Genomic DNA, 144,179 nt, shown 5'->3' on the forward strand with positions numbered 1-144,179 from the left:
CCTTTATGGTGGCAGGAAAGTTACATAGTGCACCTCTAAAGGTCTTGTGTTACTCAAAATAGACTCTTGTTACATTTTAGCCATGTTAGAATGCTATTCCCTCATCAAAAGGATTTGTGTTTTGTTTCATTCACACACGTTTGAGCAACTCTTTATTATTAGTCTGTCTACATTTAAAAAGCGATAGTTTTCAGGTTAATGGCTACCTTTTACCTTTTGTTCAGTAGAGATTGGCAATTCCAGGGATTAAATTATCCAAACGATTCTTCAGAAGGTGTAGGGATCTTAAAAACACAGTGGAGCACTTTCTGTATTAGGCTCCACGTGACACGGTGGAACAGAGTGTGTTTTGTTTGAGAAAATAACTCAAATAATATGCAGTTTGTTGTGCAGTTTGAGTTTGTATGTTTAACATGTGTGGATGAAAGAAAACACAGCTCCAGGTATGTTTACGATGAGGAAATAACATTATAACACATCAGAAAAAAGAGTAGTGTGGGGCTTTAATTTTACATTTGGCTCAAGATATGAGAGGTAACATAATCCAATTGCTTTGTTACCAAAAATGAACCATCATTGTATCCTTGGATGACCCATGTCCGGCTCAAAAATAGTTGAGAATGTGCGCCGTGTCTATGTATGAGCACTGCCTCCTCCGCTCCAGACGGGGGCGCACTGCACTGACTCGTACAGCCGCGCTCTGTCCCGGGTAGAAGCACCGCACCGGCATCTTCCACAGTTCTGGTGCATGGGCCGCAGGACATGTGAGTGCGCCCGTAACTAGCATCACCCAGGAGTTTTACACGTATTATTCACCCAAACATCACTCCGGTACCACCATGCCCAAGAAAGCCAAGGAGGAGGCGGAGTGGCTCGACGATGAGGCCCCGCCGACAGCCGCTGGTAAAGTTGGTCATGTGTTACCCAACAGATCCATGTTAGCATCGGAGCTAACACTGTAGCACTGCGTATTAGAGCAGATGTCATGTCATAATGTAAAAAAAATATAGCAGTTAGATTAAATTAACATTGAAGTCGAGGGGATCAGATGATTGGTTGTCAAAAATTACGTTTTGAGAGAAAAAATCGTTTAGGGACAGCAAGCATTTTGAAATGGCTATCTTGATGTAGCTGTTATTATAACTTTGTAAGAACACTAATGTTTATAGTTTAGATTCTTCTTTAATCAATGTAACCGCTCTACAGCTAGTATTATTGCGTGTTTCTGGTTTTTACATGTTTATATGCATATTAAACTCAGAAACAGTAGTCCATCCATTTATAAGATAGGCTGGACTAATGTTTGAGGCAAACTCGAATCCAAATTGACAACAAGAGCTAAAAACAAAACAAAACCTTAAAGTCATAATTCCTTCATCCTGCTCTCGCATTTTAAGTGACATTCTCTCACACAAAACAAAATGTTTGGCTGGGCCTCTCAAAGTTGATGCAATACCATTGTAGTCCATTCCAGCCAGCTGTCACTATAAATAATACATTATATGATCAAGATTGTATAATGTAAGTTTCTGCCTGTTTCCACTGGCAGATGTAGAGGACCCAATGGCATTTGCTGACTCCAGAACTGAATAGTTTAGAGGGATTTGGTGTTTCTGAACAATAGAGCCCAGGATTATGTTGCCACACATCATGGAACAGTCAACCAAAGTTAAACCAATGTGGAGATTTTGAGATGTAAAGTACCAAACATAGACCTGGGCATTTTGCGACTCAAGCGCCACATCCGGTGCTTGTTTTAATCTGGCCCACAGGCAGAAATTTGCTCATGAGCCTTTGTTAGACCAGTGATTGTGTTGGTGGATCCTCTTTACAATTTCGCAAAAAGGCATTCAAATTCATTTAGATTTGAAAAAAAAAAAAAGTTTTCAATGTCCAAAAATGAAAGTATTAAATAACTGTTTTCTTTTTTCTCAGAAAAAACAGTGAAGAAAGGGAAGAAAAATAAGAAGGATAAAAAGAGTGTAAGTAGCTTCATGTTATTTTGACCTATTAGAAAATGTAATATTAAACATTTTAATAGCTTTGATTCAACATTTTGTACCTCATGAAAGTTATTGTCACAAAAAAATCTTCTTAGTATTGCTTGTATAACTTGGTTATTTCCTGATTTATCAATTTTAAACTGACAAGTCTTTTTCAGTTGTATTTAAACTATTTTCTCATCTATGTTATAATGTAGTTTCCTCATCAAATATATACCTGGAATTGTTTTGTTTCATTTAGGTTTAACACACAAACCCTACATAATTAGGCTGAGTTCTTCTTTCATATGGAGAACTCTCTGTTCCGCCTTGTGATGTCGTATGGTAATACAGGAACTGCTCCACTGTATTTTTAAACTCTACATCTTCAGTAGAATCATTTGGATAATTTCAGCCCTGAATTTACCAATCTCTTCTGAACAAAAGGTAACTTAACTTGAAAACTACTACTTCCTGACATCACAAAGTGGAACTGAGCATTTTGAACTTTGGAGGTATAGACAGACTAATAATGCAGGATTACACAAACATGTGTAAATGAAACAAAGCATAACTCCAGGTATTATTACATGACTTAAAACTCAAGAGTCAGTTTTGTTTTTTGTTTTTTTAAATCACTGAATTCCTAACTTTGGCACAAGCTTTACCTTTTCCCCTCAAAATGATTGGAAAAAATAATCTTCATTTAATGCTGGCACATTCATAAAGGGCTGCCTGTTATTTAGGAAATTAGAGTGACTAAAAAGTCTGTAAAAATATGGGGGGAATTTGAAGCCCATATTTCATCTTTTGTATGAACTTAAACCTGTGTCTTTCCTCCAGTTCTTTGAGGATCTTGCCACAGAAAGCAAATCAGAGAAGACGGAGGAGGTTTCTGCTAAAGAAGTGCAGGGGAAGCAAGGAAAGGTGAGCCATAGAGACAATTTGTAACATTTTATTTCATACCGTATTCAGGTGTTTTTGTACAACTTGGTTGTAGTGCTGGCTGTGTGTATTGACAAATTTCATGTGGGTGATTTTACTTGCTTTGTACATTAACAGAGTGTCAGCAAAGGGCACAAGGACAACTTCTACTGGGACACTGCAGGGTGATGCTATTGGAACTTGGTGTCTTAAGTGTCTTGGCAATTTTACCACTATAATGATTGGATGTAGTTTGAAGGTGTATACTATCGGTTTGGTGAAGTGGTGGTACCACAAGATAGTGGGCCAACCTCCTTGATCAAAGCCTGATCTCATCAGATCTGAAAAACCAAGTGAGGTTGGGCCGGGTTAGTTCTGTCAGCCAGCTCCAGCGCTGCTGTGGTTGGAATAGTAGCTTACCATAAGATGACAACACTGGGGTTGAGCGTTTTAGATCTGAATATATTCTCAAATATGCACACATGAAAATGCAACTACTTAGAATGTTTTTTTTTCCCCAATCAAAAACATTCCCGGTCATTTTCAAACATGTTAGTGGCTCTGTGGACGGACCCTAGTGCACACTAGATTTAGTTCTGTTTACTTTACTTTTGGGTCAGTCTTGTTCAGTCGCTCTCCGACTGACTGTTTACCGTGATACAGAGTGTAACTGTGAGGTCGACATAAAAGAGCATTTGCTCCGAGAGCGATGTGTTTGGCCAGTGTGAGCCCAACTAGTGACAGTGTGAAAACGACCTAACATGTTTAAAGAACTGGTACCTGTTTTTATTCTTGTAAATTGGTATATTTAATATCCCCTTTTGTAGCCTCAGAAAAAGAAGAAAGATCGACGGAAAGGCAAAGGGGCAGATGATGAAGACGACGATGAAGATGTGACGTTGAAACTGGACAAACTGTCAGTCCAGCCCAGTGATGAAGAGGAGGAGGAGCCTGGTAAGAACACGCTCAGGATGCGAAATCACTTCTTTGTGTAAGCTTTGAAGCGCTAATGCCATGATTTCTTATGTCACCAGTTATTGCACCCCCTAAAGGCAACAAGAAGAACAAGGTTTGTAAAAATGCTATTTTTTTTTTTTTGCTTTAGTTTAATATTTATTGATTGTTGTTTTTTTTTTACTGCACAGTAATGGCACGGTAACAAAAAATAATGCATTGTTTAGATATAAGGCATGTTTCTGAATAATTGCCATGCAATTAATTACTTTTCATTATTTCCATCCTTTTATCATGCTACTGTGCCAGGTTTTTGTCACCATGTTTTGGAAGTCAGAAAAAGCAAAAGTTACCAGTATAATGTGATTTGGCATTAAAAAGTAAATGCCATATTTTAAATACGCAACATTTCAGTTCAATGAAATAACAATTTTCTGTTGGTTTTTCAGGGGGGGAACATCTTTGCAGCTCTGAGCCAGGGCCAGAGTGATGATGAGGAGGAAGAGAATGAGTCAGAAGAAGAGGAAAAAGTAGTTAAAAAGGTAGTGTACCTAAGCTTATTTTTTCTTTTTAACTTGTGACTATTTCATGACTTGTAAAATCAAAAGGGCCAAGTGACATTTCTGTAACAGTCAATGAAAAATAAACCAAAAAAATCTGCCAATTTCAAGCTGAGTTTTGAACCAAAATAATGATTAAGGAAACAACATTATACGTGTGTGTATATATATTTTTTTTACAGATTAGTAACATGTAATTGTTTAAAACCTTTCAAATTTTACTTATTTTCTTCTCGGAGATAAACCTTGAGCCATTTTGGCACTGACAGATCTTATTAAAAGATGGGACTGTTTCTTTTAATCGATCACTCTGAAAATGATTTGGTTTTATGAAAGCTAATTGCATTCCCATCTTTTGTCTTAACCGTCACTTTTCGGCCATTTTGATGCTCAGCCCTTGTGAGCCCTATTGATGATGGCTTTAGATTTCCTGCTGTAGTTTTACTTGCTTGTCGTCCTTTGACCTCTTCCTAAGTTGTCTCTGTCTGTGCATGTGTGTAACGTCTTTAACACAGGATGTTGAGAAGGGCAAAAAGAAAGTTCAGTCTAAGAAGGTAAAGGTGGGTACAGTTCATTTTGACTTAATCTTATTTTATAATGGTTAAAGGTGCTGTGCCTGATTTTCTCAGTCTTAACATGAACAACAGAACTATTTTATTTTAAGAGGTTTGCAGTGGTCTAAAGTTGTTCCTCACTTATCTTATGCATTGTAATTATTCACCGCGATGAGTTTATAAGCACGTTTCACAACTCTGAAAAAGGATCAGAGTTTAGCATCATCGTAATGCTAACAACAACTTCTGATTATCGGACAATAAAAATCTTTATAATTTGATAGACAGTACACAGCAGACTTATTATGACCTCAAGAGCTGCTTCTACAGTATATCTGTACTGAGACAAGTAAAAATTTTGTTCAAATACAAAAACAGGTACAGGGCCTTTAACAACATTTATTATGATTTGGGCAATTATAACCTGCATTTTACTTGCACATATAATTGTCATTTCAGCCACTTATTTTTGGTCAAAATAATAAGTTAAAACTAAATAAAGCAATTTACACTCTGAGTCTTGCATGTGAAGAAAAAAATTGAGTATAAATTGCAGTAGGCAGTTGCCTTCCAGTGGTGGTGGTCAGATATGGTGTTACTGACTTGTGCTTGGTCGGTAGGCTGCATCTGATGAGGAAGAGGAGGAGGATGTGGAGAAGCTGTCAAAGAAGAACAAGAAACCTGAGGTCAAACAGACCAAGGTCGGTATAAGTTTGAATTATTATGGCATAATATGTAAATATTGTGTCATCCAAAGCAAGAATGGCTCAGTACACATGTCGCTCGATCAATTTCATAAAAGAAAACTATATTTTCCTTCCAGTGATATTACTTCTATTTCCATTAAAAGCATTTCCATGAAACTGTGGGTGAAATAGTTGTCATTATTTGCGGAACCCTTTAGAAATGATAAATATCGACAACTTCAATTTTCGATTAAACTTTAAACTATTGCTGAATGCTAGCACCTTATTCATGGATTCGGTCAAACCTATTACTGGGTTTTGGATGACAACACAACATTCTATAGTTCAATAATATTTAATACATACGAGGGCAGCTAAAATAAATATTGCTGAAATGCACATTTTTGTCATAAAACAGTGAGTTCTGCAGTCTAGTTACTAGTAGAATGATCAGTTTCAACAGGTGAATTTAACTTTTTGATATTTTATGGCAAAGTACAGTGTAATCAATAGGGAAAATTATCCCTTGCCCCCCATATGGGAGTATAACACCAACAGATTGTAGAAAACCACCAATTACATTGAGTGTTTATATTTACAGCATTGGCTTAGAAGATGATCATATTGAAACCAAAATTGTACATTTTATCCTGCCCCATTTCACAGTACAGAGAGTGTGTAGACTAACTATAGCCATTATGTGGATGAGGCTGGAATGCCATTGAACCCGTAGATGTCAGTCATTTGGCTTTACATCTGACTAGAGCTGCGCAATTAATCAAAATGTAACCAAAATCAACATTCAGTCATCTTTAATCATCAACACTAAGATTTTGGCATTTTACTGGAGACATCTTGCTGTAGCTTAATTTTAATAATAACCCCTTGTGTAATTTATCTTTCCATGTTTATAGAAAGGCAAAACTGCTGAGCTCAGTGATGAAGAGGAGGAAGAGGAGAGCGATGGAGGAGACATGATGATGGTAAGTCCGTCTCTGTGTGGCTAGATCCTGTTGAACATTTTGTTGGTTGGTTTGTTCCATCGCTGTCCTGCCCCACCAGAGCGCGGAGGATGTGATCGCTCAACAAGCCCAGGAGCAGGATGATGACCCCTTTGCCAACCTCAGCAAGAAGGAGAAAAAGAAGAAAAAGAAACAGGTATGCATGCCACTTATGGAAGAGTGTTTTTTAAAAAGTTGGGGATACTAATGAATGATAAGGGCAAAAATCAGTGGTTGCATTTGACTCTGAAGAATTTGACCCAGTAACCCATTTAAAGGAACATTTCAAGGGGGCAATTCAGAAGTTGCAAAATCACATAAAAAAGCACACTGCCTTGAAGCCATCTTCTGTAAGTGTATTACAATTATTGTACTAATAGATGTAAGATGTCAACCTCCTTGCTGACCAGAAATGGGACAAGACACAGCACAGGACATGCGATATTTTCCTTCCTTAAATATTTTTGTGGATCTTTTTCAAGCAACATTTAAGAATTCTTCATCTGTAATTTTGTTTAAAGTAAGAAAGAAGGAGAGAGACACTCTGGTCTTCTGTCTGTTGCTCTCTGCACCATGCGCATATAGAGCAGGCTGCGGTAGAGGAGGAGGAGTTAGAACTATACAACAGACAGAACAGAGAAGCAGATCCAGTTTCAGTCTAATCATTTAAATCACATGTGTCAAACTCAAGGCCTGTGGGCCAAATGCGGCCCTCCACATTATTTTATGTGGCCCTCGACAGGGTAAATTAAAAGGTATAATGGTCTTAAAAAGTCATGTTATTTGTAGATATGCAATTACACAGCCATATTTTTACATCGAGGCAATTGTATATGCAGTATTTGTAACTAAGTAAGTAATAAATACAGAGGCAGTTAATTAACAAGTTCAAAAAGTAGTTTGATTTATTTTACATCTGGCCCTTTGAGGGAAGCTTTTTTGCTGATGTGGCCCTCGGTGAAAATGTGTTTGACACCCCTGATCTAAATGATAAAAATAAGTGTAATAGACATATTGTATATTGAGTATATTGTAATAGTCAGTAGTTATCATGTGGGGATTTACATAGGTGTTTGTTTTTAAATGGGCCTATGTGTATAAAGCATAAAATGCATTTAGGCTGTTAAAAGCATTTTAATGAAAATTACTTAATATGGTCATTTTATAACTATATCAACACAACAAATACAGTCACAACACAACATACTTTAAAAATACAATAAATAAACATAATGTGACCAAAATTGTGAATTGATCTCATTATGAATTACTTTTTCCATCTCATCCCACCCCTACTGTTGACTGTAAACTGTAAAATCAAAGAGATGCTTATTCAATTTTTCCCACACTGCCTAGCTCTATTTGTGAATTATCAAAGATGTCTTAGTGGCATGTAGCACGCCTAATAGTGAGTTGTGTTGCAGCTGGAGTACGAGCGTCAGGTGGCCAGTGTGCGCGCTCAGAACGCTCTGGAGGGAGACTTCTCCATCTCTCAGGCTGAACTCTCCTCCAGACAGGCCATGCTCGAGAACGCCTCTGATATCAAGGTAATGTATGTCAAATAATGTCCTCTGCAAACAATACAGTACGTCACCATGTGGTCTTATGAATAAAAGTTGTTCATTTGGTAGTTTGCATTTCAAGAAGTAAAATTCATAATATCAATCTTGTTTTGAATAGTTTTATTTTACCAAATTATTCAACTTTCTAAATGACATGGGGTGAATTAAGAAAATAAATGCGGCAAAAGTTCACTTTTTCTCACCCTACTGGCCGACACTTGAAGAATAAGCAATGTATGGCAAGTCAGAATATTTTTGAAACTTTAAGTAATGTAGACAATGATTTTTGCAGTTTATAAGTGCCATGGTAAAAATGTTAAATGTGATGTTTGTAAATTTGCACAAAATGATGATTGCATTTTTGCTTCTCCTGTGTGCTCCTGTAGCTGGAGAGGTTCAGCATATCGGCTCACGGGAAGGAGCTCTTTGTCAATGCAGACCTGCTGATCGTTGCCGGGCGCAGATATGGTTTGGTGGGACCAAATGGGTAAATGTGCTCATTTATTCACCAATCTATTCATATTGTTTCTCTAATTTACATAATTTGAATAAACCATTTTATAATAATGCTATGAATGTCACTCAAATGTTTTTTACTTTTACAAAAGTGTGCAATCATATTATTTCTTCTTACTCAAATGAAACTAATTATACTATTTTTATGGAAATTAGTAACTTGAGCAAGCAAAATCTGTGAAATTACATTTACACTGTCAGAGCCAGTCCTCACAAGGTCCAGCTCTTATACCTGTTTTTTTCTCAACAGTAAAGGAAAGACCACACTATTGAAACACATTGCAAACAGAGCACTCAGTATTCCCCCCAACATCGACGTTCTTCTGTGTGAGCAAGGTAAGTCTACTCTATACAACTGTCATTTTTTATAATCCTCTAGTGCAGGCTGGGAAAATTGGATTTAGTACACCGAAGAAAGCATTTTATCATAGTTTACAACATGGTATTGGTTATAACATAAGCTAAATATACAATTTATTTTGAATAGTATTTTATTGGTTTATTGTTGTTGTTGTTGTTGCTGTGATTGGTTGATACTCCACTGCTGTGAAAGTCCCTCTTCTCCTCAAATTATTTCAACAGGCACTACTCCAGTTAGATAAGACAGAGCTAACCTTGCTAGCACTGTAATATTAATGTGGATTTTTGACTGATTCGGTTGCACAACATGTGCAACAAAATCATTTCCTGAAAAGTATTCACAAAGTTTATTCAAGCAATGTTTTTTCATTAATGTCTAAACTTACTGTTATGCAGATGTTCTGCTTTCCACCATAAAGCCTGTTGAGTGCAGAGAGATTTCATTGGAATGTTTTTTTTTTTTTCTAATAAAACTGTATGTGTCTCTGTTCAGAGGTGGTAGCAGATGACACCCCCGCAGTGCAGGCTGTGCTGAAGGCTGACACCAGGCGTCTGAAACTGCTGGAAGAGGAGAAGCAGCTGCAGGCACGACTCGAGAAAGGAGAGGACAGTGTGGCTGAGAGGCTGGACAAGGTCAGGACAACCACACTTTAAATGTTATTGGCACACAGCATACAGTACATGTCACATCCAATACTAGGAGAGGAAAGGTCAGGAATATCACACTCTACCAGTGTACTCCCTCCATGACACATGTTTGGAATGTCAGGATGAGGGAAAAGGCCAATGCAGCACAATGTCACAATGTCACACAAAGTGATAATGGAAACAGGTCCCCTTTACAGTACATCTTCATAAAGGTCATCCAAACAGCAAAAGCGTTGCCAGATCAAGCTGCCGGGCCCACCTATGGACAGCTGTAGGCTCCAGGCAGTCCGGTTTCCTGCATCAACACAAATTCAAGTCAAAACATTTTGAGATTTTATATTTCTTACATTTTTTAATACATGTTAAGACGTGCACAGAGCTTCTTAAATTCATATGATTATCCTATCTGCTCTATCATCAGACATGTTCCTGGACATAATGCACTGCACACTATTGATTTGTCTTTGTATGTGTATATCAGGTTTACGAGGAGTTGAGGGTGATTGGAGCAGCTGCAGCAGAGGCCAAAGCTCGCAGGATCCTAGCTGGTCTTTCTTTCACTCCAGAGATGCAGAACAGACCCACCAAGAAGTTTTCCGGAGGCTGGAGGATGAGAGTGTCCCTTGCTCGGTGAGCACAAGCACCACACCAGTGCCAAAAGTACCAAAAGTGGTTGAAATCTGTGAGAGGGTGTGGCCATGTGTCTTAAAGGGGCTGTACATGATTTATTTTCAAATAATAATGTAATTTATTTTGTCCCAGTAATGATATATTGTAAAAGCCGCAATTAGGGTCCAAATTAGACCAGTGTATGCCGTCTGCTTCTAATTTCTAAAGCATTTTTAGTCTCTGCGAACCAGGAAGTGCACTGTTGACATAATAATTATCATAATAATAATACCTTAGACTGATGTGCTATACAGGCTTGTCGAAACCTCTCGGAGCGCTAAAGTGTAGTGATTATTCATTCACTCGGTGGTTAGCTACACACCACATTCATACTAGGCAAGGTGGATGATGTAGTAGTGCTCTAACCTCTGAGCCACTGCTAGTTGTTGTAAGTACGGTGTGACGGTAAAATTCAGCTCTGGCCTCAAAGTTGTGAAATGCGCTTATAAATTCATCACAGTGAATAATTCAGATGCTCAGACTGCGCGAAGAATACACTAGGGAAGCTTTTGACAGCACCTTTAACCTTGTTTTTCCTTTGTCCATTCAGAGCGCTGTTCATGGAGCCCACTCTGCTCATGTTGGACGAGCCCACCAACCACTTGGACTTGAATGCTGTCATCTGGCTCAACAAGTAAGAGTGTGCAATGGAGAAATGTTGGACCAATATGAAACAATTACCCCATATTGGTAGTTTTCAGATTATAGAATTGGATGATGACATGCTCCCAGATGCAGGTAGATTACTGCTGGTGCCATCTTGCCTCTACTAGCTGCCCCCATCTGTATTAAATAATATTGGCCTATGGAATGCAGTTAAACATTTGGGCACATCTTCTAAACGATATTTTATATGAAGCGGGCACCTGAAATGGTTTCAGTCACCTCCAGTGAGAATCGACAAATAACTAACTCTCTCGAAGTTGTATTTTGAGTGATTTGTGCATGTTTGAGCAATCTTTAATCGCTTATTTTCAAGACACCATATTGCTGATCAGTTCCCTTTTTTTTCACCACCTCTGGTACAAAATAAGGAGGATGTGTTGTTGTTCACACCATTAGTTTTAGGAGGGTTTATCACACATATAGTAAATCTTCAGTGGCTTAGAGTTCTGATTTCTCCCTCAGCTACCTTCAAGGCTGGAAGAAGACCCTGCTTATAGTGTCCCACGACCAGAGCTTCCTGGATGACGTGTGCACAGACATCATCCATTTGGACAACCAGAAACTCTACTATTACAGAGGGAACTACTGTACGTACCACCAACATACCACTGGTCTCTCTAAATGTAAAATTAAGATGATCTGTTATATGAATGTACTTAGACTGGCAAAACTATTCTGAAAATTTTGGTATAAAAAAAATTGTACTTTACTGTGATCTTTTGAAATCTGAACTAAATTTGTCAAGTATTTCACAAAATTCCTTTAAGTATGAGTAAAAAGCAAGTAAAATTATGAGTGGCGACTACCGCCCCTCTGGGTAAGTCGTACACTACACATAGTCTCTGGTGCTCTGTGTCATGTGCCTCATTTTGTCTCTCAGTGACATTCAAGAAGATGTACGTCCAGAAGCAGAAGGAGCTGCAGAAACAGTACGACAAACAGGAGAAGAAGCTGAAGGAGCTGAAGGCCGGGGGCAAGTCCACCAAACAGGCCGTAAGTACAACAGTCTGTCCCTGGGCTTACCATCAGAGTTTGGAGTGAATGGGTAATGCACTAAACTGCAGAGTAAGTTTGGTCAACTGAATATAAGACTTGCAGATTAGTATTATTAGAATAGGGAAAAAGAACATGGCTAACCCACAGCACCTAGGCCTTTCTGTGTGGAGTTTGCATGTTTCCTCTTGTGTTTGGGTGGGATCTGGGCACTGGTTTTCCCCCATCTACAAAAAACTTGCACACTTTGGTCAGATCCTGCTGCTAAGGTAGTCCTGACTAAGCCTAGCAACAAGTTAACAAAGATGGATCCTAGTAGCTTACTGCTCCTGATAAGTTGTTCCAGCGGCACGGTTTTAAGGATGGGATAAATGTGGAGAATTTGGTATATGTTACATTTCTTTACTTTGTTGGTCATGTTCCTGTTAGGTACTTTCTAGCAGCAGAGGAGTGAATGATAAAAAATAAATAGTTTTATGATAATGCATAAAATGGGATTTGCAATATGCACAGATGTTAACAAGTTGAACTGAATAGAAAGAAAATAGCCCATGCAGCTATATTGGCACCCAATTATTTTTTATTGCCTACACCGTAATGTTTTGGACATCAGATGAAGAGCTAATTAGCTGTGTGCACATTTTTCTTGTTATAGAATATATTATTATTGGATCACTACCATCTTTACATAGTATAAGTACCAGAGTCTAGTACTTCAAATGTTGCATTTTTCACCCCTCAGGAGAAGCAGACAAAGGAGGCATTGACCCGTAAGCAGCAGAAGGGTAAGAAGAAGGGTGGACAGGAGGAGGAGAGCCTGGAGGCACCAGACCTCCTCAAGAGACCCAAAGAGTACACCGTCAAATTCACATTCCCCAACCCACCACCCCTGTCCCCACCTATCCTGGGATTGCACAGTAAGACCTACAGCACTCTATCAGGAGATAAAACATCACTGCTGTCAGTGAAACTAAATAACTGTATGTTCCTCAGGTGTGGACTTTGGATATGAAGGCCAGAAGCCACTCTTCAAGAATGTCGACTTTGGTATTGATATGGACTCCAGAAGTGAGTATCCATGGGTTTCAGAATGATGAAAAATTAGGATCATTGCCATAATAATTAACAATTCAAGACAAAATATTCTGCCTTTTGGTGACATGGTGAAATGTTCTCAAAATGTCACCCAACCCAAAATGAGTCATGGGTTTCAGCTTTCTATTACTGTAACTCAACCATGCTCTTCTATCTTTCATTAATAAACTTTTTTTTTTTTAATTAACGGTTTAAAAACTTTTAAAGTTTAAAGACATTATTATTATTATTATCATTATTATTATTTCTACTATGTTCTAACATTGTTGCTTCATTAAAAACATGCTTGAAGATTCTATTCAATGCTGAGCTCACAAGCCTACGTCACCCATGCTCCCACACAGCAACAAAAATATATACAAAATCATGATACAAAATCCTACACTTACAACTTCACAAATGCGATACGATGTGCAGTATTTATTAGTGGGATGCACGCTGATTGTGTTGTGCTATCGTTCTGAAGGGGGAGGGAGCAAAGGGAGGATGAGCTCAGAGCGTCAAACAAAAGTGAAACTTATTAAACATGTTCATACGTTAATACGGCGAATATAGCATTTTCAAAACAATCAAAGGTAACATGGTAATAAGTGTTGGAAATTAATACCCCATAGAAAAATAATATCCTCTTTAAGGAATGAATCTGAAACTTAAATGTATAGTGAAATACATTTTCAGTGCTGTACATTAATCACATTGTAATTGTGATCACAGTTATAACTCAAAAATGGTGTACATGACGAAATTATATGAGCTGTCATAGAGCCCACTCTTCTAATCTAAAGCTGCTTTTAAAACAAGTATCAAAACACAACTTTAAATATGTAGTAATAGATGTCTCAAAACAGTTCTTTTAAATGTCCTCCTTGTTTTGTTCAGTTTGTATCGTTGGACCTAATGGAGTGGGGAAGAGTACACTGCTGCTACTGCTCACCGGCAGATTAAACCCGGTATGAAGCACTTTGGCTTTTATCAACATTACCTGTATATATAATGTGTAATGATAATTAAGTAAAATGCAATATAAATGCACCTTGGTTTTATTTTTTAGAGTAAAGGGGAGATGAGGAAGAATCATCGCTTGGTAAGTTAATGAATTCATCAGAATATTCTGATTCTGATGTTGTAGCTGTGTTTCTTTCATAGATGGTATAATATGGATTTTTTGAGACGATAATATATCCAATAGCTCCCCTGCTGCTGTGGCTGATAATGTGATATTTATTTGTTGTTGTTGTTTTTTTTGTTTTTTTTATCCATAGCAAGGACCACAAATTTGTCTTAACTCGAAGTAAATATCACAAATTAACCTTTCCCTTTTGTAAAATATAACAAAATGTACTTGTCTTGGATATAATATAATTAGTTGCACAAAAAATATGGCTGTATGTTTACACAATCATACAATTGCTTTTCTATTTCCATTTTTACTCATGAGTCTAAAAGACAAATCTGATACACTGCAAACAATTGAGAATTACACTTATATTTTACATTTTGTTCATAATAATAAAAATGTGCTAGAGATTCTTACTAAATGTCAGAAAAATGTGCCCAGCATGTCGTCATTGACATAGCTAAAATACAGGTTTGTGTGGCTTGTCTTGCAGAAAGTGGGCTTCTTTAACCAGCAGTACGCCGATCAGCTCAACATGGAGGAGACGGCCACAGAGTACCTGCAGAGGAACTTCAACCTGCCCTACCAGGACGCCCGCAAGTGCCTGGGCCGATTTGGGCTAGAGAGCCACGCACACACCATCCAGATCTGCAAGCTCTCCGGTATAGCGCTAGTCAAACACCTACATTACACATTAGTCAGACTTCTAGACAGAAAGTGTGTAAATTAGATTAAAAAAATCTTAGTTTCTTACTTTGAAATGGGTTAACTACACTACCAGTCAAACGTTTGGACACTTTGTTTTTCAATGTATATTTTTCTTTAATTTTACCAGTTTCTACATTTTATATACAGACAGAAGACATCAAATATATGGTGTAGGATATTTGGAATTAGGTAGCAAAAACAAAAAAAAGTTAAATCAACTGAATAATTTTTATATTTTAAATTGAGGTCTTCAAAGCTACCCTTTACTTTGTCAACAGGAAAGTAAAGGGTAAACATGGAATTTCAAGTTTAGCTGCAGCAATATTGTGTGCTTCTCAACCACGTATATCTATCTAGAAGTGATCTTCTGTCAAATCAAACCTTTGGAGGAGAAATGGATAGATAATTTAAACACGCAAATTCAACATGTTAATTATTATATAATTTTTACATTATAATTTTAGTGGACTTACATTAATGGACAGCTTAAAAAAACAACAACAGTGGTTTATGATGTGAAAATGTCCTCCAACAGGTGGGCAGAAGGCCAGAGTAGTGTTTGCAGAGCTTTCCTGTCGCCAGCCTGATGTCCTCATTTTGGTAACAGATTATTTTCCCCTTTTATATTCTGTCTGGAGATTCACGAGATTAGAGTTTAAGTGGTTACTAATGACTGCTTGTGTGTTTTTCTTTGTTCTAGGATGAACCTACCAACAACTTGGACATAGAGTCTATCGATGCCCTGTCTGAAGCCATTAATGAATATAAAGGAGGTATGTGTATCTTCTTATAGATATGCTTTTTATGCTATTGAATATTTGATTGCAATTTATAGTAAAAGTATTGGAATCTATTTACCACGTCAAGGACCATTAACATTTGAGATAAATATATTTATTAATATCATATTTTGCTTTTCAGAGCTTTTAACCACATTATAGTTTTCCCTTCTAATTTATTTACTAGCGCTCAGAACCTCTATAATTCAGTCTTCATGAGCAGAAGAAGCTGCACTATCACTGATTGAAGGTAGTAGCTAGGCAGTGACGATTCAGATCAGAGAGTCGTTTTAGCTAAAAAAAAACAACCTAAAACACCAAATATAACAAACAACTTGTCTATTATCCATGTTTTTGTATTTAAGAATAAGTCAGCAATCATTACAATGGTTACCATCCATCCATTTTCTCCCGCTTATCCGGGTCCGGGTCGTGGGGGGCTCTAAGCAGGGACTCCCAGACTTACCTCACCCCTGACATGTCCTCCAACTGCTCTGGTGGGACCCCAAGGCATTCCCAGGCCAGCCGAGAGACATAGTTCCTCCAGAGTGTCCTGGGTCTTCCCGGGAGTGTCCCTCCGATGGGACATGCCTGGAACACGCCTGGAACACCTCCCCAGGAAGGCGCCCATGAGGCATCTTGAACAGATCCCTAAGCCACCTCAGCTCCATGTCCCCAGATCTGGTTGTCGAGGCCCCTGCCTTCGACTGCCGCCCAGTTCTTTTTGCAACGGCCTCTCACGGATCCTCCCGCAGGTGGTGGGTCCACGGGAGGACGGCCCCATGTCCCCCCATGGGGATAGGCCCAGCCACCAGGTGCTTGCTGTCAATCCCCTAGGTAGGCTCCAAGGTGGGGCCCCAGCAGTGCCAATTTCGCTGATGTAGCTGGCCTTGTTTTATCCATCTTCCTGAAAGGCTTTTAACTGCTCTTAGTTTGACCTGTCCCCCAGGACCTTTTGGCCATGCGTGACCCTACCAGGGGCATGAAGCCCCTGACAAAATAGCTCCCAGGATCATTTGGGTGCTCCATCCCCTTTACCACATTAAGGTGGGGGTTCAGCGGGGGCAATTGTTTACCATTCTTACCAGTAAAGGCAAAATTTGATATGAGCATGTTTACCTTGTATCTGGAGACATAAATAGGTCATGTTTATGGAATTTCTAATTAAAATTTACAGACTGTTCATTCTTGCGGGCCTAATTTCATACGTTTATAATTTTCTCATAATTCCATCTCTCTGTTCCCTCCCAGCGGTGATCATAGTGAGCCATGACGCCCGACTCATCACGGAGACGCAGTGCCAGCTGTGGGTGGTCGAGGACTGCTCAGTGAACCAGATTGATGGGGACTTTGAGGATTATAAGAGGGAGGTGCTGGAGGCACTTGGGGAGACGGTGGTGAACAAGGCTAATCCGTGATCACATTGACGCAACAAAACCATGCTGCAATATTGACAATAACTTGTAACAGCAACGCAATATATGTACCAGAAGAGCAGGCTGTTCAACTGGAGCCAAAAACTAATAAAATCACATTGCTTTTTCATTCTGTCAGTACTTTTCTGGATCCAAGTATGGGCAGGCCATACTGAAAGAGTGGATATGTATTTTTATTATGCTGCTGATAATCAGAAAATGCTCAATAAGCAATTGAAATGAATTGGTTGAAGTATCATCTAATAAGTAAATGGACTAAAAATTAAAGGCGCTGTGTAACTTTTCTGGTGGAGGGGGGGGATTCTGCCACCTGCTTGCCTCCATGGAGATGTTATTACTTTGCCTGTAATAGTCTACACAGCACATCATCCCTAAATATCTAATTGCCAAAACAAGCAGGCAAGTCGTGTTCAACAAACTACAAACATATGCCTATTATGTACATTGCTACATGCAATGTTTTAATGTCATACATACTTTAACAAATTAAATATTAACCATTATTTGAACATAATGTAAATGGCCTATTACTCTAAACATCACCTGACTGAATGAAGCTACTCATTCCTGAAACTAGGATCACAATGACGAATTCATGCATTCTTATTGCTTTATTATTTATGTGTCCCCCTTAAGCAGGGGGACACATCTGGCACTGCAGGATTTGAGTCCCTGGCAGGGTAGTGTGTTACTGGTGGTAGCCTTTGTTACTTTGGTCCCAGCTCTCTGCAGGTCATTCAGTAGGTCTGGGATTTGTGGTTCTGGGATTTTTGCTCACCGTTCTTGTGATCACTTTGACCCCACGGGGGGAGATCTTGCATTGCCCCAGATCGAGGTAGATTATCAGTGGTCTCGTATGTCTTCTATTTTCTAATAATTGCTCCCACAATTGATTTCTTCACCCCAAGCTGCTCACCTCTTGCAGATTCAGTCTTCCCAGCCTGGTGCAAGTCTACAGTTTTGTTTCTGATGTCCTTTGACAGCTCTTTGGTCTTGGCCATAGTGGAGTTTGGAGTCTGACTGTTTGAACTCGTTATCAGTATAAAAGACACCTGTCCACAACCTCAAACAGGTGCCATTAATACAGGAGATGAGTGGAGGACAGAGGAGCCTCCTAAAGAAGAAGTTATAGGTCTGTGAGAGCCAGAAATCTTGCTTGTTTGTAGGTGGGCAAATACTTATTTTACCAAGGAATTTACCAATTAATTCATAAAAATTCCTATGTGATTTCCTGGATTCTTTCCTCCCATTCTGTCTCTCATAGTTGAAGTGGACCTATGATGAAAATTACAGGCCTCTCTCATCTTTTTAATTGTGAGAATTTGCACAATTGTTGGTCGAGTAAATACTTTTTTTGCCCCACTGTATCTTTCTACATCAATAATACACATCTTTAACAACCCTCAGACCAAGCAATGACTGAAACTAAATTTGTAATTTCACATCAGACAGTGGGTGAAGAAATACAGCTGTAAAAGGTTTGTTTCTTGATAAGTACTTAAGATCAGTTTGATTAGTAAAAGTTGCACATGCATGATTTTGAGTTTGCTCAGTATCTACATATGGTCATTGTGTCTGCATTGCGCAAGGACAGCTCCTTTCTATGACAGTTCACATAGAGACCAATTCTCCTCAGTTTACTTTGAACATTAAGAGCAGAGGTGTGACCCAAAGTGCAGATGTGATATTTACCATTAAACTTTTTCAACACACACTGAGATATCCCCAGCTCCCAGTCACTTCCTCCCAGTAATGCTTTCCACCCAGGAGGTCAATACTCCGAATGGCATTGGGTGGTACGTGATTGTCTTTTTCAGCCTGGCAAACATTCCTCTCAGGGCTCCACCACTTGGACTGTCTTCTTCCACATGAACTGTCTGATAGGGCCCCGGGGACATCTCGTCTTCTCCACCTGGAAGAACAACTCAACTATGGAGCTCAACAGTCCTGCCCACTTTGAAGTCCGCTCTGGATCCAAAAGAAAATTTGAAGCTCTTAAGACTGTTGATCAGTCCTCTTCACCCCTTCTCTCTGATTTTAGATTTATGTTTTAATACCGTAAATTTCGGACTACAGAGCGCACCTTGATATAAGCCGCACCAGCTAAATTTGAAGAGAAAATCAATTTTGTACATATATAAGCCGCACCTGAATAAAAGCCGCAGGTTTTCATATTGTAACATGAGATATTTACACAGAAAGACGGTGCACCGACACGCTTTTTTTTAAACTGTGCCTGAAAATTGGCACCAACACGACAACAACACGGGATGAACACATCTGCAGGTTTAGAAAATAAAGCTGCACCAACACGGAAAATCTGCTTTTATTTCCTCTGAAAACTTTTGTCGTCTTTTTACATTGACCAAGTTGGATTCATTGATGTCGAGCTTACGTGCAGTGGCTCTATTTCAGGGGTCGGCAACTCGCGGCTCCGGAGCCGCATGCGCCTCTTTCAGCCTCATACTGCGGCTCTGCGTGGCTTGGGAACTGACACACACACAGCTCACAGTCCTGCGTAAAGAGCCCTGATTTTCAGACGTTGTGCGCACAGGGGTCAGGAGCAACTTTGGCCCGTCCCTAATGACACACTAATAAGCTCGTCCGTAGATGTATCATGAAAATCCTGCTGGAAATCGCCACAGAAATCTATTTGATGTAGTAGCAAGTATATTATCTGCTCTTGTCTCCGCGGTGACGTATCACGTTTAACACATCAGACACGACGCATTAAAGTAGAGCCACAAGCGAGTGAAAATGAGCCAAAACAAAAGTCTTTGGAGATCTTTTTAACAAAGGGGAAAAGGACAACTGAGGAGCCAGAAGAAGAGACTACGACCTCCAAGAAAAAGAAAGATAAATTTAACAGACAATGCCTACTTAAAATCTGGGTTTGTCGCTACAGGTGACTCTCACGCACAGTCCGCTCTGCGTAACATACGGGAAAAGCAAATAAGGCAATGAAACCTTCAAAACTGCTTTGGCACATGGAGAATAAGCACCTGGGATTAAACGATACGCTACGAGTTTTTTTTGTTGTTGTTTTTTTAAAGAAACTGCGGAGTAGAGTAGACATAATCACATAATCAGCGCGATGCATGATGCAGCGGTTTGGTGAGTTGTATTTTTTTAATGCACTTAAGTTGTTTTTGCCATATTTATCTGCCACGTGTAGAAGGCTTGTCCGTGAAAGTAAAACCTACATTATTCCGTTACATTATTGTTATTATACAGTGTTATCTTCATTTTAGATGTCAAAAAGTATTTGCGGCTCCCAGTGTTTTATTTTATGTGGAAAGTGGGTCCAAATGGCTCTTTGCGTGCGTGTTAAAGGCCGACCCCTGCTCTGTTTCCTTTCTGTTTCTTTATCTTAAAAACTGCATCATATCCATTTCATGATGCGCAAAATGATCGTTCAAAATCAAAACTAGTGAATTCTTCAGAGCAGAATCTTTCCCCACGTCTGTCTCACTTTTACGTTTACAGCTAGAGAGCGCCCCCCAGGGGTCGTTATCCAGTAAAATTCCATATATAAGCCGCACTGCTGTAAAAGCCGCAGGGTTCAAAGCGTGGAAAAAAAGTAGCGGCTTATAATCCGAAATTTACGGTAAAAGGATTCTGTTCAAAGTTCACATTTTAAACACATCCAGAAGAATTAATAAAAAATCAAATATGAACTGACAAACTAATATTGCCATTTCACCATTTAAGAACATGTTTATACCATGGTTTGTGCAGATCTAAAGTACAGGTAAAGGTACAAGTAAAGTTACAAGGTGCAAGTTTTTTATCCAAAATAAGACAATGACGAAATATAGTTTTGCTCTTTTCAAGTCTTGTGTTAAAAATAACTAGGACTTTGAGTTGTATATTTAATAATAAAAAATATTATTATTAAATAATAATAAGGAGGATAACACTCCTCTGTCGTTAGCCGGAGGAGTGTTATCCGTGTTATACATCTACATGAAGCTATAGCTATCTATCCACTTCAATCAAGGCAGAAGTACTTGGTTTTGTCACAAGGATCATTAAGTAAGGTACAGTACTTTTGCTTTTATACTTTCAACAATTGCCTTTTTTTATTTTTTTTATTTCTGTGAATTACTCAAAGTCTAAATGTGTTAAAGCAGGCTCATATAAATACATGTAAATGCTAAATGTTTCTGCAGAGAGGAAATTAAATAAACTGATGACGTTGAATCTTTTTATTGTACATGTTCCACAATTCAATACATAAGAAGAGTCCACAATAAACAAAGTAAAACATACAACCAGAGCTATTTTAAATAGGCCTTGTACTTTCTCTTGACTTTGGTCACTTCAGTCTCATCAGGCGTTATCTGGCTGTACCATTTATACCAGCTCTCTCCAGCTGTTAAAGATGGAGGGGGTGGTGTGGTCCCCACTGCATCATGGGAGTTGGAGTAGTTGTCTTTTGTGAACTCCACATAAGGAATCTGAAAAGGAAGAAATCCTGCAACAAAAACAAGAATTTACATTTATCTACAATTACAGATGGTAAATTATTTTGTAAAATCCTCTGTCAATTCTATTATAAAGATAGATAACAGGTTGATTCATGACTTCCACATATTTTTTTTTATTTACAAAAAAACAAACAAAACCCAAACAAACATTGAACATTTTGCTAAACTTTTCTATTGGCAACTACTAAGTGCATTCTGCAATGCCAAGTACAAAACCACTTATTCCATACTGTAAATTGTTTATTTTTAATAGAGGTAAACATAAGTTATCTCTTCTGGATTGTCTTTTATATATTTTTCACTGAACTGCAATAAAAAGCGTAGGAGGAAGTGAGCGTGAATTCTTATGCAGACTACTAGAATAAAATAATATACAACCCCTTTTCAAATATGGTGGACAATCCAATGCAGACTGTAGTGAGGACTGGTGGTGTGGCTTACCATGGTCCCGAGATGCATCGATGGCTTCTGTCATTTTCTTATGTTGCTTCATACACACACCTTTAGGCATATGCATTAGTGGATTAATACTGATTTCATTGTCAGACTTGTTCTGGGCTTAGTGATATTTTAAAGTGCATCTTACCAGTTTTGGTGGGGTCATAGACCATGCCAGTATAGGGGCTGATGAACTGCTCCAGCAACTTTACATTCTGAGACACAGTTTTCTATAGTTAGCTTCTAAATACATTCCAAATGTAAAACTAAATACATCCTTTTTCTGCATCATTATTTACCTCGCTACATTTCAGGTCACTAGGTTTACATGTACATATATGCTCGGAAAACAACTAGGAGAGGTATTAAACTACGCCAGACATTAAAACAGCCAGGGAAATTAGACACGTGTTTGGACATGTGCTCACAAATTTTGGATTAGCAGCAATGACAAACTACTGTCCCTCCACAGCAGACTAGCTTGCATAGTTTCATTGTTTTGGTTGATGTTCAACATAAATTAAATGCTGCTTATTGTTTTATTGATAATGCTACACTCTGGAACATCTGTTAGCACCCTGTTCACACCTATTTGATTCTTTGATCTGCCACAGAGTGAGGTTAGAGTAGTCTGGCTGGTTCTCTGGTGAAATGAGAAAAATTATTCAGTTACCTGTGCATGTAATTGTAGTGACTGTGGGAAGTCACATAAAGGCTTTATTATGCACATACAGGCATTCTTACAATTTTGTATTCTAGGTTTCTACTGACATTTTTGTGGCACAGGTGTTGTTTGCAAATAAACTCTAGTGGGGTGTCCAGCATTGCTCATCAAAATGAATGTAAAAACCTACATCACCCACCTGGGGATGAATTATAATATTTGCATCACGGCAAATTGGACAGGGGTTTCCACAGATCTTGTCACCCCTCTACAAAAAACAAACATGTAAAACAAATACATAGCAGCTCATGCATGGAGTTTGAGCAATAATACTATGTGGAGTTTACAATGCAAGTCTTGCGTGTTTTCTGTGGGGGGATTCCTCCTTTGTGGTTTCTCCTGTAGCCTGTCCACACTGGGCTGCTTCCATATTTCTCTATGTATTCTGTAGATTGTATAAAGCAACACTGTGAGATGGCTAGATGGCACTATTTGGTAAAGTATATTCTGCAAACAAGTACCTTCACTCTCTAGATATTCCCAGGGTTTTTCTTTGTAGCGGGACAGTGCCTCAGCAGCATGAGCAGCACCCTCATCTTGTAGTGATACAGCCTGGCAGAGAGAGTGGCTTGGGAGAACCACTAGTGAAAGACTTGCTCTGGGACACAAACTCCGGAGACATGGCTATCAAAGAAATAACAGACTAGTGATCGCAAACATATAAATGTCTACGACTGTGTCAGCATAAAGTGCAGTCCAATTATAGAGAGGACCTTTGTTTATTAAAAGTGGAAGCGGTACACACACTAAGTTGGAACCAACTTTTACACTACAACACAAGCCCAAGGTATATATATTCATAACAGGATAAATATAGGGTCCACTAAAAGTCGACATGTTGTAGGGAATGATAAAACCGTAGGAAAATGAGACCAGTATGTGCAAGTGATAAACGTTAATCTATTTGGCGCAAAACACTTAGCAGTTCCAATACATTTTCCAATTGTGAATTGTGTTTTGAAATGTCTTTAACCGTTAGTGGGATTTAAAAATGCCTCGGGATAAAGGTGGTAAGTAACAACAATATTTAATACAATTAGCATTAGCACAGTTTACATTATCAAGAATAGTCACACGACATGTCTTGGTTATAACCTTAATGAAGCGCATAATTAACCAAGATGACACTGTTATAATACCTGATAAATCCGTAGTGGAGGCAAAACTGAAGGCTTTAATCGCCATAAAACCCTCGCAACGCCTTGCAAGGAGGCAGCCATGTTTTTGCGGGGTCATAGGGAAACGGTGAGAGGTTAGGAATGTGCGATAATTTTAATGTTGTTTTTTGTTAATTAATTTTCATTGTTTTATTGCAACCCTTGATGTTTTAAATGTTTTTATGTTTCTGTTTAAAATTACCTTTATTGTTTAATTTCATAGTGACGTCAGTGTTTGTACTTCAGTCATGTGAGCAGAACGGGTGAGAGACGAAAGTTGCAGTCGCCATCTTGCCTAAAATTAAACTAACATTTTTTATCAAAGTACCTTGTTAAAATCTGTTTAGTTGAACAGATTCTGTTATTATATGTCACCAGGTTTTGCTTAACGTCGAGTAACTGTACTTTTCGGTTAGCAGTGAGGCATAAATCCTAAATAACATGAGGGGACGCCATTATGTCCTTGGAATAAAACAGAGGTCATTTGGCTGCCATTTTGTTTTGGTAAAAAAAGGAGAAAAACGTCACTCGTGACGCAAAAAGCGTCATGGACTATAAAAGCCAAGTCCCTCCCTCCCTGCCTCATTCCTGGATTTGGTCAAAGGTAAGTGAAGTCAGACAAACAGCGAGGCTTGTTTTCGCCTTTTTTGTTCGAATATCATATAAAATCACATTGAAATTGAACTCATATTTATCATAGTCATTGTATATAACGAAAACGAGATAATGTAGACGTATTGTAGGTAATATTTTACGCTGAATGTGTTGTCTACTTTGTGTCTTGCAGATATGAATTTGCTTTAACGAAGACTGATCGTCGAGGACTTTGAACATCTCTGCTCATATCAAATTTTTTTCTTCAAGTAATGGACATTTGATTTCTATTTTTGCCTCAAGTTGTTCCCGAAGGAAAGGGTAGCATTTAGCTATCACAGCCCCACCCACGTCTTCAGTTTCTATTAAAACAATGAAGGCTGACGATATAAAATTGTCTGAATAGCCTCTATAAGTGCCTGAAAAGCACATAAAACTCCCGAGACGCTGAGGATCTATAGTATCAGTAGTAAGTTGATTTTGAAGTTAAATTGAGAATGAATTGTTAATTGTAGAAAAGCGTTTATTTGGCTAATAATTTGATTATCGATAGTGTCGATAGCATGAGCTCACACAGGAAAGCAGACGGACGCGTTGGCTCCGTTTCTTTGTGTGTGAGACTGAATGGACCTATTGTTAATGCAAAGTAAAGATAGCCAATAGTAAATAAGCAATCTGTTCATAAAGATTGCCATAGGCGTAGTAAACAAATGATGACTCGTGAAATCGGATTTTTGCCTTTCAGAACCGCTTTGTAGGGGCTGCTCCACGGAACGATCTCCTTTCGCAATCTATACATAAAGATTGCGCTAGATGGTGGATTACTTGGGGCATGGTGTGCGAAAGTCTGGTAATAGTACAGGGACTTCCCGGCAGAAGCAGCGCAATACTCGGCAATCTGTGGATAAAGATTGCAGGACGCTGGGTGGTCTTTCGAAGCACAAACAGTTGGGATTTCCAAATATGGAAGGCTAGTTTTGGTTGCCTCTTCCCGGACAGCTCTTCGCGCTAGCGGCGCTTCGCTCGGATTGTAAATAGACTCGAGACGCGCGTAGATTGTGTTGGCCGACAGACTTGCGTTGCTACATATCCGGTGTTCGTCGCTTTGTTTTCCCACCTCTTATGTCCGGTGTTGCTCTGAGAGCCATTGTTGTAATGAGTGTTGTGTGTGGTGTCGTGGAAGTGGTTAACAGGCAGGGCTCTGTAGCGCCTCCCCTCCCCGTCAGCTGCGGGAGTAGGACTGTGCCGCTGTGACACATGTCAGCCCTGCGCTCCTTTTATAGGCTGCCCTTATATAACCGAGGGCGGATTACTCTCTGTCGGCCCTGTACAATAGAACAGTGGAAATCCTAGTCCAGGCTATTTGAATTTGGCCGCAACTTATGTTCCACGTTGAGTGGACGTATTTACAAGGTTTTGATGACTAAATATCTGTGAATGCTCCATTCCTCATGAATCAATTGTGTGTAACACTACTGTATGTATGTGGTCATTATAATGTTCTTCCCCCAGTGAACCAGGACAGGTGCAGTGTGAACACTAGCTGTACAGTGTAACAGCTGTCACATGACAGGAGTGGGTTATGTGCAGTGTTGTGGAGGTCTGAGACTATATAAAACTTCTACTACAGTCAATCGGGTAAGACCAGACTGATTCCTCACATCATAACGTTCATTATTAATTTATAGAGATAATGTCATAGACAATAACACTACATCGCAAATGAATCATAGATGCATGCATGCATTATGTGGCTCACGGAATAGTCAAGGATTTCCCATATGTAAGAATTAAACAATCCCAAAAATTTAAAATGCCCCGCCGCCCCCTCCCTTGACAGCTTTTAAGTTACTATATTTGTCACCCATGGGATATACTTAGCTTGGATATGCAAAATGAAGTAATATAATATGATTTTTGGTCTAGTTTCATTTGCTAAATAGTGTGACGTATTTTTATGGTCTATAAATGAAGTATAATGATCTATTAATTAATCATTAAAACTAATTTAGTGAACATTTTCAGAAATTTTATATTTATTTTTTTTTTTACATTTCATTTCGTTTTGAATAGGGTACTAAACCAAAACTTTAAACAACCTGTATCAAATATATTTAAATTGAGGCAGTCATGTTCAGTGTAATACATGATATCAGATTCGTCTGAATGAGGCTGTCATGTACTGTGTAATATGAGCACAAGGGTAGGTTTCACTCAGAGCAGTTCGGGGAACCGATCATGTTGACATTATCACAAGTAGGACATGAGCGCACCTATAGAGGGCAGCAGATGGACTTGTACAGTACAGACTCTGTACAGCTGATTGTGATGTCATGAGTACAGCTGAGTCCATTAAGCAACAGTTTCAAAAACAAGTATTAAGAGCACAGTATTAATAGTTCATGTACATATTATTCATCATATTGCTTTCCTCATCACTTACACAGTATCATTTGGGTTCATAGTACGTTTTTATATTAAATACTGTCTTTGGTAAATACCTCATTTTCTTGTTTTGAAATGATTCAGTTGTGTGATTGTGATAGATGCCATTAAAACACTTCAATCATAATATGTATTAAAGTAATTCTCTTGACCGTTATTCATAATATCTTTCCACTAAATACCATCAAATAAAAATCATGAAGAGACTTCCTCATAGCCTCTCTTGATAGTTGTCATAAAATAAACAACATTTCCACTCCAAGTACCTCAAACTCCCTTTATATGAACTTTGGTTGGACCCATATCACGTATGGCTCTGCTGTAGACCTGCCCTTCCTGGAGCTTCACTCATCTTCCTGGACACACCGGTATACCCTCCCCTCTTGGTGCACATATTTACAAGTACTTCTATATCTATATATGTACAGTGAACTACTTTTTGGCTCTGCATTTCTATTACGAGTATTCCTTTAGCTGTTGGAGAAATGCTCAGACCAGGTTGGGGTTGTCTTGAAATGAGATGAGTTGTTCAAAGTGACTATCCTGGACTTGGCTTTGTATTCGGTTTGGTTATAGAAGCATACATCGCGTTCCGTGGAGCTTCCCCTTTTCTGACTGGCAAAAAATTCCAATATTAAGTTGTCTTGCGAGAGTCCAGATATTAAACTGTTGTATCAAGAACAGATTTTTTACACATTTTGTTGAATCATTTGTGCTTCCTGTTTATTTCAGAAATGGCAGGGGGACCAGTTGACCCGAGGGAAATTTTGAAAGGAGTGGAGAATCTTCTAGGGAAAGATGGAGAGCTCCGTAGTTTGGAGGGTGTACCCAAAGTATTCAGGTTGGTATAAAAGTATATTTGTGTGGATAATTTCAAATTTCAATCCTAAACAATTTTTTTTTTTCAGTTTAATGAAAGCTTCCACCAAGATGGTCAGTAGATGCATGTACCTGAATATTCTGCTGCAGACCAAATCCCATGACGTTCTCAATAGGTATGACACGCCTCCTTTACATTTTAGATTTGGCACTGTTGTCCTGCAATATAAACCACTCCTAGCCTTACCATAAATAAGTCTTACAAACTTAGTAATTCAAGTCTCCAATGAACTCCCTTAGCCAACAAGATTATGCCAATAGTTAACTAGTTCTATCTGGAAAATATGGAAAAATTATCTTGCCACAGTGTACATACTTACTAAAATATAAATTGTCACATCACTGTACCATTTTTGTAACAATTGTCAGTATAGGTTAGGCCTGAACAATTTGAAAGATTTGCAATTTATGTTTTAGTAATAGGAGTTAAAAGTTCAAAGTTACATATTTCAGTGATTCGCAATTAAAATATGAGTAACAAATTAATATAAGAATCATCTTTCAGAACATGTTTGTACAGATCTAAACTACAGGGTTAGCAGTTTTTATGCAGAATAAGAAGATATACTGTTTCCCGAGAAAATTAAGGCATGTTAAATACTGCAGTCTTTGTGTTTTGACAATTTCACTAGTTTTTGTTCTTGTTTCAGAAGCAAATCAAACTTAAATTTTTCTACTCAAATTAAATATCAACTCCAAAATCTGATATTGTAACATTGCAAATATAAGTGAGAGTCCTATGTCTAATAAAAGCATCACAGTATGCCTCTGTTAAACCTATGCTGTGCTCCCTGCAGGTTTATCCGAGTGGGTGGTTACAGGTTACTCAACTCATGGCTGACGTACTCCAAGACCACCAACAACACACCACTGCTGCACCTCATCCTGCTCACACTACAAAAGCTGCCCCTCAAAATCGACCACCTCAAACAGGTACGCACAATACTACATTCATGGTTTGGCACATATTTGTGTCAAATATAGCAACAATAATTGTATGAATTATCTTACAGAACAACACAGCCAAGCTGGTAAAGCAGCTCAGCAAAAGTGCAGACACTGAGGGTAAGGCTATTCAAATTCTCAATGGAGGTCAACTGTGCACGTGTGGTTCTAGATGGAACCTTTAAAGTATATGTGTGTGTATATATATATATATATAAGTATAAAAAGTAGTAGTATATTTAAATAGATTTATTAGAAGTTATTTTTAAATCATGTAAAGATATTGTTGTTTTTGTATAATTCTGTTATGGTCCTTAGCTCCCCCATTAAAAATAAATTTGTTTTTGTAAAATTCTGTTACGGTCCCCCCATTGCTTAGGAGCCTTTATTCTGGCTTTTAAGATTTATTTTAAGCTGAGGGGGAAATTAATATGGAATTAACTTCTTGAACCAGATATCGACAGGCACAGTTTTACTCTGTATCAGTTTCTTGTATTGTTTTCCAATAACTAGTCATGCTAATTGTCCTGCTTTGATTTCACAGAGCTCAGGAAGTTAGCATCCGTGCTGGTAGATGGTTGGATGGCTACTATCCGCTCCCAGAAGGTCTCAGCCACTGAAACTACAGTCGGTAAGTACAACACTGTGATGTTATATTGTAAAGGATCTACAAATTTCTAATGTATGTATTTCTTCATGTAGATAAGAAAAAGAAGAAAGAAGAGCCTAAAGCCCCAGTTGTGAAAGAGAAGAGCACAGATGAGGAGAAAAAGAAGGACAAGAGCAAAGCCCATGCCCCCAGCCATGCCAAGATCCGTTCCATAGGTGAGACAAGAGCACAAACTTTGAGAAGCACAATTCAGAAGTTCATAGGAATTTGTGGACTTGGCTCAGACTAGTACTAGTATATTTTTCATCATTTTATTTATGCCATATTGTATCAGTCACCAAAATGAACTTTCTAACTGTTCCGCTTTCAGGTTTTGACATGGATGCCCCTAACCCTGCTCCTGCCAAGAAGCCCCCTGCAGCGCCTCAGCTGGGAGACAAGTACAACATTAAGCCTCCAGTGCTCAAGAGACCCAGGTACAGCGCATTTCTGTCAAAACTGCACCCTCTAGTGGTGAATGACTAATCTGGTGCTCTACTGCCCTTTTTCTGGTTCATTAGACTCATTGTTGATCTTTCTTTTTTTCCTCTGTAGTGGACCATTTGACGCGCCACCTCTCGAGAAGAAGTACAAGCCCCTGAACATGCCGTCCAATGCCACCAAAGAGATCAAAGTCAAGATCATTCCAGCCCAACGTGAGTTCAGTTTCACACTTTATTTACTGATTTCACTGTTTTCAGACTGAATTTAAACTCTGTGCTAACTGCTGCTCTTTTTGACCCACAGCGATGGAGGCGACGGGCTTTCTGGATGCTCTCAACTCTGCCCCAGTGCCTGGCATCAAGATCAAGAAGAAGAAGGCCACACCCACCTTGCCTGCATCCAAGGTTGTGTCTCCCACTACTAACAAGGTACATACAATGTCAAAAGTGTCAAAATATCAAACCAACTAAAAATCACTTAATCACTTAAATCACGCAAATTGAGCAGTGAAATACTAGAAAAGCTCAAACAAAAGTCTCAATGCAGCTCAACAGGTAGTCATCAGGTTCTGTGTCAGGGCAGTTTGAGGTGAGTAATAGCCCTCAGGACAAAAGTGTTCCTCTTCTGCCTCCTGCATCATCAAAGCAGCCTCCACGTTCTAATATACAAATAGTAATTAGGTCGAAAAATTATGTCAGTCTAAAGTAGATTATTATTGGTCACAAATGGCATTAGTAATTACAATATGTAGTTTCTATGTGGTCTTATTCTGTGTAAAATATACTAACCTTGTAGTTTAGACTAAAATAATTTTCTGAAATGCATGGAATTCTTGTATTATATATAGCATTACATTTTCAGTCCTCTCTTAATAGTTTGTCTGCTCTGCGCATAAAAATCTGCACTGTGATTTAAATTACACATACCTAACAAATCTTGTGTCATGTCTTCTGTTTTGTGCAGGCCAGCCCGTTTGACAGCAGATCATCCTCTTCAGCCAAACCCACCTCTCCTGAAAATGGCTCTGGAAACACGGACGAAAACCAGGAGCCCGACCGCCCCGGGACCCCTGTGCCCATGGAGGACGGCGACGCTGCAGAGAACGGTAAAACCCTCACCAATCTCATTTACACACGGACCTATAGTAAAAGTACTAGCCAAACAAATAGCATTTGAAGTAGACTTTGGTATGTGCAGCAAGTTTGGGTTGTCAAAAGTATAAAAAATCAGATACTAATTGATACTGAAACTAGTATCAAAACTTAATCATTTGAGCAGGTATCGATACTAAAAAAAGTCACATTCACAGGACAGAGATGAACCTTTCCTGAATAATTTTAGAATGAACTTGAGCTGTATCAGAACAAATATAAGACCACATAGACTAGTATACAGCCATGGACCACTATGGAACCCACCTGGACGACTGAGGGATTATAGATATAAGACCACATAGTAGCATAAAATAAAATTCTACAGTCTGATGTTGAAAATCACATTATGTTGTCTAAATCAAGAGTGGTTTCTGTATTGAGTATTGAGTCTATTTCTTAGTATTGAAATTTAATTTAAATGTTAGTGTTGTATAACACTAGAGGATATTGACACTATATTAGTATTTCCATATTGATCAGGGTTACACAAATGTACTGAAAAACAAGAAAAAAGTTAATATTTCAAATTAATATATGATTACATGACTTATGTTACATTTTTTCAGGCGACAAACCCAACGCGCTGTCCGAACCACGCGGCGACGAGGAAACGCTCACCAAAAAGGGCAAGAAGAAGAAGACTGTTCACTGGGCCGAGGAGGAGCAGCTCAAGCACTACTTCTACTTTGACCTTGATGAGACAGAGCGCGGTAAGATGCAACTTCATGGAGTTATTTTACTATGACAATATCACGGGTGATACAACAAAAAGCAGAAATATTTATAGTTTGAGGTGTTTTATTATTAGTTTTTAATTCATTGTAGAAAGATTTTAAAAGAGCATTGTTCAAAACCCTGGGCTAGGTTAAATTTGCTTTTCCCATGGATGCCATACTGTGGAACATTCCAGGCAAAGCAACATCAACATCTCAAGTGGTGTATCCACAACCAAAAAAGTTACATAGTGCCCCTTTAAAATGTGCCAAAAAGCTAGAAAATAAGGCTGAAATTTTATTGGAGCTGAAGTAGAAATATGACTTCATTCATTAAAGGGCCTATATTATGCTATTTTCAGATCTCTTATAATCAGAAATATACCTAGACTTTTCATTCACACATGTTTAACACATGGTAATATATTATATCAAAACTGTCTTAAAACTTAAATAAAAATAACACAGCGTCTTTCGTTTTTTCTTCAGTCAATGTAAACAAGATCAAGGACTTTGGTGAGGCTGCAAAGAGGGAGCTGATGATGGACCGGCAGACGTTCGAGATGGCGCGACGTCTCTCCCACGACACCATGGAGGAGCGGGTGCCCTGGACCCCTCCACGGCCCCTCACGCTTCCCGGGAGCCTGGTTGTGCCCGGGGCCAACAGCACTGAGAAGCTCACCCAAAGAGACCGTGAGATGGGCATCCTGCAGGAGATCTTCCTCAGCAAAGAGAGGTGAGCGGTCGGAGAAGGCACTGGTCCTTCAACAAGACATTTTGAAATTGACCAAATAGATTTGATAAAAACAGCACAAATCTGTCTAAACCTGGACTAATGGATGACAGGCTGACATGAGGGTGGAACCACTAGACGGCTCTGTGAATCCCAGATTAATGATGAGATGATCACCCAGTGCTTCAAGCACTTCTAATTAAGATTAGCAACCTAGAGATTCTTTGAGCACCATGCAAAGGCTAATATGGAAGACCACTATCTTAAATTAAATAAACATGGTATATTTGTATATTGACAAAACTTTGTGTTCTTTTACAGTGTTCCTGACTGTCCACATGAGCCTGACCCTGAGCCGTACGAGCCCATGCCTCCTCGTCTCATTCCACTGGATGAGGTGAGTCTATCTCCCACACAGAAAGACATTCTACCCTGTTACAGGTGTTTTGACCTGTTTTTTGCTTACTAACACTATAATCATGGGGGCAGTTTACATCGAGTGTTGTCTGTGAGTAAAGTTTGGCAATAAAAAATACAATTTTAAATTCTGAGGTGGTACATTATTTATTTTTTTAAACTCAGTCGGATAAAATCTTGCCCTCCATTATTACACTCTTGAAAGTAAATCTCACACATATACTAAAATATCCGCTGTCCCACCTAGGATTCGTCCATGATGGATGACAGCTACACCGAGCCCATGGACACCACCCCTCAGCAGGGCTCCGGGATGGGGGGAGGAGAGAACAAGCTGCCGCCAGTCCTGGCCAACCTCATTGGGAACCTCAGCACTAACTCACGCAGTCCCCAGCAGGCCTCCAACCCGGTCAACAACCAGGCTGCACCCTCTGTCAATGTACAGGAGTTGCTATCATCCATTATGGTAAATACTAGCACATGTACTATTGTTTTTTGAGATTATGCTACTATACTACTTTTTCCTTTATTGTGAATTAAAAGATGGGACAGCTACCAGAAAAGTTACATAGTGTAACTTTTAGACATAATTACTTACTAAAAACAGTTAGTTTTCTAATCTGAATATTGAATTCTTACACTATATTACGTAAAATTTATTTTTTCTTCTATAATTTGGTTTAATGAAGCATCCAAAAGTTGACAAAAACAAACAATTGGTTGTTCAGATATCTAATTTTCACACACTTGCTGTGTTGTTCCAGGGAGCCCAGGGAAACCAGTCGACGGAGGACCTGATCAAACAGCCTGACTTCAATGAGAAGATTAAGCAGCTGCTGGGCTCATTGCAGCAGAACCAGAACCAGGGCGGACCTCCAGGTACCACCCTCTCATCCATGTACATCACACATAATAGTAGTTTGGAATGCCATACAAATCAGTTTTCTATCAATATAAAAGAGTAGAGTGGCACCCCAGAATTTAATACAAAAACAAGATGGGCATAACATTGAAATAATGAGATTTTTTGCTTCTTTTTTCTTTTTTACTGTAGCATTATCACAATATAACATGAGATATGTATTACTTCTCTACATCATTATCTGAGTACCATACCAAAAAGATATATATATTACCAAAGTAAATATTTGACAGTTACACTAACAAAAATATTATAATAATACGTCTGATTGAAGTGCTGCATGATAGTCTACTAGTCCCTATGTAAATTCCCAGTTCTAACAATTGACTTAATGTCTCTCCCCACTCTATATTCCCTATTCACTCTTAAAACTGTCCTATAGAACCTGTGAAACAAAGTAAGATGAATAATACAAAAGTTTGTTTTTAAGCATCATGGAGCCCATACCTTCAAACCCCAGCTCTCTCTTAACCTGCCCTTCTCTCCCTCCTTCTGTCCACAGTGAACCCGGGTCTGCTGGGCCACAGTCCGGGCATGAACAACATGAACAACATGAATAACATGAACATGCACATGCAGATGCCCATGAACGGAGGGTACCCCCCCAACAATGCCCCTGGAGGCCCCCGCTTCAACCACCCTCCACCCCCACATGGCCCACCCTTCAACGCTGGAGGACCCCGTATGATGGGCCCACCGCCGGGACAGGGCCGTGGCGGCGACAATGGGAACTACTGGGGAGGAGACGACTCTATGAGGGGGGGCCCGCACAGGGGGGGGCACTTCCACAGAGGAGGTCGGGGACGGGGGGAAGGACCAGGCTTCAGGGGCCGAGGGAGAGGAGGACCCCGGGGAGGACACAACAGCATGAACGGTACGGAGACACAAGGATAGTGGTATAGTTGTAAACTGTCTATTGTAACACCAGTAACTGCCGTGCGGTATGCAGTTTTAGCGCCCCTCTCGGAGATGTTCTGCACGTTGACTGTTAAAACCTGCATAACACACGACTCCTGTTTAATACTTACTTTGAAAACCAATATCACATCTTTGGCACCACTAACTGCACCACACCATAGAACATAAACTATAAAAATACTCTACTTCAATGGTGTAGTTTGCCCTCTAATCAGAGAATAGTGGGTTGAAGTTTCACACTGACACTTCACCCACATTACCCAGACCAGCCAGTGTTTTGTGCTTAAATATCTCCCAAAAATCACCATCCATTCAGTTGGAGAGTGATTAGACCAAAGTGTAAGACATGTATGCCATGCAATTTGGAGACTACTAAACCAGTTGGCCTTTACACGACTAGGAGGATTTGATAGCCCCATGTTGCACCTTTTTAATAATGTATTTTTCTATACAGATCTAATCAAAATTCTTGAATAACTGAATTGTATATTTGACTCATAAATGACCAAATTTTTCTTGTTTCATCCCTCCTGCAGACATGTCAAAGAGACCAGTGTGCCGCCACTTTATGATGAAGGGAAACTGCCGCTACGAGGGCACCTGTGCCTTCTACCACCCGGGCGTCAATGGTCCTCCATTACCCCCCAACTACAACAGCAACAACCCCCAGCACGGACACTAGCACCCCCGCACCTCTCTCCCCCTCCTCACTCCTACAGACAATCAGCCAACCACTATTTTATCTGGACACTTTTACACAAGACTGAAGAACCACTATGTCACAGCATCCATTTCAAAAACTTGACTAAAGTCTTGTTATCAAGCTGTTGTATTGTGGCTTTAAAATTTCAAACCTCATCGGAAAGTGTTGCTACCTGTTGCTGCCTTTTGTATTCTCCATAGCAAGCACTTTAAATGCGAACAAAATTGGGCTGCACCGTCACAAGACATGTCCTGCCAATGGATTAGTCTACTAAAAAGGGAGCATGGCAAAAGCTCTCAAAACTTTTACTTATCTCTATGTATCTGACTCCAGCTGCACAGGAGTTCATGCAAAAACAAGTATTTATACTAAAAAAGTACCCAGACACAATGGATTTATGTAAAAACAGATTCAACTCTTGAATCTTGAGTTTAATCTGCCTTTCTACATATAAATACCAGCTAACGAACTCGCTTACTAACTTCTGCTTTATGCTGTTGTCCCATATAAATCTCTATAATCTAACTAAAATAATTAGTCTTCTAATGCAAATTTTCATCAACAGAGACTTTATCAATTAATCTACTAAATGACTATAGGCATACAGCCCTTCAAGTAACTGTTTTGGTTTGAATGCTAGTATAAGCATTAGCCTTAAGTGCATACAATGTTATACTGTACTTGGTAAAACTGGATTTAAGTTTTTATCACTGGAATAGTTTTGCCGGTGCTTTTCATTTCTGGTGCAGCCCCGGAACTTAAAAAAACGTGATGGTATTAATACATGGACCGCTGTCTGGATCTCCCCTGCCCTCGCTGCTTGTATGGAATGTTTGAAAATATGTCCATGCCTTTTTTTTTTTTTTATAATCCCAAAGTTGTGCATTTTTGAGATAATATGAGCTTCGGTCTTGTGCAGTGTTATTGCATCGCGCGTGGGGTCATCGGCTGTAAAAACAATATCTGGTGTTTTCCGTGAAAACATGTCACTTTTGCGTCTCTTCTGGGACTGACCAAATGTAATGTAAAGTTTTGTTTTTTTAGTTTATGTTCATATGTTCGGGAACATTGGGCCTTTTTAAGATGGCTGCCGTTTTTGTCAGTATGAAATGTTATTATTAATACACATTCATACGTATTTCTATTTTCAGTTGACTCTTTTGTACGTTATGTATCAAATAAATGTCAGAACTTAAAGGAACCTGTATGTAAGATTTTGTTTTTTAATTAAACATGACCTAACTGTTCTCTGATACCTGTTCTGAGACCTCTTCAAATCAGATACAGTTTTTACTGATAACTATTATAATGCTGATTTAGTCCTAATTACAAAAACACAATGCCCAAGTTATAATTTGGTGTTTTAGTTCACAAGACAATTATTTAATCAGAAAGCAGAGCCTCGCATGAGTCTCTCCTTCTCAGCCTTAACAGTTTCAAAGCTGAAATCCAGTTAGTTTAAACATAAAAGGATGCTCTTTAAACTGATATTGCACCACTTAAACTCCAGCATCTGCAGCCATTCAATCAGTGCTAGTGCAGCCTCTGCAGCTCAGTGACTGAGTTTGAAAGATTTGTAAGTAACTATAGTTCTGTGAATCCCAGATGACCACCCTCCTGAAAGCACTGACTGTTCACTGCACATGTGCAAAGGGAACACTCAGTGCTTGCAGCACCGCCTTCTGGTTGGTAGGAGGAATGAAATAGACCTGGAGGTTCTGAGGTTTCACATGTAGCATGGCCTGTCCTTATATTGAGGAAAAACTTGTAACTGCCCTCTATCTACAGGTTCATTTGTGATTGTAGTACGTTTTTTAAAACAAAATACATGTTTTTTAAAATGGAAACACTGCAGGTCTTTACAATGGCCATATACAAAATTTCTATTCATTTCAATATGATTCTGTTCATTAAACAAATTAAAAGCCAATATCTAAATCAAAAAGTACATGTGAGAAGATATTCTGTTTTATATATAAAATACACATTTCAAATGTTTAAATTGTCATTTTGTCAATTTTCTTAATAATTGTTGTACATTGTGTTATATTATAAATTAAAAGTGTCTGAAGTGTATATTTTTTAGCATGTATTGTTCATTTGTGAATAATTACTTCTACTCAGAGATGTAGGTATGGAATAGGCCTATATAAACCCAGGATATATTCACTTGAAATTTACAGTTCTAAAATATAGTTGAAGCTAATCAAAGTGCTACTTACAGAGCCAATATGTAACTGTTGTGAGAGGAGTCTCCTCTCCCCAGACAAGCACATTAACCAACAGAAAACAAGGAAATGGCTGTCCCAGTTTTTCAACACTCTCTAATTTTGATTTAATTTGGTGGGATTGTACCTGTTGTAGTTATAAATTGTAGTGTTGTACCAATCAAAAAGCAATTTGCAAAGAAAAGGAAGGAAGTAGAGAGGAACACATTGATAACATCCCACTAGGGAGAAATCTATCCAATAGCACAATTACAGCATGAACAAAAAAAAAAAAAAAAACACATGTTGTCTGATACTTTACACATTATTTCAACAAAATAAATTATGTTTTCTTATATTTTTATTGGTCAAATAATAATTTCTGTGTGTATTAGAAGAGTGTACAATGCGCAGGTTGCTAGGTAACAGGTATTGGAATTCCCCAGTGTGATGTCATGGTTTCCAACCAGGAAGTACATTTTGAAGCCTAAAAATGTATTTATTTATTTTTACATTTTTAGCTAAACTTTAAATATAATGATCTTAAGTGTGTTTTAAAATTTAAAAGGAGTAGTCCAACCTGTATTAGGCACTAATAAACACCAAAGTGGGCAGGACTGTTGACCAATCCTAGACAAATGAGAGATTACAACATTTGAGGAAAAGTAAAATAAAAGTTGGCCTATTTCCAGTTACTTCAGTACTTCCTCTTCAGACAGGATGCTGTTTGGGACAGCCGGACACGTAAGTCAACAGTCCCTCCCTTATATTATTTTGTTGACATAGCCTACATTTATAGGCCTACAGTATAATGGGATAAATACTACCATTGTTCATCCTGCCTTTGTAGTGAAAGCAGAGGTGAGTTAGTAGCTGTGAACTCAAATAAGAGCAAAAAAGTACTTGGGGAAACTACTCAAATAGGAGTATTGCATTGAGTAACAGCTAATATAACTGAAAAGACAGAATAATAAATAATTTTCAAAAACTGGTATTTATCAACGGACTGATAAAAAAAATAGGAAAATGAAATCATATCTGAAGGAGCAATGCAAGAAACACAAATGGTCAAATCATTTCAAGTCGTCAACATAAAGCTTTTCTCATTTGTAGTGTTACTAACCGTGTGAAGAGTAACCAAAACATTTTCTCGAGTAAGAGTACCATTACACTGTCAAATGTATTACTCAAGTAGTAAAAGTATACCGAACATTGTGGTGGTTGAAAAACACCAGGGTAAAGCCGTTGTGGTGGACACGTACAGTACCAAGTGAGGGGAACATCCTCATAGTCATGGGCGCACTCGTGGCAGTGATCCCAAACTGGAGAAGTGGCTGCGGCAGATCCCAGGAAACACCCAGGAAAAACATCACACATCTCAGTCCAGAGAAGTGCAGTACTAGCAACAGCAAAGACTGCATTCACACTTGCAACTAAATTCAGATCTAATCGTGGACTATGCCAGGACTAAACCAGACCTAGAACAGGATTGAACCAGGTCTACCATCAGGGCTAAACTAGGTTTAAACCAGCACTTTAAGACAAGAATCCCCCTGCAGAGGGGAGAAGGGAATTATATATAATAAAGCCTTTCCTTCTCACTCTCCGCTGGTATACATATGAAAACACATCCTTGCCTGACCTAGCCTTACCAATTTTTATGTATGTATTTGTTTGTTAAATTTCAGTTTATTTGCTATTTGCATTATTGGTCTGTCTACTGTCTCCATGTCCGGAGATCCTTCGACTGCCACCCAGATCTCTCTGCTCTGGCTCCTCACAGATCCTCCCCCATGGTGGATCCATGGGAGGACGGCCCCACGTCACTCCTTCAGGCTATGCCCGACTGGGCCGCATGGGCAAAGTCCAGTCACTAGACGCTCGCTGTTGACCACTCGCCCCAGGCCTGGCTCCAGGGTGAGGTCCCGGTAACGCGATCCTTCACCGTGTTAAGGTGGCGGCTCAAGGAGGGGCATGTCCCACCAGGAGGGACTATGTCTCTTGGCTGGCCTGGGAATGCCTTGGGGTCCCACCTGAGGAACTGGAGGATGTGTCTGGGGTGATGGAAGTCTGGGAGTCCCTGCTTAGACTGCTGTCCCAACAACCCAGCCCCAGATAAGCAGAAGTAAATGGATGGATAGTCTGTCTACATCTCCAAAATGCTCTGCTCCACCTTGCAGTCATGAAGCAGTAGTTTTCAAGCTAATGCTACCTTTTGTCTTTAGTTCAGTAAAGATTGGCAATGCCAGGGCTGAAAGTGTCCAAATGATTCTAGTGAAGGTGTATGGAGTTTAAAAACACAGTGAAGTGCTTCGCGTATTACCACATGACACAAGTGTTTTGTGTGTGAGAGAAGAACTCAGACTAAATATGCAGGGTGTGTATGTTAAACATGTGTGAATGAAACAAAACACAACTCTGGATATGTTTTTGATGAGAAAACAGCATTATAATATAGATTTTAAAAAAATAGTGCAATATGGGCCTTTTAATGGACACGATTGACAAATCCATTAGTTAAAATATTGTGCAATAAGTACACAAGTGAAAAAAGTGTGTTTGTAGGCAGTACTTCAGAAATGGGTTCAAATCCTGCAGGATTATAGGAACAGTCAACAGTTCACCTATGACTACTTTGTATTTCATATGTGTTTGCATTGTGTATAACTGGTACAACAGGTAAAACAGGTTTCAAGGGAGTGAGGGGGAATGGATAAAGAGAGGGAGGGAGAGAATGTTTCGTGTGGTGCAACTATAAGAGAGGAAGAAACAGAGAGAGAAAAGAGAGACTGAAGGAAATAAAGTGAAATGGAGGGAGGAGAGAGAGGGAGGGGGAGTTCTATGTGGACAGGTGGTAAGTGGAGAGGGAAAGAGGGAGGGAGAAAGAAGAGAGAAAGGCTGGTGAGCAAGAAGAGAAAGTGAGAGGGAGAGAGAGTTATGTGTGAATAGATGAACAGGTGAGAGAGAAAGAAAAGGAGAGACAGAGAAAGGGAGTGGAGAGGGAGTGAGTGAAAAAGAAAATCCCTTTCACCCTCTTCTCGCTCGCCCGCCCAAGTGTAAATATTGAAGTGGTGCAGCCCTGAGACAATAGAGAGAGACAGAAAGCAAGCAAGAGAGAGATGAAGGAGTGCCACTTTAAGGACACCTCAGCACTATTACATCCTGGACAAGGCCCAAATCAGGAACAAGAATAGATATTGTTCTTATTCAAGTCAAAGTGCTTATGGTTTTTACACTTATGACTTGGCTTATCATAGTTTAACATCAGTTACATGGCAGTTTGTGGAAAAAAATGTAAATGAAAAGACAAAAATATATGGAATAGTAGAGAGCTCTAAAACAGAATCCCTCTCCTATGTCATCTACATAGAAAATTCAACACAAAATACTGTGACAATTTACGCACAAGGAACACATTTTTTCTCAGAGTTTAAACCTTCATTTAAGAAAATAAAAGTGTTGTAATTTATTTTCATTAGTGTAATCATAACTATTGTGTAAGTTAGGTTTTGGCGCTGTACCTGATTTTTACAGTCTTAAAACAGAGCTAGTTCATTTTAAACAGTTTGAAGTCCAAAGTTACTCCTCACTTACCTTATGGATTAAGAGCATCCTAATTATTCATCACAATGAGTTTATAAGCGCTTTTCACAACTTTCAGAGACTCAAATGGAATTTTGCCTACTACCATGCTAATGATGATCTACGTTTAGAATTTTCTTTTAAATTCTGTGAATCTTCCATAATGTTATACAGCCACTCCATCTGATATTATGACATCATCAAATTGTATTGCAATTGCATGAAGTGAGGATTTGTAATTAGTTACTTTCCAGCCCTGCTCATTTGTACTGATTATACACCCCCCACATACAGTTGAATATAATGATAATATTTGTAGTAGTAGTAGTATTCCTGTATTCCTTGGGTGCAGCCTTATGTCTTATGTTAGTTTTGTCTTGATGCCAGTTCTTCATTATATGAATATCCGCATGTGTTTGTCTTTTTGTACAGAGATGCATTTGGGCCGCAGCCAAGGCCAGCTCAGCTCTGAAGCGTCTCTCTCTGATTGGCTGGTGAATGCATGCGAATACTACCCATATGATACAATTATACACTTATATATACTGTGTACAATTGTTGAAATGATTTGGATTTTAATATCAATCAGATAAATCCCTTGGAGTAAGTTAATTGTTCTCCAATATACACATAAAAAATTATATATATATATATATATATATATATATATATATATATATATATATATATATATATATATATATATATATATATATATATATATATATATATATATATATATATATATATATATATATATATATATATATATATATATATATATATATATATATATATATATATATATATATATATATATATATATATATATATATATATATATATATATATATATATATATATATATATATATATTAGTGTTATGTGTGTTCTTGTTCTTTTTTGTGTTTTTCTCTGTATTTTATGCCTGTTTTTGGCCTTTTTCTGTTTATATAATAGTCTAGTAGACTCTTTTACTCCATATTAATTTGAATTTAGAATTATATACCTACGTCTCATTACGCTGTTCTAATTAATAAGTGATTTATCCTGTAATGTAATGAACAGTGCCAGTAGGTTCATGTGGGTATAATGGACTACAGTTTGTCCTCAGTGTCCCGTGTCTTCTCCTTGTGTCCTGCAGAAGGGACATCAGAGCTCCAGTGAATGGGCCCTTTGTCCAGAGTCACCCCAGGCCCCTCACTCCTCCTCTGGGCTAACATCCACCGATCGTTCGCTCACTGCAAGCTCCTATCTCCAAATCAACCACCCTCTCTCCAAACAACAGTCTGGCCCACCTTATGTTTGCACATAAATATACAGACAAGAGGGCATTCAGATGACAGCACTATTATTTAATATAGCTCGGGGGCATGACCAGGTTCAACATTTGTGCATTTGCCTTTTGGGTATTTCATGGTACAGTGTTATCAATAGGGTAAGGTGTCTCTTGTGCCCTATCTGGCAGTATGACATTATTTTCTAGTATCTGAAAACCACTAATAGGTTGTTAACTGCTCTCCACTGAAGCCTAACTTTTTTCACAGCATACTGAAATATAAAAACCTTTGAATAAGCTTGGAACATTAATTTTAGGTTTGTATTATAATATACAAAATAACAATCCAATTTAGCAGTTTAACGGCCAAAAAAAATTGGTCTGACCATAATTTGGACACCCCTAATTTAAGACTACAACATAACCTAGCATATGGACATTATTGTAGAAAATAAATAAATAAATAATATAGTAGGCCTATAATAATTCAAAGTAGAATTTTGAAAAAAAAAAAAAAAGTATTGTACATTGGATTTCTTATTTATATATATATATTTTTTTATTTCTTTTCTTTTTTTTTTTTAAATACTTAATTCACTTAGTAATAGGCCTATTTAAAATAGATAAGGCTATCCTTTCATTTATATTTTGTTTACATAGCCTATTACATGTTTCATAGGCCAAATACAAATGGGCCAGTGCTGTAACTTTTCCTTCTCTTGTGTGAGCGTTGGCATTACTATGCGCTTTGCTTATTTTAGTCAAATCGCGTTAGCTGTGCAAATCAAACATCCTTATATCTCTTAGCGAGACTTTTAGGTTGTCCTAATAATCGCCGCATTCCGTCACGGCGCTGCCTCGTGCGTCGGTGGGCGGGGCGCGCAGCTGCAGGTGTTTTAAAAAGCGTCAGGTGAGCGCGCGGTATCCAGTCGGGTCCTCCAGCGGTCTACGGGTCTCTCCTCTTCACCTCTTCACCTCACGGCGACAGGTAAGTGCCAAGGCGGCTCAGTACATCCACCGCGCCCAAGTAAATTCTTTTTTTTTTCACACTTGTAGCTTACACTTTTTACACAAACGTATTTACTTCCGTGTTTTTTAGCATTGTAGCCTAAGAATGCAGCCTATTATTATCTATTGTCCACGCGATGGATCTCGTTGCTAACGTGCTATAGGATTTTTTTTATTTTTTTATTTTTGATTTATATTTTGATTGTGAACCTAGCAGCTCTACAGAAAAATAGTTATATACTAGTATAAATGGATATGTATTTGTGGTGAGATTTTGCACACTCAATAACAATGCAATAATAGCCTTATTGTTATCAATGGAAGTGTAGTTATGCTGTAGTAAAGGCATATTGCTAAGTGTACATTAACTATTTAAGTTGTGTAATTTCCTCTGCAAACAACAAAAAAATTAAAAACCTGTTATCCCTGTAGTTTAAATGCATGTGATTCTTGTATTAGTTTAGTGGGCCTGGTTCATATTCTAATCTTCTCTCAAATGTTAAAACTTTGAAAGTGCTTAACATTTGGGTTGAATACACCCAAATGGGAGATGGTTCAGACCTAGCCCAAGAGCTAATTGTGTTGCTGTATCTGATTTTTGATATTTTTGATGTGCCTGGCCATGTCAGTAAGGGCATCTGATATCAAATTCAAACTGTTTTCTATTAACACTATAATCTGTACTTTGAACAAAATCTTACTTTTTACACAGTAAGCATATCTTCACCATTTAAAGTGGGTGTGTAGCAACTTGCTTAAAGTTTTGTATTGTCTGGCAATGTATTACAATAAGGACAAGTTGACATTTAGTTTTCAAGGACAAATCTCTCCATCTCTCTCTCTCTCGCTCTCCTCTCTCTCTCCTCTCTTGCTCTCCTCTCTCTCTCTCCTCTCTCTCTCTCTCTTTCTCTCTCCTCTCTCTCTCTGCGCTTGTTGAAAACTCTTAGATCTTGGTGTGTTCTTAAAGGTGCCATTGTGTTTCTCACAGTTTAGCGGCTAACATGATGAAAGTGGCCCTCTCCGTGCTCCTGCTCCTGGTGACCCTGTCCTCCACGCTGGGCAAGTACATCCCCAAGTCGGGCAAGAGGATCCCCCAGACCCTGTCCAGAGGTATGACAATAGAAGTACTGTTACTAGGTTGTGTAGTCATTATAATAACATGTGGGTAGAGTAGACTACTAAAGTAAGAGTACTTTTACATCAAAGGAAAAAGTATATAGTCAACTGCTACTCAAATTAACTTAACTTAAATTAACTGTAAGAGTAACTGGAAATTTAACATTCTAGTAATTGAAAGGACAAAAATATTATTAAATAATTCACAAAATGTGTTACTGTGGGAGGATAGGCCATAAAAATAAGACAAACTAAATCATATCTGAAGGAGCAGTACAAGAAACACAAGTGTTCAAATCATTTAGTGCTTTTGTCATGCTGTCGAAGCACTGCACTCCTGTCATGATTCATTCACTCCACACTTGGTGGTGTTAAGCTATCACTGTAGCCACAGCTGCCCTGGGTCCAACTGATGGAAGTGAGGCCTCTGACCACCACACACCACATTCATACTAGACAATCTTGGTGAAGTGTCCTGACAAAGGGCACAACGACAGAACTTGGTCCGATTGGAAATCGATCCTCTGACTTTATCATAGTGCTTACAAATGTTCAAACTTCAGAGTTTTGAAAGGTAAAGGACTAGTTCTTCACTCCCCTTTGAAAAGTTGATCCTGTTTAAGTTTGGTCGAGTAGACAGAAACAAGTCGCAGTCCCAGCCTTGCAATTCAGTCAAAATAAACATTGCCCGTAAAAATGTAGTGCTGGTTTAGATCTGGGCTAGTCCTGGTTTTGTCCATGACCCTTTCAAACTATTATATAATATATTTAAAGCATTTTGTGTTTCTGTTTATGTTTACAGTAAGCAGCTTGTGAGCACAGTGTAGTAACTTTATAACTAAGCAAAAATATAAACTATTGAACTGATAAAAATGGTGCTGATATATATTATTAGGTAAGATTGGTATAACTTGGTTGGTCTAGGGTTAGTCCTTATTTGTTAGTTTACTTGACAATACTTTAAATGCTAATGCTAACATTTCAACCCATGTTTTAAAGACTTATTGGGAAACTTTTAGCTTACATTTTTAGTTTAGTTCTGATCAGTTATTTTACTTGATGGTACTTAAAAAGTACCAAAAGTACTGGAGTTAAAGTAACTAATGTACACACTTTTGCAGGATGGGGTGACCAGCTGATCTGGGCTCAGACGTATGAAGAGGGTCTGTACTGGTCCAGATCCAAGTGAGGAAATACAGCTATGTCTTATTTAGGCTACAAGAGTTCACATGACTTGAATTCTGAATATTACTCTTCTATGCATAGTTTCTTTTTACTTTTTAAAATGTTTTTTTTTAAATCATCTACAAATTAACTGTATCTAAATTGTGTTTCCAGGACCAAACCCCTGATGGTCATTTTTCACCTTGAGGACTGCCCACACAGCAAAGGTGAGGAGGAGAGGGGAAGAGGGGAAGAATAGAGGAGAAAAGAAGGATACAGTAGGTGAGAGGAGGGGCAAGAAAAAAAGAGAGGAGAGAAAAGGAGAAAGGAGAGAAGTGGAAGAGATGAGAAAAGTGGAATAATAGGAGAGGAGAGAAGAAGAAAGAAAGAGGACAGAGAAGAGAGTGAGGAGAGAAAAGGGAGAGGATAGAAAAGAGAGAGGACAGAAAAATAGAGAAGAGAAAACAGCGGAGAAAAGAGGAAAGGAAGAGAGAATTAGAGGAGAGAACATTACAGGGCAGGGTTACTACTATGAATGATTACAACTACAACTATGTAAGTCTGGGGGAGGAGAGGAGTGGTTGGCTTGTTTGTAGAACTATTCCTATTCTATTTGATCTTGTTAAATACTTATTACTATTTCCTTGATCCTGGTTGTGCCTCACACACCTATTTGTTTTTCAGCTCTGAAGAAGATTTTTTCTGAGGACAACGAGATCCAGAAGATGCTGGATGAGGACTTCATTGTGCTCAATCTGGTGGTCAGTTCTGCTCTCTGCTTTGGATTTATCAAATCAAGATATTTTTCAAAAATAGTATTTTACTCATATCATTCACAAGACATCACAACATTTGAGAATTCTTATAGTTTGAAGTAGTGTTGTCAAGATAATAAAATTTCAAACTCAATTTTGACACTAAGGAATGGACTTGATGCTTAATATAAATTGTGATACCATGATGATAATAAAAAGAAGACTTTTTATTTAGACAATTTTCAACATTAAATCATAGTATTTTCTTTTATACTACCATGTGGCCTTATATCTGTGTACTCCCTCAGTCGTCCAGGTAGGTTCTATAGTGGTCCATGTGTGTATATTAGTCTTATGTGGTCTTATACTTGTTCTGATACAGCTCAAGATCATTGTAAAGCTATTCAGGAAAGGTTAACTTGATTAGTATCTGATTTTCAATACTTCTGACAACCGTAGTTTAAAGTTGAGCTGGAGGACAGGACAGTCTGTGGTGATGTTTGCTGTTTAACTGTAAGATTGCAGATTTGTTGACCTGGTTTATGGTTAATATCTCTGTAAATATGAGCCTATCCTTATGAAACCAAGTTCAACATAGTGAAATTATTCTTTTATAATGCCATTAGAAAGTGGTGCCATTATTCAGCCACAAAGACCTGATTGTTGTAAACTGAAATAACTTTAAGATTAATATGACAAGTTTGTGGAGACAATTAGTATCAAATAATGATTTAACATTTGTGGATCATGAGTTTTCTTTCAAAAGCAGTGAAACTCCCATAGAGTTAAACAGGCTTGTGCTGTCCATCTGAAAGTATGGTATCTTTAAATTGTAGAAAGTGAACGCCACCCATTGTTCCAAAGTTTTTAAAAGGTCCTATATTACACTAAATTTACTCAGAGCTTTTACCCATATACCTACTAAAAAGTTCCCTGGGCTTGTGTTTTGTTTCATTCACACGTTTGAGTGATCCTGCATTAACTGTCTACATCTCCAAAGCTCAAAATGCTCTGTTCCACCTTTTATGTCATGAAGCGTTTTCAAGTTAACAGCTCCTTTTATCTTTTGTACAGTAGAGATTGCCAATTCTAGGGTTGATATTATCCAAATGATTCTAGTGAAGGTGTATGGAGTTTAAAAACACAGTGGAGCATGTCCCGTATTACCACATGACATCACACGGTGGAACAGAGTCCCTCAGTCGTCCAGGTCTGATCCATAGCAAAAGACGAAGTTTAAATCTGTCAACTGGACAAATCATTGTATGAGTGAAGATGTTTCGCTGCTCATTTACGCTGCTTCTTCAGTTCTGGTCAGATTACTGGTGAACACTATCTTCAAAGCCACTAACCACTCCTTTGAACATGATGAGGTTCAGACATTAGCCAGAGAAAATAAATGGTTTGAGAGTAGAGTTAAAGAAGAAATTTTTGTTAGGAAAGACAATGCTTCCTTAAACAAGAATGGGGGCCTGAGCCATAATCTCTCACAGATCTATGATTCCATCCTCAGACTCATAGGAAACAAAAAGAAACAAAAGAGAACAATGGGAGGGCCATTAAAGGTTGAATAGGGTCGTTAAAGCTGAAACTGGAGACAATAGATTAGAGTTTCAGTGTAGTTAGCTCCTCCCTTCAGATAGATATAAGGCAGTGTCGACCAGCATTCTGACCAGAACTGAAGAAACGACTTGGATGAGCAGTGAAACGTCTTCACTCCTACAACGATTTGTCCAGTTGACAGATTTAAACTTCGTCTTTTACTATGTGTGAATGAAACAATGTTGGGTAAACAACATTATAACACAGATCTGAAAATAGCATAATATGGGTATGGATTGGTAAAAATAAAATGACAATTTCATTGAACTGTATATATATGGGTCAAAGTGGGTTCAAACTAAATATCTTCATAGTCTGACTTTAAAGGTACACCAACATCCGTCACCATGGAGATGTCATTGTTGTCTGAAGTGCTCCACAGTACGGCATTAGACTAACATTTATTCAATGAGAGGTATTTTTATTGCTCAAAAATACTGAAAAACAGGTATTGTCAATGGGCCGACCACACCAAGGATCTGACCTGTAACTCGGTCTGGTGAGTTATCTGCTTGTCTCCATGGAGATAGGTAAGTTTAATGCAATACTGTGGTTCATATCAGTCAAATCGATAAGATCTTCTTTGAGCCTTTAACAGTTCCTTTTTTTTCTGAAGTTTTTTTTTATTGGAAGGTTTAAAATATCAAACAGATTCTTTAATCTTGGTTTTGTCATTGACAGTATGAAACCACAGACAAGCACCTCTCCCCTGACGGCCAGTACGTGCCCAGAATCATCTTTGTTGGTAAGATTACACAACCGTGTTCATAACTTTGTTTTACTTAATAAAAAAAAAAGTTAAGAAGTACAAAAATACACCTTACCTCACCTTATTTGAAATTCTGGTATATGCTTAGAGCTACTCCTCATTGCAAATACCTACAAACTTTCACTGCTACCATGTAATGATTTACATGATTTACTAAGCTGAGCAATGCAATATCTGCTTCTCCTTTGTTTATTCAAGGAGCGAAAGCTTCATATCATTGAATAGTCAATATTGTATTTGAACATGACTAGAGGTGTGTATTGCTGAAATCAAGACCAATATTCATGAGGTTTTCTAATAACAGTATCAGTTAGGGCTGCAATATTAATCACAATCTAATCGAAATTAGCAAATCACAAAGACTGCAGTTTTTGAAGTATCAGAAATGTTTCTCCAAACAACAAAATATCCTTTTTGTCAATTCTTCTTGCTATGTTTTAAATATGAACTTTAAGCAGAATCCTATTGTTAAAACATAAATTGCAATGTCACGAAAAATAGCAATTCAATATTTTTCCAAAATCGTTCAGCCCTAATATCGATAAAACGTGGAGAATTCCCAAATATTTATTTAGCAACATATTAATTTTGTTCAAAGTTCAGTTCAAAGAGGTGACTCTATGTTTACACAAAGGAAGTTGTAAAAGTACAGCAAATTGTTCCAGATAAATATATTTTCTGATTAGTTTTACAAAAGTGATTAGTAAATTAATAAAGTTGAATACCTGATTTTTACTGTTTAAAATGAACTAGTTCTGGTTTTCACATTTTTAAAACAGTTCGCAGTGGTCCAAAGTTATTCCACATTTACCTTATGCATTCTGAGCATCCTAATTATTTACGGCGATAAGCACTTTTTACAGTTTTCAAAGACCAGAGCGAACTTTTGTTGTCAGAGTAATGCTAACAACAACTAGCATGCTAACACGAACTTCTTGATTATGGGACAATGAAATGCTTTTTAATAGAAGCACAACTATTTTAGCCTCAAGATTGACTTATACAATAAATCTGTACTGGGGCAAGACAATTTTTACTTAAATGCATGGGAAAAAAGTTTGTAACTTTTTTTTTTCCGGTTTTCTGATATTCTAGATTTTAAAATATTGGAATCAGGAAATATATCGGTTATTGGTCATAAATATCAATATTGGCTGAAAACAAAACCCATATGGGACCATCTTTAAAGAGGGGGTATTATGCAAAATCTTTTTTTTCCGCTTTATACCATGTTATAATGTTTTTCCCACATCAAAAATATGCCCGAGGTTTTAGATGTCAACCATGCATGATTGAGTATTTTAGCTCTTTGAACCCTCCTTACATTTAACAGTTGGATCATATACAAAACTTAGCAACTTGACAAACCTGATATGATGCGCAGTAGTGTCATTGGTGGGATGCATGCTGATTGTGTCGAGATATCGCTCTGAAGGGGGAGTGCAAAGGGAGGGTGGAGTCAGAGCATCAAAAACAAAAGTGAAATTCATAATGTTAATATGTTGTTTTCAGTGAATATAGTATTTTCAAAACAATAAAAGGTAACAAAGTGATCTATGGGGTATTAACTGCTAACACCTAACATATTTAGAAGTAAAATACCCCCTGTTTAAGGAATGTCTCTCCTCTCTCTCTCTCTACAGACCCCTCTATGACGGTGAGAGCTGATATCATTGGCCCCTACTCCAACCGTATGTATGCCTACGAGCCCGCCGACATCAAAATATGTAAGTACAACATGAGACATGAGGCATTTCAAGAAACAAAACTGTTCACTTTTTTTTTTATCCATTTGTCAGTTAGAACAACGATTATTTAGTAATGACTAGAACTCTCAAAATGTATGATTTTAAAGTGTAACTAAACACTAAATGGACTTTTTTGCTACTATACTGTGTATATGGTGTTGAATAGCACTGTCTACTGTTCCTACTGCTTTTTGGTCATTTTAGTGCAAACCAGGTAAATTTGCAGCTAGCCACTGCAGTTTTAAGTGCTTGGTGACATCATACAGGACTGTCCTGATTACAGCCAGGTGTTTCTGATTACAACCACCTGGCTGCAGTGGTGCAGTTTGAAGTGTGGATACCTGTTAGACCAGTCACACTGTTCTTTATACCCCCAGACACCCTCCTCCTCTCTCACTCTCCCCTTTAATCCTACAGGTCCTGCCCAGTTTAGAAATGTGGTTGTGGGTGGAGATTATGTGTTTAGTCCCACTTTAACCATTCAAGCCATTTTTGAGAAGAATTCTTCAATGGTCATATGTACTTACACCTTCTGGCAAAAAAAAGCAAGGAAAGCATACATGTAGCAGCATAACCAAGTGGCGTGCATAGTGTACAAAAACATCTGCAGAGTATGGACTGGACACCCCAAGGTCAAGGTGGGAAACACCTCCAAAGGTAGTGGAGAATGACCGAGCCAGGATCCCGTGGGACTTCCAGATATAGACTGACAGAATGGCGATGGCGAACTAACCAGACATTGTGTTGGTGGATAAACAACAGAGCAAAGCCGTTGTGGTGGACATCGCCGTACCAAGTGATGGGAACATTGGGAAAAAATAACATGAGAAACTAGAGAAATACCAAGGGCTCAAAGAAGAACTGGAGAAGACCTGGAAGGTGAGGGTATCAGTGGTGCTTGTGGTCATCGGAGCACTCGGGGCAGTGACCCCCAAACTGGAGGAGTGGCTACAGCAGATCCCAGGAAAAACATCAGACATCTCGGTCCAGAAAAGTGCAGTACTAGGAACAGCAAAGATACTGCGCAGAACCCTCAAGCTCCCAGGCCTCTGGTAGAGGTCCCGAGCTTGAGAAAAAAGGGATGAGACCACCCGCGGAAACTGAGGATGAAAGATATATATCGTTAATTGTTAGCCTCGGCTACGCTCTGTCTCTAGCTAAGCTCAAGTGCTGATTGTTTAGACCGATCATGTGGTATGACATCCACAGGTTTGGAACATGGCTCAGAAGCGCCCTGGAAGCAGAAACGTTATAATTTATCATTTGTAATTTATTTATTATTGGGGGGTAGTTCAGTTGTGTGTGGTTCATTGGCAGAACAGGACCAGATGTACCTAGCCAGGTCTGATCCATAGTAAAAGCCAAAGTTAAATATGTCAGCTGGACAAAATGTGGGAGTGAAGATGTTTCACTGCTCATCCAAGCCACTTCTTCAACTCTGGTCAGATCGCTGTTGGACACTGCCTTATATCTATCTGAAGGGAAGAGCTAACTACACTGAAACTGTAAACAACTATTGTTTACAGTTTCAGCTTTAATGGCCTCCATTTAACACTGTTATAATGTTGTTAAATCATGAAAAACATACCTGGAGTTGTGTGTTGTTTCATTTACACATGTCTGAGTAATCGTGCATTATTAGTCTGTCTACATCTCTAAAGCTCAAAATACCTAGTAATGTCATGAAGTGGTAGACTTCAAGTTAACAGCTGCCTTTTACCTTTTGTTTAGTAGAGATTGCCAATTCCAGGTCTGAAATCATCCAAATGATTTTAGTGAAGTTGTATGGAATTTAAAAACACACTTCCTAATTGTGATTGCAATACTGGTAAAAAAAATCACACTTAGATATTTTTCCCTAATTGGGAAAGTATCTAGCTCAAAATGTCACCAATACCCTCATGTGTTTTTAAAGATGTAAATACCAGTATTTTGGTTATATAATTGACAATAAATTATATGTTTTTGTTTTTTAGTATTGGACAACATGAAGAAGGCCAAGAAGCTCCTGAGGTCTGAGCTGTGAAGCCGTCTAGAACTTTGGAACGGTCCTTACATTCAGACAGCACTCAGTTTACAGCAGATACACATTGTTGTAAATCCCTCTTCATTTTTGAATTAGTGTAAACTGTAACAATACAAATGCCTTGAATAAATATCCAATGTCTTATTTACTACTGGGAGTGGCCCTATTGTTTTTACTGAGTTGAGATTTAAAATTGGCTTGTCAAGGTTTGAACTATTTACTAATAGCAAAAGAAATCCACCTTGTTTCAGGGCAATCAGAGTTGGTAGAGTAGAATCAAATTGTACTCTAATATTACTCAGGTAAAAGTACAAAGTAGTGGCTCATGAAGTTAATCAAGTATTTGGAAAACTACTACTCAAAGAGTAACTCAGGATGTAACATCTGATTTATAGTTTAAAATTAATTTAATTGGAAGGATAGAACATTAAATAATGCACAAAATCTGGTATTAAGGATAGATACAAAAATGAGAGAAACTAAATCATATCTGAATGTAACTGTGGTAATCCTCAGTCATCCACCTGGATGACTGAAGATTCCATAGTGGTCCATGGGTGTATACTTGTCAATGTGGTCTTATACTTGTTGTGATGCAGCTCAAGATCATTATTTTTTTTGTACCGATACCTTCTAAATGTGTTGTAACGTCTGACAGGAGGGACCAAAAAGACAGAACTCAGGGAAGGTTTAACAGTGTTTATTTACAAAAGTGCAAGTGCAAAAATGAAGGTAGATCAAACGGTGAGTCAGGAGTGGGGTGTTTGCCGTGGTCCAGGTACAGAGCGTGAATAGCAGAGACGGAGACGAGACGAACAGCACCGGTAGAGAAGAGCAGGATCGGAGGCAGGAAAGCTGAGCAGGTCTAGGGAGCGGGATCACAGACATACGCAAACAATCTGGCACTGAGAGTCAGGTCCTGGCTCCTCTTATCCTCCCCCGGTGCAGTTGATTGCGGATTAGCTCCAGGTGTGCAAGCCAAGATCTCCACCTCAGCTCCAAGCTCAAGGAAGGGGAAAAAGACCAAAAAAAAAAAGGCAGGACAGACAGGGATCGTGACAAAATGAATATCTAGTCTTGATACTTTTAATATTGATATACTGATTTTCAATACTTTTAACAACCCTAGTGTCTACCTAACAGAGCAGGGTGCAAACTGTTATGCAGACTTATTCTAACTCAAAAGACCCAGTAAGGACAAAGTGACTGACTTTTGTAGGCTCAGTTAAAGAATAATTATACTGTAGTCTAGTAGTCTATCTCTAAACAAGGGAACTTTCTCAGCAAAATTTCTTTGTTCAAAAATAACCAGACCATGTATTGATCAGGGATAGGATTTGTTTTTTAGAGCCAATACAATATCCAGTTTTCTGCTGTGCCATTTTCACTTGCTGCAGTGCCATTTTCAACTATGCTTAGGCTTTATAAATGCTAAAGCACAGCAAAAGGTTTTGGTGGATCCGGCAGAGGTTTTGTCTTGTTCTTCAGATGCATGATACCAGTCTAGGAGCATTCCTATAACTTCTGATTTCCACATGAAGCCCTGCTTTTACTATGCAAACAGAAGGCTTTCCCAGCACAAAGGATTGTGGGAAGTATGCCAAAGCCTGTACAATGACTTCCCTGTGTGTGCATGTGTGCGTGTAATATGAGATTGGTAAATAGCTGGAATGCTACAAGTGCTAGCTCATTAGCTGCCAAAGCTAATACTGCATGAATTGTCAGGAGTGACTTTATGAAGTGCGTCTACTACCACAAATAACTAAAAGCAACTTCTACTACATCTATAATCATAATGCATCAAATTTATATTCCGTTTTTGTACACTTAAAGATGCTTTACAGAGCATTATTCATTCACTACACACTCAGCGATGGTAAGCTACTATTGTTGCTGCAGCTGCCCACACGAAGTTGCCAATCTGCTCCATCAGCCCCTTCAACCACCATCATCACTCACACACAAACACCACATTCATACTAGGCAATGTGGGTGAAGTGTTTTGCCCAAGGATACAATGACAGTTTTTGCCTGTGGCACCTGATATTCCCAGCGATCTGACATACTAGTACTAGGCAGGCTTTGCTGATCTAATAAGATCAGGCTTTGACAAGCCGCTATGTCCACAATCGTATTACTATCTTTACAACTATCCATTAATACTTCTATTACGGCAGCTAATACGTCACAACTGTGAGGCTAAAATAACACCACTACTGCTACTACTAATTGCCTACTATTAACAGGCCAACTACTCCTACTACTAATTGGCTTCAAAACTATATCACTCGTAGGACTGTCTCATTCATTAGTTCATTCATTCCCCGAACTAAACTCATCTGAGTAATTATAACGTATTTGATGTGATGACACTTGACACATGGCTGTTGGTGCATGTGTAGACTGTGTGTTTGCTCTGGCTGCACATCAAGAGGGCTGTAACAGGATGCTGCTGTTGTCAGATTATTTGACATCCTGAAAGGGCAGAGCCTGTCTATGTTGCATAGGTCGTTCCTGTTCAAAGCAACACTTTTCTGGATGCTTGACAGTGGTCAAGAAGGAGATGAAGATCAATACAAGTACTATGAAAATGTTCTTGTGGAGGCTGCGCCTGAGCCACCTGCTTATCCCATGGAGATCTTATCAGTTTGCCAAGAATGTTTCAAAGTATGACGTTAAAACATATCTATCTTCATGGAGCGAAACAGGTGACACATTCAGGCCAGACTATGTTTCAGGTCTGAGCAGAGGCAAGCCCTTTGCAGTTTATGTTTTCAATCAATCAATGGCACTGCGGTGGTGTGGCAGTGGCTCAGTCAGTGATATACTGTTGTTGTGTCCTTGGGCCCACCTTGCCTCTAGTATCTATGAGTGAATGGGTGTTTTTGTCAAATAAGATACACTGAACATGGTGACACCAAATAGGCTATATGTCCTTACATTCAGTTCAGTATTAACCAATGTTTAATAAGTACACTATTTTTGCTTGTATTAGGACTCCTGTTCTAGCTGCAATAAAGCCTCAATATGTATATTTTTAACCAAAAAATAGACAAAATCAAAAGCATATCACTGTGGATGTGTTTATTGCACTGTAGAAATGTAATGTAGAAAAACATGCATCCTTACATCTGCACACACCTAACTCTTATTTGGCCTGGTGGGGGTCCTCCTCCTGCTTGTCTTCATGGAAATGTTGTTCACCCAGAAAGTTATACACTATACCTTTAAGGTTAAATCATCAAGAGAAAAATGAGGCCTGGTACGTTTGAATGGCCTCTAGGGGGCAGCAGTTCGTCCAGTCCGTGTTTAGGTGGCTATAGCTGGGCTTCAGATGACCGATGCCACATTTTATACAGCAATAAATAGTATTTAATACAGATGGGGGACAGCTAAAATGAGTTTTGTAAAATGTAGATGTTATTGATTTATGTCATTATTTATTTGTTAAAACAGTGACGTTTGATTTAGTTTGTGCCTGAAAATATTTATTTTAATCGTATTATTATCCATGGGATTCAAGTTTTGAATGGCACCCATCTTTAATTGGAAAAAGTCATATTACCAAATTGCCTGACAAATCCAGAATATCTCTTATGCAATCGTGCAATCAGGTTTGTTTCAGTGTAGCCTGTGAAATGAATCATTCGTCAGCCATCATTTATAAATAAAATTATATTTCTCTCACCTCAGATTAGTGCTTCACTCATTAATTCTGCAGCAGTCTGCCATGTTTTTCACTCACTTCTTCAATACTATTTAAAATATTGAAGAAATGTGTGTTCTGTGTCTAAGGCAAATTACCAAAAACATATTTAATAATACAATATTAACAGTATTACTAACTCAGAGACATAGTTCATAGTTACTGAGTTTTTTTATTGACAGTACAAAGAGCGGTTGTCAGGTCCTTACAGCAGTTCAGTTCCTATTGTACAGCATGCAAAAGGCCAACAGCACACCACACACACTTAGATTTGTATTCAAACTCACACACATACATCTGTACAGTTTTCAGTCAATCATTTAAACATTCAACCCAGGCCTAAATGGTGCGTTCAAGGACCAAAACAGACTTGGGAAAACCAGTCACCAGTGTTTCTTATATGCAGTAGTGTTACAGAAAAGTTCCCATATTATGCTTTATTAATGGATATTTAAATAGTTATGTATGTCTTAGACTTAAATCTTGTAGAGGAGGGTAGTACTCAAATACTTTTACTCAAGTACATTTACTTAACTTTTAATGGAGTTGTACTTCTCAGAGAAAGCTCAGATCCTCCAAAATTCATTCTCTGAGCTGCAGAGGCTGCACTAGCACTGATTCATGATTGGCTACAGGTGCTGGGGTTTAGGTAGTGAGGATTCAGATCAGAGAGAATCCTTAACCAAACCAACTGGATTTCAGGATTGACTGGCAACCCGAATGAGAGACTCCTGTGATGCTCATTCTGCTTTCTGATTGGATAAACGTCTTAAGAACCAAATCACCAAATTATAACATAAACGTGGGACATCAAGTCCAATGTTTTCATAATCATGACTATACCAGTTTTGTCCTTCCAGTTACATCAACTTCAAATCCTATGTTACTTTCAGACAGTTACTGTACTGTAGTTTGCTCAAGCACATTTTTACTCTTCTTGGACCACTACTTTGTACTTCTACTAATATTATTTTGAACCTATTCTTACTTGAGAAAATGTTTTGTCCACCTCAGTGTAGCCCTCATAACAATGCATAGGTAATTACTCAATAGTAAAATGTAGATGTTTTGTAGTAAAAGTTGATGTATTTTAAAAACAAAGAGGATTATTTTACAGGAGTATTTTCTTTTTTTGCTTGTGATTGTGACCAATATTTGTTGATATTAATATTTAAAAAGGCCCACAAACTGAAGTTACCTTCAAAAAATCTGGGATATACTTTGTTGTATTATATGACTGTGTAAACACATAAGTCACCTCTTAGCTCCACTGCTCTTCTATTTCCACTTTATATTTATGACAAAAATCAACAAAACATGTATGAGGTATGTTCATCAAGTGGGAACATTATAACTTAAAAGCTCAAATACGACAGTTTAGCATAAGATGGGACATTTAAGACCAGGAGTCCTTCATACGCAGATCATCAGTCAGTATTTACGGTGCGTTGAGGGGGTAGGGAGGGTGGTTGTAGTGGGGGGGATCAGAGGAAAGCACTGGGATTGGCTCGAGGGTCCTTCTGGTTCCTGTAGCGGTACGTCAGCCAAACTCCCAAAATCTGAAAATACACACATTGGAATTATTACACAAAATTTTATGGATTTACGGAAGTGATTTCTCAGTACAGTATTTTGTAAAAGCAGTCCTTAATGATTGCAAGTTTTTGTTTTTTTTTTATCAATTGTGAACCTGGAAGTAGAGCTGGTGCACTGTTGCAGGATTGTTGTTGTTAGCTCTGATGGCTAAGAATGAGGAATTAAGAAAAAAAATATTGTAAGAAATGCATTAAGATATTCAAATATTCATTTTGGTCACAGGTCTATTCTTCATGGGTTAAACACAGTAAAAATCTGGTACAGCCCCTCATACTCAATTAGCATACAATTACGTAGTGTGGGTATTTAGTTAAAGCATATATATATATAGCATGTATGTATGTGTATGTATATTAGCATGAATTATTCAAATTGGTTGAATGTCTTGCATAGGGATACATTCGGAGGATGCGCTCAGGTAAGCTCCGAATCAGCCACCAAGTAGTTACTGGGCAAACACTGAATGCACTAAGCCACTGCAACAAAGTCTATATAAAATGTGACCTATTACCACACTACCAGTCAAAAGTTTGGACACACTTAATTTTTGTATTTTTTTATTTTCATGACTGCTTGCCTTTTGGAATTTATTATGCAAAAAATTAAAAAAAAATATTTTTAAAAACAAACCCCCTTTGCTATGGCACAGCTGTGAAGTGAAAACCATTTTAGGAGACTTTAGGATATCAAGAAGCTCAGTGAAAGAAGATGAAGGGTTTGCAGCGCTGTCAACAAAGCAAATGGTGGCTACTGTGAATATAAAAAGTATTTGTTTCCTTGCTACATAATTCCATATATCTTGCTTCATATATTTGATGTCTTCCACATGTATCTAAAATGTAAGTAGTAAACGTAAAGAAAAAACGCATTGAATGAGAAGGTATGTCCAAACTTTTGACTGGTATTGTATGAGACATAGTTGAAGCAGTACAAAGATCCTCTGACCTCTGTGAAGCTGAAGAAGAGCCCGATGCTTCCTCCGACTCTGAGGATGTCTCCTGCGTGCACCTGGATCTTATCTGCACATGACTGGCACGAATGGCTTGGGAAACACGTCTAGAGAAAGACATAAACAATATAAATACATGTGTAAAAGAACTGTAGTTATAAAACGCATAAGTAGTTTGCAACACACATCTGGAGGTATTACAAAAGTCCAACTTGTAAATGGTCACATTTGTATAGCACTTTTTTACCTTTTACATTAAGGAACCACTTTTTTACACCACCCATTTACACACACAAACACACACACACACTTATACACCCATGTACACAGGTGGGTTATGTGTCCCAGGGTTACAACTTCAGTATTCATCTGGAGGAGCTGGCATTGCACTGTCAACCTATGGGCCAGTGAATCCGACCTCTCTCACAACAATGTTTTCATGTTGAGAATGAGACTTGAACCGTCAACCTTCAGATCAGAAGATGAGCACTGTCCCAATTAAGCTATAGCCGCCCAAAACTTGTAGTAGTTGTGTTTTTATTTGCTTATGCTCAATAGGGGCACAGTAGCTAGAGTTAATAAGAGTTAAAGTTAATGCAGTATTTCTGTATAGGTGTGTACACTCAAGAGTGGTAATGTGGAGTTGTAATGAGTATTAGTCATGCACTACATAGTTTAAACATAGTTTCACTTTTCTCTAATTTCAGTAGTACAAGCTATAGTAATAATACATGCAGTAGTAGTAGTAGTAGTGTAGCGACCATATGCCTGTGTCGCTTCGAGAGGAGTCCGGGTCCAGTACCTCGTTCTGACGCGCTATTATTTGGAAGAACTGAATGACTCACGAAGTGGCGTTTTATGGTGTTTTAATCAGTTGGTTCCAGTGTCTAAGCAGGTTACACATACAAAGATGGTAAGTTGTAGGCCTACAGAAACTGGTATGGTAACAAGCATAAAAATAAAGCGGTCAACGAAAAATACGGCTACCCGGCGTCTCCCCTCTCCACCTGTCAGACAGCAGGAAACCCGGTGCCTTTGTACCTCCCAGTACGTCACCCTTGCCCACGTGAACCCCGCCCCTTACGCATTGCCACAGCAACTAACACATCATATGGCTCCTACACAACCAGCCCCTTAATTATTACATAATGAAGGGTATGACAAATAATAAAGCTTCTGAGTTGCATTACAAATACATATATCAAAATTATTGAATGCATATTGATTGAATAAAGTTTCTTAGGTGCATCACATCTACATATATATCTTTTGACACTGAAATCATAGAAGTTTTGAATATTGTCATGTAACCACTATTTGTATACTGAATTCATGTATCCTTTGAATATTGTACTCGTTTGAAGGTCATCTAATGGGCACCATGTTCATGCTAAAGTTTGAACAATATGTACTAACACCAAAACTATTCACTCAGTATAATATTCCAATATTAAAGGAGGCATTGTAAGATGTGAGTTATGGGGGGCAGCAGTTCTTTGTAGAAACTCCTTTCACAGAGATAAGGCAGCAGACGAGACCCAAGGCCGAAAAACAAACCGGTGCTGCCCGGAGAAGTGAACGAGGCTGAAGGAGGAACCAAGACGTCAACCTACTCATCACAATATTTGCATATTCATGTTACATGTTACATTTTATCCTTTGGGGCCAGGGAAAAGCAGACAGACTGCCTGCTGCACAAACGAGGGATAGATCATTTTGACCCCGGGTACTGTATTAGATTGTAACTGTCAGGGGAATAAACTTTTGAGATTTGAACTAACCGAATCCAGTCGCCATTTTGATAAGAACACGCCTAACAATTGGTGAGCCCGACGTGATCAAAATTGACGCCGTAACAAGAGAGATAACTGCGCGAGGGGAGTAGGACTCCGCGTGCCTCCACTTGGACAGGACTTCTCTCCAAGGCGGCCGCCAACTCTGAAAGGTGAGCAGAAAGCCTGTTGTGATAAGGAACCGAATTTCTGCTATTGGACATATCAAAATTAAGGAGAGAGGTGCTGCCCAGTGAGGTGAACATGTATTAAAGGCGCTATTATCGTATAAGAGCGGTCCAGACAAGGTGAGCATATATATATTTTTTCTCTTTTAAAGGTGCTAATATCATAACAAGAGCAGACCCGGGGTCATATGATGTGGTGAACTTTGGTTGTGTTGTGATGTGTTGTGATGTAGGTTTTGATATGACAGAGGATTTGTTGAGACTTACATCCTATGGGTTGTTCCACTTGATGAACTTGGTGTGTTTTAGATTGTTATGCCAATTGAGTGTTTTGCCCTGCCTGGTGTAGTCTTTGAGACCTAAGTATTTCTGTGCAGCAACCTGTAAGTGTGTGTGTGCTTATGTGCTAATACTGTATATGTTTAAATTAGATACAGTACAGAGCTGAATTCTATAGGTAGGCGACCCGATGTGGTACGCTGAAAGGAAGGCCACCCGGCGCGGTGAGCTGGATTTTAAAGGTAGGCCACCGAGAACGGTGAGCTGAATTCTATAGGTAGGCGGCCACCTGGTGTGGTACGCTGAAAGGAAGGCCACCCGGCGCGGTGAGCTGGATTTTAAAGGTAGGCCACCGAGAGCGGTGAGCTGAATTCTATAGGTAGGCGACCCGATGTGGTACGCTGAAAGGAAGGCCACCCGGCGCGGTGAGCTGGATTTTAAAGGTAGGCCACCGAGAACGGTGAGCTGAATTCTATAGGTAGACGGCCACCTGGTGTGGTACGCTGAAAGGAAGGCCACCCGGCGCGGTGAGCTGGATTTTAAAGGTAGGCCACCGAGAGCGGTGAGCTGAATTCTATAGGTAGGCGACCCGATGTGGTACGCTGAAAGGAAGGCCACCCGGCGCGGTGAGCTGGATTTTAAAGGTAGGCCACCGAGAGCGGTGAGCTGAATTCTATAGGTAGGCGGCCACCTGGTGTGGTACGCTGAAAGGAAGGCCACCCGGCGCGGTGAGCTGGATTTTAAAGGTAGGCCACCGAGAGCGGTGAGCTGAATTCTATAGGTAGGCGACCCGATGTGGTACGCTGAAAGGAAGGCCACCCAGCGCGGTGAGCTGGATTTTAAAGGTAGGCCACCGAGAGCGGTGAGCTGAATTCTATAGGTAGGCGGCCACCTGGTGTGGTACGCTGAAAGGAAGGCCACCCGGCGCGGTGAGCTGGATTTTAAGGTAGGCCACCGAGAGCGGTGAGCTGAATTCTATAGGTAGGCGACCCGATGTGGTACGCTGAAAGGAAGGCCACCCAGCGCGGTGAGCTGGATTTTAAAGGTAGGCCACCGAGAGCGGTGAGCTGAATTCTATAGGTAGGCGGCCACCTGGTGTGGTACGCTGAAAGGAAGGCCACCCGGCGCGGTGAGCTGGATTTTAAAGGTAGGCCACCGAGAGCGGTGAGCTGAATTCTATAGGTAGGCGACCCGATGTGGTACGCTGAAAGTGTGTATGTGTTTATCTGATAAGAGAAATTGTGCCCGGAAAGACGTATAGCGTTCTGAGGGCGTTGTAATTTGTGTTGCTGCCAGACAAGGAATTGTTGGGTGATCAAGTGATTCATACCAGGCAGGTGCGACACTTTGGAGTGGAGTCTTTTGCATAATTCTATAGGTTTTGTGTCATCAAGTTGAAATAATACAGTACAACATGGACGGAGAGTTTGCGAGAGAATGTGAGGAGTTTGGATGTATGCCAGTGAATGAGTTGTATGAAAAAATGGAAGCGCAAGTGTTGAGTGGTGTGGATAAAAATAAACATAAAAAAAAGAAAAAGGAAAAATGAAAAAGGTCTGGACGAAGCTGCAAAAAGAGGTAAAACCGAAAATCTTAGAACCCGAGGAGATGATGTCATGGACAAAACTATCAGGTTTATTGATGGAGGAGGAAGTCAGAGCTGTAAAGAGAAAGAGAGAAACGGAGGAGCAATTGGGCCAGTGCACGTGGAAAATGAGAAAATTGTTACAAAAGGAGGCTGAGAAACATGAGGAGCAAAGACAGATAGTGCATGTGCTGGCAACGGTGGCCACGGCTCCGGCACAATTGGATTTAAACAAACGAGCACAGAAACCACATGACCAAATACATAACAAGGAGCCTTTAAAGGACGAACAGACACACACCACCGAAAAATACATCAGCCTTTACCCCGCAATACCCACCTCACCTACTGCACCCCCTGCCTACACTGGGGCCTACACGGGACAGAACTTTTTCTTTTGGAATCACTGTGGGTGGCTTGGGTCTCTGACTTCTCCTTTTTAGCCTTTACCGCATGGAGTATTGGCTGGAGCAGAGACTGCATAGGCTGCATTTGGGGGAGGAGAAAATAAAGGTGAAAACCTGGGGTCTAGGAGTGTCGGGTCTTTAAAACTGAAATCACACATGTCCCGCAGGAACCCCCACCCCGCACAGACGTCTTGGCCTCTGCGTTGGGTGGACAAGGTCAAATCTGGTGGGACCTGTGTGGTGAAAGGTTTGGATCCATACATTACATTTATACTAACATTTCCATTCCCAATAGTCCAAATTACAGGTGTGTAAATCAGACTTAGAGACGGACAGAATTGACAATGTACAAACATAATTGTACTGCTACTATGACAAAAGAAACATGGACTGACGGACTTGTATTAGACATAGTAAAGTGACAGGAAAGTCTTGTAAAGTAATGGGAAAGTTCTTAAACTGAGCAAGACAGTGTTTAAAGAGTGGGAGAGTTTTTAAAGGGTGCAAACGAGTGGGTGAGAGAGTTGCAGATTGAAGGCTTGTTAGGACAAGATATTATTATACTAAAATATTGTTTGACTATTAGATTATATCATAATATAATTCAGTCTAAAATATGAGAGATTTGTGTAATAACTATCAGTGCTGCTTGTGACTACATTAAAGCTGCAGTTCAGCAAATTTGTAACTATCTCTATCGAGCTAAAGAACGAAATGTGGACACATAACACATAAACACGGCGATAGTTATAAATTACAATCTGAACCCATGTTCAAAAATGTCAAACAAATTGTACGGATGATAGATGATGAATAAATACACTTTATCCCATATTGGTTCCTCTATGAGTGGTTTAAAATGAAAGCAAGTTACCAAATAAGGATCCCAGCAATATAATTAAACTTGAGTTTAACCACACCTACATGATACAAGACCAATGGTTAAAGTGCCACAGTTGATGATGTTTGTACAATGCAAAGAAAGATGAGTTTAAAACATACTGCTCTGACAGTAAAGATTTATTTTAGCATTCAAATAAACGGTAGAAGAATTTGTTTAATTAGATCATGCTGAAATTTAAGTAAATAATTCAAACCATGTCTTTATAATTATTGAAAATTCCTCACTTTAACTTTAGGATGTTGTAATATAGATACAGATTTCTTATGCAAACTGTTTACACATTTTTTGAGGTGAGAATGAACAACTTCTCTATGCAAGATAAACAGATTTCAGTTTTGACTGAAGTGGATTTGGGATGGGTCTTTGGCCTGTTGTGTCTAGGTGGGTGTGGTCTGAGTGCAGTGGCTCTCTGGGTGCATCGCTCCAGCTCTGAACTGAAAGGTCACATGACCTGGACTGGCTCTGCTCTGCTGTTGTCTAAAGACTGTCTAAACATGGCTGCTGCGTCACTGAGAAACATGAACTGAACTAAAACCAAAGAAAGTCCTGCTGGCTCTGAAACTCGTCTGTGGACTGGGCTCCTCCACTACTGGTCACAAGACAAATGAATGAACTGAATCAAAAGCTTCAAGTGCTCTGCTGCTCCTCTAAAGGCCCCATAAACCTGCCTCTGCTGCTGCGTTTGGGCTGTGTTTGCCTGGGCACTCATGACTGGAGCCTGTTCTCGGATCCACACAGTCAAAGATTTTGTGTTTAACCTAATTTCAAAATTTAGCAGTGTATTCATTTATTTGAAACAGTTATCCCCCATACCTGAAAATAATCATATATCAATATAACATTATTTAGGCTATTTCTTTTCATTGTACATCAGCGCTGTTAAACTGGGGCTGCTACGTACTGCATATGCAACGCATTTGAAACGGCATTTAGAATGGCCACAACTAACAAAATTAGAAACCAAAGTTTTTAAACAGTAGAATTTCCAATGTGAAAAAATAAGTAGCTTTATTATGTGTGAAATCTGAGACCGCTGGGGTCTGAAAGGCTTTAAATTGTTTGGTGTAAATCTTTAGTTTATATACTATGATACTTTATATTAGATCAAAATGTTAATGCTCCATCAATGTGTTTGCTCGTAAAACAATTCTGGAGCTAATAACAACAACTAAATAGGGTAGTCACAATAAAGCCATTTCAATACATCTGACATATGAAAAACAAAATGTTCAACAGTATGAATGTGTTTAAACTTAAAGATAATTGAACACTAGGAAAATTTGGGGAAAAAAAAAAAAGGGAGAAGTCCCGCTTCAAATCCTAATCAAAACCCGGTATTAAATAATGTTAAATATTCACAAATAGAATAAATTATTGCTGTGAATGAATGTTTGAATTATATGAATGTTGATCAGATAAAATCAAGTTGTTAAAAAGGGGGGAGGTTGCAGTTCATATAACATAGGGCTAAACTGGACAGCATTAACAAAGGACAATTATGGTTTAGGCAGTAATTATGGCATCTAATACACACTGATGCCTCTCAATAGATACTGAAGGATTTACCACCAGTGCTGCAAAAAAAAAAAAAAAAAAAAAAGACAAAAAAAAACACAAAAACGGAACATTCAATAGAACTGATAGACACTGGCAGGTTATTGACTGTGTACGAGCTCAGTATTTGGACTGGCACAGATATGACAAATATGTACTAAATATGTAACCAACGGGACAAATAAGTGTCACGATAGACCACTTGACAATTGACGGACTGTTACATATGGCTATATTTTATGGAGGGGGGCCCTCATCACTTGAGCAAATGGGGAAACAAAACATGAACTTTACCAGAATGACATGGTTGGATGCTTTGCCATTAGCGCTGATGGCAACGTGATCCACAGCCATCATTCTTGATTTCTCTTTACATGAGATCTTAATTAGGAAAAGGATGGACACTCCTCTCCAACCTGAAACAAGTGTCCTTAAAAATCTTCAAATTCATAAGGTCTTGATTACAAAGCACTGACTAACTTAAGTCTCTAGTTCTCTCCCAACAGGTCCAGAGTCTCTGAGAACCCCCTGGTGACTGGTAATGGTAAACTAACCTAAACTGAATAAGAACGGCTTAGAATGTATCTGACCTGAAGCCTATCCTGTGAACCGTGAGGATACTCTTCTGTGATCAAGGTCATGATTAATCATTATATTCCTACTCATGGCTTTCCAGCTCTGATTAGGTCTGATAACGGTACACATTTCCATGATCATGCTCTTCAAAACGTTGAAAAAATGCTAGATCTGTGTCATAAATTTGGTTCTGTGCATCATCCTCAAAGTCAAGGACGGGCTGAACACTTTAAAAGACAAATTGGCTAAGATCTGTTCTACTTCAGGGCTTAATTGGCTCCAGGCCCTACCCCTGGCCCTTCTGGCAGTGAGACAGAGTATTAACAAAGTTACTGGTTTCTCTCCTTATGAATTACTCACTGGACGTTTGATGCCAGGGCCAGGGGCTACATTGGTACCACAGGAAGAGGTGCCCCTCCCAAATCTCCAGTATAAGCCATAATGGGATCAATTGCGGCATCTGGTATCTAGTTTTTCTTCTCAGGTATCCGAACGGCTGGAGCTCTCCACCAAGGAGGCTGCTGTGTCACCGCCGTCTGAGGTCTATCTGAAAGTTCTGTCACGCAAGTGGTCGGAACCACGCTGGACTGGCCCGTACAGAGTAACTGCTCGTACTGACAGGGCGGTTCAAGTGGAAGGCAAGGGCCATAAGTGGTTTCACCTGACCCAGACCAGATCGGTGGACCCTTGAACTTTTGTGTTTGTCTGTCTGTTTGTTTTCTTTTTCAATATTTCACAGGTGTATTTTAGTTTGCTCCAGTGACGTTCGACGGTTTTAAACTCCAGGTGTGGTGTTAGGCTTTGGTCTCTCCTCCCTGTACATGGTTTGGTAATACGTTCTGGCGGAAGGTTAAGTACACTCACACACACACACAGCTATTTTAGATTGCATGGAGCTCCCCCTGAGCTAAAGGGGGAAATGGGGAATTGTGGTGATATTGATTGTGGGTGTGCTGGTCGCCTTTGCCATCCTTCTCTAAAAAGATCCTCTGTTGAGCATGGAGAATGACAGAGGGGACCAGCTGCCACGTGATGTTACCTTGCTCTGGGATGTGACCTCTTAGAAGAGGTCAAAAGGGGGAAATGAAGGGTATGACAAATAATAAAGCTTCTGAGTTGCATTACAAATACATATATCAAAATTATTGAATGCATATTGATTGAATAAAGTTTCTTAGGTGCATCACATCTACATATATATCTTTTGACACTGAAATCATAGAAGTTTTGAATATTGTCATGTAACCACTATTTGTATACTGAATTCATGTATCCTTTGAATATTGTACTCGTTTGAAGGTCATCTAATGGGCACCATGTTCATGCTAAAGTTTGAACAATATGTACTAACACCAAAACTATTCACTCAGTATAATATTCCAATATTAAAGGAGGCATTGTAAGATGTGAGTTATGGGGGGGCAGCCAGTTCTTTGTAGAAACTCCTTTCACAGAGATAAGGCAGCAGGACGAGACCCAAGGCCGAAAAACAAACCGGTGCTGCCCGGAGAAGTGAACGAGGCTGGAAGGAGGAACCAAGACGTCAACCTACTCATCACAATATTTGCATATTCATGTTACATGTTACATTTTATCCTTTGGGGCCAGGGAAAAGCAGACAGACTGCCTGCTGCACAAACGAGGGATAGATCATTTTGACCCCGGGTACTGTATTAGATTGTAACTGTCAGGGGAATAAACTTTTGAGATTTGAACTAACCGAATCCAGTCGCCATTTTGATAAGAACACGCCTAACAATAATAATTACCACAATTACAATCAATAATACAAATAGGAGACATAAACATGTAGAAACAACATTGATGATGCTCACACTTAAGTGTCCACTCTGAACAATGTTCATGGGAAAGTGTCCAAACCCATATGGCAAGTTCAGTCAAACTGATTTAAGTCCAAAGTCTTGAGTCCAGAGGCACAAAAAAGTAATCCACAAAAACCGAGCCATTTAAAAAGGGGTCCAAAAAGGCAAGATCAAAGGATAAAAGAATACTACTGAAGCCAGCACGTCCTTAGCCAGCCTCAGCCTCCTGCAGCAAACAGAGTTTTGTGATGGGCCGGTCCAGACAGCTAGTCCTTGTTTTTATCTGCACCTGACGAACAAATCCTCGTTTGTCTGGAAAGGTCTGTATCACACGTCCTATGGGCCATGAAATTCGGGGGGCTGTGCTGTCCATAATGAGAACGAGATCTCCCACTGCCAAGTTTCTTTTTACGCCTATCCATCGTTGACGTTCTTGCAGCTGAGGCAAGTATTCCTTCACCCATCTTTTCCAGAATAAATCGGACATATATTGGACTTGCTTCCACCTTCTGTTAACATACATGTCCGTGGGCTCAAACACACCTGGTGGCAAGGATGGTGATGTCTTTAATAACAACAGGTGGTTAGGAGTCAACGCTTCTAGGTCGTTCACATCCAAGGAAGCCTTTGTGAGTGGTCTGCTGTTGATAATAGCCTCAGCCTCGCAAAGCACTGTGTGCAAGCCTTCTTCGTCCAGACTTTGCACTTTCAAGGTGGAATTAAGGACTTTGCGGACAGATCTTATGAGGCGCTCCCATGCTCCACCATGATGTGAACCAGCTGGAGGATTGAAGCTCCATTTTATTCCTCGTTGCAGCATGACATCACTAATCTGCACCTGGTTCCACCGATCAATAGCAGTTCTCAACTCTCGTTCTGCTCCTGTGAAGTTGGTTCCATTGTCAGAACGAATCTCTTTGACTTGTCCTCTTCTGGCAATGAATCTTCTCAGTGCATTGATGAACGAGTCAGTTTCCAATGACTGTGCAACTTCAATATGAACTGCTCTGATAGCCAAACATGTGAAAATTACACCATATCTTTTCACCATACTCCTCCTGCTCTTAACTTCAAAAGGGCCGAAATAGTCAACACCCACACGAGTGAATGGCGGTTCATCAGGCACAATTCTATCATATGGCAAGTCTGCCATCTGTTGTTGAACTGGCACCGCATTCAGGCGGCGACAGACAACGCACTTGGACAGCACCTTTCTTATGGCAGTACTCACACCAGTTATCCAGTACCGTTCCCTCAGTCTGGACAACATATGGTTGCGACCACCATGCCCCACCTCCTGGTGAACATGTCGAAGAAGCAGCTCCGAAATGTGCAGATCTTTAGGCAGTATTATGGGATGTTTTACCTCTACAGGCATAGACGAATTACTGAGTCTACCACCAACCCTCAGGACTCCATCTTGCAACTGTGGGCAAAGCTTGCGGAGATGACTGGACTTTTTTACTGCCTGCCCCTTTTCAAGACTAACCAGCTCCTCAGCGTAAGTCTTCAGCTGGCAGTATTTTACTACGGCAAGCTCAGCTTTGAGCAAATCCTCAACATCAAGACTGAAAGCCATCTTTGTCCTCTTGTATCCTTGCATTTCCACTTCCACTGTACGTTCCTGCTGCTCCTTCGTGAGATTAGAATGTTCTAAGCTCAACTTTAACTCTCTCCTTTCCTTCATACAGGACAGAAGCCACTCTTTAAACTTTAGAATCCAGGCAACTGACTTCTTAAGGCGCGTCCAAGTAGAAAAATACTGAACCAGGCGGGACACTGGTTCCTCCTTTGTCTGTACAGCATTTACTGTGACAATCTTCTTCACCTCAGGATCTTCAGGGGAAAGCTGACCGATGTTCTGTGGACTGACAGGCCACTGACTCTCCGGCTGTAACAAGAAGTGAGGGCCTGACTGCCACGTAGGATGCTTAAGTAGTGTTTCAGCTTTCAAACCCCTAGAGGCTATGTCTGCAGGATTACTGTCAGTGACCACATATCTCCACTGTGCAGGACTGGATGCCTTAAGGATTTGTGAGACCCGGTTTGCCACAAATACTTTGTATCGTGAGGTTTCATTTCGAATGTATTTCAGCACTGACTCACTGTCTGTCCAGAATACTGAGTCCAGAAGATCCATCTGCAGCTCCCTTTTACAAAGCATATCCATACGGCTAGCCATAGTTGCGGCTATAAGCTCCATCCTTGGTATGGTCAAAGATTTGAGGGGAGCAACTCGTGACTTTCCCATCACAAATGCAGTGTGTTGCTCAGAATTCTTATTCTTTAACAGCAGGTAAGTTACGGTTCCATATCCACTCTCGCTGGCGTCACAGAAATGATGTAGCTGAGCTGTGGAGACTTCTCCAAAGTGTGGCGGCTTCAGACACCTACTCACTTTGTAGTTTTCCAGCAGGTGGAGCTGTTCCATGAATTCTGACCACTGCTTCGAGATTGAATCGGGAATAGTGTCGTCCCATCCCACCTTTATTCTGCACAGGTCTCTCAGGATTTTCTTTGCCGTCAAAATCACAGGGCTCAGCATTCCCAGAGGATCGTAAATGGAGGCGATGATGGAAAGTATACCTCGTCTGGTACTTGGTCTATCCTTGAGCCTGACATTGAACTTGAATGAGTCCGATTTGATAGACCATTCCACTCCCAGCACTCTCTCCACAAACACAGAATCCAACTCCATGTTAAACAGTTCCATGCATTTTGCTTGGTGTTGCAAAGGAATGGCATCCATCACGGCAGGTCTGTTACTTCTCCACTTAGTAAGACAAAACCCTCCTTTAGAGCACAAGTCGACTAGTTCCTTGTATAACGAGAGTGCTTGTTCCTCTGTAGCCACCGAGACAAGGCAATCATCCACATAAAAACAGTCATACAGCGCGCTTACTGTATCCTGACTGTAGAGGTGCCCATAGTCCTCTGCACATCTCCTGAGGGCATAGTTTGCGCAGCTAGGTGACGATGTAGCCCCAAACAAGTGCACTTTCATCCGGTACACATCAGGTACTAGCTCCAGATCACCGTCCCGCCACCAGAGGAACCTCAGCAGGTCCAAGTCGTCGGGAGTGACTCGCACTTGGTGGAACATAGACTCAATGTCAGCCATTATCACCACTGACTCCTTTCTGAAGCGGGTCACCACCCCGATCAAAGAGCTGGTCAGATCTGGACCTTGCAAGAGTTGAGCATTCAATGATTTTCCTTGGTAAGAAGCTCCACAATCAAACACGACTCTTAACTTTCCTTTGGTGGGATGGTAAACACCATGATGTGGGATGTACCACACTTTTCCATCTCCACGAATCAGCTCCTCTTCGGGTACCTTCTCAGCGTAACGTCTGTGCAGCAGCTCCTCCATAAACATTTTGTATTCACAGAAAAATGTTGGGTCTTTCTGCAGCTTTAGTTTGAGATGTTTTAAACGCTGCTCAACCATTTTCCTGTTATTTGGCATGCAAGTGGTGCTGCGCCGCAGTGGCAAACTGATCTGATAATGGCCATCCAGGTGTTTTACAGAAGTGGTGACGGATTCCATGAACTTTAAATCTTCTCTTGACATGGCAGGCTGCTCATCCAGACTGTTCTCTGGAAAGTCATTTATAAACTGCTGCTGCCATAACTCATCCAGCTGAACAACAGAAACACGATTAACAGTTATGTTTGGCTGCTCACTGTCCATCTCTTCACTGCCTCCGCCCAGTGGTCCATTTACTGTCCATCCCAGCATCGTTCTAGTGGCAAACGGTCCTCCATCCACACTACAAACCACCTCCAACGGCTCCAGAGCTCGTGGCACGTTGGTTCCTATCAAGAGCTCGATTCCTGCATTGATGTGTGGCAAATGAATGTGTCTCAAGTGAGGCCATTGCTTAATATCCCTTTTTGTTGGGATATTTCCTTTACATACTGGCATGGACTCCTGCGTGTAGGCTTTGGGCAACCCGAGGAACTCTTCTCCATCTAATGCCGCAACCTCCAGTCCAGATACCATGTTGCTATTTACAACCTTCTCGTGGCCCATCGTCCGTAGAAGAATATGCCCTTTTCTTCCTGTTATGTTAAGTTTATGTAGCAGGCTCTCAGTGCAAAACACTGCAGTACTTCCTTGGTCCAAGAACGCATACGTGGTAATTATTCTGCTTCCCATTTTGGACTTAACTTGAACTGGAACGATAGGTAGTTTGCAGTCTTGGTCTCCAGCCCCTGTAAGGCCACTCGACACCAGAATGTTGCAAGCCTCCGTGCTGCGTTCACTCATTGCACCAGGCATTCTCTCTTTGTGGAGGACAGTGGGATGTCTCAGGCTGCACTTTGAACAGGACAACCTTTTACAGCAATGCTTGCTTATGTGCCCTGTGCACAAACAACTAAAGCAAATACCGTTCTCCTTCAGGAAGTCCATCCTTTTCTCATGTGCCATTTTTCCCAACTGTGCACAATTAGCCAATGTATGTCCTGCTCCACAACAGATGCAAACATTACCTTCCGGTGTCTTTATTTCCTTTTCATTTCTTGAAGACCAAGGCTTGTTCCCTGCTGGACCGACGGTGGTAGCAAAGCTGGTACCTTTCGATCGAAGTTGTGGCTTAGGTTTGTTTAATTTATTTAATATGGGAGGATCTTGAATGTTTCCAAAGACTGGATCGGTGAGTATGCGCACTTGTTTTCCAATGAAATCAGCAATATCTCGAAATTGAGCTCTTCGTTTCTGCCGTTCCTGGAGCTCGCAGGCGTGGCTCCGCCACCTGTCTCTGAGCTTATAAGGCAGCTTCTTTATTATGCTTAACATGTTAGAAGGCATGTCCAAATCATGGAGATACTGTACATCCTCCATAGCATTACAGCATCCTCTAAGAAACAGGCTGTAGTCCTGCAGCATCTTTACATCTTCAGTTTTAATCGGAGGCCATGACAGAGCCTTGTCCATGTAACAAGATGCCACCTTTTGCTCATCACCGAACTGTTGCATTAATAAACTCTTAGCTTTTGTGTAGCCTTGTTCTGGATTCATGTATTGGCAACTCCTGACTAGTTCTTTTGCATGGCCTCTTGTATGCTGTTCCAGGAAGTACAAACGATCAGAATCATTTGACGTGTTCCTCTCAACTCCATTTTCAAATGCTTTTATAAATGTGTGGTATTTCAGAGGATTACCATCAAATACGGGGATCTCTCTTTTTGGCAGAGCTGCAAGGCATTGCTGTTGTATTAGCAAAGTTGTTATTTCATTTTGCCTTTCCATAATACCAAAACATAGTCTTTATTGTCCATATTCAGTGCATTTGTGTCGATATCTGAGGCAAGTTGTCCGTGCTGTGAAATAACTGGCTCTGCACCGTACATTAAACATTGGGAGACTTGTCTGTTAGTTGTAATTGTAGCATTTGCTATACCAGTCTGTTTTATTGAAGGCACTTTGTGCTTGTTTATTGTTGTACTTTGTTTTGCAGATGCTGGTGTGAAAATAGGTGCATTCACATTTAATGGCGGTTTCAGATAGGAATTCATTCCATCTGATACTCTTGAAGTTCCTTTTCCACTTGTTATGCTTTGAGTTCTGAGAATTTCCAGTTTCAAGTTGTAATTTTTCCTTCCTTTTTCGCAGCCGCTCTTCCTCTTCCTCTAGTGCATGTCTCTCATTGAGTAGATGTTGTCTTGCAGCTAATGCAGCTAGCTCAGCTTCGGCCTTTAGGCGTGCAGAAGAGGCTGTAGAGAGCAGAGACTGTGAGGTTTTATTATTCCCAGCATTTGAAGCGCTGTCTCCTGGTTCTACGTCATCTTCTGTTAAAAACTTGTCAGACATTTTTACCACATTTGATTCAAAACATATAAATTCTTCATTTTCAGTAAAAACTTGTTCATGTGTACTTCGTTGTGGATTTTCCCTTGGTTCAGTGCATGTAATTTCATCCATTTCATTTAAACCTTGTTCATTTGAGTTTTGTTCAGTGTTCTCAATCCATTGTTTTGCATCATTTTGAAATGTTTCTGTGTATTTCATTATGCTTGCAAACCATTCATTTTGTTTGACAACTTCATCTTGAGGCATTAAAGGCAAAAGTTCACTCTGAACAGTATTGGCACAGTCACACCATTTATTCAATGTCACCAGAGAATCCTTTACTTGATACACATTTTCCTTTTGTTTCATGAGAGCTTTTATGGCAGGTATCAAGCCTTTTATTTTATTCACGTGACCTTTGCGTTCATTTTGTAGTTTTTCCACCTTATACGTTAGTGCCTTTTCAGAGAGTTTGCGTTCACGCTTTCCAGGTTTCATTTCGGGCCGAGAGGCCGCACCATTAGTTTCGCTCATTTTATTGTTATTTTTCTTTCAATTTTATTTATTCATTTCTTTTCAGTGAAACGTTGCAATATACTCATAAAATATAAACACACAGTGTATGATTAATAACTTTCCATTTCAACAAATTGGCACAATCATCATTTCCATTGAACTCCAGGGCATCGTATTATTTGATCCACGGCAACGTGACGTCACTCAGAGCGCGCGCCTTAACCACCAAAGCGCACAAACTTTCTTATCCAAGCATTTTCCTTTTCAAAGTCCATAAACAAACAAAGACACTTAGGTCTAGTATTTGATGCACGGATTCTCTGTCCACAGACAACGCAGCAGGTGAGCTTACCTGCTCTCCGCAGAATGGCGTTTGGTTGCCCCGTTGCTGATTGGCACAGCTGTACTCACTTAGCGTCGTCCTGGCGCGTGTTCAATATTGCCAGCGCTGGCTTCCCTTTAGTTAAATGCCTTTTTCGTTGACAAAATTGTAGCGACCATATGCCTGTGTCGCTTCGAGAGGAGTCCGGGTCCAGTACCTCGTTCTGACGCGCTATTATTTGGAAGAACTGAATGACTCACGAAGTGCGTTTTATGGTGTTTTAATCAGTTGGTTCCAGTGTCTAAGCAGGTTACACATACAAAGATGGTAAGTTGTAGGCCTACAGAAACTGGTATGGTAACAAGCATAAAAATAAAGCGGTCAACGAAAAATACGGCTACCCGGCGTCTCCCCTCTCCACCTGTCAGACAGCAGGAAACCCGGTGCCTTTGTACCTCCCAGTACGTCACCCTTGCCCACGTGAACCCCGCCCCTTACGCATTGCCACAGCAACTAACACATCATATGGCTCCTACAAGTAGAGTAGCAATACTTGTGTGCACAGGTATTGTTGTAGTGTACTTACAGCTGTGCAGGTAATGTAGTGTACTTACAGCTATAGAGGTGGTATGTTAGTGTATTTACAGCTGCATATGTGGTGCTGTAGTCTACTTACAACTGTATAAGTAGGGTATTTACGGCTGTACAGGTGATGTTGTAGTGTACTTGCAGCTGTACAGGTGGTGTTGTAGTGTACTTACAGCTGTACAGGTGGTGTTGTAGTGTACTTACAGTGTACAAGTGGTGTTGTAGTGTACTTACAGTGTACAGGTGGTGTTGTAGTGTATGTACAGCTGTACAGATGGTGTTGTAGTGTACTTACAGTGTACAAGTGGTGTTGTAGTGTACGTACAGGTGGTGTTGTAGTGTACTTACAGCTGTACAGGTGGTGTTGTAATGTACTTACAGTGTACAGGTGGTGTTGTAGTGTACTTACAGCTGTGCATGTGGCGTTGTAGTCCACAGTTCTGAACCCACAGCAGTTCAGGCTCTTCTCCACGTCACTCTGAGTGCTCTGGGAGTTGTTCCAGCCCACCTCCAATAGATGCTCCTACAAGAAAACAATACATTTTACATTCTTGGATATCACATTTACAAATTCTCTGTAATTGCTGTCATATAGTTAAATATATACACCTTTTATGTTTTGCAGTTTGCTAACAGAATTGAAGAAATGCTACTTCTTCCTTTTAAAAAGCTTCACAAGCCTTTGGTACAATATTAAAGTTATATTCCAAAGAATTAAGACAGAAAAGTGCTTTATAACAGTTATTTCTTCATACTCTGTGCATTGAAATGGAACAAAGGATCATGGTCTATGTAATTTCCTCTGTTTTTTTAACTGTTACTGCAACAAAACAAAGCATTTACCGGTAAGCAAACAAGATTATAATTCGATACACTGTGAAAGCCCACGATATTATTGTTGAGACCTTTGACAATACCACTAATACAAAGTATGAAATTGCTCACATCTAAGGTTAAAGTAGTAGACTTGCAAGTAGACAATATTTATGAGTACTGATTTATTTGTTTATTTTATTATGTTGTTTTAGATGAATACTGCGATTTAAAATGTGCAAATTACAACATATTGATCCACGGTTGTCATCAATTTTAACTATATAGCAGACAAAAGCACAATAGATCTTCATTAAGAATACAGACTGCAGTAACAGTGCTGTACCTGAGTGGTGTGCTCTAGAGCCTCACCTGTAGGCTTGTTAGGTGGATTTGGGTGGAGTTAGAGGGCGTGGTCTTACCTGCTGTTCGCGGTTGATGGCCAGACAGGCACTGGAGACGGAGAATTGTACCACAAACACCAGAAACAGGACAATCATGTACTGTACACATGCTGTTAAGGTCAAAGCTTATCATACATCATAAACACTGAAAATAACTGTAGTTTGGTGGGAGAGCGGTAGGTGGTACGTGAAGCTAAAGTTAAAGCCAAATCCTGGACAACCTCATGGGAATTTATTTAGTGTTGATGTTGGAAAACCCCTGATCAGAGATGGTAGAGTAGCTAAAAGGTATACTCAAGTAAGAGTAACATTACTTCATATTAATATTTCTTGAGTAGTAGTCGAGTAAAAGTAAAAGAGTATTTAGGAAAAGTGCGTAACTGTGGGAACCCAACATTTGATTTATAATTTGAAGTTAATGTAATTTGAAGGACAAAATATTAAATAATGCACAAAATCTGGTGTTTTCAAAGGACAGGCACAAAAATGAGAAAAACTGATTAATATCTGAAGGAGAGATACATGAAACAAAACTGTTCAAATCATTTCCATATTTATATTTCATAAAAATATTACTCAAGAAGGAGTAAAGTATGCTGCTAGAAACAAACTCTATAGAGAATCCCAAGAAACTATCCTGTGATCCCCAGAAATTATCAGGTGGTCCTAAAAATGCCACAACAGCACCACAGCCTGCAGAATATTAGGCGGACATCTTCCATAGCACATGCCATTCCCCACAGTGACCAGCAGATGTCACACTTGGACATGTAGTACTGTGAATGCCGGAGATAGTAGAGCCAAATACTGTGCTCAAATAAGAGTTAAATAAGTAAACGTTACTTCAAAATAATATTACTAAAGTAGAAGTACAAAGTAGTTACTTTGTACTTCTTTTTCTTTCTTTCTACAAGAAATTACTCAAGTAAGGTAAAAAGTACTTGGGGAAACTACTACTCAAGTAAGACTAACTTAGAGTAACTGTTAGGCATACTGTCTGATAATCAAATAATTTTATTAAATAATTTAAGTTTGAGTTTGTAATTCGAAGGACAAAACAAAAGAAATTGTATTTTTAAAGGATAGACACAAAACTGAGAAAAACTAAATCATATCTGAAAGAGTGGTGCAAGAAACACAAATCATTTCATATTGTCAACATTAAGCTTTTGTCACTTGTAGACTTACTCACAATGGGAGGGGGGACTTTTATTTCAAACTTCAAACTAAATAGAAGGAGTAAGTATGGTGTCTGAAAACTACTCTGAGATGTACAATTTTGTCAAAGAGTAAATGTAACTGAGTAAACGCAACTGAGTACTGCCCACTTGGATGCTTGGACACTTATCAAGTCATTTGTGCAGGCAGAAGGAACACGATTACAGTAATTTGCATTTTATAATTACTTACTTTCCACCCCTGGTCAGGACTACCTTAGCTGGAGGATTTGACCTGTTGTGCATGTTAAACACCTACAGCCCTAGTGGCTTGGTGGGTCTTCCATGTTGGTACCCCTCTCCTGTTGCCTGAGCGGAGGCAGAGTTTGTGGCTGACTGGCTATGTGACACAGGAGACAGCACAGGTCTTATTGCACATGCATATATGAATGAAAGATGGATTTTCCAAAACACGGCCCCATGTACTGTGGCAGGGAACGTTCTAGGCTGCAGCACTGAAACTGATAATCACAACAGTATTATTATATTATTGTAAGTATTAAAAGTTACAAAAATCTTCACATTCTGACTTCAAGCTACTCTGCAAAGATTGTTCAACACTGCACTGTTTTCCTGCTAGAAATGTACCATAGAGAGGCTTTAAAGGTGGAGTATGTAATACAGGGGTGTCCAAACTTTTCTCATTAAGGGCCACATACAAAAACACAGACAAAACTGAGGGCCAACCGAGTACCATAGACTGGTCGCCAATACATTGAATACTTCAAATCTGTGTGTTTCTGTGTGTTTTAGACTGAACCACTAGACCAGAGGTATCAGACTCATTTTCACAGAGGGCCACATCAGCAAAATGGTTGCTCTCAAAGGGCCAGATGGAAATATAAGACACTATAAATGTAAGTAAATGTAACCAAATGTAATGTAAAATAAATGTAAGATTTGCCTGATGTAAGATTTTTATTTAATATTTCATTAACATAACCTAACTATATCCCCAGATAAAACATATTCCAATCAAATATTGCTTATAATGATAATAATTGTGAGGTCTGATCTTTATTCTGACAAAAAAAAGATTGATGCTAAATTTATTTATGATAGCTCAGTTGTTAGCAGTTCAAATCCTCCTCACTGCTTGAATGCTAGTTGTTAAGTTTACCATGATGGCAAAACTCCATGAGTTTTATCTGAAAGTTGTAAAAAGCACATAAACTTGTGGTGAATGACTAGGATGCTCTGAATGTATAAGGTAAGTGAGGAATAACTTTGGACCACTGCAAACTGTTTAAAATGAAATAAAACTGTAAAAATCAGGTACAATGCCCTTAATTACACAGAATGGCCATGGATATTTTGAGATTTGAAATGTAATATTTGACTAGTTGAATACATAGGAAAGTCTATAACAGGAGCAGTGGACGACCGGACCACAGTATAGCTTTAAATAAAAATGAGTTGTTAACTGTGATGTCACTTCCTGGCCCAAGGCAGGCAGCACTGTGGCAAAAAAAACAAACAAGCAACGAAAGCTAGAAATCAGCTGTGGAGTTGCCAGTTGGACATGACATCAGTGACAACTCTAATGATACTTTGTTGTGACATCATGCTGGGGAGGTTCCTCACGTATATCTATGGCGGAGTGTTCAGCAGTTACCATGGTGATACAATGCACACATTAGCAAACACTGCCAAATGAGTTTAAACTCAAGAAGAAAATCGGAATAGATTTAAACAACATATCTCCAGGAACCTGCGATCAATAAAAGCTTAAATTCTCCCTTTTAGATGTTTTGATTTTCAATAAAAAAGGGGAGAGTGACTGAAAACATTTTGGCTAAGGCTAGCTTCCTTGTGACTGTAATATAATTCTAATTTAGAAGAATTAACTGTACAAAATAACTCACTTGATGTAATTCCAACTAAGTCAGGCCTTTATGGTCCAGTTGTGTTAGAACAAAGCTCACATTAAAGTAGTCTATCGAATAACAGAGCTTCAGACAGGGCAGTGCCTCTAGTTAGCTTCACCTTCTCAGGGAATGTTGATGGCATCAGCTGCAAAGTATCAGTTGTGCATACTTTAGGTTGATAAGGGAAACCGGAGTGCCCACCCTTCCCAAAAATAAAGCTCTCTGCCTTTTATTCTGTTATCTTGAATATACAACTGCTGAGCCATATCCTGTTTTAATGAATTTAAATGGGATTGTAATAACTATAATAACGTTAGCAGTGCCCCATTAGCCTGTCCGTTTGCTCCGTGCCATTCCTGAGCTGTCGGGAGGATACTCTGCTCTTTCACTGTTTATCCAGGGATCTGTCTCCCCGGCGACGACCTTAGGAGACGCTAAAGCTAACGCCGGAGGAGGCTAATGCACAATCATTAACAAAGGAAGATCAGCAGATAGGCTTGTTTAAGTACGGACCAATCTACATGTTGATGGTAGTGAGTTACAGAGTGGGTGGTCAAAGATAAGTGACAATGTAAACCTGCAAACACAAAAATGGCACCCCAGTGCAGATATATTGTATCAGCAGCTCTTAAGGTCAAATTAAGTCAACTGTGTACTGTCTCCATCTAATTATAAAGTATTTTATTGCCTGAGAATCAGGTGCACAGTCAGCATGCTAGTTGTTGTTAGCATTACCATGACAGCAAAACTCTGCTCTGGCCTCTGAAAGTTATGCTAAGAGCTTATTGGTGGGTGTCAGATTCTAAGATATGAGTATGATATACTCAGAGATCAGGTCAAGAGACAGTTTTTCATATTGATGACATCGTACTTTGACACGAAATGTTGAACCTGACCCTTTCTATTAGTGACTAGACACAAGAACACGCTACAGAAAACATTTTCTTTATTGATACTTTGCAGCTGATGTCGTCCACATTCTCTGGGGGTGTGATGCTAAGTTAGCCTTTAATCTAAGCTTTGTTTAAACACAATCTGACCAAAACAGGATGAGCCAATTTGTGGTGTTAAATAAGGCCCTCTCACATAACATCAGTTACAGGTTCACTAGCATTAGCCAACAGGTTTTCAGTTAGTCATTCTCACCTTTTTGTTGAAAAAAGCTTGTATTGATTCAGGCTCCTGAAAATGTGTTATTTAAATCCATTTTGTATTATCAGTTATCAAACTATCTTAAAACTTTTTTGGCAATGTTTGCTAATGTGTGCATTGTGTCTCCATGGTAACTGCTAACCATTTACACCATATACATACATGCAAAACACCCCCAGCGTGATGTCTCTGCAACATATCAATATTACTTTTAACTGCCCCCATCTGTATTAAATATTATTGGCCTATAGAATGTTGTGATGTGATGATGATCAGAAACTAAACAATAAACTAATAATGAATACTTAAGATGCTCAGAACACTAAATGAGGAATAAGTTGGGCCAAACTGTTCAAAATGAACTAACTCTTTTTTCCACATTTTTAAGACAGTAAAAATCAGAGACAGCATTCTCCTCTTTCCACTCTCGATGTTACCTGCATACTTTCTTCGTTGAATGCAGTTATTGTGAAGGATACAAAGAAGAGCAGGACCTGGTGGTGTTTCATGGCCCCGATGAGCCCGGCCAGAGCCACAAAGAAGAGGAAGACCCCCACTCCGATGAGGCCTCCCACCACCTGGAAACTGGACACCAGTCCCAGCCACTTCCCCCAGGCTGCGATGCCCACCAACAACAGGCTCACCAGCTACACCGGGACACAGACAAGGGACAGGCTCAGTTAAATACAGAAGAATGTAATAATAATGTGACAAATGTAGCAGAATGCCTGAAAGTTGGTTAGTGCTAAATAATTAGGTCTGGAGGGAAGTGATCACATTGGGTTAGCGTCTGTTGTTATGAACAGGCCCAAAATGTTATCGTTCTGATTGTTTTATTTTATGGTGTAGAGATAGAGAAATAACACTATTTAAATTTTTAAAGTAACTTCTGCCAACATGTTAACAAAATTTTCCTCACCTTAAAGAGGGGTATCATGCTTACAAAACTATACACAACAACCTGACAAACCTGATGTGTATTTGTTTCATTAGAGGGATGCAAGCTGATTGTGTTGTGACAGTGCTCTGAAGGGGCAGTGACTTAAAGCAGGGAGCAAAGGGATGGGTGACATATTAATATGCTGTTTTTCGGCGAATACGGCATTTTGAAAACAATAAAAAGGTTACATGGTGATCAAAATATGTTATGTGTTAATAGTTAATACTCCAAGTGTAATACTCCTCTTTAACATAATCCTGCTCCTAAACTTCTCAAACCTTAATCTTAACCTATTTCTGAACTTTAAAAAAATAACCCTGGTCCTAAACTTCATCACTTTGATCTGTTGAGGGGAGACTCTGCTCTCAGTATGAATGCATCTTTATGAAGGGTTTGGGTTTTTTACTTGTTTTATTTTTATTTATTTTTATCTAAATCTAAATAATGGCAAGATAGATATGTTTAATGCAATATTGTGGATCATTCTAAGTAAAGAGATAGCATCTAATTTTAGTATCGATTAGCATCAGATTTTTTTACACTTTTAACAATCCTACTGCACCTTTAATATAAAAATTCTATTCACAGAGGTTGGTAATATATAGTCTACAATCGATCAGTAATCTAAATAATTGTAGTTAAGAAGAAATTTGAATATTGACAAAAAAGTCTTGTAGTAATCTGTTTTACAAAAGCTCCAAAAAGTTCTGATTCAAAGTACAGTCCATTTACTTTTTGTGTGTTCACTTGAACCTCAATCCAAACATTTACAGGCACATTTAAGCAGATTTGTAATTCTACAGCCTTGCAAAAATATAGTCTGATTGTTCTCGAAATTGAGGTATTTGTTTTTGAGATGTTCTCCGCTATGTTTTTAAACTCCACACACCTTCACTAGAATCATTTGGATAATTTCAGTCCTGGAATTGCCAGTCTGTACTGAATGAAAAGGTAAAACGAGCTGTTAACTTTAAAACTACTGCTTCATGACATCACAAGGTGGAACAGAGCATTTTGAGCTTTGCAGACGTATGCAGACTAATAATGCAGCGTTACTCAAACATGTGTGAATGAAACAAAACATAACTCCAGGTATGTTTTTGAGGAAGTAGCAACATTATGACATGGCTAACTCATATGAGTCAATTTTGCTTAGTATAGGACCTTTAATATGTTTTTAGATGGGAAAAAACAAGCTTAAAAACATGATTTTTCACAATTTATTACCTAAGATGTTGCATTTTTTTACTTTACTTTTTTGCATTTCTTTTATTTTACTTTTTTGCATTTCTTTTACTTAGGTTTTTTTTTTTTTTTTTTGCGCATATTGCTTATGTCTCTATCTCATTATTATGTCTCTATCTCGTGTTGCTCAAAGTGCATGTTAAGGTGTAGTAAATATATAGTTCAAATGTACAGTACGCACAGCTTAAAGGTTTATAATCATGTCATGTTCAATGCCTTGAAGTATGAAGCGCAGAGCTTGCATTTTTGTTGGTTTAAAAGTGATCTATTCTGTAAAATTGGCTTTATAGAGCTTTTAACCATGTTATAGTTGTTTCCCCTTATAATTTACCCTCACAAAGTTGTACTTGGAGTGGTTCCTTCATGTTTCAACAATCTTTAATCGCTTATTTTCAAGATGCCATATTGTCCACTTCTCTATACTTACTTCGTTCTTCACTTTTATTTTCTCAATCAGTGATACGTGTATTCATTTTGGTATTTGATGTAAATGTACAAATTATAACTCAATGACCCATGGGTATCATAGATTATAATTATATAGCAAATACAAGCACAATATCGCATTTTTAAAGTATGATTATTTCAGTTCTAAACATGAATAAATAGTTGACAATAAAAATATTCATGTGTGGGCCAAGAACAAAACCAGACATAAACAAGGACTAAACTCTAGACCTAACAGATCCGGTCTATGTGCACGGGCGTGGCTGTAAATGACAACTTAACACCTACAATTAACTCATCATTAATATTATGCGTGGATAATAGATCTGTGATGTGATGACGACATGAATGAATCACTCCTGTACACAGCTGATGGCCAACACTCCTCCACTCAGTCACTCCACACGTGACCACTGCTGCCATAAACGTCCCTGAATGACGCGCAATCAAACCAGATTATCTTCACATTTTTACATTATTACAACTCCGCCTAGAGGCCTCTATCTACGCTTTTACAGGTCCATGTGCAGCGCAGGGACATTGTGCCAGTCCAGCACAAGTTGGGAAGGCGGTGCCGATAAGCGCTATCAGTACCAAAGCTCACTCAGCAGCACGCGCCATAAAACGCACCAGAAACGCAGGAAATACCGTAAACACGCAAATGAACAACACAACCAGCCCTCTTTAGCGCATTTAGCTTTTGCGACACTATGTCCTCATCAAACGGGTTTCTTTGATTGCTATCCTGCGAGTGAATAATTAATAATTCGCTGACCTCGAAGTGTTGTTTACAGGGTTTTATTTCCTATTATATTTTAAGCTTCAAATACTAACTTAATGTGTATTGATAATATTAATAACATAAATAAATAGTTGTAATAAAGCCATATGTTCCATACTGACCACGTAGAGGATGTTGAGCGCACAGAGGCAGTGTTTGGAGCAGGTGAATCCGGCGCAGCCCATTTTGTCGCCAGGAAAAGACAATAATTAAACTGGGAATCTTCAGGTCTTTGTTGATAAGGATGGAAATGCAAAAATAGGAAAGAGAGAAGAAATAAAGGAGATAATTCCCGTCCCGCTGGAATAGACAGCCTCCCAGCAGCAGCAGCAGCGCCTCACCTCAGACCGATGCGTCATGACGTCAAGGTAAACGCCAGCACACCGGAAGTACAGAAAAGTGCATTTCAACATAAAATATGGTTAGCGGGGAGATGAAGATGTTTGGCATTAAACGTGTCTGCTCAGTGGGGACAAACAGTGACTGAACACTCCCTGGTTACAGAAGTAAATTTGTCATTCATTTTTTTCCATAAAGACTTTTAAGAAAAAAATAATATTAAAAGTTTGAACGCTTGCTCAGACATAATCAGCTGTGTGGTAACTAATGACCACAGGACCTATATTTTAATTTAAAATATATTTCTGAAACTTTGAAAACTGCTAAGTTATTGAATCAGTGTGCCAAAAATGAATAGAAAGTTTACTTCCAGGACCACAATGGCCAAGGTGGTGTCCAGCAGTAATCTGACCAGAAGTGAAGAAGTGCCTTGGATGAGCAGCAAAACGCCTTCACTCCTACAACTTTATGACAAGGGTAAATTGACAAATAATTTTTTTTCTTTTACTCTACTAAATACCTGGACGACTGAAGGATTACGCAGACATCTTGGGATAATAATATTTTCAAAATTTTGTGTCATGTCACTATTTAAGTTGGGACAGGTGAAATGAGATATATTTATAAAACAGTATAGATAATCTTGTACCCTTTTTTTTTTTTTTTTTTTTTAACATTTTGTGTTTTTAGTTATACCATTTGCAACTTTTATTTTGTAGAGTCGTCATATCCGGGACAAGTCTGAGCAGCGTTAACTGGACCCTGTAAGGCGCATGATGGGTGGGCGGGCTCTGGCTCATTCAGTCTCTGACTGGCTGCAGTAAAGTCCTGTTATTTCTCAGCAAAAATGAACGGGATATTTATCTAGCCTTGTTTCTAAAAGGTACCACCCATCCTCCGTCTGAAATGCCGCCTACAGATGAGTAAGGATGATTAAAATAACTTTGTTCTGGATGGCTCTGGAGGCCATCCCGTTACACCAGCTCTCATTAAAGATGCAGAGGGGTGAATAGACTGTTTCTGGGTCAAGTGGCAGACCTACTTTGTCTTTCTCCTAACATAGAAACAAAACACTTGGTGAAAAGTTAAATATTACACGTTTAATTTAAAGGTGCACTGTGTAACTTTTCTAGTTAATGAGATGTTAATACTTTGCCTGAAATGTTCAAAACACATTTAAGCAGGTATCATACTAAAAAAGTCACATTTACAGGACAGAAATCCATCTTTACTGAATAGTTTTATAATGATCTGGAGTTGTATAAAACAGCTGTAAAAAAAAACCACTTAGGCCAAGTAGGAATTTACCTGGATGTCATGAGGCACGTATCTCTGCTCTGTTTTTGCCTCCCGTGTGCTCTTCCCCCTCCCTCACCTGGCTGTACCTGGAGCTGGGCGGAGCCCTCGGCTCCTCCCGCGCGCACCTGTGTCCCATCAGGGTAATCACCACCACCTGCTGTGCTTAAGAGGAGCTGGGAGAAGACACTCGGTGCCAGATCGTCTGTGTGTCAACGTGATTTTACCTGCTCTGTTTTTGCATTTTTGTCTCTTGTCCTTTTTGATGCTAATTGGAGTTTGCTGCCTCCCAGGTTCCGGGTCTCCTGACCTCCACAGCTCCTAGCTTCTGGCCCTGTTCCTGACTCTGCGCTCCAGCTCTGGTATTGTCTACTCGTTACCTTTACCTCCCCTCGTCCTGGACCCCGGTAGTACCACGCCCCGGCTCCGGTTCCCGCTCTCCTGTCTGCTCTGGCTCGGCTTCCTCTGGTTCTGGCCCCGGTCTGGTCTGCGTCCCGCTCCCGGCGGATTCCTGTTCCCATCTCTGCTTTTCCCCGATGCGCCCCTGGCTCTTGCTCACGCCCTGCCCGCGGCTCTTGTTGGATTATTGAACTATTTGTACTTTTCACTAACTGTAAATAAAACACTGTAAACCTGTCCCGAGTCCTGCACGTCTTTGGTCCACCCCAACCCCGACGTTACGACACTGGACAACTGAGGGATTACACAGATATAAGGCCACATGGGAATATAAAAAAAAACAAAATCCAAGAGAAAAAACCCCCTATGATTTAATGTTGAAAATCACATTCTATTACCTAAATAAAGAGTGTTTTTCACTGTCATTGTGGTATTGGAGTTGGTATTTAGTATCAGGTCTATTCCATAGTACCAAAATCTAATTTGAAATTTTAGTATGATAACAGTAGTATGCCATTATAAACTTATCTGTTTCCACAGAGACCAGAAGGTGACAGCACCGGGCCAAATTACAGGTCAGATCTGTAGTGAGGCGACCCCACTCACACTAAGAATGTAATTCAATTGGATAGATAAGTTTGAAGCCAAATTGTAAGACATTATAGGCACAGCAATAACATGGAGACAAGCAGGTAATAACTGGCCCTACACCAGAAACGTTACACAATGCATCTTTAATCATTGTTTAGAAAAGATCTGGTTTAGACTTGGTTTAGTTCCAGTCTAGTCCTTGTTGACCTATTTCTACTTTAGGTGAGGTACACTGTAGTATTTGAAGGTGTGTTCGCTCTTGTACACACATCAAAATTGGGACTTAACAGGGACTAAACTTGGAACTCAACCTGGTCTACACTAGAACTAAACCAGGACTAGATCAGGACCAAACCAAGTCTACATTGGAACTAAATGGACACAAATATATTTTATAATGACTGTTTTGCATGTAGGGTTGGCAAAAATATCTGAAATCAAATACTAATCGATACTACTAAACGATACTAAAACTAATATCGAAACTAGATATTCATTTGAGCAACTATTGATACTGAACATTTTTTGCCTGTTTTAATAATGATTTGAGCTTTATCAAAACAGATAAGATCTCATTGTAACATTAAGAAAGTACTAATATTTTGTGTTGACACTGACATTCTTTACTTAAAAATTAGCAGTTTTCATCAGAATCAGTATTAAGTATTTTGTCAATTCCTTGGTATTGAAATGGAGTTGTATCGTTGTAAATTTTGTATCGTGACAACACTACTTGTATATAATTATAGTGCGTAGGTTTGACCTGTGAGAAAGTAAACAGTGACGCTTCTGAATCAGTTATGAGTCACTAATTAGTTTCTTCTCTTATCTAAACTCCAGCTGACATAATGAAAGTGTTATTAAACAGTAGGCCAAGGATAACTCTACATTGCATTCAGGGTTTTCACTATTTTGGTTGTTCACTTTGTATATGTGGAGATTATATGTTTGTGAATGCCAGCAGAGAGCACGATGCCTCTAACTGCTTATGCACTGAAGAGTGAAGAAACTTTTGGCATGTTTACTGCCACTGTACGTGATTTTTACTATTTAAAAAATGTTATGCATTATGCATTCTGAGCATCCTAACTCTTCACCACAGAGAGCTTATAAGCACTTTCACATCTCTCAGAGACCAGAGCAGAGTTTTGCCGTGACCCTAGTAAAGCTAATAACAACTAGCATGCTAGCACATTTCCTAATTATTCGATATTATGCTTTAAAATTTGATTCAGACAGCACACAGCAGACTTATTTTGACCTCAAGATCTGACAATATAATATATTTGTTCTGACAAATTTCAAATACATGATTTTATATTGATGCATTATATAAGGATATACAAATGAAATAAAACACAACTCCAGGCATGTTTGTGATGAGAAAACGTCATACAATGTCAGTTTTTTATAGCATAGGATTTCACACGTGGAAAGATGGTAACTTCTCTGGTCTGCCACTAAATGCACCACAGACGTACATTAACCTTGTAAATCATGCATAATGAACAACCAACTGACAGGTGTAAAAATGCTAATTTTCTGCATTCATTCCTGTCCACCACGGTGAGGTCAAAGGTTATTTTCATCTCAGCATTTTGGGTAACAAAATTATTTCCTAGTTCTCCTTTAGAAAATACCACATGAGGAGTCGCTCATGTGCATTTTGCCAATCTGAAAGTAGTGTACCATAATTCCCATAGCACATGAAGGGAGCATAAATACCTGTAATTACGTTTAATGCCATACTGTGGGACATTCCAGACAAAGCAATTGCAGCACTATCGAGACCTCCCTACCAGAAAAGTTACATAATGCCCCTTTAAAGCTATAGTGATTAAAAGACGTAATACATTATAAATATAAAATCACTTTATTCACAAAAAGGTTAAAACATTGTCATATTAAAATGCTGTTGTAAAATGTTATATCTGTTTTCCAAAGCATAACAAAGGCCCTATGTCCAAAAACTTGTATGGAGATTCCCCAGAGGATAGATGTTACTTTCAGCCTTCCTCTCCCTCTGATCCAGACTCTGCGGAGAAGAAGAAACAGTGCATAAATATTGACATCTGCTGGTAGTTTTGAACACAGCATACTTCAATTTAACACTTATTAAAAACAAACAAAAAAGGTAGTGATAAAAAAGCTTGCTGACCATTAGGGAAGGAATGTCAAAATGTCATGCTAAGATAATAGGGATGGGAAGATCTGCTACCTATTGATGATCTATACCAGTGATTCTTGTTTCAATCCAGTACCAAGTAATACTATGGTTTGACTGTCGATAATAATATATTGATACCTTGTCTTACCTATATTGATATTTTGTTATTGATTCATCCATCACTACTGCTCCTGGGAATGACTGATTGTGGCTGATGTTAAAAGGCTAAAATCAGAGTACAAAAATAACGACAGATGCTATATACCTTCTTCAGCGTTCAAGAGCCACTCCACAAATTTACTCATCTGCTCCAAGAAGACACTCTTCCCTTTGGCTGAGTGTGCTTCTCTGTACCACTTCAAGATGGCCTCCTCACTCAGCACATCAGCTACGAGACACAAACATATTACATCAATATTTTAACACTTAAAAAGCCTTTACCTCTTTTGAATTTATTATTGTCAAGATAAATTATCTGTACATCATGCATGAAAAAATATAATGTAAAATATAATCCATTCATTTGACATAGCATTTTCTTGGATGATAATAATAATAATACAGAAGCTACTGACAGGGTCTCCTCTTTTCTTCTTTTCGTACATTTGGGCACATTGTTACTAAGATTCATGGAAACCAACTGCCTGACACCATCCCAGACTGCTGTTTCTGTGTCATGGGCATAGACTGCATATATAAAACGTCATGTTCCAAGCGTCTGAGCATGACTCCGATTCGAGTATGGGTGCAATTAGACTTCATCGAATGGCTCCAATTCACTTTGTATTGAAAAATTGTCACCCCACTCTCTGTACTGCTGCTTCCAGGCTCATCATTTTGGCCTTAATTGTATTAGCCCTGTATTGTATTAGCCATGACCCTGGTGTTTTTATTTTGTCCCTAAATCAGGATATGAACATTAATAACAGACAAATCAGGTACCTTCTTTCCCCAGTCAGGACAAGTTTGATTGACAGCATCGCTAAGCACCTGCTCCCTGCTAAACCAGTGGTGCGGGCTCACTTTGTCCACTTCGTTGTACAGTCTATGGTCATGGTGTAATATCACAGTGACAGAAAGGACTAAGAGGGCGGGGCTAAAAGTTCAAACTAAAACGTATTTTGGATTCATGGTTTGAAATCCAGCCAGGCCCTTTAAATGTTGGTATAATTTGGTCTGTCTGAGGATAGGATGCTATTGCTGCATTCATGTGATCGCAGAAACACAGAAGATCCGATCTCCAACTCAGAAAAGCAGGAATAAGTGCAACTCAGGTCTGAATTTCAACTCAAAAACTCGAGGGGACATAAACTTGAGTTTATGTCACTGTGACAGGAGTCAGTTTGTGATATACCGTATAACACTGATGGATTTACTTCACAAATTAAACACATTTAAGCAAAAAATCAGCTTTATATCCTCATTAATGATGTAATTATCAATACAACTTTGCAAGAGAAGGGAATAAAGGTTCTGTGAGCACGGAGCAACCACGTTATCAACAGGCTTACAGTTTTACAGCAACACATCAGAACTACACGAAAGGTGCTCCAGCATGAACAAGGCAAGTCAAAAATCATATAGGCCTATAGCACAAAGTCAAGGCTCCTGGATTGAGACGTCTAGAGCGTGCTCACGCTGTGTCAGGTAAGCTCCTCTCCTGTATGATCCAGACTGCTTTAGCCCCAAACTCTACTAAAAGCTTGCATCTGCACTATATCATATGAGTGCGTAAGCGATTTCAGAAAAAAAGATGACCTACGCATCACAAGAACATCATGTGCATTGGTTTATTCAACAGAGAAAAGACAATACTTCCACACTGACAGAGCAAGAGTGTGTCTGGGCAAGGATCTCACCTTTGTAGAAGAGCACCACGATCTTTGAGAAGGCCTTGATGAAGTGGATGTTGTCGTAGCAATATTCCTGGATCTTCAGCAGCAGGACCAGCTCAGACTGACCCTGAGAGCTGAAGGCGGCCAGCAGGGGGGCATAGTGCTGCACAGAGACAAGAGCGGTTATAACTCTGACTAACCAGTTCATTTCTTCATCAAGGACAAGTCAGTTTGTAACACAGATAACACTTAGAGAAAAACTGCAAATAAATATACTATAACATTGTTTCCTCATCTAAAACATGCCTGCAGATGTTTTAGATGTCATCCGTGCATGTTTGAAAACAATATAAAATGTTATGTGTTAAAGGGCCCATATTGCAATATTTTCAAATCTATTTTATTCCTCATCAAACACATACCTGGACTTGTGTTTTGTTTCATTCACACAAACCACACACAAACCCTGCATATTAAGGCAGGGTTTGTGGCAGGTGTTCTTCTGTCAAACAGAAAACACCACCACCACCACCACCTGCACTGTGATTTAATCTCCATACACCTTCACTTGAATCATTTGGATAACTTCAGCCCAGGAATTGCCAATCTCTACTGAACTAAAGGGTTAACTTGAAACCTACCACTACATGACATCACAAGGTGGAACAGAGCATTCTGAGCAATCCTTAATTATTAATGTGTGAATACAGCAGGGTATGTTTTTGATGAGTTAACAACAAATTCTGCTTTGGCCTCTGAAAGTTGTGAAAAGTGCTTATTAACTCATTGTGGTAGATACTTGTATAAGGTAATGAGGAATAACTTTTCACCATTTCAAACTGTTGATGAACTAGTTTTTCATGTTTTAGGGACAGTAAAAATCTTGTACAAATCAGGCCTTTAAAACAATTCTATATCCTCACACAGTACATCACACATAACAGTTGTTGGTCCGGTAAGCAGAAGTAAGTACTTTGAGATGTTTGAGGGCTTGCTCGGTCACCAGCTCCTCCTTCTTGTTCCACTCCACAGCGTTCATCAGACACGTCCAGAGCAGGCCCATCACCACAGGCTCATGCAGATCATTCTTCTTCATCTCCTCCTTCACATACTGCACCATCTGAAGCAGGATCATTCACAGTTAGACCAGACGCCCCAAGAATAATACTTCTATTACACATGCCTTGACATATTTTGGATGCCTTCTCCATCCCTTTTTCCGAAGGGTCACATGAAGTTATGATGATATATATGTCTCTCTTTATTATGTACTGGAAAAACACAAAAATAATAATGAAAAAATTATTGATGGAGAACAAAAAACACAAACGTTGGATTAAGGAGGCTATTGAGATACAGAAACGAGCCTACAGGACAATAAACAGGACCAGAAGGCTATCAGCTCTCACGGACCTAGGAAACTCTTTTGGAGAAGTAAGACTGCAGAAATCTGTGTAAATCAGTAAGGCACGTCACTGTAACATGACAAAGAAGAAGGCAGAAGGAATCTAAAACATGTCAAGGTGTCTGTAAACAACACACTTATCACACACATTTATTTAAGAATAATCTTGCATGACCAAAATTAACCTCTTTGAACTAATCATATCTGTTTGAATGAGTAATTGCCATGTAAATAGGACCTATACATCTTTTCCATCATGTTTTTACTGTGCTGTTAATTCAAGTCGTACATTTTAAGCCAATCCTGTTAGTCAAATTGCGTCAAAATCCAAATGTAAAAGACTAAACCCAGACCAACACAATGATAAAAAATGAATAAATTACAAGTATTAAACTTTAACTTCTTGTCAAAATATCTTTTTATTTTAGAGTATATGTAAGGCTGCATTCACACTGGTTTTGTACCTCTTTGATGGGCAGATTGTGGTCCAATCTCTCCTGCAGCTCCTTCTGCAGCTCTTTGCGTGTGCCCAGACTCTGCTGCACTCTCAGAAAGTCTGAGAGCTCTTTAAGTCCGGCCTCAGTGAAGTAGTTACAGAAGTGATCCACGCTCTGCTTAGAGGGAGGGAACAGCTCCTGCAAGACACCACCACAATATTCAAATAATCATGATTTTACACTTTGAACCACCCTTGAAAACAAAACTCTGTTAAAGGTGTGATATTTTTCAGCTCAACTCATTTTTACATTATATAGAAGCTGCAAACAAAAATGTGATGGCAGTAGTAAAATTCAACCCATTTTAGTCTTAGACATCTATAATAAACAAAGTCCTGATGGTGTCCCCTCCACCTCCCTCTGTGGCCCCTCCCCCTCTCCCTGGTTCAGCAATGCGTCTAGGGGCGCAAGAGTTGGGTATAAAAAAAATGTTGCAATTAGATTTGCGAGAAGTGATTAAAAAGCAGGATTCTGTTCAGAGTGCAGCCTCTGTGATTTGATAAATGACTAAATCAAATAGAATCTTTAATTTTTATTGTGATTTATTGAGCAGCCTAAACCGAGTTATTAGGTTCTTTCTTTTTTCTTTACTTTTGACCTTCTAAAATTGTGTTCTATTATATTAGATGGAGTTAAAAAAAAAACAAAAAAAAACAAACAAACAAACAAAAAAAAAACACCAAACAACAACAACCAGAGACAAAATTCACAGTAAGCCCAAGAGCTACGCCTGAGTGAGTTTTAAACTAACAGAGCCATGGTTTTAAAATGTAGAAAAGTAGCAGTACAGCTCCCTCTTCTGGTCATATTGTAGTAGTGCAGTAGTGATGAACAGTAACAGTAATTTATACAAAAGAACATGACAGTCATGTAAAGACTAAAGTGTTTCTTTTCACTCTAAATAATAATGGTAACTTAAGATAGCAGTTTAAAAAAGAAGAGAGATAAAAGCTTACAGCACCTGGTATTCCCAGGCGGTCTCCCATCCAAGTACTAACCAGGCCCGACCCTGCTTAGCTTCCGAGATCAGACGAGATCGGGCGTGTTCAGGGTGGTATGGCCGTAAGCGAAGAAACCAGCGGTAGGTGTCGGTTTTATATCTATTTTATACCAGATAATGAAACTTACATTTTAAACCAAAAGAAAATCCTACTAAAATGTAAAAAATGAATGTTTGGAGACACACTTTCTGGTTTTTGCCTTTTCTGTTCTGTTCTATTTGTTATTAAGTTAATTATAAGGGGAAATGCATCCCCTACATTTGATCCAAGGATTTTGTTTATTGTCGATGTCTAAAACTAAATAGCGTTCTATTCATGAACTTGAAAATAAATATAAAAATGGTGTCCATACCATTTATCTTCGCTTACGGCCATACCACCCTGAACACGCCCGATCTCGTCTGATCTCGGAAGCTAAGCAGGGTCGGGCCTGGTTAGTACTTGGATGGGAGACCGCCTGGGAATACCAGGTGCTGTAAGCTTTTTATCTTTAAAAAAAACAACCTGTTATCTAAATAATAATAATAATAATAATAATAATAATAATAATAATAATAATAATAATAATAATAATAATAATAACAATAATAATAATAATAATAATAATATTTTTTTTTTTGAGAGAGAAAAGAAACATATTCGCCTTTACATGACTGTCATATTCTTTTGTAGAAATTATGTTTGTGTAATCCCTCAGTCGTCCAGGTCTGATCCATAGTACAGTACAGTAATAATACAATTACAGTAATTGTACAAATTACTGTTACTCGTTATCATTGCTGAACTACTACAATATGACCAGAAGAGGGAGCCATCTGGCGTAGTTCTTGGGCTAAATAGGTTCATGAGTTTTGTTTGTTAGGTAGTTTTGTTTTGTTTTGTTTTGTTTTTGTTTTTTTTTTGGTTTTTTAATTTAGCCCCATGAGATATAATCGAACAGAATATTACTTGGTTAGTAAATAAAATTACCAATTTATGAGTACCTAAAGATCTGAATCTTTGAGTGCACTGTTCTAACACAGTGCTGTGTTTAAGATTTGTGGCAAAAGAGGTTTTATATGCGCCTCTCTGACCAGTGCACTGTCATTGTTAATATCTCTTCATGAATGTACGTATGTGTAGTACATTGCATATGTATATGTATGTATGAGCTGTCATATATGATTCATATCTCTGTGTAATCCCTCAGTTGTGCAGATCTGAGCCATAGTAAAATCCAAAAGTAAAATCTGCCAACTGGACAAAAAATTGTAAGAGTGAAGATGTTTCGCTGCTCATCTAAGCCACTTCTTCAATTCTGGTCAGATTACTGATGGACACTATATCTATGTGAAGAGAGGCGCTAACTACACTGAAACTGGAAACAGCTTTTGTTCACAGTTTCTGTATTTAGGCTAGGTCTGCTGAGCTACACTAAGTGTGCACTGTGCCTGAGACATACTTAGCATATTCATACAACTCCTGGCTAGATCTATTGTTCTCTTTGTTTCCTTTATTTTCTTTGGGTCTGGGGATGCAGACCCAAAGAAAGATGGGGAAAGATGATGTCTCAGGCTCCCATTCCTGTTCAAAGAAGGATTGTCTTTCTTAACAAAAATTGCTTCTTTAATTCCCCTCTCAAACCATTTCTTTTCTCTGTCTAAGATTTGAACTGCACTACCCTCAAAGAAGTGGTTAGTGGCTTTGAGATGGAGATGTATGGCAGACTGGGGTCCAGAGGAGCTCTGAAGAAGCGGCTTGGATGAACAGCTTTTTGTCCAGTTGACAGATTTTACTTGTAGCTTTTACTATGTTTCATGTGGTTTCTAGGTGCATAGAATGAATGACATAGATAACAATAGTAATGAATTTGTGAACAATAACTAATAATGTTATTATTATGTTATTAATTGTTATCAACTAAATATTGATGTCCACTCCAAGTCTGCTTGCCTACCCAAAAAAGTTTTTCATTGATCAGAGTAAATACCATTGAGGTGAACTGTATGTAGCCTGTGCTCCATAATCAAAACTGGACCTGGGTTGCCAGTGCCTTAGTGATAGAGGACACATACAAGACACATAGAGTATATGAACAGGCCATGAATTCACTCACTGAGCAGCAGAGGCTGCACTAGCACTGATTCATGATTGGCTGCAGGTGCTGGGGTTTAGGGAGTGGATTTCAGCAGTGAAACAGGTAACCCAAATGAAAGGCTCATTGGACATCATGTCCAGTGTTTTGGAATTAAGAATACATCAGCATTACAGTTGTTATCAATAAAAGCAATTTTTGATCTGGACATGTTTACCTCATATCAGGGGACAGTATAGTCATGTTTATAAAATTTAAAATCTGAATTTTCCTTATGGTGTCTTTAAACTTGAGAGGAGAGCATGCTCCCCTTGATGAGCTGATTAGATGTGGTCAGATTAATAGAGTCTCACCAACAGTCTCTTGTCCAGGCTGGACTTCCTTAAGGAAGAGGTCACTGAGTTTGCGTCTTTCTCTGCGATCCATGACTTGAACATCTTGACAGCGAAACATGCAGAGATCCCTGCAGCACACATGGACAGTTAGGGACACTTACTGAAAACAGAATATATAGACTCTTTAAAAGTGTGTGCAGAATGAATGCATCTGGAGGCAAAAGTGAAGTGGAACATAATGTGATTTCATTGGGGAAATTACGATTAGTTGCAGAATAACACAAAATATGAAAAATCACCAAAGTTAAAATGGGTTTGGTAAATGAAAACCATTCAGACACACTTAAGAGGTATCTGAGACCAGTTTAACAAGATTTACAATTGTATTTTAAATGATTTGTTTATTTATTATGATCTGATAAAGGATAAATCTGGTTTAGGTTTTGAGGCTACATCATAGTATTTTCCACCATTTATTATAGAGGAGCAAGGTAACTGACATAGCTACACTGGAAATTCAAAACTATTATTTTATGTTATAATGACTTACATTCATTACCAATTTGCTCTGATATGAGTTTATTATTGAAAATGCTGTACTTCATTTTACCTTCTGTTGTCATTTTGAACATTCTGATGACATAGCATTTTAAAGTGAGACTAAACACCTAAACTCCACTCATAACCACATTTCAAATAGAGCTGCTGAACTGGGCAGTACTTAAGGAGAGAGTGAAGGAGGAGGAGGGCGGGGTTGAGAGGTATAAGGTACATTATTATTGATCTAACAGGTATCCACACTTCAAACTCAACCCCTGCAGCCAGGTGTTTGTAATCAGACACATCTGGCTGTAATCAGGGCAGTCCTGTGTGATGTCACTAACTACTGGAAACTGCTGAGGCCACTGAAGGCAGCACACACTTAGATTTAGGCGTTTTTGACCAGAAAGCTGCAAATGTACCTAGTTTGCAAAAAAAAAAAAAAAAAAAAAAAAAAAATTAGGGGATTTAGTGTTTAGTCCTACTTTAAAGGTTTATTAATACTTTGCAGCATTCCCTGGGGGTGTGATGCTAACAGGAGGCATTGCTGTGTCTGAAACCTTGTGACTCAAGTTAGGCTTAAATCCGAGCTTTGTTTTAACATTATCTGACCATAAAGAGCAAATTTAGCTGGAACTACAACAGGTGAGCTGATTTGTGCTGTGTCTCTCAAATAACATTACAGTCACAAGCTCTTTAGCATTAGCCAGCCATTTTTCAGTTAGTCACTCTTGTTATTGTTGAAAATCAAACATCTAAACAGGGCCGTGAACGCCTGTATTGATCACAGGCTCCTGAAAATGTGCTGTTGAAATCCATTTTGTATTTTTTCTTCAGTTTTCTCTTTGTCTTAACAACTTTTTTAACAATGTTTGTTAATGTGTGTGATGTGCCACCATGGTAACTGCTGAACATTCCACAGTAAAGATCTAGGTAGAACACCCCCAGCATGATGTCACTGTGAAGTATGAAGACATGACACGCTCTTTGCTCTCTGACCTTCTTTGACAACGCTCTCGGTGAACAGGCTGCTGAGGATGGCTGGGGGCAGGATGTTGGAGGCCAGTAAAATGCCTGTGAGTATGGCCAGTTTGGTCTGCTCCGATTCACTGAAGGCCTTTAGGAAGAGCAGCAGCTGCACAACGACACAAATGTCATTATCACATCTAAGACTGTTACACAAGTGGAAATGCCAATAACACTACCATAAACCTTAGATAAAGAAATTATAAATTATTCTGGACAGAACTTGAAAAAAAAAAAAAAAAAAAAAAAAATCAGTTTTAGTTATGTCTAAACTATTTTACACTTTAATGAGATGTGATTATTTTCATTCCTGTACATCACACTGACCTCAGTAAACTCTGGAAGGCCAATATATAAAAGGAAATATAAATGCTGGTTTAATATATTCATTGTTTTGTGTAAAAATGTCATCATAATTCCACAAATTGTAAGGTGTCAGAAGGATCAGAAAAAGTATTCACCCCTTTACTGATTTTGTACTTTTTCTGCACCTTTGTCCTTCTTAGCCATTTCAGATCAAGCAAACGTAAATATTAGACCAAGATAACTCACAAGTTAAACAGAAATGCAGTTTTAAGTTTGAGCTGAAGGGAAAAAAGCCATCTGAACGTGCATGACCCATGTGAAAAAGTAAATGCCCCATAAACCTAATAACTGGTTGAACCAGCCTTAGCAGCAACAACTACAGTCAAGCATTTGTGATAACTAGCAATGAGTCTATCCTATAGCTGTGGAGGAATTTTTTTCCCCACTACTCTTTGCAGAATTGTTTTAAATCAGCCACATTGAAGGGTTTCTGAGCATGAACTGCCTTTTTAAGGTTATGCCACAGCATCTCTATTGGGTTCAGGTCTGGACTTTGACTTGGCCACTTCAAAACCCTCATTTTGTTTTTTTTAAGCCATTCAGAAGTGGACTTGCTGATGTGCAGTGGACCATTGTCCTGCTGCAGAACCTAAGTGTCCTTCAATCACAGCAAGTTGTCCAGGTCCTGAAGCAACAAGGCCCCAAACCATGACACCACCACCACGTGTTTCACTGTTGGCAAGATGTTCTTTTTATCAAATGCTCTGTTCATTTTACACCAGATGTAACGGGATGCACTGCTTCCAAAAAGTTAAACTATTGTTTCATCCACAGAATATTTTCCCCAAAGCTTTGGGGATCAGCAAGATGTTTTTGACAAGTCTTTATGCTCTTTTTTGTCAGCAGTGGCTTTCACCTTGGAACTCTGCTATGCATGCCATTTGTCTAGTTTCTTTCTTATGGTTGAGTCATGAACACTAACTCAAAGTCACTCCCCTGTCAAAGCACTATCACAACACAATCAGTGTGTGTCCCGCTAATGAGGCTGCTGCACATTGCATCAGGTTTGTCAAGCTGTTGTGTACAGTTTTGCATCATGTTTTTGTATATTTATAGAGAATTGTCAGCACGGGTGATGTAGATTTGTGGGCTGAGCATTACAAAGAATCTTACAGCTAACCGGAAAAAGGGTTCAAAATATCAACATTCCCTGTTCTTGATCTTTCCATTGCAACCATAGACTGTATAAAAAGTGGACTAAGTGAGTGTGACGTCACCCATAGCGGTCGACTCCAGTCAAATGAAGCTCATCGAGGTTAGCGTTTACAGAGGAGAATTTGGAGCCAAGTTCCATATTTGGAATTTCAACCACAAGTATCATAGCAACCAAAGAGCCAATCTGGAGCGAGGCTGTTGAAGGCAATGCCCCTTTCCTCCCGCACTGCTGGTTTAGCAAAGAGCGGATGCTGAGCAACAGTGTTAATCAAACCTGTTGCTAATGCTAGCGGAAGCAGCCTCAGCGAAAGAAAGCACCTGATTTGTCTGTTATTAATGTTCATATCTTCATTTATGGACACAATAGTGAAACAAAAATATATCATGTAGAGCAAGCTAACACGAGTCGATGGAGCCGGAAGTGCGCCCATGCTCACTTCCTATTTGGAACACGGTGGCTGGCAAGTTAGCTATGTCTATTTATATATACAGTCTGTGGCTGCAACACTGTGAGACAAATAAAGGTTTATCTTATCTTGTTAATGTATGCATTGTGTCACTATGGTAGTGGCTGAACTTTCCTCCATAGTCAGACATGCACAACCCCTACCAGCATGATGTCACTGCAAAGCAATATAATTCCAGTAGAGTGGTACCTTTTTCACCTCCTCCTCGAAGGCCTTTTCCAAATACTTGTACCTCCGGATGAGTTTATTGAAAACCTGTGAGACAGCTGGCATTAATGCAACTATAAAACTATATGACACAGTAGGTAAAAGCACTGATAGTGATAGTGACCTGGGCATACAGGCGCAGTGCAGCGTGACTCTCCTCTGCATTGAACACACAGGCCGATGTCACCTTAGACTGGTCCCCCTCATCGATACGGCTGCCCCCTGGAGCTGAGAGACGGCACAGCACGAACACGGATAAGTCAGAACATAACATACACATAAGAGACAGACATATTCCACTCCAAGGTTTTGAGGTATTTTCAAGACACATTCATTATTTCAAGTGAATAATTTATACTGAGGACATTTTAAATCACACTACTGATATAAAATGAATATTACAAAAAAAAAAAAAAAAAAATGGAGTAGGAGTGCAGTTCTGATTTTTTATTTCCCACTTTAGACATAAACTTTATCAGTCAAGCGGTCAGATCCACCGACTCACAGCTTGGCAATGCGATTTCAGCTCCCACAGGTGAATGCTGCCGTTGTGTTCTTGGGCAAGACACTTAATCCACCTCGCCTCCAGTGCCTGCGTACACTGTTGTATGTGAATGTGTGTGTGAATAAATGAGTGGTTTATTGAAGGTGGAAAAGCTCTGGCTAAAAATCTAACCATTTAACTTTCTATTTACATTGAGTCAAGCTAATTTAGTGCTATCTCCTACATACTGTACCTTTAAAAGGAAAAAAAAGGTGCACAAAGCAAGTAGAGAGAAGTGGGCATGTACAGAGGTAAAAAAAGAATAATAAAAATAATAATACTTTGAATGTGGATTCTCCAAAATGCCCCCATCTGCTCCAGCAACATTCCAAACCACAGGCCTTGCACCAAAAACACGCCTATAGTTTTTTTCTGAGATGTACCAAGCATGCTCCCGGCGATGAGGATGTCGAACAGTGTGTCCGCATATCTCCTGTAGTCCACCCGAGATCCAGTCACGTCTAAAAACTTGGACACGGCCTCCAGGTCACGCCCGCACTCATTCAGACCAGCAACAATGGTATCTCGGAACACTGTGGGCTCGAACTTCTCCTTTTCATCTGCAACACAGTGAGAAAAACACAATATTATGAATGAGGGGAATGTTTATTTTGTGTTCAGTGGCGGAAGAAGTGCTAAATTTTGTAAATGTAAAACTATCCACTTAAAAATGTATCTCCAGTCAGTTTATTTTGTTTATTTATTTTTTTGTCCAGGTACATCACAGCGAGCTAATAATTGTGATTAAAGAGCTTAAACTGCAATCTTGGCCAATTATTCCCTATGCTCCAAGTTATCCATTCCAATATTTTTCACAACTCACTAGTGTGTCTGCTGATGTGTCTAGAGGGTGGTGTAGTGTTGTGTAATCCTACTCACCCCTTTTTCTGGTCTTGAACCTCTGGCCGGTTAGCACTGGCTTCTGCTGCTTACCGGTATTCATACAAGTCCTGGACAAGACACACACTGTTATTACTGGGGCATCTTTCACAGCATTATATTGTATAGGACACATTATACATGCACAAATATATTTACAGAGCTTATGTTTATAAATGAGCCAAAAGCAGGAAATGTCAAAACAGCAGAACAAGAGCCATTAGGTCACCATGTTTCATTGTTTCATTTCATTGTTTTCTTTCATTGTTATGAAAATGATTTTGATTAACTTAATTAACATGGTAGCTCCAAAACGTTGATTTTGCTTAATACCCCCTCTTTAAGTGCACCTGTCTGCGTCTCCATGTTTGTTTAAGTTTGTTTCAGTACTTTACCCGAGGTTTCTGCCCAAACCCCAAATGTCTGTTTGGTCTGAACCACTGTTTGCCTGGACACAGGAGCTTCAGCAGATGGATTGTTGTGAGTTTCGCAATATTTCACAAACACTGCAAAAATCTTGCTGGCCAGGTTATAACTGCAGTTGTCTAAATAGGATGGTTTGAATTTGTTTCTGTCAAACACATATCACTTAAGAACTTAATACTACTTAAGTACTACTTTAATACTTAAGAAAAACACACCCATTCAAAAATAAATGTATACAACATAATACATTTTGTTTGATGTTTTTATATCTAGAAGGCCTGTTCATGGTTCCATTTGATGTTTTGAACTACTGTTTTGAAGTAGTTTTTGGGATCTTTAGCGCATTCAAAAGATTAAATGTTTCAAACATAGTTCATTTCTTTAATATCAGTCCTTGCTTAAAACCCAAGAATGTACAGTCAGAAGAAATTGGAATGTTTAACCCCTCTTCTAACATTGTTCCATTATACACTTGACTACAAATAAATAAATAAATAAATAAATAAATGTCTTTTCTTACCAGGGATGGGGTCTAGGAGCTACCCGTGAATGAGTTCCACAGATTTGGTGGCTGCAACATTCGTGTTCTGCTCTATAAATGTACACCGTGCTCTCCGCCTGCCCCTGGGACCCAGCTCTAGTTACACACCAACTATTCTACAGCCCATTCACACACACAGTAACACATAGCTATGTCAAACAAGCTGCAGTTTCAAGGATTACTTTCTAATTCGGCTTGTCTGACCTTCTGTCTCATTGTAACTGATTTGAAAATATTCTTGTCAAAATAAATGCTTTTTACATTATGAGGCATTGTCTGACTAGTATACACCTATGGACCACTGTGGACACTCCCTTAAGAGATTACAAAGATATAAGGCCATATGGTAATATAAAATTAAATGTTGAAGGTCACATTTTATTAGTAGTAGTAGTATGTAAACAGTGTTCAGATCATGGTATTGGAGCCAGTTTTGAGCACTGAAAACACTACTGACAGGTTCATCTTTTTCATCCAATCAGGCACATTGTTTCTAAGGCTCATGGAAAACCAACTGACTCTATCCCAGACAGTTGTTTCTGTGTCATGGTGCAAAATCACAGCATCAAAACTATTAAGTGCGCAGAGCTAAAAGTTCAAACTGAAACATGTTCCTGACTCATGGTTTGAAATCAAGCCCTTCAAAACAGACTTATTATGTAAAAGCGACTTTTCAGAGCTTTTAACCATGTTAGAGTTGTTTCCCTTCCCATTTACCCTCTTGAAGTTCTTTTAGAGTTATTTGTGTAAGTTTGAGTAATCTTTATACTTCTGTATTCAAGATGTCACTGCTCCAATGAACCCGTTTTCACTGCCACCGGTATATGCCCACTGGTCTGTACATACTTTGTTCTCCAGTTGTATTTTCGTCATCAGTGATATGTGCAGAATTTGGCAATGATGTGTAGCTATTTTGGCATAAATGAAAAAAAAATCCCCTACTCGCTCGTGTGGGCTAGAGGCTGACAGCTACATGGCTCTTTGATAACATTTACAGCAACGTCAGCTCCCATTGGGCACCACAGTTTTGTAACGCGGAAGTGAGTGTGTACGTGTGTGTATGTGTGTGTGCATGTGTGTGTGTCTGTGGGGGTGTACGTGTGCATGTGTGTGTGTGTGTCTGTGTGTGTCTGTGCGAGTGTGTGTAAAGACATGGAGCACTGGTCTAACCAGCTCAGCTGTGCACTCAGTTTGACAGAAATATGTGACATTCCCTCAACAACAATGATTTACACTTAACCTGGAAAACTGGTCATGGCACCCATCAATAACTTTGGTCAAACAAGATATGTTAACTTAGACATAACTACTATGCATAACTACTGCACTCAAACTGTTTCTCCATCTGTAGTTATCCTGTGCAATACTGTAACATAATGTGAATTACCACAATTCACTGAAGTCTCTTTACCTGCTCTTAATTCTGTTCATATGCTGCACTCTGGAGAACTACAGTCAGACACACATATTGTACACAATGTCTATTGTTAATGGCCCTATATTACACCAAACTTACTCTTGTGAGCCTTAATCCATGTTATAATGTTGTTTCCTCATCAAAAACATACCTGGAACTGTGTTTTGTTTCATTCACTCTTCTTTGAGGAATCCTTTATTATTAGTCTGTCTACATCTCCAAAGCTTAAAATGCTCTGTTCCATCTAGTTTTCAAGTTAAAAGTTATCTTTTAGAGATTATTCAGTATCCAAATGATTCTAGGGAAGGTGTATAGAGTTTAAAAACACAGTGGAGCACTACTTGTATTATCACATAACATCACAAGGTGGAACAGAGTGTTTTCTGTTTGAGAGAAGAACTGTGTGTTAAACATGTGTGAATGAAACAAAACACAACTGAGGGTATGTTTTTGAGGAGGAAACAACATTATAACATGGATTAGATCAGAAAACAGCACAATATGGGCCCTTTAAGTCTTTCTATCGAGGCTGTTTATTTATTTATACACATAATGCATTACTTATGTATATAAAGTCACTCGCACTTTTAGAAGTAACTTGTTAGCTCTTTTTTGGCAAATGCATTTGACTGGGAAAATTCTATTGTCCAGAGATGACCAGTGTTAAATCACTAGTTTGTCTTCCTTTGTCTAGTCTCATCCAAACCTAACTTACATGTAGAGTTCCACCAAGCATACATCTTAATTGATCTTTAAAGATTAAAATGATAAATTATTGATTAAATATTTAAATTAATTATGCACGCATACACCTACACACCCACACACACACCCCCACCCACACACACCCACACACCCACACACACACCCCCACACACCCCCACACACCCACACACACACACACACACACACATACATATATAGTGTGCAGTATGTGAGGAGCCAACGCAGGTTTAAAATAGACTTTCCATTATTAAGTTCTGAGAAGTCAATCCAGGCACTCAGCCCAGTTATTCACATCTGTGTGTCGATGGCTGCATGTTTTATAAATAGGCAGGTAGGCTCATAATTAGAAATGTAATGGATCATAAGGATTTGTCTGTCATTGTAATTTGTATTTCATTAACTGGAGATAGCTGTGTTTACAGCTTGCCTGAGTCTTTACTGTTGTTGTGTCTCTGGACACACAATACCCACTCCAGTGTAGTGTGTCCAGCATAAAAACTGACAAATGGCATTGACTACTCTGCTATGGTAACCTTGGTCTAACAAAGGATCAAGTTAAAACAGTTAAACTTGCCATCCCAGAACTTGTAATTATCAAACTGTCAATGTTCAAAAAAGTGATAAGAATGATCAGAATATCTATTAAGTTGTTCCAAACTGGGAGTGGGTGATATTGGGCAAAATATAAGTGTCAAATATGTCATATGACAATCTTACTTGAAAGAATGCACTTCAGGTAGGGGTGTAATTCACTGTTATTTGAATCATAATTATTGTTTAATAATTATTTTTTAAATAATAATAATGCACTACACTGAAGAGACCGAGATGCCTATTATTTGGAATCCAGAGAAACGAATGGCTGATAAAGTCTGCTGATATTTCTGGCCCGATATATAAGTTCCACTGGATTATAAGTTGGAGGAAATTTATTTTACAAAATCGGAGACCAGAAACAGACATTTTATCTTTAAAGGCATGTTACAATAATAACAATAAAATAAGAACAACAGGCTGAATATCAGTACAGCACGCTAACATAACATTTATATTTATTCAGCTACAAGAAGCATAGACAGAACACATGAGTGGTATGTTAAAGTAAGATATTAACAGTTAATCAGATAAATAAAACATAAAAAACCTAAGAAGTTTTCTCTCGATCTCACTCCAAATCACTAAATCGATTGAATTCTTCATCCTCGGTGAACAACTCCGCCTGCTCTGGAGGAAGAAGGAGCACTGCTTCCATTTCCATGTGGCTGTCATCAGACGCAGCAGAATACGATTTTCTTTTAGGGGGCATTTTTGTTCAGTCTTTCTCAGATGTGTTTTAAATTACCGTAATGTTGAAATTTAAAATTTTCAATGGTACAGGGGTAGAAGTGGGACTGGGACATGAACATAGAGTTCCCTCATGCAGTTGTCAGTGTGACAATAACGAAGATGTGTGAAATGATATATTTAAAAAATTTCACATAGAAGTTGCATCTGAGTATAAGGCACACCCTTGGCGAAACTATGAAACAAAGTGCAACTTATAGACCGGAAAATACGGTCCTGATATATCACTCTGTCTCTACTACATTGTAGTCATTGTTTATTCACTTCAAGGAAGGAAGGCTGCCAATCATATAGACCCTTTCAAGACACCCAAAACCATTTACATTGCATTGTTCATTCACTCCAGACTCGGTGGTAGTAAGCTACTACTGTCACCACAGCTGCCCTGGGGCAGACTGATGGAAGCGAGGCTGCCAATTTCTGCCATCGGCCCATCTGACCTCCATCAGCACTCAAACACACAGACCACATTCATACTAGGCAATGTGGGTAAAGTGTCTTGCCTAAGGACACAACAATAGTTTATAGCACCTTATATTCTGAGATCTGACAACATGAGCCTCTCACAAAGAGGTTTGGCCACAACTAGGCCCAATAAGGTGCCTAAGGACACAAATGCTTGGTATCAGTCTGCTCAGTTTTGGGTTGGGGGACCATTGCACTAACCAAAGAAAATACAGTTGTATGTGTAAAGTTATGTACAGTTGTCCCTTACTATAATATGGGTCACCTTTCACAACCTTTTTTGGTGCAATTTTCGATCGCAGTGTGACTCTGAAGTGCTGTTTGCAAGTTTTCTCCTCGACAAAACCCACAATGTCGATGAAACTTTCTACACCGACAAAGGCGCCTACAAAGGTTTGAACTTTGAGAGTGTTTAAATGAGAGAGAAATGTGAGAAAATGTTAATGCCTGTGTGAGAAAAGTGTATAAAGTGTGTGGTGAGGGGTTTTACACCCGCAAAACATATAATAACTGTAAAAAATACAGCCGACTACTTCACGGATTTCACCTATTGCAGGTTATTTTTAGACTGTAACTCCTGCGATAAACGAGGGACCACTGTAACACTGTACCATTCTCATTTCTCACACTCAGTAGAGTTTTCTTCCAGTAGTGACCCCACAACTCCACAATATCTCACTTTTCTAAAGACTCCAAGGACTCTAAACATCTATTTAGTAAAAAAAAAAGAAAGTCATGTGACACAACAGTCTAAATCCTGATTGGTGGAGGGTACACCTGTAACCACGACGATCCCAGCAGAAGGGGTCAGACGGGCCAGAGCTGGTGCAGGACAGAGACATTAGATTAGCACATAGAAGACACAAACATGGCTGCCCCACAGAAAGGAGACCTGTCCGCAGCAGAGAGGAAGATGCTACAGGTCATCACCGCTGGTAAGTGCGTTCACTCATTCAGTATGATTCTAGTCTAAGTATTTGGTGTGATATAGGCTACTAAACTTATAAAGATAACTGATTCATAATGGACGAGATATGGAGACAACTTTAGGATTCTCAAAATTAGAGATAGATGAGCCGAACAAAATTCAGCACAAATCTTCATCAGTATCAGTACACTTGAAGCTTTATTAGATCTCAAACTCTGTAAATACATTTTTAAACAGGTACTTTAATACTTTTATTTAAGTAGATTTTTTCATGTGAGACTTTTTCTTTTATTTGAGTTTTTTTTTTTTTGCTCTGGTATCTGTACTTTTACTTAAATAACAAAATTGAGTACTTTGAGCTGAGTAGAGTTGCAATATCCAGATGCTAATGAATATTGAACAGGTAATACAAATGCAAAAGGACTCCATTACATTTGATCTTGTTATGTTAATATGTTTATTTAGACTTATTGTGTTATTTTACACATTTTTGACAAGTTTATTTTGGCTTGTATTATTATGTTGTATATCAAATCTCTCAAATCTCTTAGAGCATGGGTGCCAAATTCTAACTCACAGAGGGCCAAAATTAAAAACTCTGACTAAGTTGCAGGCCAAAGTAAATATTTACTGAAAATTTTCAACAACATCAGCATGTTTTTCAGAAGGGGTGGATTAAATTTGAGTGAGGCGACAGGTAGCAGAAGTGGTGGCATTCTGGGACTCATAGTATTAGAGGTGCATGCACACATGCAGGTGCACCGGGCCTGCTCTAATGCATATTTGATATGATCTTGCGGGTGAAATATAATTACACTGAGGGCCAAATTTGGCCTGCGGACCTGAGCCTGACATGTCTGTCTCAGAATTTGTAAGACTGGCAAACATAAGTGAACTCTGTGATATGTGTGTGCAGGTGATGTGCAGGAGGTGGCGCAGCTGCTGGCAAGCAATGAAGTCAGAATCAACTGTTTAGATGAGGTATGGTATAGTCAAAAAACATCTCTAATTAATCTATTTTATATTTATGTGACTGGCTGCAAGTAATTCTTTACTTTAGGTGGCACTTTGAATTCTTAGAAAACTGCTGTTTGATCATATGCAAATTGAGGATTTTTTTAATCATTCAAAATCTAATATTTTGTTTTTAATTGTTAATTGTTATAACAAACCCATGAATTTTAATTGTTGTGTCACTGAGCAAGACATCTATCACAATTTATTTGGCAGACACATGGTGTAAAACCATGTATTGTTTTACAACCCTGAGTGAATAAATATCTACCAGATTTACTCTTGGGGTACAAGCCAGTAGTTTTCCAGTATCAGTTTTATTGTGTTTTCTTGTAATACAAAGCTGTTTTTTTTTTTTATTATTAGGGACAAGGTGCATTATCCCACTATATTCATCCAACCACACTACAAACAAAGCATATTGATTTAGATGGACCATTGCCTAATCATTACTAAAGTAAATGTATGTGCAGGTGCAGGGGTTTAACCAGTGGCGGAAGGTAATCAAACAAAAATAGTAAAGTACTGTACGAATTTTTAGGTATCTGTACTTTACTTAAGTACATTTTGGAAGTACAGTGGGTACTTCTTACTTTTACTTATTAGTATACTGTATTTATTATAATTGAGAGCAGGTATTCTTTCTACTCCACTACATTTTTGAACATGACTGAAAAGTAAAAAGCACTTTTCATATGTTATTTTTACTAGTTAAGTTTTCGAGCTTTCAAGCTTCGGATTTGAACAAACAATAATAAATACACAAATTCATTAGAAAAATGAAGAAATTGATTTGCAGTTGACCAAAATATGAATCTTTTTTTTTTTTTTTAAGTCTCTATTTAGACATTTAACACTTTAACAAATTAACAACACTTGTTTGAAATACTTTTACTTTTTACTCTTAGAGTATATATATTTTTAATGGATAATTAAATACTTTTCATGTGATGCTTTTACTTTTAATTAAGTAACTTTTTACCTCTGTATCTGTACTTTTACTTAAGTAACAAAATTGTGTACTTCATCAACCAGTGAGGAGACTTAGGAGACCAACTGGATTTCTGCTTTGAGGCTGGGAGCTGAAATGAGAGACTCATGTGAGGCTCATTCTGCTTTCTGATTGGACAATCATCTTCAGAACCAAAACATCACATTATAATGTAAACAACTTGGCCATCATGTACCTTGTTTAGGTAATTAAAATAAATCAGCATTACAATTGTTCTCAGTTACCTCATATCTGGGAACACAGTTAAATCATGTTTATGGAAGTTAAAAATCAGAATCTTACATACAGTTCCTTTAAACCTAATAATTAAAACCCAGCAACTACAGCTTTGTGTAAACCCCTTTCATTGGATAAGCGTGGCTGGTGTGTGCAGCATCTGTTCTCCTGTAGGACATATGGAGCAGACTCTTGAGTGGTCCACCCAGTCCTTGAAGGTGTCGGATAATAGCAGGAGCACTAAATGTAGCCCACAGCCCTCCTCCCTGTCACTGTCAGATGTGCCGTTAGCATAGCGCACACCCCATGCTCAAACATGACGCTTACATACGCTACACCTGAGTCATGTAACTTCTTATGAAAATGGCCACTATGGATACTATAGAAAAATCCTTTTTTGGGGGTCAGTTTGTGTCATGGCTGGGGTACTTTATCTGTGTTCAAGAGTAGAGCTGCGGTTATTTTTTGCAGAATATATATCTGTAATCAGTTTAGAAGTTTTATGTATAGTTTAAAGCTATAGTGATTTTTAAATAAATGAACTAAATGCTTTAGGATCTATCAAACAATACAATATGACTTACTTCCTTACTTATTTCTTAAATAATTATTATATATATATATATATATATATATATATATATATATATATATATATATATATATATATATATATATATATATATATATTTAGATAGCCTACAGAACTCCAACCAGCTTAAGTAAACAATTAATCAGATTAACAATTCACTTAAAGGTCCTATATTACCTGGAGTTGTGTTTTGTTTTATTCACACATGTTTTAGTAATCCTTTATTATTAGTCTGTCTACATCTCCAAAGCTCAAAATGCTCTGTTCCACCTTGTGATGTCATGTAGTGGTAATTTCCAAGTTAACAGCTACCGTTTACCTTTAGTTCAGTAGAGATCGGCAATTCCAGAGGTGAAATCACCCAAATGATTCTTGTGAAGGTGTATGGAGTTTAAAAACACAGTGGAGCACTTCCTGTATTACTGCATGACATCACAAGGTGGAACAGAGTGTTTTCTGTTTGAGAGAAGAACTCAGCCTAAATATGCAGGGTTTGTAGGTTAAACATGTGTGAATGAGCAAAACACAACTTCAGGTATGTTTTTGATGAAGAAAAAACATAACAGAAAATAATGTAATATGGACCCTTTAAAAGTGATTTGAAAAGCACAATAATAATGTATTATTAAATTTGGCCATTCCAGTAAATAAAGCCAGACTAAAATTTTTTTGCTAAAAATGAGGGAGATATTCAGCAAATTCTTTATTTTGGACGGTACTTTTAATTCTTAGACAAGAAAAAGTGCTGTTTGGTCATATGGTCATATTTTGAGAATTTTCTTTCATTCAAGATATAATATTTTATTTTTAATATTGTTGTGTCCCTAAGCAAGACACTTGTAACAATGTAGTTGGCAATGTGAATTATAAAGAAAAGCACTGTTGATTTGACTTTGCTCTTGTTACACAGAATGGCATGACCCCGCTGATGCACGCAGCGTACAAGGGGAAGGCGGACATGTGTCGTCTGCTCCTACAGCACGGGGCCGACGTCAACTGTAACCAGCACGAGTACGGCTACACGGCCCTCATGTTCGCTGGACTCTCAGGTAATAATAAATAATAATAATGAATTTGATTTATATGGCACTTTTTTGAAGCTTTACAGTACAATTTTAATTCAATCCACACTGTTGATGGTAAACTATTCGACCCCTCTGACCACCATCAACACTCACAACACATTCATACTAGGTAATGTGGGTGGTTAGGTACTCTTATTTAGTCTTATTTATGATAGATAATATTTAAAGTCAACTAAAAATGCTTTTAACCATAATATAACAATGTTCTAACCTCAAATTGCTATTTCAATTGCTTCAAGTAGATTGAAAACTGCTCCTTACTACAGTGAAATGTCTCTATGGAGAGGTAGAGTTTATCATTTCTGGAGTTTTGAACGGGAAGTCAATTAACCTGTTTTCTATTTTCTAAGTCGTTTGCATTAAATACCATAATATCTTCTTTGTCAACAGGGAAGACAGACATCACCTCCATGATGCTGGACGCGGGGGCAGAAATAGACCTGGTCAACTCTGTGGGTCGGACTGCAGCACAAATGGCTGCTTTTGTTGGTGAGAATGATTTACCCTTGATAGCAAAGGAAAGTTGACATATTATGCAATTTGACTTTGCTATGGTGAAATTTCACTAAGATAAGGAGTGACCTATCATTGTGCATTTAAAAAAAAAAACTCCGCCCACAAACACATTTCAAATACTGCTAAACTGGGCAGTGCCTGGAGGACTAAAGAACAGAGTGATGGGGAGGAGGGGTGGGTCTAGAGCAGACATGGACAAACTATGGCCTGGGGGCCAAACATGGCCCTTTGGGCTTATTAATCTGGTCCGTTGAACATTACCAAATTATATTAGGTAAACCCTTACCTGTTTATTTAACTGAAATTTAATAAATGAATTATAAATTTAATTCATGCATTTGGAAAACAATTTGTACAATGAGCCTTGCATATTCATGCTTTGCTACATGTTACAGGCCAAATCTCTAATGTAATATATACATATACATATATATCCTGGCCCGGCCCCTCTGTCAAATTTTAGAACCCATTGTGGCCCATGTGTCAAAAAAATTGCCCTCCCTTGGTTTAGATAATGGGTCTACCTTTTTCAGATGTATGTTTAAACTGTGTTAACTATTGTGCTTTTTATAGACTGGTCCGAGCTTGCTTTCTTTTGCTAACATTCTTTTTCAGTGCAAAATTAAATCAAAATACGTATTTCAGCATACCTTGGAGGGCCACATTAGACGCTTTGGAGGGCCAAGTTTGGCCCACGGTACCACTTTGGGCACCCCTAGTCTAGAGGTATTAAAACAGTGTGATTGGTCCAGCAGGTATCTACACTACGCAAACTGCATGATGTCACATAGTACTTGAAATTACAGTGGCCACTGGAGGCAGCACACACAAATAAAGCAAATTAATTTTTTTTTTTTAAATCTATTATTATTAACAATCTATTCTATTATTATTAAACTACTCAAGATCAATAAACAAAATGTTAAATAATAATAATATATGTGTGTGCCACCACCAACACCTAAAAGCAAAATTTGTATTCTTTAACACATCTGTGTAAATTAAAAACTGCAAAGAAGCACTACTACTACTACTACTACTACTGCTGCTACTACTGCTACTGCTGCTACTACTGCTACTGCTGCTGCTGCTGCTGTTGCTGCTGCTGTTACTACTACTACTACTACTACTGGTACTACTATGAGTAATAGTATGAGTGTAATCATGCCTGTGTTCCAGGTCAGCATGACTGTGTGACTGTCATCAACAACTTCTTCTCGCGGGCACGGCTGGAGTACTACACCAGACCCCAAGGAGTAGACACCGAACCCATGCTACCCCCCCGACTGGCAGGCCCTCTGCACAAGATCATCATGACCACCAACCTCAACCCCGTCAAGGTGACCACTCATACTACACACATACCAGAGATGGCGCTATGGTGCAAAGGTGTCTATGGTTATCGGTTCAATTAAAAAAAAAAAGCTATATAAAGTGCCTCAAGTAGGAATACACCACTTAAAAAAAAGATGTGTTGTTCCAGGCCTTGATTGCAGTCAAGTTTGTAGATGTTTTCAGCCACTATCCAGTCACTTTTACCCCCATGAAAAGAAAGTGAATTGGAACCAGAGTTGTTAGAGCTGGAAGCCCAAATGCTCACTTCCTATTTGGACAGCGGCGGCTAGTGTGTTATCTATGCACATTTATATATACAGTCTATGTTTGAGAAGTAGGTCATATGTAACTCTAAAAACATAGGCAAATTAAAAAGAAATAAATAAAAGATGTTCTGGACAAAAGCCTCATTGAACAGGACAGCTGAAGTATGAAAAGGGGAGAGAGAGGGTAGAGACTTTAAAAAACAACAACAAAAAACCCCAAAACAAAAGCACACAAAATGTAATACTTTCAATAAATATTAAAATGAATGATTTACGTAAGTATATTATTTTTTTTAGATAAGACATTCTTTATACAGTAACATGTAATGTATGTGTGTATTAGAACCATTACATTAAAGAGGAGGTATTGTGCAAAATCTACTTTTTTGAGCTTTCTACCATATTATAACATATATATTTTTTTTATATACCATCCATGTTTAAATAATCTATCAATCTATTTTGGACACTATACACAACAATTTTCCATAAATATACAAAAGCATACAAAACTATATACTACAACTTCTCAAACCTGATGCGATGTGGAGTAGTTTCATTAGTGGGATGCACGCTGTGATGTTGATGTTGTGAGAATGCTCTGAAGGGGGAGTGAGCAAAGGGAGGGGGGACTCAGAGCATCAAAAACGAAAGTGAAACTTATAAAATATGTTAACATGTTGTTTTTAAAATGTTTTTAGGTAAAAGGTAAGATAAAAAATCTAGCAATTAATACCCCATATAAGTGTAATACCCCCTCTTTACCAATTAAATGAAAAATCGATAAATTCTTACAGTACTGAAATCATAACCAATTTGAATATATTTCATGTGACCTTAAGCACAGAAACTGGGCTTGGTTTTGCCAGTGCTTTCTGAATTCCACAGAGGCCCCAGCTGTAACACTCCAGAGGGCTAAATATATCTGAATGAGTGGGTCACGGGGATAGGGTTACAGGGCCGGGCATCAGTGAGCATGTATTTTACTCGTACAGGTTATTAATACAAGCTCACATGTTTACAAGACAAAGCTCCAGGGACATACACAAGAATTAGTCAAGTCGCTAATGCTGTATTCTTCTACACTTGTCGATTACATTTAGGAGGGAAAATGCATGTAGTTTACTGAAAAAGGAAAGATCTGAGGTCCATGAGAAGTAGGATAGTCTTTGTTTTACTCTAGTTGTTATTTCTATTTGGTGGTTTACTAGATTTGCTACTGTCCTCATCATCACCCCCACAGACATGCATGCTAGTGTCCATTTTACAATGTTGATACTGTGATGCTGATTATGTTTAATTATCTTTTTATACATTTTGCATCCAATCACATTAGTTTTGTAAAATAAGTAGCACACACATGGAAAATTTCAATTTTTTTTATTTATTTAAAGGTATTAGTAAGCAGAATGGTTCATATGAATTAGACCTGGTTCAGTGTTCATTAAAGGAGACATATTATGTAATTTGTTCTTTTATCAGTTTTTAACCAAGTTGTAATGGTAAACCCCCATCACAAGTTTACTGAAAGTTCTTTTTTGATAAATTCATATATTTTTGTGTAACTTTGCACTGCCTTACATTCGAAGCTTGAGTGCTCTGAAAATGTAAGTTTTCACTTTCCCCTTATCTCCACCCATAGGTGCTAAAATCCCTTTTAGATCAGTATTGTGCTTTACAATGAAGTAAAAATAAGTAGAATAATGATTTTAATGTTAAATAACAACATAAAAAATATATAATATGTCCTGTTTAAAGGGCCCATATTATACTACTTTCTGATCTGTCTTATAAGGTTGTTTCCTCATTTAAAACATACCTGGAGTTGTGTTTTGTTTCATTTGCACGTTTAACACTCCGTTCCACCTTATAATGTCATGTGGCAAAACAGGAAGTGCTCTATTGTGTTTTCTATACACCTTCAATAGAATCATATAGTACTCTTTGGTATTGGAATAGTTAACCCTAGTTTATCATTATTCACAAACAAACAGCAAACTCCAAACTCTGTCCCACTGTTTCCTGTATACTCCCTTACCCTTACCTGGTCCGTGTGCTGTGTCAGATTGTGCTGCTGGTGAAGGAGGAGCCCGCTCTGGTGGACCCGTGGGCTCTGCAGAAGTGCTCGCGTGTCATGGAGCTTCTGTGTGAGCAGTGTGTGCAGCAGCAGGACATGAATGAGGTGCTGGCTATGAAGATGCACTACCTGGGCTGTGTGCTCAACAAATGCCTGTCCTTTCTACAGAACAGAGAGGACAAGCTCGACTCTCTGCTCAGGAGGTGAGATAATAGAGCTACATGATTTTAGGGAAAAGAATGCAATTGTGATTTCTTACATTTAAAGGACCTATATAACGCAAAATGTATTCTTCTGAGCTTTCAGTCATGTTAGAACGTTGTTACCTACTCAAAAGATTATCCAGACTTGTGTTTAGTTTCATTCACATGTTTGTTGGAGAAATCCTTTATTATTAGGCTGTCTACATTTCCAAAGCTCAAAATGCTCTGTTCCACCTTGTGATGTCATGAAGCAGTAGTTTCCACATTAACAGCTACCGTTTACCTTTTGTTCAGTAGAAATAGGCAATTTCAGGGACGAAATTATCCAAACGATTCAAGTGAAGGTGTACGGAGTTTAAAAAACACAGAGGAGCACTTCCTGTATGAGACCTCAATGACAAACTTGGGCTTGGGCATCTCAGGATCCATAGTAAGACACGGCCCCGTACATCACAACATGGAACAGAGTGTTTTCTGTTTGACAGAAAAGCACAGCCTAAATATGCAGGATGTATGTGTTAAACATGAATGAAACAAAACACAACTCCAGGTCTGTCTGTGATGAGGAAACATTGTAACATGGATGATAATAATAATAATAATAATAATAATAATAATAATAATAATAATAATAATAATAATAATAATAATAATAATAATAATAATAATAATAATAATAATAAGAAGAAGAAGAAGAAGAAGAAGAAGAAGAAGAAGAAGAAGCATGTTTACCCATTGAAATTATCCATAATGTAAATAAAATGTTGCACTACATTAATAATAATTTTGAAAATAACTGTATTATGTGTATGTTTTTGTATTTTGCTTTTGTGATTATTTTTTTGAAGAAATGAGAATGAAAAATATTTGGAAAAATGAGACCCAATTCAACCGTTCATGTTCCATTCAAAACAACTGACTCATTCAAAAAGTCACATCTCTAGTCAGGTTTAAGTGCATTTGTAGAAGTCTAAGATTGTTTTGAGTTTACCTCTAAACACATGTTCCCTGTTGTTGCTTGAATCCAGCCTCCTGAGGGGGAGAGACAGTGATGGCTTCCCTCAGTACCAGGAGAAGTTCATCCGAGACTGCATCCGGAAGTTCCCGTACTGTGAGACCAACCTGCTTCAGGAGCTGGTGAGGAGCATAGCACCGGTAGAGATCGTAAGTCCAGAGAACAAGGAAGATAAGTTTATAAGCCATAACGAGGACATCTAGTGGTAGACAGGGGATACCACTGACCAGTAACATTTTATATGGACTAGGTGAGCTGTGTTGTTGATAGAGCTGCAACAAGTTTACTTTTTCAGTTTTTTTAATTACTTGAACATACACTTAAAACAAAATTTGATCTTATTTTACCAAGATAGATTTGTAAGTAACATAGTGTTACAAGTAACTTGTGGTACTTGTAACACTATGTAACTTGTCTGGTGAGTAGGGATGTCAAATTGATACTAAAACATGCATCAAAACTAGATATTCATTTGAGCAAGTACCAAAAAAAAGAGTCATATTCACAGGACAGAAATGAACCTTTCCTGAATATCTTGAGAATGATCTTGAGCTGTAGAAGCCCACATACACAAGTATACACCCATGGAACCTGTCTGAACCACTGAGGGATTACACAGATATGAGGCCACATGGGAATATAAGTAAGCACTATGATTTAACGTTGAAAATAACTTTTTATTGTCTAAATAAAGACTGTTTTTTACTATCATTTTATTATTTTATTATCGTTGTGGTATCAGATACTCATATTGAGTAGCAAATCTATTCCTTAGTATTAAAATGGAGTTTGAAGGCAAGGCCAGGCAAGTTTATTTGTATTGCACAATTCATACACAAACATTAAAAGAGAAGAGAGCAGAATAAAAACCTTTCATATACACAGCTAAACAGAACTGTTTTGAGCCTGAATTTAAACATTGTCAAAGTAGAGGCCTGTTTCACATCTCCATGTTCCAGGTTTTAGCTGCAGAAAACTGAAACTAAACCAATGTTTAGTCCTGACTCTGGCAGCAGCAGGAGGCCAGTCCCTGAAGTTCTCAGACTGTGAGATGGTTCATATGGCACTAACATGTCACAGATGTACTTTGGTGCTGGTCCATGGAGAGATTGGTACTGGCCACAGGGGTCAGTGCAGAGACCTGAGCACAGGACTTATGTGCTTGTACTTCCAGGTTCTAGTCAGGAGTCTGATTTAGACAGTTTACCTTTGGTTTTTAAATGGTAAAAAGCTGCAGATATAATTGATTTGATGTGACTGTTAAAGTTCAAGTCTGAGTCCATTATTACCCCTAGATTTCTAGCCTGATTTGAAGGTTTTAGAGAGAGAGACTGGAGGTGACTGCTAACACTTTCTCTATGTTTCCGTGGGCCAAAGACTATAAGTTTGAGTTGAGCTGGAGAACTCACTGTCAGTCAGACATAGATCTGAGTGTCATCTGGAGAGTTGTAGTAGGACACATTATTGCTGTGTATTAACTGACCTAACAGCAGCATGTAGAGATGAAACAAAAGGGGTCCCAGATTTGACCCCTGGGACACCCCACAGGTGAGGACCATTTTTACCTACTAAATAGCATTGAATAGAAATCTTTAAAAAAAATTCTTAGACTAACTAATTAATCTGCAATAATTGCTAAAATAACCATTTCTTGCAGCTCCAATTGTGATGAGTTTTGTTGTTGTCTGTTTCCAGGGAAATGACCCCACAGCCTTTGCAGTTCTGAGCCAGGCGCTGACGGGACAGATGGCTTTTGTGGAGGGAGACTACTGTGTGACATGTGGAGAGAAGGGAGCAGACAAAAGGTGTTCCCTGTGTAAGGCAGTAAGTTCAGCAGATTAACAACTTCACTGTAAGGATATCAGCCAAATTATTTGATTAATCGTTACTCCTTTTCAGGTCACAATATAATCATAAGAATAGGGCTGTCAATTGAAAGAAAAGTTTTGGTCTACAGCCAATTCTCTGTCAGTAAAAGCATGTGTTTTGGAGTTCAGAAAGAAAGACTTTGCTTGGCCAGACTTTCTTGTCAAAGTCAGATCTTGTCAGATCTGAGAAGCTAAGCAAGGCTGGGCCTGGTCAGCACTTAGATGGGAGACTGCTGGAAATTCCAGGTGCCACAGTGGTTGTGTCCTTAAACAAGACAGTTCATCCACATGGCCTAATACGAGTGGAGACTAGGCCTGTCATGATAATTACCATATCAACTTTTAAGAGATTTAATCAATTTTAATGTAATAATGTAAGATTTGAGCTGTAGGGGGCAGAATAAATAACTATTGCTAATTATTGGTTCATTCTTCTTTTTATTTGTTGCAGCTTATGCCTTATAATGACACAATATATTTAAAAATAGGTTTACGGGAATGATCCTACTTTGTATCAGTGGCATAAAATAGTTTCAATATTATCGTTTGTTGCAATATTTCTCTGTAGCAATATATCGTAGTCTGTCCCAGGCCTTCGGTGGCCTTTCAAATATAAGACTAATACATTACAATTATGATAATGATGATTATGATTATTATTATTATTATTAAATGTGATGATCATAAGTCAGTATAATTGTACAGTCAGGAATATGAAAGTCATTGCTTTTAGCTTAATAAAATACAATTCAATAGAAAACCATGATTGATCAATATGAGGATTCCCCCCCCCCCCCCCCCCCCATTTCTCAGCCTTACATAAGAACTAAAAAATAATAAACCATAATTATTCATAAGATAACTAATAAACTCATCAAATGGTAAGGGATCTACACTGCATGGCTTCACCTGCCTGTTCAGCACACTCATTGCAAGCTCTGTCAGTAAAGCTGAAAACTAAACTTATGAGTGTTGTACTGATTCTTACTGTACACACTGTACATGCAGAAAAACAGAGCAATATTTTATCTCACAAAAGTTATGCCACTAATACTGAAAAACATATCTGTAACTGTCTCTATTTTTTGTATTTATTTGCTAGTGGATTAGTGCTGCCATGATACAAAAATGTCAAACTCACTTTTGATACTAAGGAGTAGAGAATAGAATGTGATTTTTAACATTAAATCACAGCATTTTTTATATTACCTTGTTGTCTTATATCTATATTATCCCACAGTTGTCCAGGTATGTTCCATAGTGGTCCATGGGCATATACTCGTCTATACTTGTTCCCATAAAGCTCAATATCATTCTAAAGCTATTCAGGAAAGGTTCATTTCTGTCCTGTGAATGTGACTTTTTAGCATCGATATCTCAAATGAGTATCTGGTCTTGGCACTAGTTTTAGTATTGATTAGAATCTGATTTTCGATACTGTCTTTACCTTCATGTCTTGTCTCTGGTGTGGTGTGCAGGTGGTCTACTGCAGTCTGGCCTGTCAAAAGCTTCACTGGTTCACACATAAGAAAATGTGTGGATCCATGCAGGACCAGGATGCCAAGGCACAGGACACACCCAAGCTAAAGGAGCTGAAAGGTAAAGCAGCAGACTAACATGCCTGTCATTCCATTATTTTGAGTCATTTACAGCATGTGCATCGATCATGCTAGTCGTTAGCTTAACTATATTTTCATTATTTTACTCACCAGAAACAATAAAAATGTTATGTGTCAGTTAAAACTTTACTTTGTCTTTCATTAACCTCCTGAGACCCTAGCTCTTGCATGAGATGCTTTATTAATTTCTCTTTGTTATTTGGTCTGATTGGACCTGATGAGTCTAAATACAAAGAATGATCTTTTTACATTATGTAGTTTCTGAGAAAAAATTATGTAAATCATACGTCCTCATATGTGGACATTATACTTATTTTGATAAAACATTTGAATAATGATTTGCAAAAACTATTTATTAAGACCCTGAACACAGCAACATTTGTCCTGAATGTAAAAACAAAAGGAGAAACAACAATTGTGCCTTTTGGAACAATGTATCTCATGTGAAGAGCTGCTCACAGGAGCAGGAAGAAAAACAAAAAAAATAAAATAAAATATTCTAAACATATATTCTAAACATTCTAAACTGTTGTAAAAAATTGCATTGTGGCCTAGACAACCCAAAATGTCCACATATGAGGACGCCAGGTCTCTAAATAGTTCAAGTAAAATACAGTTTGCAAAAAAAGTTTTTTTTTTTTTTCTCTGCACTGATCTGTTTGCAAATTATTGACTTATATTTAACTTAAAATAAATATAATTAAAGAATGAGAAAAATAAATACACGTGTTGTCGTAGTAAGGCTTGCCTATAAGCAGCGGGGTATGTGCATATCAAAATTGGACGCTCTGATTCAAACTGGGGAATGACGGTTGTTTGGAGTTAGCTAAATATGACTATTTCTCATTTGAAGTTGCACTTTGTAACTTTTCTGTTGGAGGATGCCACCTGCTTGACTCCATAGAGCATTGTCTAGTATGTTTCACAGTATAGCATTAAACCTGTCTATCTCTATGGAGACCAGCAGCTAATGCAGGCCGGGTTACAGGCCAGATTTGTGGACAGTAGACCATTCTCACAGTAAGAACGTATGTTTGAAGGTATTTTTAATTAATAAAAATCTGTAAATGCTGGAAACATAAGCTCAATGTGATGCACTCCAGGCAAAATAATCTTCATGAAAACAATTTAAGTATATTTTTGTACACCTGAATCAAATACAAAATTAAGAAGTTATACAATAAACAGTAGTATGATGGAGGGTTAAGACAATCACTACTTCGTTTTACTGCCTTGTCTCAAACCATAGACTGTACAAATGGACAAAGCTAGCACTCTATATACAGTCTGTTTCAAACACACACACACGCACGCACGCACGCACGCACGCACACATAAAATTATAGATCTTGTGGTCATTTGTTAACACACAGCTGATTAACTTTTTTTGTCATTAAAGTTTTTATTAATTTTCATTATAACAACAAAAGACATACAAAATACAAACAAAATATATGACAGCTGATCACATCAATCAGTCTATTACTTCTGTACAGCAGAGCTATTCCTCCCTACAAATGACAAACGCGACTCCATATCCTGTTTGTTTTGTCCAGGGTGTTGTTCACAGGGTCTTGTTCACTTTTTCTTTCAAATGCAGCAGTCTCTGTCATCAGTCCAAACCAGTCCTCAATCCGTGGTCCGTAGGGGCTTTTCCAGACCCTCAGAATTAGTCTGGTAGCCACAATAAAACCAGCCACCACCAACCCATACATGTCCATTGTGAATCCAGGGGGGAGGAGAGACTTACCTAGCTTTCTAACTTTTAATATAATTTATTTTTGGAAAAATGAAATTTATCTGTGGAACCAAGAGGTAGGCGTTCAAGCTCCAATAGAAAAACAGAAGCTAGTCAGCTAAGACTAACAGTTTTACTTAAACATCTCTGTCTCTGCAGCAGCAGCAGGGTGATTTTTAAACAACTCACAGTACACAACATGTTATAGCTAAACAAATACTGCAATTAAACTTGAATTGATGACTCTCTTATGTCAGCCAGACACCTTCACAAAGAAACAATTAACTGAACTGTAAAGTTATAGTAGGTCTTTACTCTCTCCACAAGAGGGCGCTGTCCTTCTATAAACGAAACTTCACCCAAAGCCAGGTTCATTTGGTCATAGTTATTAGTTGCAATATGTTCACAAAATTATTGATGTTTTTTTTTCCATTATTGCATGGGGTGACCAGATTTCCAAAACACAAAACTGGGACACACCTGGGTTGGGATGGTTGGTATAAATACAAATATAAAAAGAGTGTGTAATATTGTCCATTGTCGACTCATATTCTGAGGGACTTCTTTCAAACACGTCATTCTGTATTTTAACTAAACAAATGACAATATCTGCTTCCTATACTTTTGGAAGGTATCAAATTGGCCAAAAAGAGGGAAACCTGGGACATTTCTTGTATAAAAATGGGACAAATCAGTGATTTTTGGCTAAATCTGATGGGACAAGGGACGCAGGGCTAAAAACTAGGACTGTCTCGGGTACATAGGGACATCTGGACACCCTATTCTTGCACCAACTGAGCGTCATATCTAACTGTACCATTGTTAACAAACTGGCAGAAAGAGTACTGAAAAAGTTACACATCTAAAAATGCACTCAAATACAAGCACACGTACTGCTGCTAAAATGCTGTTATTATTTACATTTTAAATCAATATTAGATCAGGATTTTAGCTTAACTTAAAAGTTAGCACTGTGTTTTACTACAACCCACTTATTCTCTGAGCCAGGGGAGTAGACAGAAGGGGGGCCCATGTCCTGGGCCCCATGGTCTTAGGGGCCTCTTCCTACTAATTTATAAGCCATGTGAGGCTTTTTGCCCTGGGCCACAGAATTTCTGTCAAAGCTAAAGCTAAAGCTAATCAGTGAAGGCAATGCAGGACTGTTATATGTGTTTATAAGTAGCAATGAGACAAGGGTTAGGGACAGTTGGGGCTGTGCTGTACTCAATAACTTTTAAATTATTTTAAATGTAACATTATAATTACATGCTTGGATTATGCTCAGTTACAAGTACAGGTTTTAAAATCTTCTCAAAAACGTATGCCTACCAAAAAATATCTAGTTAATTGCAATAACTTCAGTAGTTTAAAATACTTTTTAATCTATACTATACTATACTATACTATACTATACTATACTATACTATACTATACTATACTATACTATACTATACTATACTATACTATACTATACTATACTATACTATACTATACTATACTATACTATTTTAAATACTTTAGTATTTAAAATACAACTAATTACAATTACATACCTACAAGTATGCTCAGTTACAAGTGCAGGTTATAAAAAAGTGCAGTTACCCCAAGTATCTACTCTATGACAGTGATGTAATGACTTAACTTTCCACCTCTTTCCACCTTTCGTTTTCAGAGGATGAGAGCGACCTGGTGTTTGAAACAGCTAACTTCCTGCAGGAGCTGTGCATGAGAGCAGAGGAGAAGGTAGCTGCAGCGGGGGGCTGTCCTCTGGAGCTGCTCAGCCGGCCCTCCACCTCCTCTGAGGGCCCTCCCCGACCCAGGGACTGACCTCGAACTGGCCCCTAGCCCACATGTTACACTGGCAGTTTTAATGGTATTCACCCCATATGAATGTCTTAACAGGATACACGTGAATATGGAATAAGTATATATATTTGTGCTATATTATAATTCAAGACTGGTGTCCTGGAAGTGCATATGACAGGTTTTGATGCTTGTTAACTCTACCTGTGTCATCAACACAGAATATTCCATTCGGCATGCAGGGCAACACATTTTTCTGACCAATTAAAGATTGATTTAGCAAAATAAAAGTGTTGTCTTTTTTTTTTATTAGTCTATCCATCCATATTGTGGAATCACATTTTGGCCCTTGTTGTATGTTGTTATGTAATAATGTTTTGAAGGTAGCAGATATTTGAAGTTGTGGGCAAGATTTTTAGTAACATCTTAAATATAATTACGTTAACAATGTAGTGAAAAGTACTCTAATCTGTCATATGCACTTTAAAGAAGAAGGCCAAGAGACCCACAAGTAGAACTCTAGATTTTGGCATTTGTCTTATTAGGGGAAAAAAGGCTTATTAAACAAAGCAAAGCTGATCAGTTCATTTACATGATCACTAACATCAGTCACTATAATAACCCAATAATTAAATGTGATTTTTGGTGACATACGGCAGGTAACCTTTTTAATCTTTAAAATTTTGTATTTCATTTTTGTCTTTGCCACATTCGTTTTGCATATTTCCCCTGTGAAAACCTGCACAGGTATGAACACTCAGAAAGAAATCAGATTTCTCACAGCAGATTTCAATAATCTGATAACTCCAGAAATCAGATTATGATCAGATTTTTGGTGTGCATTTACACATTACCAGTGTTTACTCATGTCCATAACAGCAAACACTGCTATACACTAATATACAACAGTATTCTAAGGACAGTATATTTTATAATGGCTGCTCCAGTATCACATTATTGTATATTTTGTTAACAATACTTACAAGATTATAATAAATATCTTTCCAAATAAAATTATCTGTTATTACTGTGTTGTAAAAATAATTGTTCTGCCCTCACCAGATGCAACAAAGCCGTCCAGGCACAGATGGGTTTGTCTACATTGTAGACCCATGTGTAGACTCTACACATTGTTATGCTCTGATTATTGTGGCCGCATTCGAAGAAAAAGTTAATTTTATTTATTTATTATTCTAGCTATATAACAAATATGTTGAATCCCTAGTACCATTTTAAAACTCTAGATCTAACATTATAAAGGACATTTTGTGGTCACTATCCTTATGGTTAGTAATGTGTTACAAAATTTACTTTTTGAAGAAATTGTACTTCTCACATAGTTCACATCATCCCCTCTAATTGTATAAAATTAATGTTGTTTAAAGGTCTTATATTACCCAAAATCTATTCTTGTGAGTTACCTCATCAAAAGCAGACCTGGAGTTGTGTTTTGTTTCATTCACACGTGTTTGAGGAAGGCTGCATTATGAGGGGGGTAGTTTACTCTTATGGGGTATTAACTGCTAACACATAACATAACCCAGAGCTCTGTCACAACACAATCAGTGTGCGTCACGTTAATGAAACTACTGTACAAGTGTCAAGTAGGTGTGCACTGTTTTGTATCCTCCTTTTGTATATTTATGGAGAATTGTCATGTGGGAGCATGGGCTGAGCATTGGACAAATCTTACGGCTAACCTTAAGGATGGCTTGAATTGGGAGAGGTCATTAAATTACTCAAACATGCATTTATGACATCTAAAACCTCTTCATTTGTGTTTTGATGAGAATACAACATTATAAGATAGTAGAAAGAACCAAAAAAGTAGAATATCCACTCTTTAAATAAAATATGATTTAGTCTTAAAAACATGAAAAACAGAACTTGCTCATTTTGAAAGGTTTGTCGTGGTTTAATTTATATGGTCCAGCTTGTAAGCTCATTTTTACAACTGTCAGTAACAGAAATCCTACCCACCTTATGGAGCAATGCCATGTGCCAGGAGACCAGAGCATTCTCCCATCAGAAGCAACGCATTTAAAGGTCCACCAAAAGTCACGTTTCACTAACTTTTCCACATATCTTAGATTATGTATCATCAATTATTATGTATAACTTATACAATAGAGTTGAACTTAATTTTTTGTTTACTTAGTTAAGATTTATTTTTATAGCAACAAGTTTCACCATATGAAATGACAACAGCTCAAAATAGCCACTAATGTTTACACTTAATAGTTAGAATACCTGATAAAACGTATTTCTATTATTGCTATGACTTTTAATGGCCAGAGCAGAGTTTTGTCATCACAGTAATGCTAACAACAGCTAGCATGCTAACAAGACCTTCCTGATTCTTGGAGGATAAAATGCTATAAAAATAGATGCAGATAGTTTACAACTGACTTATTGACCACAAGAGCTGCTTATACAATATATCTGTACTCGGATGAGACAAAGTTTGCTCAAATACATGGGAAAAAATCTGGCTACAAACTAATGATGTGACATTCAGGAAAGAGTCACATTTTTTAAAACAACTGAATTTTTTTCAATTTTCAATTGATAAACACACTTCCACTGCCACTTTGAACCCCAGTTTAAAGAAATCTTAGCCATGGTCATTTCTCTTCAGTTAGTTTGTTGTTAAAATGAGTTCTCACTCTGACTTCTGTCTTATGTATAACTAAAAAAAAAGAGACAGTCTTTTGAGCGGATACCATAAAGGAGCCAAAAGTCCCATCACTACTACAGAAACTTTATTTCATTTGGATCTGCTCCCTTCTGTTTCCCTGCTCCATGTGTGCAGTGGGACTTTCTCACAGCTGATGCAGTCCTGTGGCGACGCATTAGGTTTCCTCAGAGGCCCGTCTTCAGCTCTTTGTTGTGTGCGTTCCTTTGCAGCGCTCCCATGGGAGAGCAGGACCCTGTCAATACCATGCTTCATCATGTACCCCTAAGCTCATGTCCAAAGGCGAGGGGCGATCAGTTACTTTTACTCAGCTTTGTCAGTAATTTGGATTTCTGTGAGAAGTTCTAGTCACATCACAATCTTTTCTCGTGTTTCATTTTCAGAACTATATTTCACTTTTTTCATGTATTTTTTTTAATTTATACAGTGAGTGAGAGTACAAGACTCTTTTTCATGAGTGTACTGTTAAAATACAGTACAATACAAACAACAACAAACAAAACAGATAACCACATAAGTCCATTTAAAACACTGAAAACAGGCACAGGAATGATTACAAATATTTATCATTATTAAAGTGCATCTGTGGCATCAATGTGTCCAGTTTTGCATGCCCTTCCATTTTTGGGAAGCAAAATAACCAAAAGCTTTTTTTTCCCATTTCAGTTTTGGTGCTGCCAGTTATTAGACATCACAATCATGAGATCTTGTATTAAAAGTTCCCAAATCAAAGTTCAACAAACTGAGAAATTCAAGCAGATAACGATGGATAACCTATTTTTTCACAGAATGTACAGTGATTGATTGTTTTAAATTCATCACCTGTTATGAAATGAAGGGCTGAGTGAAAGTATCATAAGGTTTCAAAGAAGAGGCTGAAGTCTGCATCTAGTACAGAAAGAAAGGCTGAACAGTTTCTTTTCTGAAATTTAATGGGATACAAGAATTGTTTCTATAATAAAATTATAATTTAGATTTTGAAACTGATTTTGAAACTGATTTGTATTTTTCCATCAAGCCAAAACTCAAGATATTTATAGGTGGTAACTCTTAGAATTGATATCGATATTGAATTATATACTTACATTTATTTGCATTCAGTGATAATCTAAGACTTCTGAAGAAATTTTGTATTTCATTAAAATCGTGCTTTTAGTTTTAAATCGCCTTATCCGCAGAGGGAGCACTTGAATACAAAACAGCGTCATCTGCAAATGTATGAGGCTTTCTCTTAAATTGCAACCAATGGAATTAATAAATATTGTAAAAAGCAGTGGGCCCACAATTGAGCCTTGTGGCACTACATTGCTTCAAGACGATTTTATGATCTACTGAATCAAAAGCTTTAGTTCAATCAATAAACACTGCTGCACAATCTTGTTTGTCTTCAAGAGCTGTAAAAATGTTATTTAAAATGTTTGTGGTTGCAGTGACAGTACTATGCTCTTTTCTGAAACCTGACTGATAAGACTTCAAAATGGAGACAGGACATCAAACAAGAATTAAAGAATTAAATTGACACTGACTGCAAATATTTGAACTGGAGAAGCACCAGGAATTAAGCATTACAGGTGGTACACGTACCAAAGATTGAGAAACATTGCAGTGGGAACTACTGAAGCTGATTCAAAAGAACAGAACCTTTAAAAAAGAGGCAAACTTCTCATCAAAGTCCCACCATGTCTCTGGTTTGGTGCAGCACCAGTGGGTTTTCCACTCTGATATTAATTGATATTGATATTATTTATTTTGTCGTTCTTCTCCATACTTCATTAGACTTTTCTACCATCATTTCAGTAGTTACGTTACTTGACTTACTACCCCTTCCTATCTCACCCTCTGTCAAAAGAACCATAACTCTGTCTCCATCAGCAGACTCAGAACTCAACCTGATCTCAAATGTCCGGTTTTTGAAAATGCCAAAATCAGCAAGTGCTCCACAGGATCAGGTAACTCCCCTCTGCAGCCCGCGGTCGTCTCCTCCACTCCGGCTGCATCCCGAGCTGTGGCGGGAGAGATTTTGGGGTAATCGGAGAAGATCTGGAAAGGCGACAAGAATGGCATGAGGCTACAGTACGAGTGTATATGTTTCTCCGCGTGGTGTGAGAGAGGGGAGCAGGCGGGTGGCATTGTGCGCGGTCCCTGGGAAAGGCGTGTAACAGGACTCCTGAGAGTTAGGGGCAGAGTGTCGGCAGCATAAAGGTGCAGCGAGGCCTTTGTTTGTGCTGATTTGGAGAATGGACACACACATACATCACCATGAGCTCATGCACAGGGCCGGATGGAGAGAGAGGAGGGGGGGTCAATACTATTATTATTGACTATATATAATCACACCAGGTTAGTATTTGTAGCACTCTGAATTGATTTATTCACATTATCAATCTGAAATGGTTATTGCTGAAAGCAATCAGGATCTATTGCAGTGGTTCTTAACCTTGTTGGAGGTACTGAACCCCACCAGTTTCATATGCACATTCACCGAACCCTTCTGTATTGAAAAATAAAATATTATTTTTTTCAAATTCAAGACATATGTATGTTTTACTGGTGCACAAAATGAACCGTACATTAACATCACTGTGTTCAAAGAATAAAACCAATACAATGCATGAACTCACAACAAATTACATATATACCTTTTTACAAAGATTTAATACTACCACACTGAAATAATTTTTATTTTTAACCTTATGTATTCCAATAATGAACTTATTGTATGTGTGGTACTTAATTTTTTACATTTTAACACACACCCATCACCTAATTTCCATCAGGCTAGAATAATAATGAATATTTACTGCAAATCAGTGTGACTTCTGCTGTTGCCTTTGAGAGACCAGTTCAGAAATGCATGGCTTCACCTTGGCAAGTGCCACTCTCATGTCATTTTCACAGCAAAGTCTGTTCCTTTTCTTCGTTTTTATGTCATTTTATGTTTTTATGCCGTTAGAACGGCTCATTTAAGTCGGCGGGTACTTCGATAGGCACAGTAAAGGGTGCATTTGTCGAATTGGGACATGGCCAGCATCTGGAGACGTTCGCAGTCCGCGGATCATATGAGTCTTGACCTCCGCCGAACCTCTGAGACTGACTCACCGAACCCCTAGGGTTCGATCGAACCCAGGTTAAGAACCACTGATCTATTGGAACGTTCCAATTAATTCTTCATGTTGATTGGTCAAAGCGCAGCAACAGCAGAACAAGCCGAAATAACTTTTGTTTACTTACGAGAGAAGCACAGATATCTTTCCCTGCACAGATGCACAAAGCACTGCCCTCTGCACATTTTTGACATCAGTCAGCATTGCTTGTTTTGGTTCATTTTGGAGCTTCACCTGTGGCTTCGCACAAACCTCAATGCTGCCGTGCAAATGGTCCAGTCTCCAGTCCACCAGTGAGAGGATGCAAAGATGGATTCGGCAAGTTTGTGAATTATCGCAAGAATCCATCTTCCTGCCCAAGGTTAATATGCAATTGAAGTACAGTTGAACATTTGTAAAGTAATTTATGGCAACATGAGTGAACATGAGGTAATTGCTATTTAATCATTTTACTCTAAATGGTGAAGGTGGACCTTCCATTGTGCAGTGGACAACAGTCTCAAAGGTGCGCCCAGCCACCCTGGGGAGATTACTTATTTCCACCGCTTGTATCCGTCATCTTCTCCTTTTGATCAAGAATTACAGTTTATGACCACAGGTCAGTAGGAACTCAGAATGAGCCGTAAATCCAGAGCTTTGCCTTTTGATACAAAATATTTCAACTATCTTACTAATAATAAACAACTTATTACAACAATCAGTAACAAGGCTTTATATGTAACAAATCAATCAATCAAAATAAAAAAGACTTTATTTACCCCCCAAGGGGAAAATCATATTGTAGGTCTCTTCAAATTTTCATCTGCCATAAACCTCCTTATTGTACAGTCTTATGGCATTTGGGAAGAAAAAGTGACATTCTGTCCTGCTCTCTGTTGATCAAAAGCTGAATTCAGGGGATCTTCCATGTTGTTCAGGCACTAAACTACATCTTATAGTTATAGATGCATCCCAAGGTATTTACAGGTGGACACTATTTCAAAGTCTTCTCCACTGATGGTCATAGTTTGAATTGTGAGTGTGTCATACCTAAAGTCAATGAACAGCTTTTTCGTTTTGGAGGTGTTTAGAATGAGACTGTTTTCTTAGCTTCATCTATAAAAGTTATCTACATGACTCCTGAATTCCTCTTCTTGTCCACATATCTGTGTTTATTTGAATTTAAATTAAATCATGATTTCATCTGAATATTTCTCTAGTCTAAGTCTATATGAATATTCACATTGCAGTGCAAAGCTTTGATTCTACAACAAATATCTAGTGTATATACAAAATGTAAGAAAAAGCTTGATATATTAGTTAAGGTGCATTTAAACTTAAAAGGAAAAAATCTAAAGTTCAAACCCTATTTATTATACACATATTGTATGCCAACAACAAAGCGTTACAAGTAGCAGTGCTCTTTACCGTAACCCAAGAGGCAACCAGTCCCAATGCCTTTACCAAAAGCATGACATCATCCCAGAGAGGCGAGAGGCTATCATGTGTTCCTTGAGCATTCTGTGTTGCCACCTAATCCTTCCCCAGGAACAAACAGCCCGGCTTTTATGTACCTCTGTCTGCAGGGCCCAAGCTCCGCACAATCAGAACGCCTCGTGGATAGGAAACCCTGTCTCATTTATGTACCGCACAGACCCACAATTACTCTGACACTTACCTGGACTGTCACCAACAAAATGCTATCTTATGAAGAAATACACTCAAGAACAAGTATTTTTCATTCTCCTTCTACTACAAACCCCATCAGGTGACAAAGGAGTCCAGCATCGAAAACTACAAATCTAAAAGACCTGTGGAACTTTTGCTACTTAAAGACAAGTACACATGCATATTCAATATTGAACTATACAAACAAAATGAATACTTCACTGGAGGAAACTTCTGTGTTTAGGAAGAGTCTTTTTGTGTCAGTGCTAGTGCTAATTTTGAGGCCTATTAAATATTAAAATAATGCCACAAACTGAAGTAATCTACATATATAAAGTAGGCATTATCTTTGAGAGACAGTAAGCTAGCTAGAATGCTGCTGTGCGCAAAGCAATCACAAAACAACGTTTAGTAATTCCAAGTTTGTGGCACTGTTAGACGTGGCCATGGATGAGATACAATCCTCCTGTGTCCAAGTCTCATCCTTTTTTAAATAAAAGTCGATGTCCTTGTCTTTGGAAACAGTTTCTGACCCTGTAGTGCTGTTCTCTTAAGTGCAATCTTCGGAAAAAGCACCAAAATCTGTGAATACTGGTTCAGTTCTGTTGGAAATAGGGTTATGGTCTTTTTGCGTAGTATTTCTAGTATTTGGACAGCTAGGCTAAACTGGTGACACATGCCACTGAGCTCGGTCCACTGACTCAGACTGGCGGCTATGTTTGAAGACCGGGATTTGATCGAGTAAAGAAGGAACTACTTCAGTTTTTCTAGTATCAGCTTTTTTTTGCATTTACTTCATGCTTCTGTGCCTTTGCACTGCATTTTAACATCTCCTTATGTAATATTGTAGGTTTGACTACTGTTAGATACATTATGCATTTGAAATATATTCAGATTTTTGATAATGAGAGCCTGATTGATAAACAGAAAACTGTTACTAATATGCAGTAGCATTGTTTTGCTAAGCATGTCAGTTGAATATATAAATGGTCACAATTATATATTGCCTTTCTATCTTTCAAGGCACTTAAAGAGCTTCAAGGAACCCCTCATCCATTCGCACATACAATCATTCAACTATGTATGCAGACACTGGAGGACACAACAGCAGTATCTGTCTGTATTTTTATCTGTGGGGGCTGGAATCACACCTCCAACCTGTGGGTCAGTGTTTCTGACCGCTCTATCAATTATGTTTTTTTTAAATTTATGTCATGAGCAGAATTCGAACCGGTGACTTATCAGTTACCATCACCTATATCTGTATCAGAAGATTAAGTCTGGCTTGTTTTTGCTCTAGTTTGCTCTCACTTTCAGTCATCCCAGTGCAGTGTGTAGCTCCACCTTAGATTAAGCAACCCGGGAGCTGAAGAGAGACTGCTTTGGAAGGTATGGTTCACTTAAGATAATGGAAACCTGGCTAAAGAGTGAGTGAAGTCGGCAAGCTTATTCGGTGTATACCATACTTCATACACAAATACTAGCACCCTAACTATTTACTTTAAGTGGTCTTTGCATGTGGACAAGGGCCCACTTATGTAACTATGGACATTACAACGATTGGAATATCTCTATAGATGATTAAAGACAAACTATATACATTTTCACCAGGCTCATCAGCATTATTTCCCTGTTGAAAACTCTGAAGTTTGACAGTATCAGATGCTGAAATTAAAATAGGAATAGGATCATGAATGTGTTTGTGTCTGTTGGACCACATATTCTGCATGTCTGAAGCTCTCTGATCACTGGTAGCACCAATCTCCTCTTAACCATGGTAAATAGCTTGTAAACTTTGATAAGTCTCCCTTTGTTTGGGGTGCAGTGCTGGCGTTGTGCAGATGAACCGTGACTGCTGCAGTGCTTGTGAATGGGCGGCTGAGTGTATGTGCTTTTGTGAGGGCATGACAAACAGGTGTGTCTGTGGGCCTTTCACATATAGACAGACACCAGCAGCTTTCAGCGTTCAGGCCTGGGGACACTCAGCTAAATGCACCTTTGTATAACTGCAGTTTAGCCTTTTTACTACACATGTTTGCAGACTGACTTTCTGCTGCTGTTCTGATGTGGTTTCCTTTCTCTCTTTGATGTATAGAAGAACAGGACACTGCCACCTTGGAAGATTCATAGTATAGGAAGATTAACACTACAGGGCCTTTGTACGTGGCTAGAGCCTCAGTAATGGCAGCGTGTTTGCTAGTGACTAATTGCACCTTATTTTTCATGGGATGGTAACCACATGGCTCCTGCCTGCATCAAACTCTTCTACCAATTTATGTTACATGCATGACTTTGGAGAGGCCATGCCTATCCTTAACTGAGCTGATGTGGAGCAGTTCTCAACTGAGCTGGACATAAGTGGAAACTTAAGGCTTGGTAGTACTAACAGGGTTTAAGTCTGAACACTCAACATGAAAATGGGAGGACAACTCTTTATAACAGTGTAGTAACTTCAGTTTTGTTGGACACACTTCAAAGAGTTGAAGCTACAGCTCAGGTAAAGTCAACAACTCCAACAGCAGTCCTCTCCCCTGAAGGAAGCTGCTCACATTACAAGTATAACTCCAGGATGTAATAATACAACATCACATCAGAGACAATATGGAATCATGCACTTTTGACCCACTAGACCAGTATTTCTCTTGAGGTGGGTCATGACCTACAAGTGGGTTGGGGGCATGCATCAAGTGGGTGGCAAGAGACTAAAAAGAAAGTGTAATACAATTTTAAAAAACAGTACCCTTTCTTGCCAATGTGTTTGAGCATCTGAACATGTTAAATGTGACATCTTTGAACAGACTGACACAGTCACTGACACAGTCACTTTAAAAAAGGTAACGCTGTGGATAGGTCATGTGAGTAACGACAGACTAGACAAGGAAAGGCATGTTTGTTTGTATAGCACAATTCGTACACAAAGTGACTCAAAGTGCTTTACAGAATAAGAAATGCATTCAAATCACAATACAAACAACTCAAAACATGAATAACCATCATAAAATTAAGATTAAAAGAGAAGAGTGCAGAATAAAGCCCTTTCAGTCATATGCACGGCTAAACAGAACTGTTTTGCCATGCAGGTAGAATCCTGTCTCACATCTTCAGGAAGAAAACTGAAAAGCTGATTCCTCATGTTTAGTCCTTTCTCTGGGCACCAGCAGGAGGCCAGTCCCTGAAGTTCTCAAAGTGCAAGGTGGTTCATAACATGTTTACCAATACGTGCCGAGCATCAGGTGAGCCTCTGCGGACAAAAATGCACTGAAAAGAACACCATGCATCTGACCAAACTCAGTGCTTGTTTTGAGGATTATTTTCCAGAGAAACAGAACAATAACCAGTGGATTTGGGATCCCTTTGGAACTGAAATTGACAGCATTGTGTTGCTAAGTAACAAGGAGAGGCAGCTGATTGAGCTGTCATGTGACCAGACGCTGAGAAAAAAGTTTAGTGAGGTAAGCATCACTCTTTTCTGGAGCAAATACGAGATGCCTGAATACTCCTCTCTCGCAACACTTTCAGTCAAAGCACTCATTCACAAACACCTCTGGGAGAGTGGCTTTTCCACGTTGGTGCAGGTTAAGTTAAAGCAAAGAAATAGACTGGACAGTGAATAAAATCAGAGAGTAGCTTTGTCCATTGCATGCTAATATTGTACTTTTGTGAGCATTCTATTTTATTAGAATAAAAATATTCTGTTGTTTAATGCAGCTGTTGGCCTTTTGCATGTAGGCTGGTGGTTCAAATAACTTTTCAGCATTTGTTTTCTTTTTTACATTTTGGAAAATGTATATTGGTAGGTCGGGACTTCCTTAGTGGATTGTAAGCAGGGTCCCAGAATGTCACAAGCTGAGAAACACTGCTCTACACTGTATACAAGACAATGGTAAAGGAGACAGTAAAGCACACTGATGCAGACAGGCTGTAGACTGCTATACGAAAGAAATGTCTAACTGTTGGATTTAAACTTACTGAACAGTATATACACAATATACATAACTATAAAGTATTAAACACATAGTACTAAGTATGTAGTTAGCAGAAGAGAATCATCTTCATTTTCTAAATTCTAAAGGCCCTTTGAGTCCTGTGCTTGACTGCATACTAAAGATGATTGAGTCTGTGAATTGAAATGGTCACTACATTGATGTGTCCTTCATTTGACCAGGCTGGGGCTGGCACAATAGACCTCTCACTGGCCAGTTCTAGTGTTAAGCCAAAAGTGATTTAAATATGGCCCACCCCATAGTGATGAAAACACATAGCACAGGTGAGGTGTAGTGTCATTGACTGGCTGTCACTGGCTAAGTGTCATCAAGACTAAAGTCTTTAAAGTGGACTTATGCCGTGTGCTGCTGACAGTAGTCCCATGTGTACTGAGAGCACATCTCTGCACTGGCCACATTCCATCAGCTTGTTATGATGCAGCTGAGGATCAGTGACAAAGAGCGCGGCGCTTTTTACCTGCTGTAACACAAGTGAGCCAGCCTTGTCATCAACAGTGCAGGTGATTCTATTCAGTGTGTGCCTCTGCTCTCAGCCTGAGCTTTCACAGCCACAAAATCAACGGATACATGAGACAATGGAGCGTCTTAACATGTAGCCGCAGCTGGCACAGGCCCTCTAGCCCCGAGCTACAGGTCTCCCCTTCACAATCAAACAAAGTACAGTGGGGCTGAAAGGAGAGTCTCATCACTGACTAATGCTGCTGTTGTTCTCTAGTTCCTGTTTGCTGTAAGACTGTCTGCTATGCCTGCAGCATTATGTCCAAACACCGCCTCGCAAACAATGTTCATTCAACTATTTTATTTCAGACAATGACAACAAATATGTATCAAAAAGACCGAACTTCAAAAGTATCTTATACAAAAATAAATTACATTCTATTCAAACCCACATCTTAGCCCATATAATGTACATTTACAATAAGTCAAGTGAGGAGCACTCTCACTGTCTTACAAAGTTAACATTCACATTTGGAAACATACAATAAGCATACATAATGCATAGTAAATATCTATTAATTCTATAATGTTATCAAAGACAATCAAAGATACTATGACAATAAAAGAATAAAAGCTATTTACAATTGTTCCACAGACAGAGCTGTGATCACACACACACATACGGTCTTAGGGCTATTAAGATAAATGAATATATTAAAGGCTTTTGCACATTTATGATGGAAGCTTTTTCACTAGTGACCTTGTAAACTTTGTATGTCTGTAAATATCTATCTATTTGGCATGATGTGAAAAAAAAAAAAAAAAAAAGCACTTTTATCTACACCCTATATACTAATTTGAAATGATTATAAAAAATAACAGAAAACGACAATATATAATAATAGTACTAACAATAATAATAATAATAATAATAATAATAATAATAATAATAATAATGTTTTACAGATTAGTTCAATAAACATCTATCAGCCTTGTTGTCTGAGGGCATGAATGGAGCATAAAATATTGCTATCAAACTTCAAACAAAGACATTGCCCGCCCTAGTCGTTACATTTCATAATTTGTTCCTGGTCATGCCAGTGGTATCAGCTTAGTAAACCTCAGTAGATCCCAACTTGTAGATTTGGGATGTATATAATAAAGAGTGACATGTCAAGTGTATGTAACAGATAAAAGTTAGAGCGCACAGTGCGTTTACATGTACAAAATGCAGCCGAGTCCAGCAGAACTCTCACTGTTGAAGTGAAATTCAGTGAGTGAATTGTGCTTGTACCAAACAAAAATAACAACAGATATGATACATTTGTACACCAATCAAACTAACCAACTAATTTCTCTTATTTGTCCTTCCCTATCTCAGCACATTGTGCAACTTCTCTCCCTACTTTCTCTGGTGGTCACCCTAATCAAACCCCTGCCTCCCCTCTGTAACCTCTCAGGCAGTCTGTTCCTCAGGGAGCCCAGTTTTTTTGTGGCTCCTCCTCCTGCTCTCCATCAGGGTGGGGTCTCTGTGGGCGGAGTCATTCTGTTGGCGGCTGTAGCGTTTGCACTTGCAGGATGTTACCACGGTGATCTTGTAGGTCCTGGAGGAGCCGTCCTCACACTGCAGGCGTATGCGCTGTGTGCGAGTCCGGTCGATCACGCAGCGCCATTCCACCGTGTCGCGCCGGCTCCAGTAGCGGCCCGTGTGGCTGGCCCCTCCGATCCAGTTGGGCAGTAGGTGAGAGGGCAGACACTCCCCCGCGCACACCAGCTCCTTTATGGGGTTTACACTGGTGCACTGACCATCCGAGATGTACTTGGTGGATCTGAGCTCTCTGCAGCCCACCTGGCTCTGGTCTGGCCCTGTAATAAAAAATATAAAAATGCATTGAGAATCCATAATCAAATGTAAAAATAACTGATAATTTAAATCAAATGAATTAAAATATTGATCATGCAAAATGAAATGAATAAACAGATTGGGAATTCAAATTCATAATTATAGTCATAATCAAATTCAAATGATGCGTGAGTTAAAACTTTATAGCATATTTTGCCTCTTATGTAAAGTTCATATCCCATAATTCAGTGGGGATTGATGCTGCCAAAGTGAGGCAGCGAGATGGAGATTTGGCAGTTTTTCCAAGTCTAACCTTGGAGTTTCAGAAATTGACAATATCATTTTATATTTAACTATTATGAAAACAATAGGCTGTAATTTGATGACACATTTACCCAGATCAGCAACAAATACAGAGCATTTGAGAATACTAAAAGAAATACAACTTAATATAAAAATACAAAAAGTCACAACTCACTATAAAATAAGCAAACATTATTCAACTTTACTAAAAAGGAGAGACCACTGCTGAAGCTTTAGAGATATCTTAATAATGAAACATCATCAGTTGGGATAGATATTTCACTGTTGTATAAAATAGATTTTTAGAGCTTTTCTTTGAAATCAGAAATTATCTTTGAAGTAAAAATACTTTGTAAGCAATACTTGAACATCCTGCAAATGTGTACCACAACCTCAATTGCTGTCTCCAAAGTAATGGGACAACATAACTATTAAATTATTACCGGTACATTTTAGTGCCCTTTACGTTGTAACCAATTGTACATTAGACAGAAGTCTCACCGAGGTCACAATTCACAACTCATGCACATAGTGTCCCCCAGTATAACAATGAAATCATTTGCTATTTCATAATTCATAGCGTAAAACATGACTGGTGAATATAAATCTGTTAATAACGACACATGGGATTTGTCAAAGAAACACAAAATCAAAACTACTTCACACACGACAAAAGACTTAACGCTTAAATTTATAACATTGTAAATAACAATGTTTTTTTTTTCCTTACAAATTAACATGAATTCTAAATCTAATCCAATCTAAATGTGCGTATTGAAAGTCATTACATGTTTTCCTTATTTTATGCCCAACATTTCTAGGATTCCTTTTGGATTTCTGCACAAAATGTTCCAATCATGTAATTTAACAAATGATCAAATACTGTACTACACCATATCAAAATTTAAACTAAATATTGATTAAATTACTCAACCCATATTCCATAGCATAGCACTGTCTATACTCACCACTGCGTGTATTCTCCGAGCCCCTTCTCCCTCCGTTTCTAGCCTGGTTGGAGTCCTCTTGCACGGTCTCCTCTCTGGCCTGTCCCTGGTTGACCACCATCGGTCGATCCAACGCTTCCGTAGCATCGTTGTGCACCGTGGAACTCCCCAAGCTCCCCAACATGATCACGAGCAGGACCAAAACATTCTCCATGGCGACTTGAAGGAATGTTCCACCAACCCTAGCAGTCAAAGTGATGAATGAAAGTGTCCCGCAGGTGCGCTTTTTTATACGGTGCGTTCAGGGACTGTGTGAATGGTCAGGACACACCCACTATGCGACCTGCCCCACTCACAATGCGTACTTCAGAGGGGCTGTCATGTATTCAGAGCATCACAAAGGCACCACGCTATTTCAATAAATCCATTCAAGAAATCAGTACAAGTTCATTCATCCTTTTACCTCATTCACTTTTTTTTTTTTTACTTCTTTGTTTCGGTGCTCGTAAAATTTGTGTTTTTGAAGTTTGCGTAGAAAGTTCATGATAAAAGTGTGACCACGTTTTCTTTTATGGTGTTGCGTGCTTCCTGTGCTGTTTTGTTTTTAATATGTTCTATTTAAAGGTGGACTATGTAACTTTTCTATTATCTGCAGGTTTCAGACTGATGAAAATCTAGCACCATGGCCATAGTAATTAGGAATTCAAAAGAAAATGTTCTATCTTTTGAACTGGTAAATGTCCACAAAATGTTGCAGGAAGTTGAAATCCATGAATGGGGATTTCAACTTCCTGCAACAACATTTATTCAATTTTTTTCTCTTGCCAAAAATATATATATACAGTATATACAATATATATATATATAATTTTACATTTTAAAAAAAGATTTTCTGTAAGCGGGCTTGTCTCTCCATAGATCTGACTTATTAGCTCATACCATACTGTAGAACACTCAAGGCAAAGCACTAACATCCCCATGAAGACAAACAAGAGCTTCAGAAAAGTTAAGTAAGTAATGCACCTTTAAATGCGCAGTACCTGATTTTTACAGGCTTTAAATGGTTTGCAGTGTCTCAAAACCCTTATGCATTCTGAGCATCTTAAAGTTTATAAGTGCTTTTTGCACCTTTCAGAGATCAGAGCGGAGATTTGCCATTGCAATATAGCAGTTTATAATTAGATGCAGACAGTACGCACCTGAGAGCGATTTATACAATACCTGTACTGGGGCAAACTGTGCTCAACATGAGAACAAATTCTTTGATGTTAGGGTTTTTTGTTTTGTTTTAAAGATTTACTCATGGACTTGTCCTGATTTAGTCTTGATATAGACTTGGTTTAGTCCCAGTTTAGTACATTGTGGAAGTGAAAAGGCATATTAGTAATAAAATATATATATATATATATATATATACACACACCCAATACTTTTCTTCAATCACATGTTGTCAAGGTCTTGTTCATACAATTCTGAAAAAGAGGTTACATCCCAAGGGCTACTCTAAACAAAAATATAAGTAAAATACATTTATTAACTTGTCTCACTATTCATGATTAATAACATTTCAATGATCATTAATTATTGTTTAGATGTTTCACAATTGATTCTAGCGGAACAGTGCACTTGTGCCAGGAGGGGCACCGTGCCAAGAAAAACAAATCTGTGCCAAATGACTACAGCGCTGGAGGCAGGAGGAAGTAATGGGCAGGTGCTGGAGTTTGAATTGACTTTAACCCGATTTAAAGGCATTGTACCTCATTTTTACTGTACTTAAAAATGTGAAAAACACAACTAGTTTATAATGGTCCTAAGCCATTTCTCATTTACTCTATGCATCTGAACATACTAAGTATTTACTGCGATGAGTTTATGAGCGCTTTCCACAACATGCAGAGGCCAGAGAGGGTTTTGCATTCACGGTAATGCTAATGACAACTAGCATGCTAACTATGCACTTCCTGATTCTTGGACAAGAAAGAGGACTTATTTCAACCTCCAGAACTGCTTATAAAATATATCTGTACTGGGGAAAGGCAAATTCTGCTCAAATACATGGAAAACATCTAGTACAGGGCTGTTAAAGAATAAATACTTTTGGACACATTTGCATTAATCTTGAGTTATATAAATTGTAATATTGTATATATGGAATGCATTTAGTTGATAAACTTTCACTTTCTTTGGGAATGTTTGGATTAGGTGCTTTATTCAAGTGTGTTTTGAGGGTTAATAGATCCTTTGTCTCCTATTTTTTTTTATTCCGAATATTGGCCTGACCAGATTTTAAAGATGTCACATTTCTGGGTGATACCACTTGCTTGTTTCCTTAGAGATGTTTTGCTTGGAGTTTTCCCACAGTATGGCATTTAACTTAAATTACATGCAAAGCAATAACTTCTCTGTTTTTGACAAACAAGGCAATAACCACAGCTACAAAAATTACATAGTGCACCTTTCAAGACCCTGTACTCAAGATTTTTCCCATGTATTTAAGCAAAATGTGTCTTGGCTCAAGCTCTTGAAGCCAAAATAAGTTTAGATGTTCGCTTTACAGTGATGGCAAAACTTGGCTCTGGTCTCTGAGAGTAGTGAAGTGCTTATAAAGTCATCATGGTGATTGATTAGGATGTTCGGAATGCATAAGGGAAGTGAGGAATAGCTTTGGACCACAGAAAACTTTAAAATTGACTAGTTCTGTTTTTCACGTTTAAAAAAAGAAAATCAGTTACACTACAGTTACACGTTGCAAAGTTGCCTATTTTAATTTAATTTTTTCAATTATATTTTGATAAAGAAAGAAAATGTATGAGTCATTACTCATTACTCTGTGGTGACTATGGCACAGTACAGTGAAGACAGAAGGCGTCACATGCCCTTACTTTTACTCCTTACTTAATGCTGCCCTCTGCTGTTCAGTTTGGTCAAAGAAACAGTTTTTTCACTATGAATACACTGCAAACACAATTATTTCATAAAAAAAATAAAATAATTTTTAAAAATTGCATTTTCTGTATGAACTCAGATCTAAGATTAGATGTGTCGCATGTTCATGCTTTTCCTTTGTTAATATGATATAGAAAAGAAATACTGTGGAAGATAAGACAATAAAAAAGCCATTTGTGTAGTTTGACCTAGACATAAGTGTTAACATGCTGCTCTTTTTGTGTGTAACCCTTTTACCAAGCTGCTCGTTATTATGAAAGGAATAACCAAATTATATAGGACTCCTGTAACCTCAAGTTAAACCAATGGTAAAAGAGACATCTCAATGTACAAAACCTTTGTCTAGGGTAGAAGTATGATTCTAGCTTTTAAATTTAACAAATAACTCCAAGGAATATAATTATTATGACAAGAAACCAAGATGCAATGTACATTTAAATATTTTTAACTTTGTGAATATTTTTACAGTGTTTGCTTTTACAGTGTACAAATGAGAAACACACAGTAAATATGTTTTAGGCTTTTCTTATTCTTAAAAATTGTAAGGAATCAAATACATTTCAATAAACATTAAATTTCTCCCCAACACTATAAAGTCAGAATACGAGTGCACTCGATTTGATATTATGCAAGCTTGCAGTTTTTCGATGGCGCGCGATGGAGCTCAAGGTAAAATCAAATAGAAAAATACGTGGAAAAATCCTACCAGTCTGTTGTTCACTTTCACGTTCAAATGGAAAAAGATTAATGAAGATGGGACACAGACTCTGCTCTCCTGTCTGTCGTCCTCAACACAGGTGAGTGTGCAGAATCGTCCATGGCCACACCGTCTCTCTCTCTCCAACTGACTCCCCAGGCTGTGCGTTAAGTCCCACGAGTTCTCCTTGAGTCCTCCGCAGTCCTCCAGAGCAAGGGGAAAAATCTTCAGAGTATGCTGAAAAGCGGCTTTCAATAATGTTTCTGTATTCTCGTACGAGCTTCTCTTCGTTGAGTTGTTCGTGCCATTGCAGTGCAGTCAGCTTCTTGAAAATTCTCTTTGCTCTTTTCTCATACGTGCATCACGTACACTCAAATCAAGCAACATATTTATTATGGGGTATTTTTAAGCTTTTTTATCAATCATGAATTTTTATATTTAAATGTTTTAACACCATGCAAAATGCATATTTAACAATTTTATGAACTTACAAAATGGAAATTTTACTCTATTTATAATATGAAATAAAATACATTCTCAAGATGAACAAAAACAAATAATCCTAATATAACAAATATTCAAGTTATTACATGCGTAATCAGGCCCAATGAAAAGCCACAAGTATAACTCTACCTCTCTCTCTATGAACATCCACAAGGGGGCCCCAGAGTTGAATTTTGAAACTGCAGCTAAAATTCGGAAGCCTTCCTGAAGAGATGAGACGCGCCTCTACTTTAACAATCTAGGCTCAAATCAGAATTACTTTGTGTATGACTTGTGCTATACAAATAAACTTGCCTTGTCAGGTCTGTCTTTACTCACATGATTTATTCAAAGCATTAAATTTTTCTTAAAGGCAGTGACCGTGTATGTGAAGTATGTTCAAAGTTGTTGTGGCCTTTTCCCAGCCTGATCACATCCAACACTTTCAGATGCTCAAACACATCGGCAAGATAAGTTAGTTTTTAAAATTGTATTGTATGTTTTTTTATAATCTCTCACAAACCACTTGATGCACGTGTGAAATGCTGTTTTAGCATGCCATTTTTGCTAACTACTTATATGGCCTTAAATTATTCCACTTTTATCTGTATTTTTCTACCCAAAATAACCTCCTACTGATGTAAAAATAGCTTTAATGGAGCAAGTTCACGTGCAGTTTTGGGTTTGGTAAAATTTCCCCTCTTTGCTCTTTGTCCCAAGGCTAATCATTTGTAATTGTGTTTGATTAACTGTCCAACTTAAACAACTGTTCTCAGCCACTGTGGTCTTCCTCGCAGCTGTCCCGACCCAACATCCCTTCCCCAAAATGACTTCATCTGTTCCCATTTAGCCTCCATAATTACAGAAGAACGCCCAGTTATCATAAGAAACGTGTCACTGTACTGTAGTGCCGCCACATGCTTTGCTAACAACCTCAGCTGTCAGTCACAGCTAACTTTTGTCTCCTTTTGGGTGCTCAGTCCGTGGGTTGACGTCATGTTGGAAGCAGTGGCTCCAATTTCCATTTTCCAGGATGAGAAGCGGTTGAGCTGGCACTGACGGTTTTTGTCTCAGCCAGTCTGGAAAATACAAGGGAAGTTAAGCCCAGAACGGCCTAATGGCTAAATGTTGGTTCACATGCATTGAAAATTAAGAATCTGTTGTTAATACTGATGAGGGTGACTAGATTTTCAAAATTCCAAACTGGGACACACCCGGGTTGAGATGGCTGGTATAGATAAAACTGAAGAGAGTGCGTAACATTGTCAATACCCGATTCACTTGTGGGTCCGTCACAATCTGAGAAACTTCTGTCATTTCCAAGCACGGTTTTCTTTATTTTATATAAACAAATGACAATATTTTGCCCCCTTTACTGTTGGCGGGTATCAAATTGGTCAAAAATAGGGACACTTGGGAAATTCCTTGTACTGGGACAGGGGAAGGTCACTGACTTCCAGGTTGGAAAATTAAGGGTGCCCAGAGAGGAATTACAAGCTGATTCCCACCTGCCCCTTTGCCCC

The 144,179-nt window shown here is 38.6% G+C and overlaps 8 protein-coding genes and 2 non-coding genes across 12 annotated transcripts; 5 read left to right on the forward strand and 5 right to left on the reverse strand.

Annotated features, from left to right (window-relative positions):
• The first annotated feature begins 699 nt into the window (after window positions 1–699).
• abcf1 (ATP-binding cassette, sub-family F (GCN20), member 1) lies at window positions 700–17,318 on the forward strand. 2 transcript variants are annotated; one of them, XM_033975112.2, is made up of 26 exons: window positions 700–903; window positions 1,936–1,982; window positions 2,826–2,909; window positions 3,734–3,860; window positions 3,941–3,975; window positions 4,310–4,402; window positions 4,936–4,980; window positions 5,595–5,675; window positions 6,575–6,643; window positions 6,723–6,818; window positions 8,086–8,208; window positions 8,610–8,710; window positions 8,990–9,075; window positions 9,593–9,732; window positions 10,229–10,377; window positions 10,967–11,050; window positions 11,545–11,669; window positions 11,963–12,075; window positions 12,818–12,992; window positions 13,069–13,143; window positions 14,050–14,120; window positions 14,222–14,254; window positions 14,781–14,949; window positions 15,531–15,595; window positions 15,696–15,768; window positions 17,026–17,318. In XM_033975112.2, exons 1-26 carry the CDS (start codon window positions 840–842, stop codon window positions 17,190–17,192), a joined length of 2,490 nt encoding a protein of 829 aa, XP_033831003.1. In that variant the 5' UTR covers window positions 700–839; the 3' UTR covers window positions 17,193–17,318. The 2 variants fall into 2 exon arrangements, with proteins under 2 accessions (XP_033831003.1, XP_055081368.1); XM_055225393.1 differs by lacking the exon at window positions 4,936–4,980 and having other exon boundaries at window positions 724–903; window positions 17,026–17,303.
• Window positions 17,319–21,407: 4,089 nt separating this feature from the next.
• Window positions 21,408–24,094, reverse strand: mrps18b (mitochondrial ribosomal protein S18B). The gene is made up of 7 exons (XM_033975146.2): window positions 24,002–24,094; window positions 23,324–23,486; window positions 23,150–23,247; window positions 23,002–23,070; window positions 22,287–22,353; window positions 22,142–22,201; window positions 21,408–21,687 (listed from the first exon to the last, which is right to left on the reverse strand). The coding sequence occupies exons 1-7, from the start codon at window positions 24,080–24,082 to the stop codon at window positions 21,491–21,493; spliced, it is 735 nt and encodes a 244-aa protein (XP_033831037.1). The 5' UTR covers window positions 24,083–24,094; the 3' UTR covers window positions 21,408–21,490.
• A 532-nt stretch (window positions 24,095–24,626) lies between these two features.
• On the forward strand, window positions 24,627–36,787 carry ppp1r10 (protein phosphatase 1, regulatory subunit 10). 2 transcript variants are annotated; one of them, XM_055225315.1, is made up of 18 exons: window positions 24,627–24,882; window positions 27,791–27,899; window positions 27,967–28,053; window positions 28,735–28,870; window positions 28,951–29,002; window positions 29,427–29,513; window positions 29,585–29,707; window positions 29,863–29,968; window positions 30,087–30,187; window positions 30,279–30,403; window positions 30,939–31,080; window positions 31,696–31,839; window positions 32,332–32,578; window positions 32,897–32,972; window positions 33,240–33,458; window positions 33,757–33,871; window positions 34,417–34,788; window positions 35,369–36,787. In XM_055225315.1, exons 2-18 carry the CDS (start codon window positions 27,793–27,795, stop codon window positions 35,512–35,514), a joined length of 2,385 nt encoding a protein of 794 aa, XP_055081290.1. In that variant the 5' UTR covers window positions 24,627–24,882; window positions 27,791–27,792; the 3' UTR covers window positions 35,515–36,787. The 2 variants fall into 2 exon arrangements, with proteins under 2 accessions (XP_055081290.1, XP_033830943.1); XM_033975052.2 differs by having other exon boundaries at window positions 24,633–25,082.
• Window positions 36,788–43,487: 6,700 nt separating this feature from the next.
• Window positions 43,488–52,939, forward strand: agr2 (anterior gradient 2). Its single transcript, XM_033975866.2, has 8 exons — window positions 43,488–43,591; window positions 44,600–44,721; window positions 45,849–45,912; window positions 46,066–46,118; window positions 46,576–46,652; window positions 48,930–48,993; window positions 50,661–50,744; window positions 52,742–52,939. The coding sequence occupies exons 2-8, from the start codon at window positions 44,613–44,615 to the stop codon at window positions 52,789–52,791; spliced, it is 501 nt and encodes a 166-aa protein (XP_033831757.1). The 5' UTR covers window positions 43,488–43,591; window positions 44,600–44,612; the 3' UTR covers window positions 52,792–52,939.
• A 3,712-nt stretch (window positions 52,940–56,651) lies between these two features.
• tspan13b (tetraspanin 13b) lies at window positions 56,652–84,568 on the reverse strand. Its single transcript, XM_033975573.2, has 6 exons — window positions 84,343–84,568; window positions 81,287–81,454; window positions 76,589–76,669; window positions 75,763–75,876; window positions 59,039–59,149; window positions 56,652–58,056 (listed from the first exon to the last, which is right to left on the reverse strand). The coding sequence occupies exons 1-6, from the start codon at window positions 84,403–84,405 to the stop codon at window positions 57,982–57,984; spliced, it is 612 nt and encodes a 203-aa protein (XP_033831464.1). The 5' UTR covers window positions 84,406–84,568; the 3' UTR covers window positions 56,652–57,981.
• Window positions 84,569–88,510: 3,942 nt separating this feature from the next.
• Window positions 88,511–102,352, reverse strand: bzw2 (basic leucine zipper and W2 domains 2). Its single transcript, XM_033975572.2, has 12 exons — window positions 102,290–102,352; window positions 101,344–101,414; window positions 100,848–101,024; window positions 100,045–100,148; window positions 99,903–99,968; window positions 97,699–97,834; window positions 96,178–96,287; window positions 92,717–92,887; window positions 91,821–91,967; window positions 90,872–91,010; window positions 89,278–89,400; window positions 88,511–88,880 (listed from the first exon to the last, which is right to left on the reverse strand). The coding sequence occupies exons 2-12, from the start codon at window positions 101,405–101,407 to the stop codon at window positions 88,852–88,854; spliced, it is 1,266 nt and encodes a 421-aa protein (XP_033831463.1). The 5' UTR covers window positions 101,408–101,414; window positions 102,290–102,352; the 3' UTR covers window positions 88,511–88,851.
• LOC117379160 (5S ribosomal RNA) lies at window positions 93,699–93,817 on the reverse strand. Its single transcript, XR_004542042.1, has one exon. It is a non-coding gene; the product is annotated as a 5S ribosomal RNA (ribosomal RNA).
• Window positions 94,114–94,232, forward strand: LOC117379172 (5S ribosomal RNA). The gene has a single exon (XR_004542054.1). It is a non-coding gene; the product is annotated as a 5S ribosomal RNA (ribosomal RNA).
• A 4,778-nt stretch (window positions 102,353–107,130) lies between the features above and the next one.
• LOC117378288 (ankyrin repeat and MYND domain-containing protein 2-like) lies at window positions 107,131–123,573 on the forward strand. Its single transcript, XM_033974877.1, has 10 exons — window positions 107,131–107,197; window positions 108,107–108,171; window positions 110,935–111,073; window positions 111,500–111,598; window positions 112,805–112,965; window positions 115,292–115,506; window positions 116,535–116,670; window positions 118,217–118,345; window positions 119,868–119,988; window positions 123,419–123,573. The coding sequence occupies exons 1-10, from the start codon at window positions 107,131–107,133 to the stop codon at window positions 123,571–123,573; spliced, it is 1,287 nt and encodes a 428-aa protein (XP_033830768.1).
• Window positions 123,574–136,737: 13,164 nt separating this feature from the next.
• Window positions 136,738–138,759, reverse strand: sostdc1b (sclerostin domain containing 1b). Its single transcript, XM_033974878.2, has 2 exons — window positions 138,552–138,759; window positions 136,738–137,303 (listed from the first exon to the last, which is right to left on the reverse strand). The coding sequence occupies exons 1-2, from the start codon at window positions 138,742–138,744 to the stop codon at window positions 136,894–136,896; spliced, it is 603 nt and encodes a 200-aa protein (XP_033830769.1). The 5' UTR covers window positions 138,745–138,759; the 3' UTR covers window positions 136,738–136,893.
• Between the last annotated feature and the right edge of the window lie 5,420 nt (window positions 138,760–144,179).

Source organism: Periophthalmus magnuspinnatus, chromosome 11, assembly GCF_009829125.3.
Source record: "Periophthalmus magnuspinnatus isolate fPerMag1 chromosome 11, fPerMag1.2.pri, whole genome shotgun sequence".
Classification (NCBI taxonomy): domain Eukaryota; kingdom Metazoa; phylum Chordata; class Actinopteri; order Gobiiformes; family Gobiidae; genus Periophthalmus; species Periophthalmus magnuspinnatus.

Bases quoted from the DNA above. Each gene is read 5' to 3' on its own strand.
- mrps18b (XM_033975146.2), bottom strand. From the start codon at position 24,082: ATGGCTGCCTCCTTGCAAGGCGTTGCGAGGGTTTTATGGCGATTAAAG. The intron at 23,487-24,001 runs GTATTATAACAG...TTTCTTTGATAG, and splicing joins CTCCACTACGGATTTATCAG to CCATGTCTCCGGAGTTTGTG. The intron at 21,688-22,141 runs GTAAGCCACACC...TTTTTGTTGCAG, and splicing joins CGATGCATCTCGGGACCATG to GATTTCTTCCTTTTCAGATT.
- tspan13b (XM_033975573.2), bottom strand. From the start codon at position 84,405: ATGGGCTGCGCCGGATTCACCTGCTCCAAACACTGCCTCTGTGCGCTC. The intron at 81,455-84,342 runs GTCAGTATGGAA...GTCCCGGTGTAG, and splicing joins CGCTCAACATCCTCTACGTG to CTGGTGAGCCTGTTGTTGGT. The intron at 75,877-76,588 runs GTAAGACCACGC...GTTTTCTTGTAG, and splicing joins CCATCAACCGCGAACAGCAG to GAGCATCTATTGGAGGTGGG.
- abcf1 (XM_033975112.2), top strand. From the start codon at position 840: ATGCCCAAGAAAGCCAAGGAGGAGGCGGAGTGGCTCGACGATGAGGCC. The intron at 9,076-9,592 runs GTAAGTCTACTC...GTCTCTGTTCAG, and splicing joins CGTTCTTCTGTGTGAGCAAG to AGGTGGTAGCAGATGACACC. The intron at 14,121-14,221 runs GTATGAAGCACT...TTTATTTTTTAG, and splicing joins TCACCGGCAGATTAAACCCG to AGTAAAGGGGAGATGAGGAA.
- LOC117378288 (XM_033974877.1), top strand. From the start codon at position 107,131: ATGGCTGCCCCACAGAAAGGAGACCTGTCCGCAGCAGAGAGGAAGATG. The intron at 107,198-108,106 runs GTAAGTGCGTTC...ATGTGTGTGCAG, and splicing joins GCTACAGGTCATCACCGCTG to GTGATGTGCAGGAGGTGGCG. The intron at 111,074-111,499 runs GTAATAATAAAT...CTTTGTCAACAG, and splicing joins CATGTTCGCTGGACTCTCAG to GGAAGACAGACATCACCTCC.
- ppp1r10 (XM_055225315.1), top strand. From the start codon at position 27,793: ATGGCAGGGGGACCAGTTGACCCGAGGGAAATTTTGAAAGGAGTGGAG. The intron at 28,871-28,950 runs GTACGCACAATA...ATTATCTTACAG, and splicing joins AAATCGACCACCTCAAACAG to AACAACACAGCCAAGCTGGT. The intron at 34,789-35,368 runs GTACGGAGACAC...TCCCTCCTGCAG, and splicing joins AGGACACAACAGCATGAACG to ACATGTCAAAGAGACCAGTG.
- sostdc1b (XM_033974878.2), bottom strand. From the start codon at position 138,744: ATGGAGAATGTTTTGGTCCTGCTCGTGATCATGTTGGGGAGCTTGGGG. The intron at 137,304-138,551 runs GTGAGTATAGAC...TTTTTATTACAG, and splicing joins CTCGGAGAATACACGCAGTG to GGCCAGACCAGAGCCAGGTG.
- bzw2 (XM_033975572.2), bottom strand. From the start codon at position 101,407: ATGAATACCGGTAAGCAGCAGAAGCCAGTGCTAACCGGCCAGAGGTTC. The intron at 99,969-100,044 runs GTCACTATCACT...GCTGTCTCACAG, and splicing joins CACTGCGCCTGTATGCCCAG to GTTTTCAATAAACTCATCCG. The intron at 88,881-89,277 runs GTATATAGCATC...TCTTCTCCGCAG, and splicing joins GCTCTTGAACGCTGAAGAAG to AGTCTGGATCAGAGGGAGAG.
- agr2 (XM_033975866.2), top strand. From the start codon at position 44,613: ATGATGAAAGTGGCCCTCTCCGTGCTCCTGCTCCTGGTGACCCTGTCC. The intron at 45,913-46,065 runs GTGAGGAAATAC...TTGTGTTTCCAG, and splicing joins CTGTACTGGTCCAGATCCAA to GACCAAACCCCTGATGGTCA. The intron at 50,745-52,741 runs GTAAGTACAACA...TTTGTTTTTTAG, and splicing joins GCCCGCCGACATCAAAATAT to TATTGGACAACATGAAGAAG.